The 144,179-nt window shown below is 44.6% G+C and overlaps 1 long non-coding RNA gene across 1 annotated transcript; it reads right to left on the bottom strand.

Annotated features, from left to right (window-relative positions):
• Positions 1-44,546: 44,546 nt before the first annotated feature.
• Positions 44,547-126,609, bottom strand: LOC132536123 (uncharacterized). The gene is made up of 3 exons (XR_009547794.1): positions 126,543-126,609; positions 124,870-124,912; positions 44,547-44,996 (listed from the first exon to the last, which is right to left on the bottom strand). It is a non-coding gene; the product is annotated as an uncharacterized LOC132536123 (long non-coding RNA).
• Between the last annotated feature and the right edge of the window lie 17,570 nt (positions 126,610-144,179).

The following is a 144,179-nucleotide window of genomic DNA, read 5'->3' as shown; positions in this document are numbered from 1 at the left end:
AGAAACAGAGTTGCTGGGAAATGTGTTCTTCCAGAGCTCACTCCCAAGGTTGATTGTAACCCTGAATTCTTGCTCTCCCAGGACTCTGAGAAAGATGATCAGGGACCTGTGAGTTTCAGAATGGAAGAAACCACAGAGTCACCTGCAGGTGAGTGTCAGGGCAATCTGAGAAGAGGCTGATTGGAGTGAGATATTAACTGCAAAGACTCAGAGTAAATGGTTTCCAACTTCGCTTCAATACCTTCTGACAGGGAAAAGCACAGGCAACAGGCCTCCGTGCATTCAATAGACACTGACCAACTCACTGCTCTGTAACAGGCTCTAGGGACAATCCTTGCTTCTCTACTTCTTTCTCTGTGGCAGATTGGGCTGCTCTGTAGAGCTCTTCCTCATGAGGAATTCATGGCATTCCAGGCACAGGAATGTATAAGAGCATCTTCCTCTTTATTTTGTCAATATTGTTCTTGGGCACATGTTAGGGCAGGGTCTCCTGTCAGATTCAGGGACACAGAGACACAGAGACACAGAGAAACAGCCTTCTTAGCACAGAAGGTCCAGGAGAAGGCCCGTGTGTCATATTCTACATGAGGTGAGTCTCTTCATGGTCAGCCTGGACATAGACTGAGGTTTCTCTCCATCTAGATGGCAAACATCTGCAGGAGCATGAAGTGGGCCAAATGCCGGCCACTGAGGAGCTTCCAATAGCAGCGGATGACTCCCCCAGCCTGGCATGTGGAGACCATCAGGGAAGAGGGGACCCCCTCGGTTCCTGTAAATGCCTCCTACCAGGTCAGATCTTCCTTCCTGAAACAAGCTCATGATCCTGAAAACCAATCCCATGGGGGGGGGGACGCAGGATTGGCAGGAATCCAGTAGCCCCCAGAAACCATGCATGTCTCCAAGAAAAACACAGCTCCCTTGTTAAGCTGTGGGCACACTATGTGGTCATGATGGGCTCATCACGGCACCTCAGCCTGAACCTATGCTTGGATTTCTCTCCTCAGACTGTGACTATCTCCATGAAAATGGAATGGTACCACCGCAAGTGAGTGAGGACTTGTCACAGGAACAGGAAGACTCCAGCTCAGCTTCCATCCGCCAGGAATCCTTCCTTTTGGAGCAGCTACTAGAGGACACCCCAGGTCAGCTCCTCCTCAAGCCTGACCAGGTCCCCAGGTCAGGTCAGCAGGGGAGAGGGGAACTGCACCCTTTGCTGCAAGTGCCACCTCTCTGGCCATCTATCCCCTCCTGAAAACAAGCTCAGGACACTGAAAACCAAACTCCCTGGGGAAATGGGACCAGAATATACACCAGAATTAACAATGACCCAGCATGATAACTTCCAGTGTCAACTTTACAGAAACCTCTTAAGTTCTCAATTAAAAAGCCAACTCCAGTTCCACACCTGCAAATTCAGTAAAAATTAGGGACTCCTGGTCTCCTGTCTCAAGTCCTCATTAAACATTTTCTGGCTGATATGCAGGAATCATTTCCAAGATTTTAGACTGTGTTTGCTCTCCCCATCAGTCCATCTGCAATGGTGTCAGTGAGGTAGTGGACCCTCGGCCCCTTGGTTCTCCGAGTCCTTCATCCTCTCACTGCCTCTGCTCTGCTCTCTGGGTTGCCTCCTTTGTTCATTGCTAAACCCACTGCTATATTCACAGGTATCTGTGCTGGAGGTGACTCTATCTGGACCCTGGGCAGCTCTGTTGACAGAGGCCACCAGAAGGGCATCTTGGAGGCTGTGGGCCAGAGCAGTGACACTGTCACCGTCCTCCATGATCTGGCAGAGCTCCGTGTCCACCCGTCTGCACGGGGCCCTCTCATGGCTGCCTCTGCTGGACCTCACCGCCTCTGAGCTCAGGGTTGACTATCTGATGGGCTTTGGGGACAGGGCCACCCACAAGGTGTCACTCTACAACTATGCCCTGGGCAACCCCATCATCCCCGTGAACCTGGCAGTGGAGGATATCAGGGACTGTGTCCATCTGATCCACCAGAAGGAGGAGGCCACCCGCACTCAGTTCTCCTGCCTCATGGCCGTGCTGTGCACCCACAACCATACAGAGATTAATGAAGAGGAGAGGGAGGAGTGAGGCCCTCCATCCTGGTCCCCTGTTCCTGTTAGAGGTAGGCGCCTTCTTCCTGACTGATGCCAGTGGTACAAAGGTGACCAGGCTCCTGGACACCGCTCATCTACACCATGAGTCTGGGTGAGCCTAGGCCATGTGAGATTATTCTAGCAACCAGTCTGTATGAGACGCACAGTGTTCTGCTTGATTGAAACAAGTCAAGAGAATCACATCCCAACAATGGCAAGACTTCATTCTTCTGGAAGCACAGTCTGGGTGGGGGCTACAGACATTTGCTGTATTGATTTGAGAGGAAAGGTTTCTACTATGTGCTGACTAGGTTTTAATATATTTAATGCTTTTGATAATAATTAAATTTACCTAATGGCTAGAGACAGTAATTAAAATGGGAGGGAGAGACAGAGAAGGAGGTATACCTACAGCTCTGCTTTCCAGCTCCTGAAGCTTTCCTTTTCTGCAGGTGAACACAGGGGCAAGAACCCAGGTCCTTGCTCACTGTGGCATGTGTGCTCACCAGGTGGGCATCACTCAGCCCCTTCATGCATTTATCTCCTTGGAGAAATTTTCTCCTGGGATAATACATTTCTTCAGGAATCAAGAGGAAGCTACTATCTGAGAATGTGACTTAACTAAGACAGCTCTCTGTTTTTCATTTCAGGCATGACAATAAGACAGCCTCCTAATTCCAAGATGGGAGAGTGACACCTACAGAAAGGCGCAGTGATGCACCATCTCAGACCTCTCTGAGCGGGGTCCAGGCACACTCTGTCTATCTACACCCTGCTCAGCTGCTAAGGAGCTCAGGGCTCCTCTCAGCACCTTGCTGGGGGCTCCCCTGGCAGGTCTGCAATCAGTGACGCCACCTGGGTGTCTGCTGGAATGCCTACAGCCAGCCTTCCCCTTCTGAGAACTGACCCTTTCTTTTTCCTATTAGTATGATATACAATTGAGAACAATTATATTCTAATACTTTGCAGAATTTTGAATTATTCCTCAGTCCTGCCATCTATGTGTAAAACTCCTGGTGGAAGACATGAAGCCATCTGACTAAGACATTTCTTTTAAACTTTTTGTCTAGTGGGGTCACAATGAAAATGTCAACATTCCATATCCAGCTCATTTCATTTGGGTCATTTTCCTTGATCCCTTACACCCTGGTCTTTTCACAGAAATTTCTCACTTATTATTCTTTTCATGGTATATATGCAGTTATATAGTCTTTTACTGTACTTTCTTGCTTATTGATATAATAAATATCACTTCTTGACTCTTTGCCTTAGATGACCCCTCTCTTTGCTCGGGGTCTGATCAGCCCTTGGTGGGCTCCTCAGGGCAGCTCTGCATCAGCTGAGGTCACGTGTGTCTGCAGGCAGCTAACAGCTCCACTGGAGCTACTATGTGTGTCTTGCCTGTTCCCCAGGCCTCCACAGGGTGGCACCTAGCTTCCTCAGTGCTGGAAGTAGGGCTCCCCACAGCCAGACAGGCACTGAGGACTCTGCTGATTCCCACCTGTCAATGTCCCGGGGGCCAGAGCAAGTACATGGCTGAGTCTGAAGTCAGCACAGGAGGAGACAGTAGCAGAGACTAGAGATGGTGCACTTCTGATTTCTGGATGGCTGTTACTGTCATCAGCACACTTCACAGCAAAGTTCAAGGTGAAGCCTCTCCCACACTAGTCCCTCAGCTACTAGCCTTTTACTCCTTAGCCAGCACTTCCCAGACAGAAGCCAAATGTGGGGACAATAGTTCATGGAATAGTCACTCATTCTGCTGACACTGGCACCTGCACACCACATGCAGGTCAGAAGTTCACAGGTCAAAACTGGCATCCTTGGAAAATGAAGGGCACTTTCCTAATTGTCCTTTCTCTAATCTCACCATCTCCTGCTTCCCTCTCAATTTCTGTCTCTACCCAGGTAATAGATAAGTAAATAGAATATTAAAAAGAAACATTTCTGAAAAAACGACATTTAAAATTAAATATGGGTTTCTCTCTGTGTGTGTCTCTGCATCTCAAAAATAAAATTTATAAAAAAGAAAACAGACATTTAAAATAATATATTTCTTCACACATAAACTCAGCAAAAAAATGAAGAGAAAGCATGATTTTCAGGGATTTTAAACACCTGCACATTGGGAGTACATCGGCCAATGAATGAGTGAGAGAAAGAAGGGGAAAAAAAGATTAAATATGAATGTTCTCTGGTGACCAAACAGGTTATATTATCCTCTACCCATTTGAGTTCTTCAGATACTGCTTAAGTAGGCATTAGAAGACGGATTAGAGAAAAATAAGTGGTGATTAGTAACATGCACACCACCTTCACATATGAGATTAAGAAATGGTGAGGAACTCACCATGTGTTCTTAGATGCCATCTTTAAATAGTTAACTCTGAGGACATTGTGAAGGGGTAACAGAAGGCCAGCTAGGATGTTAGCCAGAAGAGACATGGTGAAAAAAAAACATATAAAATTCTGCTTCCCTCACTGGTCAAATTTTCCCAAACAGTTGTTCTTATCTCTCAAAAGGAATCTCCATTGTTCTCCTCCCATGAAATTATTTTCCCCCAAAGACATACTTTGAGGATGGTAGATTTATTTTTTATTTAGATTATTATTTTTTTTTTACCAGAGCACTGCTCAACTCTGGCTTATGGTGGTATGGTGGATTAAACCTAGAACTTGGGAGCCTTTTTTGCCATTTCTCACAGATGTGTGCCTTTGGATTTTGATGGAGATTCAGCTTTAAATATGGTCCTGGAGGAGAACTAATTTACCTAAATCTATTTACAAAGAAAATATTCAAATCATTACTTGACTAATTGGGCTCAGGAATTTCCTAATTAACAAAATGTTGAACAGAACCCCTGGGCAATAGCTTACCCTCTGGCCCTTGAATTGTAGCTACTTCTTTATTAATCATAAGACAATCACCTATGCTAGAAGGAATAAATACCTCTGTCTTTCCACTGAATCTTTAGGCTTTTTGAAGTAGGAGAGAAGATCATTTTCTCTTGAAAATTTCATTCTAGACTTGTTACAGGATTTGCTAATGAGCTGAACTTGGATGGGAAAGGATGGGAAATTGAAAGCCATAGTAAATATTAAAAAGAAATGTTTCTGAGTGGAGCCAGACATGTTCATTCCTACTACAACCTGACTTAAAAATGACAAGCTGAGAGCTGACCGCAGAGAGCCCTGAGTAGCCCCACCGCCACCGCCACCTAGTTACCATCACACCCTGGGAAAAGCTGCAGCTGCAGCAGCTGGCCCCAGTCACCATCACCACAACCATGAGCAGGGTGGCCGAGACCCAGCAGCTGCCAGCTGCCCCTGCCCTCAGCTCCACCGACACCAAGCCTGGTACAATGGCAGTGGCACAGGGAGCGGCTGACCAGGCAGCCTCACATCGGCGGCGCCTGCTGGCAGGGACAAGAAGGTCAAGGCAACGAAGGTTATGGTAACAGTAAAATGGTTCAATGTAAGGAACGGACATGGTTTCAACAACAGGAATGAGCTGAAGACCTTAAGTGCTTGCTTTTTGCCCCTTGAGCAGATAACCAGACTATCTGCATTATCTATGCAGCATGGGGTTTTTATTATTTTTACCTAAAGATGTCTCTTTTTGGTAATGACAAACGTGTGTGTGTTTTTTAAAAGGCCTGGTTTTTCTCAGTAAACCTTTAAAGGTTTTTAAATTATTTCATATATGGTCAAGTTGAGATTTTTAAGAACCTCATTTTTAATTTGTAATAAAAGTTTACAACTTGATTTTAAAAAGAAGTCAACAAGCTGCAAGTATCTGTTAATAAAGGTCAAAAAAAATGACAAGGTGGTCGGGCTGTGGCACAGTGGGTTAAGCGCATGTGGCGCAAAGTGCAGGAACCGGCATAAGGATCCCGGTTTGAGCCCCGGCTCCCCACCTGCAGGGGAGTTGCTTCACAGTGAAGCAGGTCTGCAGGTATCTTTCTCTCCTCCTCTCTGTCTTCCCCTCCTCTCTCCATTTCTCTCTGTCCTATCTGTGTTCTACCTGCTGAGTCACCTCCGGAGCTTCTCTAAATGCTGTATGCTGTACAGCCACAGTTTCACTTCATCCTTGTGACAATCCTATCAAATCAGCATAGATTCTGTCCCCTTTTGAGTATTAGGATCAGAACTCAGTGATACCACTTGAACTGTCACCCCAGGGGGGCTCCAATTCATCCTCATGCAGGAGAGCAGAACAACTTTTCATGACAGACAAGGGGATAATGACATCTTGGCTGGCTTAACATATATACTTACAGGTTCTGGTGGATTAGTTCAGTACTTTTTTTCTTCTGTGCAGAGTATAGTACATCATTTTAAAGGTAATGCCTACCTAAACTTACAAAGTTACTATTACCATATTTTCTATGATTTTAAGGAAAGGCTGGAATGACTTTTCTTTTTAATGGGCAGAAGTAGAAAGAGTGAGAGAGACCAGAGAACTGAGGCTTTCTTTAATGCTATGGGGGCCCGGGCTCAAACTTGGGTCACACATGTGGCAAAGCTCTGCATTATCCAAGTGAGCAACTTTGTCAGTCCTTACAAGTGATTTAACTGCACAAGAACACTCTGCTTGCTGACTTCCTGCTTATTCATTTGTTTTAATGTAGTGCCAGAAATGAGCTCTGAGCCTTGTACATATGCAACATCAATTTATGGCTTCATGCGTGGCAGATAACACTACTGAGAGACCTCTTTGTCCCTTTTTCTTTCTTCACTATCTGGGGGACAGGAGACAAGAGGAGTATCACATCATCATTCTGCCTCATCAGGGGAGCTACCACAGTGCTATCCATGGGACTCCCATGTGGTGCCCAGACTCAAACTCATGGTAAGTTATATGTGCTGCCCACTGACTCACCTTGTCCTTATGACTGACTTCCTGAACACAACTCTTCATAACCAATGTACTGGCAGAGCTGACACAGGACTCCCTTCTGCCCAGGACACAAAGGCATAGTTATTTTTATTGTGTCCAGTGAAAGACCAGGGCATATCTATTCTGTGTGTCAATAAAATATATTTAATTAACACTCCTTTAAAATCTGTAGTCAAAGTGCCTATTATTCAATAACTTGGGCAACTGAGAAACTATGACTTCCATGTTTTCTTAAATCAATATTATATACCTACTTTTTTGCCACCAGTGTCTGCAACAATCAACCACTCCAAGTAGACTATTATCTCTTTTTTTTCATACAGAGGATGGAATATAGAAAGGGGGAGAGAGAGAGGAGGGGAACAGAGGAAGAGAGAGGGGGGAGAGAGGGAGGAGAAACACCACAACACTACTTTACCACTCATGGAGTTTCCCCTCTGCATGGTGCTCCTATGAATACTTATCATGGCAAAGTTTGTGCTCTACTAAGTGAGCTATCTCCTAGTCATCACCTCAATATGTTGTTTTAAATAACAAAAACATTAAGGCATCTCTGCACCCTATGTGCATTTCATGAAAGATACTCTGTTAAGAGCAATAATTTCCTTTAACAATAAAAAGAAAAGCCCCATTATAATCCTTTACTTTCAGTACGAGTCAGGTTCTAGGTACCTGGAATACAATGTATTTAAATTCTGCAAAGCACTTTTTTATAGGATAGGACAGAGTGAATTTTTTTATTATTTACTTATTTTTCCCTTTGTTGCCATTGTTGGTTTTTATTATTGTTGTTATTGATGTCATCGTTGTTAAGATAGGACAGACAGAAATGGAGAGAGAAGGGGAAGACAGAGAGGGGGAAGAGAAAAAGAGACACCTGCAGACCTGCTTCACCACTTGTGAAGCGACTCCTCTCCAGGTGGGGAGCCAGGGGCTCGAACTGGGATTCTTATGCCAGTCCTTGCACTTTGCGCCACATGTGCTTAACAAGCTGCGCTACCACCCAACTCCCTTTTTTATCTTTATTGATTTATTTATTGGATAGATACAGCCAGAAGTCAAGAGGGAAGAGGGTGATAGAGAGGGAGCGAAACAGAGAGATACCTGCAGCCCTGCTTCACCACTTGTGAAGCTTTTCCCGTGCAGGTGGGGACCGGGCTCGAACCTGGGTCCTTGCACATTGTGACATGTGCACTCAACCAGGTGTGCCACCATCTGGTCCCAGGACAGAGTGAAATTGAGAGAGGAAGGGAAGATAGGGGAAGAGAAAGAGATGACTGCAGACCTGGTTCACTACCTGTGAAGCAACTCCTCTGTAGGTAGGGAGCTGGGGCTTGAACTGGGATACTTTCACAGGTCCTTGCACTTCGTACTATGTATGCTTAACCGGAAGCACTACTGCCAGCCCCCCCAAAGGACTTTTTCTATTGAGTATTATTATTAATTGCTATTATTTATTTTGTTACTTATACCATTTAAAAAAACCTAACAACAGAGAGATACAGGATATATATGTCAAAGGGGAGAAATACCAAAGTAATCTGAATTCTATAGAAGGGTTTTACATGTTAAATTTCATTTCCACCACAAGTAACCTATAACCTTCAGAAATACTGGAAAGTAGAATACATGTTTATTTTTGTCTCAAACAGTACCACTTAGGATAATTATACTATAAGTGCAAAGTTCTTGCAAAGAAGGAGGAATAAATGATTAAGAGTTTGAATCAATGACTTAGAATGCTGAACTGAGAACCTTTATTTCATCTGCTTGGTTACTGGACATAGTACTCATTTTGCTCACTCAAGTTACCTTTTAGTCTCAAGTACAATACACAAGTTTGACATGACAAGTGACATAGATGACATCTGTGGCTTATATGAACTCTTAACCAAGAACAGAGAAACATGGAGGAAAGAGTTACTAAAGGGAACTGAGTGATTTGCATGTATAAAGTGCAGTCCCCTTGAACAACTTTTACTGAGAAGAACCCTCAGGTCTGCTGAACTACTGACAGAGGATAAATCGACTCTAAATGTTGGTGGAGAAGATAGTGTCTTTGGTGCATGTAGTTCCTGTTCCTTTCCCTGCAGGCCTGCAAGGCCCTACCTCTCAGTCCAAATGTACCCACTTACACCATACACCCTGAATCCCACTAGCCATAATGCCAGATGTGGGGTACAAAATAATTCTCATTTGTTCTCTTGCAGGCAATGAAAAAGTCACCCCATCTAAAGGAAATGGTGCACACTCTACAACGACTATTAGAGCCAAAATCTCTGAGTCACAGCTGCCTGCACAAGGCAATTTGGCTACTGGAAAATTCTGATTAATGACATTTTTTGAAAACCCAGAGTAACAACTTGACCTGCCAAATATTAGCATGCTTTTTATCATTTTACCTTTTTTTTTTTTGCCTTGGTTAACTATCACCTTCTTTCACCAGAGAAATAAAGCAGGTAAACTGAAAATTGTGCTGTAATGCAACTCAACCTCAAATCTAAATGAGTCACTCCCAGTGGTGAAAGTGGAGCTAAAAGGGGGTCTGTTGCTAACTGGGCTTTGGAATCTCTGAATGTGCCACAGGGACACTCTCCAATTGTCTCCTTGCTGAGAAGTCTTCAAGTCTTAGGAGACTAAAGTCCCTGAGCGTCAATCAGAAGCACAGGTCTACCCGCCCCCAAATTGATGACTGGGTGAGAACAGAGAAGTCCCCAGCCAGCAACCCTTTCCACCCCAGTTCAGTGGCAGGTGAGGTGCCCCCCCCGCACTCCAGCCAAAGGTGATGGAGAGGCAACAGTGCTTCCATCTCCCTAACACAGCACCTGCAGAATCAATCAACAATGAAGACTGTTCTGCTGGCAATGGCCATATTGTTAATCCATACAAGAGTGCCACCGCTGATAAATCATGGATTCTGAAACCCAAGACTTTCACCAAGAGCGACAGGCTGGTGGAGTCCCCCAGCCAGGAGGAGCCCAGAGTTTCCTGGGCCAGTGCAGGCAGGTCCCCTCTGCTAGCCACCTCGCCCAAGCTCGCCACCCCCTCCCCACCTCTTGCAACTCTTCTCTCCTTTAGGCTGCCCAAGTCTAATTTGTCCCGACACCCGGGGCGCATTGCAGGGATGGGTGGGGGGAGGTGGGGCGAGGTGGTGGGCAGCGGCCCCCCAACACACACACATCCCAGCCGGCCCACCTGGCCGCACCCGCCGCCCCCTGCCAAGGCGCACAGGGCAATGCTCATCACATCATTATTTCTCCCCCAAGAGAGGGAAGGGGCGCTAGCAGCAACAGCTGCAGCCAGGGGAGACTTGGTTACAAAATCCTCTTCTGGGTAGCGCCTTGCTTAGCAACCTCCCCTAAAAAAGCCAGCGTGCTCCCTCGAACTTGGAAAGCAGGGCGTTGGACACCCCCTGCTAGTGCACGCCTTCCCCCCACTCCATTCGCAGCAGCTGAGGCCACCCCACACCAGCGACCCCACACCTCTCCTTTCCCGGGGGTCCCAGAGAGCATCACCACACGGAATTGACCAAGGAGGTTGGGGTAGGGGGTGCAATGTGCCGCCAGCCCACCACCACCACCACGGTGGTTGCCCCTCAGGCGCAGGAACCCGATTCCCAGTCAGCATGTAGCCCTCTCGCTGGTCAGCCCCTCCATGGGTCTCCTGGCTACTGGGCTCACAGGGCCAAGGAGGGACCTTCGCACCTCCGCGGCGCCCCACTCGGCGCCCGCCGTGCACCCCAGAGCCCGGGACCCAGGGACCCGCCACGGTGCAGGACGCGAGTGCTGCCTCTGGGCACTCAGTGCTGCCTGGGCGCGGGGCCACGCTGCCAACTCGGGGTCCCACGCACAGGTGCCGGGGGGCCTCGCTCTGGCTCGGGAGCAGAGACCTACGCGCTCCCGCACCCACGCTGTCTCGCGCAGGATCCCCCGCCCACACCCGCACGCTCCCCGGGGAACCTACCCCGTCAACTGTCACCCCCACCCCGCCCCCCGACGGCACCCACGCTCCGACCCGACCCGGACCCGCAGTCGCACCTTCCTCAGAGCAGACATCCTCGAGTGCTCCAGGCTCCGCAGGTGGCCGGCCACATGGCAAGCAGGCCCCTATGCGGGCATCGTAGTCCTGTTGTCTTCGAGACTCGAGGCTCCGTTGGTCAGTCAGTCAGGGTTCCTGTTGGTCCAGCGCTGGCAGCACGGCTGCTGCCTAGCGCTGTGACCTGCTCCAGCCTGGTTTTGGTCTGTGCCAGCGGCTGGCGCCTGCGCACTCAGTGCCCAGGGAGGCACCTGCGCACTGGGGGGTGGGGGGGTGTGCGCGGTCCACCCAAGGGGCCAGCCCCCTGCACGCCTGGGGGGGCGCTCAGCCTCTGATGCCTCACACCTCGCGCCCCAGCCCAGGCCCCTAGCCTGCCCTCCTTCACCCCACCCCCGAGTCCCTCCAAACAGACAACTGTTTCCAGGGACCCGCGGGTAAAGCTGGGAAATGGGGACCACAGAGGGCCCAGGGCGCATGTCCTGCCAGGGCTGAGGCCTCCACCGCGGTGCTATCAAGCCCAGCCCTGGGAGTTGCAAAGTTCCCTGCAGGACCGAGCAGACCCGCGCAGGAAGGCCCATTGGGGATACAAAGCTCCAGCGCGTGGAGCTTCTGTGCCCACAGAAGTCTTCACAGTGGCTGCTCTGCTCTGTGCACCAGAGAGAGAGAGAAAGAAAGAAAGGACAGAGGGAGTAAGGGAGGGAGGGAAGGCATGAGAGTGAGAGTGTGTATGCACGCTGGGAGAGTACAGTGATCAAATTGGAGTTGGTGACCCATAGTTGAACTCAACATCTGGAAGTATCTCTTTGAGATACAAGATAAAGCCATTCTCATTACTTCCTAGACATGTTCTATGCCCTCAATTTAAAACATGGGCATTTCAACAGGCCAATAAAAATAAAATACCATGATGTGGAGTGTGGTTCAAAAAGAGGAGAGATATAGACAGACATACAGATAGAGAGACACAGAAAGAGGAAGGAAACCTGGAGAAATATGAAAATCTTCTATAAATTTCCAAAAAAGATGATGCTAAGAAACTGCTCTCAACCCCTGTCCCCTAAACCTGTAGCCTGGAAGGCACTGTCCAGTACAGCTTTGGGGGTGTAAGGGAGCTATGCTCACAGAGGAATGAGTGCACTTTCCATGTAAACATGTTGACCTCCTCTCATGAGCTGAACCAGAAAAAGGAGGAGACACAGCATAACAGAAGGAAAATGAGGAGGCACCACCCTGCACTTGTGAAGTCTCATTTACCTTCCAAGTTCAAATATCTAGAAAACGATTAAATCATAAAACCTAACAAGAAACACTAAAGTGCTATTCCACATCATACAACATGTAGCTTTCAAAGAAGGTCCAGAAATCACCCCTTTCCCCATTCAATTACCAACCACCTGGCTAAGTGCACACATTACAGTGCTCAAAGATCTGGGTTCAAGCCCCGGGTCCCCACCTGCAGAAAGGAAGCTTCATGAGTAGTGAAGTAGAACTGCAGTTGTCTCAACTGGTAGGGCGCCAGACCTGCATGCCTAAGATTCCTGGCTTGACTCCTGGCAGCATATGTGCCAAAGTGGTGCTCTGGTGTTTCTCCACCCCATCTCATATGAAACTCTCTCTCAAGTATAATAAATAAAAAATGAACCTTGAAAACTGGTTTAAGGATCTGGGGATATAATTCACCAGGTAAAGCGTGTGCCTTGTTATGTGGGCACAGTTCAGGTTTGAGTCCTGGCACTGCCTGGGAGATGCTACAGCACTAGAGGAAGACCTGGTGCTGTGGTGTTTCTCTATCTGAAAAAAGGGGGTTGGGTGGTGGTACAGCAGGTTAAGTGCAGGTGGCTCCAAGTGCAAGGACCTGCGTTAAGGATCCCAGTTTGAGCCGTCAGCTCTCCACTTGCAAGGGAGTCACTTCAGAGAAGGTGAAGCAGGTCTGCAGGTGTCTGTCTTTCTCTCCTCCTCTCTGTCTTCCCCTCTTCTCTCTATTTCTCTATGTCCTGTCCAACAACGATGACATCAATAACAACAATAGTAATAACTACAACAATAAAAAAGTGCAACAAAAGGGAAATAAATAAATATATATATTTTTAAAAATATTTTTATTTATTATTTATTCCCTTTTGTTGCCCTCGTTGTTTTATTGTTGTAGTTATGATTGATGTCATTGTTGTTGGATAGGACAGAGAGAAATGGAGAGAGGAGGGGAAGACAAAGAGGAGGAGAGAAAGATAGAGACCTCAAGACCTGCTTCACTGCTTGTGAAGCGATTCCCCTGCAGGTGGGGAGCCAGGGACTCAAACCGGGATCCTTCAGCCAGTCCTTGTGCGTTGCGCCACCTGTGCCCAACCCACTGTGCTACCACAGACTCCCAATAAATAAATATTTTTTAGAAGAAAGAAAAAGGAGCCCAGTTTGGTGAAATCATGCATATAGAAGGCCCTGTCTCCTCAAAAAGAAATTGTGCAAAATATCATATGCTTGGAATTTCACAAATAGCAGCAGGGCATAGTAATCAGGAATAGATGCAAGAGGAAAGCATGCTCGTGCTCACAACTTCTTTTTGCAGACTGGATTTTAAATTTTCTGAATATTGAAAATAGAACATATTTTGACTTTAGGGGAGCTGCTATTATTTTTTCCCGTTAGGGGGAATGGGAATGGGAGACAAGAGATCATTTCCCATTGGAAATACTGGATTTTGAGAGGTTGTTTTTCACTGCTAATGAACACTCATGCTGATGGTTTTCCAGTTGATATATGGTGGTGTCTGTGCAGCTGTTTGTTCCAGGATCAAGTTTCTGCTGTAAATAGGAGATTCTGGGATGAACAGACATAGGACATGTTTTGTAGGTCTGCAAATTGGGAGGGAGTTAAGACACAGCTGTATGGTCTGGGCCACACGTGCACGTAGGACCTTTCTTTGTTGGGGCTGTTTGAAATCAGATGTCTGCTCATCTCTATTTCTGATACACAAAGGCTGGGTCTGAGGGATGGACAGTAGCACAGCAGGTTAAAAATAACAACAACAAAAAAAGAGGGGGAAATGGCCTCCAGGAGAAGCGGATTTGTAGTACAGGCACCAAGCCCCAGAGATAACCCTGGAGACAAAAAGAAAAAATAAAGAAAGGTTGGGTACTACTATGCAATTCCTGCAAACTCCTGCTTAGAGATTCCTGTCAAGCCCTGTGTGTCATCATATATATATATATACCTCCAGGGTTATTGCTGGGCCTCAGTGCCTGCACCACGAATCCACCACTGCTCCTAGAGGCCATTTTCCCCATTTGTTGCCTTTATTGTTGTTGTTATTGTTGCCATTGATATTGTTGTTGTTTAATAGGACAGAGAGAAATGGAGAGAGAAGGGGAAGACAGAGAAGGTGAGAGAAAGATAGACACCTGCAGATCTCCTTTACCATCTGTGAAGCGACACCCATGCAGATGTGGAGCCAGGGACTCAAACTGGGATCCTTAGGCCTGTCCTTGTGTTTTGTGCCATGTGTGCTTAAGCCAGTGCACTATCCTCGGCCCTTGTGTCTTATATACTTATGTGCATTACATCACAATATGTGCTTTACATGTGCTGGACACTGCACAGTGCAGTAAATGTACTCACAGTGCACTGTGTGCTGTACGAGGTGTAGCAAATGTGCGTGATGCACTAGTAGTCTGCACCACACCATGCATATATGTATATGGTTCACACAGGAGTGCAGGCTGCATGTACAGTTCATACTGCATAGATAATAAAATATAAGGCCTTGCCTCTTCATGCTGCAGATGAATAATCTGAGCTCAGAAAGGAAGCATCCAAGCAGGTAAAGTGGAGGTGCCTGGTTCCATCACACGTTCAATTCCATCCTGTCTCTCAAGATGTCACAGAGCATCTTCCTTACTTCATAAAGTGTTCTACATGCATCTCCCAAGCACATCACCCCACCTTCTTGTGATGCTGCCATTACTGTGATCCCAATTTTAAAGGTGAAATGGAAACTCAGAGAATTTAAGTAAATGTCAAGAGTCATAAAATAAGTAGCAAAACTCAGACATGGAGCCAAGTCCTCAAGCTCCAAGCCCCGTGGTTTTTCCAGGCTCCTGCAGATTCATTGAGATTCCGTGTGCTCTGCAACTTTAATGCCAACCACGGCACTTTGATTTGAAGTATGATGATTCCCTTAAAGTCCTGGAATTCTTTGTTACTGGTGGTAGGGCTGCATGTGGGGGTCAGAACACTCACATGCAGCCATGTAGCCGTGATGACCTCATGTCCCATCACATAAGCCCCGAGTCCAGCTCCCCATGGAAGTAGTCCCCAGCCCATCATAGCCTCTGCCAATAATAACCTAGTCACCATGGTCACCAGGATGTCTGTATCTTGCTTTCTGACAATGGCTGTTTCATTGCTTTATCACAGGCTAACTTCAGAAGTCCTGAATATACAGATTTTATTTTCATAGGACAGGTGCCCTTTGCTTGGTCCAGGTATCACTGTCATGGCCTCTGTGGGATGAGTGCAAGGCTCAGAGCTTCCTTAGCCTCTGACACACAGAGGACACAGAGGGCTCTCTCATCTGAAAGCCCCATGGGCTATGCAAATGACACGAAACTACCCATTACACATGTCTTCAGATTTGAAGGCCCTCTTCTGTCCTTGTGTCCACACACTGCCTTCTTCCCTATATGTTCACCCTTTTACCCACACTTGAAAATGTCCCTCCCCTCTCAGGAAAACTTGCTGGACTAATGTGAGCAGAAGGAATTGTTTATCTTTCTAGTTACTACCCTCACATTCTCAGACACTGTATAAAACTCACGTCTAACGCTTCCTAGCCCCATGGGCTCATGTTTCTGACAGCAGGATTCTGTGCATTTTCTCAGCACCCAGACAGCACTGACACATACTCAGAACTAAACATAATATGTGTCAACATGACAAAGTGCCACATTTAGATGTCAGTCCCTTCTCTTTGTCTACAGAGTGGTCTCACCTCTGGGTGAAGGCACTCCTTATCTGCTCCTCCCACATCTCATGCTTTCTTAGGGAAAAGATCTAATCACAAATAGTTACTGCACTTCAACATCCTCTGAGAGAAGTGATGTAGCAGATGAATGTACTAAGGACAGACTGAACTAGTTAACATGAAAAGTCACCACCACCCTATAGCCTGAGACAGGCCTCAACTGTGAATACTGCACTGTGTGTATCTAGTGGAGAGATAGAGAGACAGACACAGAAAGAGAGAGAGAGAGAGAGATGGAGGGGGCAGGCACAGCAATAGTGCTTATCTGGTATGTAAAGGATGGGAGAATATATGAGAGTGGAAAACATGAACATGATCTCGACTCCCCTTGAATGATCACTGGAGTACAGGAGGGTTTGAACATCTGGTCCCTCATAACCCAAACACCTGTGACCTGATCTGGAAATCACAGGGACACAGAATACAGGACTTGAAAGAGCCCTGAGGGTCATCTGGTTGAACACCTATGAGCCTCAAAAATGAGAGATGCTGAGATATCTCTCAGCTGAGGACCAGATAGGAAGAGAGGTCCTTTACTGAGGGATACACAAGGGTCACCCACAAGCCCTGGCCCTTTGGAAATGAGTGAGCCACAGGAACAGGAAGAGAGCCCACCAACTCTCTCACAGGGATGGATGTGATCCTGAGCCTTCTACCTACCACGCGCCTCACTCAGGCTTTGTAGGGACGTATCCTCCACAGGGCAGGTATCCTGTTATTCCAGAAACCTTCTATCCAGTGTGGAGGGTTTGCTTTATGATGCAGGTGACATTCAAATAAATACACATTAACTGACATCTTTTGAAAGTGGCTTCCCTGGGGAACACGTCATTTCTGAAGAAAAGAATGATCATTAGACCCAGTCTCTAAAGAGTGGAATTGATGGGAAACTTGAAGCATCAGCTTTGTTGGATGTGACAGGTGCATATTTGATGTCCATTGACGGGTAATGACGGCACAAGATGTGCAGCACAACTGAAGGCTGCTGCTGGAAGCAGGGATATAAAATGTACCTCTGTACCTCGCTCATGTCTGCCCCTGGAGAGCTCCCCATAGGCAGGGGAGCCCCTGAGTTGTTATGGGCTTTGGGACAAAGCACTGCTGCTATTCAGGCAGAAGAGCTTCCTGGGAGTGTTGCTGCCCAGGCTCTGACATTCAGAAACCTTCCACAGAAGGTCAGCTCACTTGAAGGCCTGACCACCAGCTCTGTGGCATGTGTCTCTTCCTTTTTCTTGTTCAGCTCATGAGAGGAGCTCAACATGTTTACATGGAAAGTGCACTCATTCCTCTGTGAGCATAGCCCCCTTACACCCCCAAAGCTGTACTGGACAGTGCCTTCCAGGCTACAGGTTTAGGGGACAGGGGTTGAGAGCAGTTTCTTAGCATCATCTTTTTTGGAAATTTATAGAAGATTTTCATATTTCTCCAGGTTTCCTTCCTCTTTCTGTGTCTCTCTATCTGTATGTCTGTCTATATCTCTCCTCTTTTTGAACCACACTCCACATCATGGTATTTTATTTTTATTGGCCTGTTGAAATGCCCATGTTTTAAATTGAGGGCATACAGCATGTCTAGGAAGTAATGAGAATGGCTTTATCTTGTATCTTAAAGAGATACTTCCAGATGTTGAGTTCAACTATGGGTCACCAACTCCAATTTGATCACTGTACTCTCCCAGCGTGCATACACACTCTCACTCTCATGCCTTCCCTCCCTTCCTTACAACCTCTGTCCTTTCTTTCTTTCTCTCTCTCTCTGGTGCACAGAGCAGAGCAGCCACTGTGAAGACTTCTGTGGGCACAGGAGCTTCGCGCGCTGGAGCTTTGTGTCCCCAGCGGGCCTTCCTGCGTGGGTCTGCGCGGTCCTGCAGGGTACTTTGCAGCGCCCAGGGCTGGGCTTGAGCGCACCGCGGTGGAGGACTCAGCCCTGGCAGGACATGCGCCCTGGGCCCTCCGCGGTCCCCATTTCCCTGCTTGACCTGCGTGTCCCTGCAAAACAGTTGTCTGTTTGGAGGGACTCATGGGTAGGGTATAGGAGGGCAGGCCAGGGGCCTGGGCTGGGGCACGAGGTGTGAGGCACCAAGGGCTGAGCGCCCCCCCAGGCGTGCAGGGGGCTGGCCCCTTGGGTGGACCGCGAACACACCCCACCCCCCCAGTGCGCAGGTGCCTCCCTGGGCACTGAGTGCGCAGGCGCCAGCCGCTGGCACAGACCAAAACCAGGCTGGAGCGAGGTCACAGCGCTAGGCAGCAGTGGCTCGGCAGCGCTGGACCAACAGGAACCCTGACTAACTGACCAACGGAGCCTTGAGTCTCGAAGGCAACGGGACTACGATGCCCGCATAGGGTTCCGCTTGCCATGTGGCCGGGCACCTGCGGAGCCTGGAGCACTCGAGGATGTCTGCTCTGAGGAAGGTGCAACTGCGAGGCCTGGTTGGGTTGGGCACGGGAGCCGTCAGGGGGGAGGGTGGCAGGTGGCGGGGTAGGGTCCCTGCGGAGCGCGTGGGTGTGGGCGGGGGACCCTGCGGGAAACTGCGGGGGGCTAGTGCGCGTAGGTCGCTGCTCCCGAGCCAGAGCGAGGTCCCCCAGCACCTGTGCGTGGGACCTCGAGTTGGCAGCGTGGCCCGCGCCCAGGCGGCACAGAGTGCCCAGAGGCAGCACTCGCGTCCTGCACCGTGGTGGGTCCCTGGGTCCCGGGCTCTGGGGTGCACGGCGGGTGCCGAGTGGGGCGCCGCGGAGGTGCGAAGGTCCTTCCTTGGCCCTGTGAGCCCAGTAGGCAGGAGACCCATGGAGGGGCTGACCAGCGAGAGGGCTACATGCTTACTGGGACTTGGGTTCCTGTGCCCGAGGGGCAACCATCGTGGTGGTGGTGGTGGGGCAGGCGGCACATTGCACCCCCACCCCCAACCTCCTTGGTCAATTCCGTGTGGTGACGCTCTCTGGGACCCGCGGGAAAGGAGAGGTGTGGGGTCGCTGGCGCGGGATGGCCTCAACTGCTGCGACTGGGGTGGGGGGAAGGCGTGCGCTGGCAGGGGGTGGCCAACGCCCTGCTTTCCAAGTTTGAGCAAATGCGCGGGCTTTTTTAGGGGAGGTTGCTAAATGAGGTGCTATCTGGAAAAGGATTTTGTAACCAAGCCTCCCCTGGCAGCAGCTGTTGTTGCTAGCGCCCCTTCCCTCTCTTGCGGGAGAAATAATGATGGGATGAACACAGCCCTGTGCGCCTTGGCCAGGGGGTGGCAGGTGCGGCCAGGTGGGCTGGCTGGGGTGTGTGTGTAGGGGGGCCGCTGCCCACCACCTCGCCCCACCCCCACCACCCATCCCTGCGATGCGCCCAGGGTGTTGGGACGAATTAGACTTGGGGAGCCTAAAGGAGAGAAGAGTTGCAAGAGGTGGGGAGGGGGTGGCCAGCTTGGGCGAGGTGGCTAGCAGAGGGGACCTGCCTGCACTGGCCCAGGAAACTCTGGGCTCCTCCTGGCTGGGGGACCCCACCAGCCTGTCGCTCTAGGTGAAGGTCTTGGGATTCGGAATCCATGATTTATCAGCGGTGGCACTCTTGTATGGATTAAAATATGGCCATTGCCAGCAGAACCGTCTTCAGTCTTCAGTGTTGATTGATTCTGCAGGGGCTTTGTTAGGGAGATTGAAGCACTGTTGCCTCTCCATCACCTTTGGCTGGAGTGCAGGGGAGGGGCACCTTACCTGCCACTGAACTGGGGTGGAAGGGGTTCCTGGCTGGGGACTTCTCTGTTCTCACCCAGTCATCAATTTGGGGGCGGGTAAGCCTGTGCTTCTGATTGACACTCAGGGACTTTAGTCTCCTAAGACTTGAAGACTTTAGTCTCCTAAGACTTGAAGACTTCTCAGCAAGGAGACAATTGGAGAGTGTCCCTGTGGCACATTCAGAGATTCCAAAGCCCAGTTAGCAACAGACCCCCTTTTAGCTCCACTTTCACCACTGGGAGTGACTCATTTAGATTTGAGGTTGAGTTGCATTACAGCACAATTTTCAGTTTACCTGCTTTATTTCTCTGGTGAAAGAAGGTGATAGTTAACCAAGGCAAAAAAAAAACAAAAAAAAAAGGTAAAATGATAAAAAGCATGCTAATATTTGGCAGGTCAAGTTGTTACTCTGGGTTTTCAAAAAATGTCATTAATCAGAATTTTCCAGTAGCCAAATTGCCTTGTGCAGGCAGCTGTGACTCAGAGATTTTGGCTCTAATAGTCGTTGTAGAGTGTGCACCATTTCCTTTAGATGGGGTGACTTTTTCATTGCCTGCAAGAGAACAAATGAGAATTATTTTGTACCCCACATCTGGCATTATGGCTAATGGGATTCAGGGTGTATGGTGTAAGTGGGTGCATTTGGACTGAGAGGTAGGGCCTTGCAGGCCTGCAGGGACAGGAACAGGAACTACACACACCAAAAACACTATCTTCTCCACCAACATTTAGAGTCGATTTATCCTCTGTCAGTAGTTCAGCAGACCTGAGGGTTCTTCTCAGTAAAAGTTGTTCAAGGGGACTGCACTTTATACATGCAAATCACTCAGTTCCCTTTAGTAACTCTTTCCTCCATGTTTCTCTGTTCTTGGTTAAGAGTTCATATAAGCCACAGATGTCATCTATGTCACTTGTCATGTCAAACTTGTGTATTGCACTTGAGACTAAGTGGTAACTTGAGTGAGCAAAATGAGTACGATGTCCAGTAACCAAGCAGATGAAATAAAGGTTCTCAGTTCAGCATTCTAAGTCATTGATTCAAACTCTTAATCATTTATTCCTCCTTCTTTGCAAGAACTTTGCACTTATAGTATAATTATCCTAAGTGGTACTGTTTGAGACAAAAATAAACATGTATTCTACTTTCCAGTATTTCTGAATGTTATAGGTTACTTGTGGTGGAAATGAAATTTAACATGTAAAACCCTTCTATAGAATTCAGATTACTTTGGTATTTCTCCCCTTTGACATATATATCCTGTATCTCTCTGTTGTTAGGTTTTTTTAAATGGTATAAGTAACAAAATAAATAATAGCAATTAATAATAATACTCAATAGAAAAAGTCCTTTGGGGGGCCGGCAGTAGTGCTTCCGGTTAAGCATACATAGTACGAAGTGCAAGGACCTGTGAAAGTATCCCAGTTCAAGCCCCAGCTCCCTACCTACAGAGGAGTTGCTTCACAGGTAGTGAACCAGGTCTGCAGTCATCTCTTTCTCTTCCCCTATCTTCCCTTCCTCTCTCAATTTCACTCTGTCCTGGGACCAGATGGTGGCACACCTGGTTGAGTGCACATGTCACAATGTGCAAGGACCCAGGTTCGAGCCTGGTCCCCACCTGCACGGGGAAAGCTTCAAAAATGGTGAAGCAGGGCTGCAGGTATCTCTCTGTTTCGCTCCCTCTCTATCACCCTCTTCCCTCTTGATTTCTGGCTGTATCTATCCAATAAATAAATCAATAAAGATAAAAAAGGGAGTTGGGTGGTAGCGCAGCTTGTTAAGCACATGTGGCGCAAAGTGCAAGGACTGGCATAAGAATCCCAGTTCGAGCCCCTGGCTCCCCACCTGGAGAGGAGTCGCTTCACAAGTGGTGAAGCAGGTCTGCAGGTGTCTCTTTTTCTCTTCCCCCTCTCTGTCTTCCCCTTCTCTCTCCATTTCTGTCTGTCCTATCTAACAACGATGACATCAATAACAACAATAATAAAAACCAACAATGGCGACAAAGGGAAAAATAAATAAATAAATAATTTTAAAAAATCACTCTGTCCTATCCTATAAAAAAGTTCTTTGCAGAATTTAAATACATTGTATTCCAGGTACCTAGAACCTGACCAGTTTTGAAAGTAAAGGATTATAATGGGGCTTTTCTTTTTATTGTTAGAGGATCTGTTATTGCTCTTAACAGAGTATCTTTCATGAAATGCACATAGGGTGCAGAGATGCCTTGATGCTTTTGTTATTTAAAACAACATATTGAGGCAACCACAATAAAGTATGAGTTTTTCTAAAAAAAATCATAATAATTACATGAAAACTACTGAAGAGCAAGATTTTCAGTCTTCATCTGATATTCTCATCTTGTGTAGTCATAGAATAACAAAAAAGAAAAATTTTAATGAGTCATTGCTAAAAAGGAACATTTGCAACATGACTTTCCTTAAAATCAAAGAAAATATTTAATAATAACTTTGTAAGTTTAGGTAGACATTACCATTAAAATGATGTACTATACTCTGCACAAAAGAAAAAAAGTACTGAACTAATCCACCAGAACCTGTAAGTATATGTGTTAAGCCAGCCAAGATTTTATTATCCCCTTGTCTGTCATGAAAAGTTGTCCTGCTCTCCTGCATGAGGATGAATTGGAGCCCCTCTGGGGTGACAGTTCAAGTGGTATCACTGAGTTCTGATCCTAATACTCAAAAGGGGACAGAATCAATGCTGATTTTATAGGATTGTCACAAGGATGAAGTGAAACTGTGGCTGTAGAGCATACAGCATTTAGAGAAGCTCCGGAGGTGACTCAGCAGGTAGAACACAGAGCCTGTGTGTGTGAGAGTCCCAAGTTCAATCCCTGGTATGTACATGCTAGAGTTGTTACTGATTCTCTCTTTCTCCTAAATAAGTAAATACATACACAGTGAACTTTTCTCCCTTTTTATTTGATAGGACAGAGAGAAATTGAGAGGAGGGTGAGGAGACAGCCAAAGAGAAAGAGGAAACACGTGCAGTACTGTGTCACTGCACATGAAGCTTTCCTCCTGCAGATGGGGACTTGGAACTTGAACACCAGTGCCACTACAACATGTGTGCTCAACTGGGTGCACCACTGCCCAGTCTCCATATTTTAAAAAGAAAGCATTTAGCATAGTGCTCACAGTCATGCTCAATGAAGGTGGTTCATTGGGACCCAGTTGCAGCCATCTTGCATAGGTTGTGACCAGGCCATCTTCATATTACCATCCACCCAGAAAATAATGATTTACAGGACAGTTCTTACATGGGTTACTTTTTCATCCTTCAATAATAGGTATCTACACACCATTCCCACCATCAATTTTGCCCCACCACTGTGAATTGGGTTCCTGATAGCCACTCAACTCCCTTCCGTGGGCTTTCTGCAATGGATAACATCTAGTCTGGTTTTCACCCAGTGTTTTATCTTTCTTTCTATTTAAAAAAAATTTATTTATTCCCTTTTGTTGCTCTTTTTTATTGTTGTAGTTACTACTGTTGTTGTATAGGGCAGAGAGAAATGGAGAAAGGAGGGGAAGACAGAGAGGTGGGAGAGAAAGACAGACACCTGCAGACCTGCTCCACTGCCTGTGAAGCGACTCCCCTGCAGGTGGGGAGTTGGGGGCTCAAACAGGGATCCTTACACCAGTCCTTGCGCTTTGTGCCATGTGCACTTAACCCACTGTGCTACCGCCCGACTCCCTGTGTTTTATCTTTCTTAAGTTCCACTTATAAGTGAGATCATATAGTGTTCATTCTTCTCCTTTTGATTGATTTCACTTAACATGATTTCTTCAAGTTCCATTCAAGATGGGACAAAAGAGATTATTACATCATTTTAAATAGCTGAATAGTATTCCATTATGAATATAGACCACAACTACCTTTCTCTTCTATTCCCTTCTCCTTCCTCCTCCTCATCCTTCTCTTCTCTACTCTTCTCTTCTCTTCTCCCCTCACCTCCCCTCACCTCCCCTCACCTCCCCTCCCCTCCTCTCACCTCCCCTCCCCTCCTCTCGCTTCTCCCCCCCTCTCAGAACAGCGGCTTAAATCCAGGTCTTTAAACATGGTAATATGTGTGTTTAATTGGATGCACCACTGCCTACCCCTAGACGCTAACTTTCTTAACCACCTGTCTGTTGTTGGGCATTTAGCATGGTCTGTTGTTGAGCTATTTTCCCAGAGAATTATGGCTGTGGTTCTGAATGTGAAACCATGTGGGTGAAGTCTTTAGCTTTTGTCTCTAAATCCAAGCTACTTTTCTGTCCTCCCCCCAACACTTGGGAAACAGGGTGAGTGTCCCAATGAGAACTTAGATGTGATATCAGTACCACTTTCTGATCCACAGGTTGGGACAAGTAACCCTCTGCACCTTCTATGGAATAGCATCTCACCATCAAAATCTCCCCATCCATCCAGACCCCCTGCCCCTCCCACCTTTCTTCTGGAGAGACAGCTCTTAAAAAACAGTGCCTGGGGAGTTGGGCGGTAGAGCAGTGGGTTAACTGCATGTGGCACAAAGCACAAGGACAGGCGTAAGGATCCCTGTTAGAGCCCCCATTTCTCCACCTACAGGGGAGTCACTTCACAAGTGTTGAAACAATCTGCAGGTGTCTGTCTTTCTCTCCACCTCTCTGTCTTCCCCTCCTCTCTCCATTCCTCTCTATCCTATCCAACAACAATGACATCAATAACCACAACAACGTTAAACAACAAGAGCAACAAAAGGGAAAATAAATAAATTAAACAAAACAAAAAAAAAAACCAGTGCCTGGTCTTATTTAGCTAATATCTGACCGAAGAGGTCATACTATTCTATGGATGAGTGAGTGAGACTGTGGGACACATTACAGATTCTCCAGATCTGTCTGACCTTGTCTAGTGAACACTGCCACTTCCTGTGGGCCCAATACTCTGCTCTTGGGTACTGTTACTCTGTACCAGTTTCTGATTCACGTATACAAGGACAAGATTCCCTGATTTTTAATTTAATGAATTAATTTATTTAGCCTTTTCCGTGTTTTCTTCTCATTTGTTGTTTATGACCTCACTAAATAGCTACTTCTGCTGTGCCTGTGTCTCAGGTCTTAACTGCCAAAAGTCAATCTATCTGTGTGGCCCTGGGTCTCTGCCTGTCACAGGGAACATTCTGTGGAAGATTTGTTCTCCAGGCTTCCCAGCTAGAGTATGGCAATGTCTTTAGGGGTTGAGATTCAGTAAATGGTCTAGTTTGGCAGTCTCCCAGTTTCCACATAGTTTTTGAATGAATAAATAAATCCACAACCAACTAACTCCATAGTCCACTATTAGAAAGTGTCTTAATGGCATGTTTTAACATTTCTTCTATAAATTGTGTGAGAGAGACAGATGGAGCTAGAGGACCTCATGAGCATGTTAGTGGGTATGAATACTTTTTATTTGCTTGTAATAGGATACCTTTGACTCTTTAAAAATAAATTCAATCTTTTGTAATATTTAGACAAGTTTCCGAACATTTGTTTTCTGGTTCTACTAAAAACGAAGTACTGAAATCTATACTATAGGCAATTTAGATTTTTTTTTTTTTGCCTCCAGGCTTAATCTGGTGTGCGGTGCCTGCGATGCAATCCATTGATCCTGGAGGCTGTTTTTTTTTTCCTTTTGTTGCCCTTATTGTTTACTGTTATTGCTGTCATTGTTGTTGTATAGGAAAGAGAGCAATCATGAGAGAGAGTAGGAGAAGACAGAGAGAGGGAGAGAAGGATAGGCACCTGCAGACCTGCTTCACTGCTTGTGAAGTGATCTCGTGCAGGTGGGGAGCTGGAGGCTTGAACCTGGATCCTTATGCCTGTTCTTGTGCTTTGTACCATGTGTGCTTAACCTGCTATGTTACCTGCCCCCCAGCAATTTAGAATTTTTCACAAACTGTTGATGTTGTCTTTTCAGTCTTTCATCATGATAACTACGTATTCCCAAGTCTATACTATGCTGTTGATGTCATCAACCATCATTAGGCCCAGATTTTAATTTTTTGTAAGGCAAGTTACATTGCTCTTTGAAGCCTGAACATTATTTCTTACTCTTCAATTTATCTATTTGTTTATATTTCCTTGTTTCTATAATGATATTGTACTAAGGGTCATAGCACACATTTAAAAAGCACTACTATTCCAGGGCCTGTTGGTGGCTCAACTGGCAGAATTGGAAGCACATGCTACCAAGCACAAGGACCCAAGTTCAGGTCCTTGGTGTCTCCCTTCAGGGACCGTCATGGGTTGTGAAGCAGTGTTGCAGACATCTCTCCTTCTCTGTGTCTCTCTATTCTTCTTTCTCTATGTCTCTTGCTCTCTAAAGAAATGTCTGCCTGTAATGGGGAAGTAGTGTAGGTACCATATTCCAGTGGTGGCAAGAATACCACCACCATTCTTTCTGCTTCCAGCAGTTTCATTTCTGGGAACATTTCCTAAGAAAATTATCATGAATTTATAGGAAATTAGCTGAACAGATGTTCTCTTCAGCTTTGTTCATTGTAAGAAGTTGGAAAATAGCATTAACCATTGGATAAAGCCAGTGTGAAAAGTAAAAGAAGAGAAAAGGGAAAGAAAACTATATGTATGCATTAAAAGGATGAAAGTTTAATACAAAAATACTGTGCTCAGTGAAGAAAAGCAGGCCCTTGTACCCCAAATACCTGTCATCCTTTTCAATCCTGACACCAATCTAACTATGTCAGCCCTTCTGACTGAGTTTGTCCTTATCTAACCAGATTGGAAGACCATGTGGGAGAATGTGTTACTGTGGTCCGAAGTGCATATGCCACTTCATTCTGTTCTGTTGCCTCCTCACATGCCACACTCATGGGTGGGGGATAAAAGACATTTAGGGCCCAGGAAGAATAAGGGGTGTGTGTGTGTGTGTGTGTGTGTGTGTGTGTGATGGATGTAAATCTTTGACTGTTTCATGGAACTGGGAAACCTGCTGTGTTCCTTTTCACAGAATAGAGACCAGACCTCATGAGGTTCTCCAGAGAATTGTAACCTGTATTTCACAAACCTAATATTGGTTTGAAAAGCCACTCAACACTGTAAAAACTGGGAGAAAGTCTAAGCTTGTCTGATAAAGAAGGGACTCCAAAAGCTGGATAAGGGCAGGAGACTAGCTCACTCAATGATGGTCTCTTTAGCCAGTGTCAAGCCACATTTATCACCTATGGTCCTATCCAGAGGATCATAGGATTCCCCGCTATAGATGATGTGGGGCAAGACCTCTAGGAGTTCCCTCTAACACCACTGGTCACATCCATTGGGAATATTACCATAAACTCCATTCAAAGCACTGTGTTTAAAATGGGAGTTGCCTCAGATAAATCAGATCTAGAGACAGCTTCAGAAACGATGGAAAATTTCCTTTCCTTTTATGATCATTTCCACCTCCATGTTTCAGAGACAGTATTTAAAATTTTTATTTATAAAAAGGAAACCCTGACAAAAACCATAGGATACAATGGGTACAATTCCCCACAATTCCTGCCACCAGAATGCCATATCCCACCCACTCCCCTGATAGCTTTCCTATACTTTCTCCCTCTGGGAGTATGGACCCAGGGTCACTATGGGGTACTGAAGGTGGAATGTTTGGCTTCTGTAATTACTTCCCCACTGAACATGGGTGTTGCTAGGTTGATCCATACTACCAGCCTGTCTCTCTTTCCCTAGTGGGGCGGGGTTCTGGGGAAGCAGAGCTCAAAGACACATTGGTGTGGGGTTTTCTGCCCATGGAAGTCCTGTTGGCATCATGTTAGCATCTGGAACCTGTTGTCTGAAAAAAAGAGTTAAAATATAAAACAAACAAACAAAAGTTGACTAATCATTATCCTAAATGCTGTAAAAGTTCATATGAAGAGTTTGGGGGTATCCATTTTAGAGTTAGTTATAGTTCTTTTTTAGGTGTATTCCAAAGAGCCTATAACTATACTACTTTGTTTTCCTGAGCCTAACATCTAATATGCAGGTGGATCTAATTTATTGTCTGTGGAGATGATATCATGGCTGGAGAAAGGACCAGAAATCTGGATCAGTGAAGAGAGTAGCTCCCAAGTATGGGATAGGTGTATAAATATTGTTGACTGTAAACCACATCAATTTGATCTGATCTGGTGACCATATTAAGCTTTGGAGCCTATGTGACTGCTGCATCCCTATAGACCTGAGTTCACATTCTGTGGTCATGAGTGGGAATGGTCCAAGCTGTCCCAATTTCAGTATCCAGCTTCCTCAGGTGGAAAATAGAGAAACATTCTCTACTCGGAGACTATTTGAAAAGATAGAGTCAGCTATCATTAATAATTTGAAACAAGGGCAACAAAAGGATAAATAAAAAAAGAATTTGAAGACAACTTTTAAAAAATTAACAAGTAATATATATATATAAATATATATATATATATATATATATATATATATATATATATATATATATATATATATATATAAATTGGGGGCCTGGCAGTAGTGCAGTCGATTAAGTGCACATGGTACAAGGCTCAAAGCCTGGCCTAAGGATCCTGATTTGAACTCCTAGCTCCTGACCTGCGGGGGGGGTCACTTCACAAGTGGTAAAGATGGACTGGAGGTGTCTCTCTCTCTTTCCCCATCTCTGTCTTCCCGTCCTCTCTCAGTTTCTCTCTGTCCTATCCAACAACAATAACAACATTGTTAATAACAACAATGATAAGCAACAAAAGGGAAAATAGCCTCCAGGATCAGTGGATTATAGTGCAGGCACTGAGTTCCAGCAATAACCCCAGAGGTAAAAAAAAATCTACATTTTCATGTGAAATCATATGAGACTAAAAAAAGATATGGCTTTTACCTCCCCAGAACCCTGCTGCCTCACTTGGGAAAGACAGAAACAGGTTGGGGGTATGGACCCACCTGTCAATGCCCATGTCCAGTGGAGAAGCAATTACAGAATTCAGAACTCCTCCTTCTGCACCCCATAAAATCTTTGCTCCAGTGGTTGGGCAGTAGCACAGCGTGTTAAGTGCACATGGTGCAAAGCTCCAGGATTGGAGTAAGGATCCCAGTTCGAGCCTGCAGCTCCCAACTGTAGGGCGGCCACTTAACAAGTGGTGAGGCAGGTCTGCAGGTGTCTGTTTTTCTCTCCCCACCTCTGTCTTCCCATCCTCTCTGGATTTCTCTTTGTCCTATCCAACAACAATAGCAATGGCTACAATAACCACAGCAGTAACAACTAGGACAAAAGAATGGAAAATAATGACCTCCAGGAGCAGTGGACTGTAGTGCAGGCACCAAGCCACAGCTGTAACCCTGGAGGAAAAAAAAAGAGGAAATCTTTGGTCCATTTTCGCAGAGGGATAAAGATTAGGGAACCTTCCAGTGGAGGGGAGGGTATAGGGAACTCTGGTCACTGGAATTGTATGGGATTGTGCTTCTCTTATCCCACAATCTTGTTAATCATTATTAAATCGGTAATTTAAAAAAAAGATAAAAAATCTATAAAAACACAGAAGCACACTATCTGCTAGCTACCTTCTTAGTAACTTTCTGAAGCACCACATCCATTCTGTAGTATATTTAGAGAAGAGTTTATTCTAGCTAGTTTAACACAAATACTAAAGAAAACATGTTCTTTATACACTTGTTGCTGGAGGAACATTGCTTGGTTTTTTTTCCTATTTTTATTAGTGATTTAATAATGGGTTTAATTATTGTTATTGTTGAGACATATGATTGATTTATTGATTTATTTGTGATCAGTCTCTTGTCAGTTTTGTGGCATCCAGGTATCTTCTCCCAATTTCCAGGTTACCTTTGTGTGTCTGTGTGTGTATGAAATTTTCTTTTAATGTGAAGGAGCTGTTAAATTTGATGTAGTCCCAGTAATTTAACCTTGTTTTAGTTTTGCTTACCCATAGTGTGACGAGTCTCCAAATAGAGCCTGATGTTAAATTGTGGACGTGTTTCACCAATGTTTTCTTCTCTATAATTTTTAGTCTCAGTTCCAATAACCAGATCTTTGATCCATCTTGAGTTATTTGGCATATGGTGTTAAGGGCTGGTGCAGTTTCATTTTTCATTGACTACCCAGCATCAGCTATTGAAGAGGCCTTTTTCCCTCCCACCCCCCTCTGAAAAGGTTTTTGTCCTTTATTATGTATACACATATGGGTTTGTTTATGAAATTTCAATTTTGTTTTGTTGGTCTATAAATTGGTTTTGTTCCAGTACAGTATGTAACATTAATTACTATTGTTTTGTAGCATCAATGGAAGTCAGGAATGTTATGTAAACATTGTTTGGTTTTTGCTAAACTGCTATGGTGCTGACTCCCCTCTGGACATCTTTAATAAAGTATTTTCAATAAATGTGAAAATGCATACCTTGGGATTCATAGTGTGATTATTAATACATGATTGTCAGTTTCTATACTTAGCATATTTAATAAATATTAAAGTTGATTTTTAAATTAATTCATCTCTATATAATTAAATTATATGGCAAAGTTAGTAAAAATGTAAAACCAAGGTCTCTTTTGAAATCTTCTCCTTGGGAAACAGACAATGACTTGTCATTTATAAGCCAGGTTCTAGTAGGAATGAACATGTCTGGCTCCACTCTGAAACATTTCTTTTTAATATTTACTATGGCTTTCAATTTCCCATCATTTCCCATCCAAGTTCAGCTCATTAGCAAATCCAGTAGCAAGTCTAGAATGAAATTTTCAAGAGAAAATGATCATGTCTTTTACTTCCAAAAGCCTGAAGATTCAGTGAAAAAACAGGTATTTATTTCTTCTAGTATAGGTGATTATTTTTCTTATGATTAATGAAGAAATAGCTACAATTCAAGACCAGAGGGTAAGCTGTTGCCCAGGGGTCTTTTCAACCTTTTGTTAATTAGTAAATTCCTAAGCCCAATTATTCAAGTAATGACTTGACTACTTTCTTTTTTTATTATCTTTATTTTTAATATTTATTATTCCCTTTTGTTGCCCTTGTTTTTGTTATTGTAATTATTGTTGTTATTGATGCTATCATTGTTGGATAGGACAGAGGGAAGAGGAGGGGAAGACAGAGAGGCAGAGAGAAAGATAGACACCTGCAGACCTGCTTCACCTCCTGTCTAGCGACTCCCCTGCATGTAGGGAGCCAGGGGCTTGAACCGTTATCCTTACACTGGTCCTTGAGCTTTGCGCCACCTGCACTTAATCCATTGTGCTACCACCTGACTCGCTATTTGACTACTTTCTTTGTAAATAGAATTAGGTAAATTAGTTCTCCTCCAGGACCATATTTAAAGCTGACTCTCCATCAAAATCCAAAGGCACACACCTGTGAAAAATGGCAAAAAGGCACTGAAGTTCCAGGTTCAATATGCCATACCACCATAAGCCACAGTTGAGCAGTGCTATGGTAAAATAAAAATAAAACAAAATAAAGAATTTAAATAAAAATAAATCTACCACCCTCAAAATGTCTTTGGGGGAAAATAATTTCAAGGGAGGAGAATAATGGAGATTCCTTTTTAGAGATAAGGCCAACTTCTTGGGAAAAGTTGACCAGTGAGGAAAGCAGAATTTTATGTGTAGTCATGTCCTTTTATTCACCATGTCTCTTCTTGCTAAGCTTACGAGCTGGCCTTCTGTTACCCCCTCACAATGTCCTCTGTGTTAACTAAGCTATTAAAGATGGCGTCGAAGAACACATAGTGAGTTCCTCACCATATCTGACTCTCATATGTGAAGGTGTTATGCATGTTATCAATCACCCTTTATTTTTCTCTAATCCGTCTTTTGAATGCCTACTTAAGCAGTATCTGAAGAACTCTGATGGGTAGAAGATAATTTCTTTCTTGTTTGAACACTATAGAACATTCATATTTAGTCTTTTTTTCCCTTCCTTTTTTTACTCACTTGGCCAATGTACACCCAATGTGCAGGTGTCTAAAAATCCCTGAAAAGCAAGCTTTCTCTTCATTTTTTGCTGAGTTTATGTGTGAGGAAATTTTATTTATTTGTTTAAATTTCTCAATTTTCTTTTTTTATTAATATTATTTTTGAAAGAATGGAGAGACACACACAGAGAACCCCAAGTTTAGTTTTATATGTCTTCTTTGGGGGAAATGTTTCTTTTTAATATTCTGTTTACTTATCTATTTCCTGGATAGAGACAGAAATTGAGAGGGAAGCAGGAGATGATGAGATTAGAGAAAGGACAATTAGGAAAGTGCCCTTCATTTTCCCAGAATGCCAGTTTTGACCTGTGACCTTCTGACCTGCATGTGGTGCACAGGTCAGCAGAATGAGTGACTATTCCATGAACTATTGTCCCCACACTTGGCCTCTGTCTGGGAAGTGCTGGCTAAGGAGTAAAAGGCTAGTAGCTGAGGGACTAGTGTGGGAGAGGCGTCACCTTGAGCTTTGCTGTGAAGTGTGCTGATGACAGTAACAGCCATCCAGAAATCAGAAGTGCACCATCTCTAGTCTCTGCTACTGTACTCAGCCATGTACTTGCTGTGGCCCCCGGGACACTGACAGGTGGGAATCAGGCAGAGTCCTCAGTGCCTGTCTGGCTGTGGGGAGCCCTTCTTCAAGCACTGAGGAAGCTAGGTGCCACCCTGCGGAGGCCTGGGGAACAGGCAAGACACATATAGTAGCTCCAGTGGAGCTGTTAGCTGCCTGCAGACACACATGACCTCAGCTGATGCAGAGCTGCCCTGAAGAGCCCACCAAGGGCTGATCTGAGCCCCGAGCAAAGAGAGGGGTCATCTAAGGCACAGAGTCAGGGAGTGATCTTTATTATAGCAATAAGCAAGAAAATACAGTAAAAGACTATATGACTACATATGTACCATGAAAGGAATAATAAGCGAGAAATTTCTGTGAAAAGACCAGGGAGTAAGGGATTAAGGAAGAAGACTCAAATGAAATGATCTGGATATGGAATGCTGACATTTTCCATTGTGATCCCACTAGACAAAAAGTTTAAAAGTCTTAGTCAAAGGGCTTCAAGTCTTCCACCAGAAAGTTTACACATGGATTGCAGGACTGAGGAACAATGCAAAATCCTGCAAAGTATTAGCATATAATTGTTCTCAATTGTATATCATAAACTAACAGGAAAAAGAAAGGGTCAGTTCTAGGAAGGGGAAGGCTGGCTGTAGGCATTCCAGCAGACACCCAGGTGGCCTTACTGATAGCAGACCTGCCAGGGGAGCCCCCAGCAAGGTGCTGAGAGGAGCCCTGAGCTCCTCAGCAGCTGAGCAGGGTGTAGATAGACAGGGTGCTGCCTGGATCCCGCTCAGAGAGGTCTGAGATGGTCCATCACTGCGCCTTTCTGTAGGTGTTACTCTCCCAGCTTGGAATTAGGAGGCTGTCTTATTGTCATGCCTGAAATGAAACACAGAGAGCTGTCTTAGTCAAGTCACATTCTCAGACACTAGCTTCCTCTTGATTCCTGAAGAAATTAATTATCCCAGGAGAGAATTTTTCCAAGGAGATAAATGCATGAAGGGGCTGAGTGATGCCCACCTGGTGAGCACATATGCCACAGTGAGCAAGGACTTGGGTTCTTGCCCCTGTGCCCACCTACAAAAAGGGAAAGCTTCAGGAGCTGGAAAGCAGATGTGTAGGCATCTCTCCTTCTCTCCCCTCTGTCTTTCTCTCCCATTTTAATGTGTCTCTAGCAATTAGGTAAATTGAATCATTATCAGGAGTTAAATATATTAAAACCTAGACAGCACATAGTAGAAACCTTTCCTCTCAAATCAATACAGCAAAAATTTGCAGCCTCCACCAAGACTGTGCTGCCAGAAGAATGAAGTCCTGCCATTGTTGGGATGTGATTATCTTGTCCTGTTTTAAACAACCAGAACACCATGTGTCTCACACAGACTGGTTGCTAGACTAATATCACATGACCTAGGCTCACATGGTGTAGATGAGGAGTGTCCAGGAGCCTGGTCGCCTTTGTACAACTGGCATCAGTGAGTAAGAAGGCGCCTACCTCTAGCAGAACAGGGACCAGGATGGAGGGCCTCACTCCTCCCTATCCTCCTCGTTAATCCCTTTATTGTTGTGGGTGCACAGCACAGCCATGAGGCAGGAGAATTGAGTGCGGGTGGCCTCCTCCTTCTGGTGGACCAGATGGACACAGTCCCTGATATCCTCCACTGCCAGGTTCACAGGGATGATGGGGTTGCCCAGGGCATAGTTGTAGAGTGACACCTTGTGGGTGGCCCTGTCCCCATAGCCCATCAGATAGTCAACCCTGAGCTCAGAGGTGGTAAGGTCCAGCAGAGGCAGCCATGAGAGGGCCCCGTGCAGACGGGTGGACACGGAGCTCTGCCAGATGCTTTCCACATCATGGAAGGCGGTGACAGTGTCACTGCTCTGGCCCACAGCCACCAAGATGCTCTTCTGGTGGCCTCTGCCAACAGAGCTGCCCAGGGTCCAGATAGAGTCACCTCCAGCGCACTGACCTGTGAACATAGCAGTGGGTTTAGCAATGGACAAAGGAGGCACCCCAGGGAGCAGAGCAGAGGCAGTGAGAGGATGAAGGACTTGGAGAACCAAGGGGCCGAGGGTCCACTATCTCACTGACACCATTGCAGAGGGACTGATGGGGAGAGCAAACCCAGGCTTAAATCTAGGAGACGATTCCCGCATATCAGCAGGAAAATGTTTAATGAGGAGTTGAGACAGGAGACCAGGATTCACTAATTTTTACTGAATTTGAAGGTGTGGAACTAGAGTTGGCTTTTTAATTGAGAACTTAAGAGGTTTCTGTAAAGTTGACACTGGAAGTTATCATGCTGGATCATTGTTAATTCTGGTGTATATTATGGTCCCATTTCCCCAGGGCGTTTGGTTTTCAGTGTCCTGAGCTTGTTTTCAGGAGGGGATAGATGGCCAGAGAGGTGGCACTTGCAGGAAAGGGTGCAGTTCCCCTCTCCCCTGCTGACCTGACCTGGGGAACCGGGCTTGAGGAGGAGCTGACCTGGGGTGTCCTCTAGTAGCTGTTCTGAAAGGAAGAACTCCTGGCAGCTGGAAACTGAGCTGGAGTCTTCCTGTTCCTGTGACAGGTCCTCAGTCACGGACGGTGGTGCCATTCCATTTTCATGGTGATAGTCACAATCTGTGTGGAGATAAATCCAAGCATAGGTTCAGGCTGAGGTGCCGTGATGAGCCCATTGTGATCCCAGAATGTGCCCACAGCTCAGCAAGGGAGCTATGTTTTTCTTGGAGACGTGCATGGTTTCTAGGGGCTACTGGGTTCCTTCCAGTCCATCGTCCCCCCATGGAATTGGTTTTCAGGGTCATGAGTTTGTTTCAGGAAGGAAGATCTGACCTGGTAGGAGGAATTTACAGGAACCCAGGGGGTCCCCTCTTCCCTGATCGTCTCCACATGCCAGGCTGGGGGAGTCATTGGCTTCTCGTGGAAGCTCCTCAGTGGCTGGCATTTGGCCCACTTCATACTCCTGCAGATGTTTGCCATCTAGATGGAGAGAAACCTCAGTCTAGATCCAGGATGACCATGAAGAGACTCACCTCATGTAGAATATGACACACGAGCCTTCTCCTGGTCCTTCTATGCTAAGAAGGCTGTGTCTCTGTGTCTCTGTGTCCCTGAATCTGTCAGGAGACCCTCCCTGCCCTCACATGTGCCCAAGAAAAGAGTTGATAAAATAAAGAGGAAGATGCTCTTATACATTCCTGTGCCTGGAATGCCATGAATTCCTCATGAGGAAGAGCTCTACAGAGCAGCCCAATCTGCCACAGAGAAAGAAGTAGAGAAGCAAGGACTGTCCCTAGAGCCTGTTACAGAGCAGTGAGTTGGTCACTGTCTATTGAATGCACGGAGGCCTGTTGCCTGTGCTTTTCCCTGTCAGATGGTATTGAAGTGAAGCTGGAAATCATTTATTTACTCTGAGTCTTTGCAGTTAATATCTCACTCCAATCAGCTTCTTCTCAGATTGCTCTGACACTCACCGGCAGGAGGCTCTGTGGTTTCCTCCATCCTGGAACTCACAGGTCCCTGATCATCTTTCTCAGAGTCCTGGAAGAGAAAGAAGTCAGGGTCACAATAATCATTGCAGTGAGCAGTGGTAGAACACATTTCCCAGCAGCTATGTTTCCCCAGAGAGAGCCCTGTGTCAGTAGCAAAGCTACTTCACCCCCAGGGGATGGTGGGGTGAGTGGATTAGAGTCTACACTGTAGATTTGAGTGAATCCTTGGGTTTTCAGTGCATTTTCAGAAGTTTATTGACAAGGATATGTAGATTTCTTCCTGCTTGCTCCCAAGTCTCCCTTGCTGCAAGTAGGACCCAGGGACTTGAACCCAGGTCCTCTTGCATGGTGACATGTGCACTCTACCAGGTACAAATGGGCTGGGTGTATGGATCAACATGCGAACTCCTATGTTTAGAGGAGAAGCAGTTACGGAACGCAGAACTCTCAACTTCTGCGCCGCAAAAGGAATTCTGGTCCATACTCCCAGAGGGAGGAGAAATGTTATGGGAAGGTGACTTGAAGATGAATATTTACAGAAGGAATAGGTCAGCTCCAATCATTAACCTTGTGAGAACCACTGCAATTTCCAGTGAAGGGGCAGAGAAGGAATGGAATTGTACTTCTGTTGTCTCATAATTTTGAAAATCAATATTAAGCCACTAATAAAAACCTTTCAAAACTTGAATCATCTGTGTTCAGGCAGTGGCACTCCCAGTTGAGTGCACATACTGACATGTGCAAGGACCCAGTTTCAAGCCCTTGGCCTCCATCTGCAGGGAAGAAGCTTCATAAGCAGTGAAGTCAGGATGCAGGCATGTCTCTGTCTCTCTCCTTCTTTCTCCCCAACCCCTGCCAGTTTCTTTCTGTCCTGTCAAATATGAAGGAAACAAAAACCAAAAAAAAAAGGGAAGGAAAAATGAATGGTCACTAGGGTCAGTGGATTCATTGTGGAAGCACCAAACCCCAAATGATAACCCTGGTGGAAAAAGAAAATCTGAAAATGGTAGAATTTTGTATTCAATTCTCATAATAATGTAGTAGCATAATTTTGTAAGTTTGGAAATAGATTAAAGATGCCATCTTAAGCAACAAAAGCAAATTAATATGTAAAGTATGATGGATTCCTTGTGCAGGCACCAATCCCCAGCAATAACGCTGATGACGAAAGCAAACAATAACAACAACAACAACAAAACTGAAAAAAAATGATGTTGAGATAAAGAAGTTAAAAGAATCTTTAAATCTAAAGCAAACAGGTAAACAGTAACAAGCCAGCCCACATATCCTTGTAGACTCTATATAGAAGCCAGTGTGCAGACATCAGATAAAACAACAGTGCTGTTGGGGGATGGTCTAGACGTGAATTGCAGTAGATAATGAAAAATAAAATTGTTTCTAGAATGTGATTAGTAGTCTTTTTAGTTACATAGCATTTCCTTTCATTGTACACATTTGAAATGTTAATGAATCTAATTTCTTTGATACTTGATTAAAACCAAGAGTGAAGTACAGTGATGATGAGGAGCAATAAATAACTTCCAAAAAGCCCCCAGGGTTGACTCACTCACCAGCTGGGTGGCCAGTCTCAGTGAAGATTCATGTGAACACCATACCTCTGGACCTGTACGGAGACTTTGCATGAAGTCTTGGAAGAGTGTCTGTCACACTCATGCTTAATGTACCCAAGTGTGGATTAACTAGGGGACAGGTGACCCTTTCAAATCACATGTAGGAACAACTCCAAATTCAGTTAAACTCGGTCCTCTTGCTTGTCTCCAAAGATCCACTGAGCACCCCCTGGTCTCTTCCCTGGCTGGCGAGTTTTTTCACCCACCTGTTGCTGCTTCTGCTGTTCAGACCTCTTTTAATGTGGATGTCCATGTTCACTACAGGCTGTGTTGCAGAATAGACTCAGTGCACTGTTTTTTTTTTTATTTAAGTTTCAGGTGATCTTCAAGGGTTTTATTCAACAGCTTCTTCTTTGGGTCACCATCTTTGAAGTTTCTGAGTTTTCCTTGTGCTTTGATCTGATAAACTAGGCCTTGAAGACTGACTGCTCAGCCTCCTTACATGTTCCTGCTGTGCACTGTTTCCTCCTGGTGGAGGCCTTGGTGCTGTTGCCTGACCTCTTCAACAGTCCTTTTCTTCAGCTCAACTCCCAGAACTTGCTGCACCACCTGGTTTGAATGAGAACGTCCGTCATCCCCATCTATTTTCCAGGAAGTTTTGCTGCTCCAAGAGTTTTAGTTTCCTCTTCCTCTCCTTTTGTTTGGCCGGGTGTGTAGGACCTCAGGTTTCTAGCATGTCTTGTCACTCTGGCTGACTTTGCCCTTTCATATAGTGATAGACTGAAACACCACTGCTGGGGCCAGATGGTGGCACATGTTACAATGTGCAAGGACCCAGGGTCAAGCCACCAGGCCCCATCTGCAGGGGTGGGGGAGAAGCTTCACCAGTGGTGAAGCAGGGTGGCAGGTGTCTCTCTGTCTCTCTCCCTCTGTATCTCCCCCTTTCAATTTCTGGCTATTTCTATCCAACATATAAAGATGAAAGAAAGGAAGAATGAGGGACCTGGGTAGTGGTGCAGCGGGTTAAGCGCAAAAGGGATGAAGCGCAAGGACTGGCATAAGGCTCCAGGTTCCAGCACCTGGCTCCTCACCTGCAGGGAGTTCGCTTGGTATGTGGTGAATTAGGTCTACAGATGTCTTTCTTTCTCTTCCATCTCTGTCTCCCCCTCTTTTCTGGATCTTTCTCTGACTTTACCAACATCGACAATAGCAATAACAGTAGAGAGATAGGGAAGAGAGAGGTAGAGAGAGGGAGTGAGGGAGAAAGGAAGCAAGGTATAAAGAAATAGAAAGAAAGAAAGAAAGAGAAAGAAAGAAAGAAAGGAAGGAAGGAAGGAAGGAAGAAAGGAAGGAAGGAAGACCACTCTCTGAAACTTTCTCTGGTGCTGTGGTACCTCACTATGGTACTAGAACCTGAATGTGGACCACGTGCATGGCAAGGTTCTTGTCCTGCCTGATGGACTACATCTCCAGTCCTCTTTCTTCACTTTTTATTTCATTTTTATCTGATTATTTTGTTTTTAAATTTTGATTAGATTGTAAAATTCCAGTGTATAGTGCCATCTCACACCCAGCACCAGAGTCCTGAATCCCAACCACTCCACTACCCAAAGATGACCACTAGAGTTCTCACAAGACTTACACTTTGCTTGATTCTGTTTTGTTTTTTCAAGTTCATATGTTTCAGTTCTCTATATTCCACATGAGTGAAACCATCTGAGAGTTGTCTTTAATGCCTTTATTCATAACTAGAAACAAAATCATCTCCAGTTCTATCCATTTTGTCCTGAAAGACACAATAGCATCTCTCTTTGATTGCAGAGTAGCATTCCACTGAATATATATCCCATAACTTCTTTAGCCAGTCTTCTGATGATGGCATTTATGCTGCTTCCACTCTTTGACTATTGTGAATAATGCAGCTATGAACATAAGAGTGTCTATGTCCCTTCACATTTGAGTGTACTTTGGATAAATGCCTGTATGGAGTTATGGGATATATATTATATATATTATATATATATGGGGATATTACTGTGCATTCAGAAAAATATGATTACATACAAAACTTTTAGACAAGTTGTTCAATTTTCTTGAAATATGCCACTGAGTCTTGATAGGGGTTGCATTGTAATTGTAGATTAGTTTTGGTAGAAAGACCATTTAATATTGTTTATTCTTCCAATCCAGGGACGAGGAATGTTCTTCAATTCTTGTGTGAAAAGACATTCTCTATTTCTTTTAACAGTGCCCAATAGTTTTCCTTTATGTGTTTGTGTGGTTTATTTTTTTAACCTCCTTTGTGAGACCATCCCAAGGTATTTTATATTTTTGGTTTTGATTGTAAATGTACTTGAGTCTTTTATTTTACTCTCTTCTAACTTTTTTGTATACAGAAATGCCACAAACTTATGAGTATTGACTTTATATCCTGTTACTTTATGAAATTTATGAAATACTTTAGTAGTTTGTCCGTAGAGCCTTGAGGTTCTCCAGATATGTTATCAGTCATTAGCAAATAGTACTAGTTTAATTTTTCTTTCTAATTTGCATATACTTGATATCTCTTTCTTGTCTGGTTGCAGTGGTGAGGACCTCAGTGACTGTAGTGAATAACAGTGGAGGTAGTGGACATCCTTGTTTGGTTTTCCCCATTGAGAATGATGTTAGCTGTGGGTTTGTCTTAATGGTGTTTACTAGGTTGTGATTTTTTCTTTTCCTTCTCTCTCTCTCTCTCTCCCCCTTTTTCTGGCATGATAGATTTTATTGATTGGATTTCACATATTGATCCATTCCTGTTTCTCAGGGATGAATCCCGTTTTACTTGGTGAATTATTTTCTTGATATGTTAGACTCGTTTTCTGTGTTTTTAAAAAAACAAATTGCAATTTCTTTTTCATTATTATTTTAATGTATTTATTTTTAAAAATGGAAACACTTTTACAAACACTTGTATTTTTATGGAATGGAGGAAATGATTCTCTAAGGATTATAAAAAAGAACTGCACCAGAAAAGGCAAAAACACCGAGTAACACATCAAATTCATGCATTTCCTCTTAAGTTGCACATCACCTGTTCATACTTAGTTGAAGCTTTTCTCCCTTGCTCAAGATCAACTGCAGCTGCCATAAGTAAACATGTTTTCTGTGAGATCATAACTACTTGGTCAGAAGGACAAAACTGGGACATCTATGAGAAATGGCCATTTTAGTATTATTTATAATACTAAATAATACTATTATTATAATACTATTTATTAGTACTATTACTAATAAATAGTAATAATACTCCCAGATGAACTCAAAGAATAAGAATGAATTAGATAATTCAGCTGAAAAAGCATCTCACTTTTCTATAGACTATAGCATTGATTATTGGTTTCAATTTTATGTTGTTTTCTCACTGATTTTAGCACCTCCCTAGAAATAAAAACACTTTATTTACCTGAAAAAAAATACAAATTGATTGAAAAACCTAAATGATTCCTTTTCTCCATCATGTCAGTGCTTTAAAACATAATGTTAAACAGTAGATCTTTCAGGGCTTTTAACTATTTGTCTCTCATGTAGATTGTTGCTTCTTTTCTTCCTTACTTAATTCAAGTGCATGGTTTTTGTTAATTTTTGGTAATCTCTTTAACAATATGGGGTGTGTCATCTTCCTCCTGCCAGATCATCACTTCCCTACATTCTGCACAAATCAGAGATTTAACTATCACCTTGTGACAGACAGTTCATGTAAAAATCCCTGCAAATATGTGCAGAGATATGATGAGTTAATGAGTTAATGAGATATCTTTGAGCCCGACATTCCCATGATCATTCTTGGCGCCTAATTTTAATGAATATAAACAGTCGTTTCTGTTTTCTCATCTAACTCTTCAATTAAGTTTTCAAAAAAGAAATGCCACCCACTAGTAGATCTAAAATTAAATTTTGGATTGATTATAAAAGTCGGTAATTCAAGAGGTAGATTATGGGGGAAGATCCTGAAGATGATATCATGGCTGGAAAAAGGACCAGAAAGCTGAATCAGGGAAGAGAGTAGCTCCCAAATGTGAGAAAGGTGTATAAATATTGATGACTGTAAGCCCCATAAATTTTATCTGATTTGATGCCCATATTCATCTTAGGAGCCTATATGACCTCTGCATCCCTATAGATCTGAGTTCACATTCTGTGGTCATGAGTACGAATTTTCCAAGCTGCCCCAATTTCAGGATCCATCTTCCTCAGGTGGAACATAGGGTATGTTGTCCAGCCTCCCTTGGGAGCATGAAATATTCTTTACTCAGAGACTATTTGAAAAGATAGAGTCATGAAGAATTTGAAACAACAAGGGCAGCAAAAGGGAAAATAAATAAATATAATTTTAAAAGAATTTGAAAGCATCTTGTAAAAAAATTAACAATTATATTATAAAAGAAAAAAAATCTAGGGCCTGGCGGCAGTGCAGTGGTTTAAGCATACATGGTGCAAATCTCAAAGACTGCCTAAGAGTCCCAGTTGGAGACCCTTGCTCCCCACCTGCAGGGGGGTCACTTCACAAGAGGTAAAGCAGGACTGTAGGTGTCTCTCTCTCTTTCCCCATCTCTGTCTTCCTATCCTCTTTCAGATTCTCTCTGTCCTATCCAACAACAATGACAACAGTGTTAATAACAACAATGATTAGCAACAAAAGCGAAAATAGCCTCCAGGAGCAGTGGATTATAGTGCAGGCACTGAGCCCCAGCAATAACCCCAGAGGTTTAAAAAAAAATCAACATTTTTCATGTGAAATCATAGGAGACTGAAAAAAAGATATAACTCTTACCTCCCCAAAGCCCTGCTGCCTCACTAGGGAAAGACAGAAACAGGTTGGGGGTATGGACTTACCTGTCCATGACCATGTCGAGTGGAGAAGGAATTACAGAAGTCACAACTCTACTTTCTGCACCCCATAAAATCTTTGGTCCAGGGGCTGGGTGTTAGGGCAGCGGGTTAAGCGCACATGGCAAAAAGCTCCAGGATTGGAGTAAGGATCCCAGTTCGAGCCCCCAGTTCCGCAACTGCTGAGTGGGCACTTCATAAGTGGTGAAGCAGGTATCTGTCTTTATCTCCCCACCTCTGTCTTCCCATCCTGTCTGGATTTCTCTCTGTCTTATCCAACAACAATAGCAATGGCAACAATAACCATAGCAGTAACAACAAAGACAAAAGAGTGGAAAATAATGACATCCAGAAGCAGTGGACTGTAGTGCAGGCACCAAGCCACAGCTGTAACCCTGGAGGAAAAAAAAAGGAATCTTTTGTCCATTCACCCAGAGGGATAAAGATTATGGAACCTTCCAGTGGAGGGGAGGGTATAGGGAACTCCAGTGACTGGAATTGTATGGGATTGTACTTCTCTTATCCCACAATCTTCTTAATCATTATTGAATCACTAATTTAAAGAAAGCAAGAGAAAAAAATCTATAAAAACAAAGAAGTACACTATCTGCTAGGTGCCTTCTTAGTAACTTTCTGAGGCTCTACATCCATGCTGTAGTATATTTAGGAAAGAGTTTAGTCTAGCTAGCTTAACACAAATACTAAAGAAAACATGTTCTCTATACACTTGTTGAGGGAGGAACATTGATTGTTTTTTTCTATTTTTATTAGTGATTTAATAATGAGTCTGTTCTGTTGTTATTGTTGAGTCATATGATTTGTTTATTATCATTTGTTATCCGTTTCTTGTCAGTTGTGTGACATCCAGGTATCTTCTGCCAAATTCTGGGTTACCTTTGTGTGTGTGTGTGTGTGTGTGTGTGTGTCCGTTTATTTTAGAAGAAGCTGTTATTTTAGAAGAAGCATGTACAAGACAGACTGAGAACACAACCAAATTTACACTAAAGTTCATAAAATTTAAGCAGAGACACACATGACCTCGGCTGATTCCAGAACTGCCCAGGTGAGGCCTCAGCAAGGGGCTAATGTGAGCCTTGAACAAAAAATAGAGATCATATAAGTACAGAATTATAGGATAAATTTTATTTTATCAATAAACAGAAAAATACAACAAATGACTATATACCAATATATGACACTATTAATGGGATAACGGGGCCTGTAAAGGGCCAGAGCAGTGTTGGTGACTGGCGCATTGTGGGTGGCCCTGTCCCCAGAGCCCATCAGAAACTCAGTGTTAGGCTCCGGGGCAGTCTGGGTCAATACAGGTGGCTGTGTCGGAGCCCTGTGCCAATGAATGAACATGGAGCACTGCCTAGTGCTTTCCATGTCACGGAAGGCAGTGTTGTCCTCACTCCTCTGCTCCACAGCCACTGACAGACTCTTGTTCTTGTCTCTGTCAATAGAGCTTCCCAGGGTCCAGGTAGAGTCACCCCAAGTGCAGAGACCTATGAACATAGCAGTGGGTTTAGCAATGGACAAAGGAGGAGCCTCGGGGAGCAGAGCAGAGGCAGTGAGAGGATGAAGGGCTTGGAGAACCAAGGGGCTGAGAGTCCACTTCCTCACTGAAACCACTGTAGAGGGACAGAAGGGGAGAGCAAACCCAGTCTTAAGTCTAGGAGACACGATCCCGGCATATTAACAGGAAAATGTTTAATGAGGAGTTGAGGTATGTGACCTTATGTTTTACTGAACTTAATATTTGTAACTGGAATCCAGATAAATTCAATATGGAGTCTCAGCAGAGAGAACGCCTTGAGGAAGAATGCCACATCTCCTTACACTCACTCTACACCCAGAGAGTCCTCTGAGGCTGAGCACAGGCAGCAGCAGAGAAACAGAGTCCTGTGTCACCCTATCAGGCCTGGTCCTTCTGTGCTGGGCATTATTTAGAGGAAGAGTTCATGTTCCCTCAGTGACCAAACAAGAGAGATGCTCTATCTGTGGGGGCTGAGTGGGATGACTAAACAAGCTAGCTTATTAAAATGATCTGTCTTCAGTGTTTAGGCAAGATTTGTTTTATGAGTACCTCAGGGTTGATGGGGTATGAATACAACCTTGAAAGTGTAAGTCAGTTCTTCTGGATTCACATTATCATATTAAAAATATTTTAATCCATTCTATTCTGATCCAAAAAAATGCCAGCTAGGCCTTTTCTTACAAGGCACAAAGATTGGTGGGTAAGTTTTAGCATTATATTGGGGAAGGGGGAGGGACTGGCTAGAACGACCATTTTAAAGACACCTGATAACACACAGACTTTCAGTCTAGTTTCTTGCTCATCTGGGCCTGAAGACGACTTGGGAAATGAGTCTGCTCTGGGGGTGGAATTGAGAGTTTCACTGTAACAGGAACCCCAAGGCTTCTCCAATACAAGCTCAGAATAGAGTCCAGTCCATCCCTGCAACTCTGAGCTGCACTGCAGCTCTACCTCTACCAGAGTCAGTGGAGACACACATGGTTTCTGGGGGCTTCTAGGTCCCTGCCAATCCTGCCCTCCCTCCCATGGGATTGGTTTTCAGTGTCATGAGCTTGTTTCAGGAAGGAAGATCTGACCTGGCTCAAGGCATACACAGGCACCCAGGGGGTCCCCTCTCCCCTGCTGGTCTTCACATGCGAGGCTGGGGGACTCCTGTGCTTCCTGTGGAAGCTCCTCAGTGGCTGGCATTTGGCCCACTTCATGCTCCTGCAGATGTTTGCCACCTAGATGGAGAGAACCTCAGTCTAGGTCCAGGCTGACCATGAAGAGACTCACCTCACTGTAAGTGTGACACAGGGGCCTTCTCCTGGACCTTCTGTGCAAAGAAGGCCATGTCTCTGTGTCTCTGTGTCTCTGTGTCTCTGAACCTGACAGGAGACCCTGCCCTTGCATGTGCCCAAGAAAAGAGTTGACAAAATAAAGAGGAAGATGCTCTTATGCATTCCTGTGCCTGGAATGCCATGAATTCCTCATGAGGAAGAGCGCTACAGAGCAAATCTGCCACAGAGAAAGAAGTAGAGAAGCAAGGACTGTCCCTAGAGCCTGTTACAGAGCAGTGAGTTGGTTACTGTCTATTGAATGCATGGAGGCCTGTTGCCTGTGCTTTTCCCTGTCAGAAGGTATTGAAGCGAAGCCGGAAACCATTTACTTTGAGTCTTTGCAGTTAATGTCTCACTCCAATCAGCCTCTTCTCAGATTACCCTGACACTCACCTGCAGGTGGCTCTGTGGTTTCTTCCAGACTGGAATTCACATCCTGGAAGAGAAGGAAGGCAGGGTCACAACAAGCCTTTGGAGTGAACAGTGGAAGAACACATTTTCCAGCAGCTCTGTTTCCTCAGAGAGAGAGAGAGAGCCCTGTGTCCAGGATCAAAGCTACTTCATCCCTGGGCGTGACTGTGGTTTAGAGTCTACACTGTAGATTTAAGTGAATCCTTGGGTTTTCAGTGCATGTTCAGAAGTGTGTTGACAAGGATATATGGATTTCTTCTTGCTTGCTCTCTAGTTTCAGGATATAACACAGGTAATTCCTAGTTTATTAATTTGTAATAAAAATATCAACTATCTAATCAAATGGTTTGAAAGAAAAAAATGCACATTTTCCCCTACTTGAGGAGAAGCATTGCCTGGTGTATGAAGAAGCAGGAAAGTGTCATCAGTGCTGCAGAATGAAGGCCAACCCTGACATGATGCAGAAGCTCAAATTATGTGAAAGAATGAATAAAAAAAAGGAAAGCAGGCTAGGAGGTGGTGCAGCTGGTTAGGCACACACCTTACCAAGTGAAAGAACCCAGGGCTGAACCCTCACTCCCTACCTGTAGTGGGGAGGATTCCTGAGAGGTGAAGCAGGTCTGCAGGTGTCTATCCCTCTTGAGGGGGAAGAGGTGGGTTATGGCACAACAGGTTAAGCGTACATAGTACAAAGTGCAAGGATCTACATAAGGATCCTGGTTCAAGCCCCTGCTCCTGATCTGCATGGGGGTCACTTCACAAGTGGTGAAGCAGATCTGCAGTTTCTCTTTCTCTTTCAAGTATCTTCCCCTCCTCTCTCAATTTCTCTCTTTCCTATATAAAAAAAGAAAAATCGAATAAATAGCCATAGGAGCAGTTGATTTGTAGTGCAGCAAGAGCCCCAGAGAGAGAGGAGAAAAAGAAAGGAAAAGAGACTTCCGGAGCAGAGCTACGAGCAGCAGCATATCGCTTTCTCTCCTCTCCTCCCCTCTCCCGGATCAACTAGGAATACCAAAGGAGACCACCCGGGACTGAATAAGACAGGACTAGAATGACCACAGGAACCCACTAAATCACCGGTGAGTACAAACACGTGTGGCTAGTGACAGAGAGGAGAGAGGAGCGAAAGGAGAAATGAAGTGACTGCTAAAAGTCCAGCAGTTTATCAGTTGAGACACCACCTCTGGTCTGCTCCACGAACAAGGGGACAGCTGAAGGGAGGAGAGGACTCCCCAGAGACTCACCAAGTACAACTCTGAGTCTCCATTGCTACTGCCCTCTGCATCTGGAGCAGCGACAGGGAGGGACACCAGGGGACAGAGATCTAACCAGGAAACTCCGAAGAAGACCTATACCTCCATGGCATAGATGAGGGGCTGTGAAAGTCTCTTTGCATAACCACTGGATTACCTCTGCCACACCCTGCTTTATCTCTTGGTCAGGAGTCAGTGATTAAGCTAAGAAGCCTACTGATATTTTAAAAGCCCTTAGGCTCCCATAGCCTACAGGGAAGGAAAAAAAGAGGCTTTGAAACAACTGAGCTCCAACTCAGGGATTAAAAAACTATTGAAACAACTGGTAACCTCCACCACTGTGAACCCTTTAATTAACTTACTTAGACACAGGTCAATCCAGGCAATAGTGATCAGTAATTTGAAAAGTACTGTTAAAGGGAACTCATAACATAATATATAAAATGGTTAAAACAACAAGAAGAAATACTGGAGAATTGAACCAGGACAGGAGTCCAGCTAAATGTCCTCCAGAGGGTGAAGCACAAAATAATGAGTTCAACATCCAAACATTAGCTAAGGAAATAATAACAGGAGTGAGTAAAGAATTTGAAAAAATTGTAATCAGAAATACAGGAACAACAAATGGGACTATGGAAGAAAATACTAATTATCTCATGGTTATTAGAGAGCTGAAAGCTGAAATTGCTGAGCTAAGAACGCAACTAGCTGAACAAGCTAAAACAGTATCAGAACAGGGCAACAAAATAGATGAACTCCAGAAAACAGTAGAGGGCAGAGAGAATAGAACCAATAAGGCTGAAGACAGAATTAGCAAGATTGAGGATGAATTAGAGACAACTAACAAAGAAGTAAGAGATCTCAAAAAGAGATAAATAGATGCTGAAAACAACAACAGAGTCCTATGGCATGACTTCAAAAGAAACAATATATGCATTATTGGCATACCAGAGGAAGAAAGAGCAGGAGAGGAAGAAAGCATTTTCCAGGCCATAATAGTTAAAAACTTCTCTAGTCTAGACAACATCAAAGACATAAAGATTCAAGAAGCCCAGAGGGTCCCAAACAGAATTAATCCAGACCTAAAGACACCAAGACATATCATACTTAGAATGGAAAGGAATAAGGATAAAGAAAGGATCCTGGGAGTCGGGCGGTGGCGCAGTGGGTTAAGCGCACGTGGCACAAAGCGCAGGGACTGGCGTAAGGATCCCGGTTCGAGCCCCTGGCTCCCCACCTGCAGGGGAGTCGCTTCACAGGCGGTGAAGCAGGTCTGCAGGTGTCTATTTTTCTCTCCCCTCTCTCTCTGTCTTCCCCTCCTCTCTCCATTTCTCTCTGTCCTATCCAACAACAAAGCAACGTCAACAATGGCAATAATAACCGCAATGTGGCTGCAACAACTAGGGCAACAAAAAGGGGAGAAAATGGCCTCCAGGAGCAGTGGATTCATGGTGCAGGCACCGAGCCCAGCAAAATCCTGGAGGAAAGAAAAAAAAAAAGAAAGGATCCTGAAGGCTGCAAGGGAAATACAAAGAGTCTCCTACAAAGGAAACCCATAAGATTAGCAGCAGACTTCTCCACACAAACACTACAGGCCAGAAGAGAATGGTGGCAAGATATCTATCGAGTGCTCAATGAGAAAGGCTTTCAACCAAGAATACTATATCCTGCTAAAATGTCATTCAGACTAGATGGAGGCATCAAAACCTTCTCAGACAAGCAATAGTTGAAGGAATCAACTATCAACAAGCCTGCCCTGAAAGAAGTTCTGAAAGGTCTCCTATAAACAATCAGACCACCACAAATAGGACATATATCAAAACACTCCAAAACTCTACAAGAATGGCGTTAAAATATCTTCAATCTTTGATATCAATAAATGTCAATGGCCTGAATTCACCTATTAAAAGACACAGAGTAGGAAGATGGATCAGAAAACACAACCCAACAATATGCTGTCTACAGGAAACCCACCGAACTCAACAAGACAAACACCGACTTAAAGTGAAAGGATGGAAAACTATCATACAAGCCAATGGCCCAGAAAAAAGTGCAGGACACGATAGACTTTAAAATAGATAAAGATTAAAAAAGATAGGAATGGATACTACTTAATGCTCAGAGGATCAGTCAATCAAGAGGACTTAACAATTATTAACATCTATGCACCCAATGAGAAGCCATCTAAATACATCAAATTTCTACTGAAAGAGCTACAGCAATATATTAACAGCAACACAATCATAGTAGGGGACTTCAACACGCCATTCTCTCAACATGACAGATCATCCAGGCAGAAAATCAATAAAGACATAAGGGAGCTAAATGAAGAGATAGATAAACTAGAACTATTGGACATTTGAAGAGTCATTCATCCCAAGAAACTGGAATACACATTTTACTCAAATCCACATGGGTCATTGTCAAGGATAGACCATACATTAGACCACAAAGACAGCATCAGCCAATTCAAGAGCATTGAAATCATCCCAAACATCTTCTCAGACCACAGTGGAATTAAACTAACACTTAACAATCAACAAAAGATTAGTAACAGTCCCAAAATGTGGAAGCTCAACAGTATACTTCTTAACAACTTCTGGGTCAAAGAGGAAATCAAGGAAGAAATCAAAATGTTTCGAGAGTTCAATGAAAATGAAGACACAAGCTATCAAAATATTTGGGACACAGCTAAAGCAGTCCTAAGAGGGAAGTTCCTAGTTATACAAGCACACATTAGGAAACAAGAAAAAGCACATGTACCATGAGAAGGACCATGGACAGGAGCAAAGGGAACTGCACAGTGGGAGCTGTCACTGGGTGTCTCTCCTCTCTGTTCCCTTCCCCATCTCCTTCTTTGTCTCTCAGGTACTTTAAAAGAAATTTGAGGGTGGTGTATAGACACTATAATGGTTATGAAAAGATACTCTCATGCCTGAGGCTCCAAAGTCCTAGGTTCAATCCCCTGTACCCCAAATGCCAGAGCTGAGCAGTGCTCTGGTTAAAAAAAAAATTGAGGAGGACTTTGCTCAACAGTGTAGTCCACTCACTGAATTCATTGCCTCGTGTCACACAGGATAAAATCAGTTAATAAACCACTCATTCCCTCAGTCCCTGGTCCCTGTCACCATGTGCAGTCTGTGATTGCAAACACTGCAGAAATTTAGTGTGAGTGTCTGTGAGTGCTGGGTAGCAGGGACGGGCTATGGCTTTTCCTGTCTCCTTGGGGCCGAGCTGGAAGGGCAGACATGTGAAGGAAGAGCAGGCTGTGGGAGGGTCCTCCAGGCTGGGGGCCCCCTGGCCTCGGACTCTGCATCTCTCCTTCAGCCTCTCCACCCTGGCTGCCCTTCCCCAGAACTCGGGGACCTTCCCAGTCTCCTTGCTTCCCCTCTGCTGCCTGCCCAGTGCTGGACAGAAACCTTGCAGAAAAGCCACCTCTTCTATCCTCAGGGCAGCAGAGAAGAGGCAGCTGTGGAGTCAGGAGCAGGGGGAACAGGTACGCACTTTGTGTTGGAGATGAGCAGCACGTTGGAATATAAGATCAGTTGCCTTTTCTGCCACCTTCGACCCTTCTGGAATTTGCCAAGGCCTGTGAACTGGATGTGGCCACGAGGCACCTCTGAGATGTTCTCCTCTTCCGCGCCGCTCTCCTCCACAGCAGAACTGCAACACAGCAGACCCACAGTGCAGCCTGTCACTGGGGAGGCTGGACACAAGGACTCCTGCTGATGCCAGCACTCACAAGCATTGCAGAGGAGTCTCAGTTCCCCAGAAGGACTCAGCACCCCGATTCAGGAGTCCTGAACTAGACAGAGGTCTTGTGAGAGTTGAGCTCACTCAGGGCCAGTGGAGATGGAGGGCAGCTTGAAGGACAGGACACAGGGACTGTCACTTTAATGTCAGGGGACAAGGAATCAGCATAGTCTGGGGACCTGGTAGAAAGGAGACTAAGAGGGATCGAGGGTGAGCGAGGGTATTGGGGTCCTGGTGCTTGGTGCTGGGAGAGGAGCTGAGTGGGCAGGAGAATGTTCTGCAGACACCTCTCACTGAGTGATGAGAAATCTTACCCCATGTCAACAAACTGCACTGTAGTGGATTAGTCCCTCCACTAAATGATAAAAGGGGTGAGGAACAGTTAGAGGACAAAGGAGAAGACAAATGTTTCAAACAACCAACTCAGGTCCACAGTACAGTGTCTAGATGAACTGAAAATCATGTAGCCCAAGTGTCACCCCCAGTTTTGCATATGCCAGTGACTCTCTGGCTGTCTCCTTCGCCTCCCTCTTCTCCTTCCTCTTCCTCTTCCTTACCCCATCTCCTTCACCCCTTCACTTTCTCTTACTTCTGCTTCTGACTCTCACTCGCAATAATAATAATAATAAAATGTAAACAGATATATGACCTTATAGAAGTCAAATTACAGATTACATGACATCCAAGAGTGTGACGGGGCCATTCCACTGTGGTCTCAGGTTAACATACACCCTTAGAAAACAGGATTCTGGAAAACTGACTCTAATCTTAACTCAGTCATCACTTTGGGGTTGAGGGGGGCAGGAATCCCAAGATCAGCAGATGATAAATCCAACATCCAAATGTTTCTCAATTCAAGGAAGTACTAAGCTATTCGTGGCTGTGCCCTGAGTAAGCCCACAGGACTCTGATCCTAACAGGTCAAGTCTGCTCTCTGGCATCAGCAGGAGGGAATCTCATGAGCACAGGTAACCATTCATGAGACCAGGGCTGAAGCTGAGGATTCTGTCAGTGGGCATCACACAGAGCACGTCCTGGGACTGCCCTCCTCCTGCTCTGCCGGTCACACAGGGCATGTGAACAGACTCTACCTGAAGCAGGACAGACAGTCCAGACACTCTGAAAGCCGCGAAGACTTTCTGGTAGACTCAGACATCCTATATTCTTGACTCCTTGACACTAAAGAGAGAGCTGGACACAGCACTACTTGCACTCTCAGCTCAGTCTCCAAGACTGAAGATTCTGCTGTAGCTAGGGCCACTGGGCTGTGATGTCATCAGTCAAAGGTCAGATCATTACTGAACAGCTGACAGCATGATTCCCTGAAGCAATTTGTATCTTCAGCTTTGAGTTTTTCATTAGTCCTTTGGAATTTTGTTCTGATAACTATAGATCCCCATGCATTGATTAGAATCAATAGAGATGCCACAAGCCTTGCCCCCATTTCACACAGTGGTGATATAATTATATAATACTAAACAGAGTAAATATCATGGCAGGATATTCACATGGATGCTGTCAGAGACACACTATTTCCAGGAGCATCAGTGTGTGTGTGTGTGTGTGTGTGTGTGTGTGTGTGTGAAGGGAATGTCACTTGGAAAATCAAATGTCAAATGAGTTGTGGACATTCTTTGATGACCTTCAACTGTAGTGTAAAAAGTATACAATCAAGTAACCATTAGCCTAGAATAGACCTCTTAGGTTTTTTAAAAATTTATTTTCCCTTTTGTTGCCCTTGTTTTTTTGTTGTTGTTGCTGTAGTTATTGTTGATATTGATGTACTTGTTGTTAGATAGGACAGAAAGAAATGGAGAGAAGTGTTGCTGAGGAGTTATTCTGATGCAGTCTCCACCCCCAGGTTTTACTACGCCCGCCAAATCCTAGCAGTGCCCCCTTCAACCAATCCTGGCCCTACACGTCACCCCTAGTTGTCGCCCAATAAAAAGCCCCCTCACCCCCCCTCTCTCTGGGCTCTCAGCTCTCCCTCTCTGAGATCTCGCTTCCTGCTCTCCCCCCGTGGTCAGGCAATGGGGACGGCCATTGCCGGCTGGCTCCACGTGGTCTGAACCAAACACCCCCCATCCTATAATAAAGATTTCTGTACTCCTTTGTCCTGGATGTCCACTCTCTTCTCCACGGTTTTAGCCCGACACCAGACCACCACAACAACATCTGGCACCCATCCTGTTCCGTACCCACATCACGCCCGGCCTGAGGTCCCCGAAACCGCCCAGACACAGGTAAGTGGCATCCGCCCACTTCTGTGGCCACGCGTTTCTCTCCACCATGGGAAATTTTTTGTTTTATGAGGATGTGTCCCAGTCATTATCTCTTGACCTGGGACAGATTCGCACTGTCATAAACGGTTTAATTTTCGCTACTCCTTGGATTTTTTTTTAACTGTGGTCGCCACTTTCAAGATATGTAAAACGTGGTATGCCATAAGGATAAGTGACCTTGAGGCTGAGGTACGAGAGTTAAATCACATGTGCTTAAGACTGAGACGTCCTAAGCGATCAGCGGCTAAACCCAAGAATTCTGTTCCCACAGACACTCACATGTGTTCGGACCCTCCTTCTCTGACCCTGCCCCCTGCCGCCCCGGTTTCAGCTCCTCCTGAGGTTTCTGCATCCCTGAACCCGCCCCTGGCCCCTGCCGCCCCAGTTCCTTCTCCGCCTGAGGTTTCTGCATCCCTGAACCCCCCCCCCCTGCCCTGCTGCCCCGGTTTCAGCTCTGCCTGCAGCTTCCGTGTTTCTGACCCCGCCCCAGGCCCCTGCCGCCCGGTTTCAGCTCCGCCTGAGGTTTCTGTGTCCCTGAACCCCCCCTGCCCCTGCTGCCCCATGTCAGCTCCACCTGCAGCTTCTGCGTTCCTGACCCCACCCCCTGCTGATACCTCATCATTAAGGGACCTAGTGGCTGAGATACGAGAGCTAAAGGATATTTTTTCAGCATTTAAGGACTTTAAACCATGTGCAGTCCACCCTGGGAGCTCCGTCCCCGTAGATATGCATTTAGTCTTCCCTGCGGCCACTACAGCAGTTTCTACGGCACTTTCCACTTAGGTAGCTCCCTCTCCCGCGCCATCAGACCAAATCCACACGTTCCCGGTAAACTTGGCCCCTTCTAAACAAAACCCTCAGCCGTGGCAGCCATATTCCTCTCAAGATTTTGGAGCGCGCAGGCAAGCGGTCAGGGAGGACGGAATGCATTCTGCATGGACCAAGTCCATCTTAAGAAGCTTTTACCAGCATCTCAATACACCACAAGTCTGGAAAGATCTGGCTCGTGCTGCACTCCCAGACCCACTCTATCTTCAGTGGCAGGCATGCTTCCGCGATGAGTGCTCTAGACAATCGCAGGAAAATAGTAACAAACAGGTAGAATGGAATTCTGATGCTTTGTTTGGAGCAGGAGCTTATGAATCTGGAGCTCAGCAGGCAGAAGCCAGGTTTCGAACCGGTTATTTTGAACAGGTACGCATCTGTGCAACACAAGCATGGGAAAGGGTGACCGCACCCAATGTAGATTCGTCAGCTCCCATTAACTCTTTTCACCAAGGCTCTGATGAATCATTGGTGAGCTTCATCTCAAGGGTGAAGAGAAGCTTAGAGAGAAAGGTTTATAATCTTGACGTCTGCACACTACTCCTGCACTCTATTGTCTGGGAAGGCATGACACCACAATTCCGTCAGGTATGCCTTAATCTTAAACACCTACACCCAGATAATTGGATGCTAGCGACACAGGAACTTACATCAGGCAATTATGGGGCACCTGCTATGACACAGGTCTATGCAGTTGCCCCACGTAAGCAAAACGGGGCCTGCTTTCAGTGCAGTCCCCAAGGACATTGGCGTAACCAATGTCCTGATAAGTTGCAACCACGCCTCCAGTCAGGGAAACCACGCCTCCAGCCAGAGCAACCCCGTTTCAGTCAGGGAGCCAGAGACCACGTACTGTTTGTCCAAAATGTCGTAAGGGGTTTCATTGGAAGAGAGATTGTTGGTCCAAATTTCATAAAGATGGTTCGCCCCTGAATGGTACAAATCCGGGGCCTGAGATTTTGTGGACCACTCCTGTTTTAGAACGGGGCCACCCTCTATGACAGTAAAGATTGGCAATATTCCTTTTAAATTTTTTATTGACACGGGGGCAGAAAAGACGATTTTAAGGCAAGAAGAGGTTCCCCCAAGATTGGGAACTTATCCCTGGACCCAGTATACATAGAATAGGAGGGATGACCAGAGCATTTTGCACACGAGACTCACTCATGTGGGAAGACCCAGAAGGTTCTACCGGACACTTCCGCCCTTTGGTAGCTAATATTAGCACCAACTTACTGGGCAGGGATCTTCTGGAATGTCTTGATGTTAGGATATCCACAGACGCCTCTGCAGAGCGTAAAACTCGTTCCCGCGATACCAGGTCTATTCAGCACCCCCAATACTAAATGCCACTGTTTGTAGCCAAACACCCCGCTTAAGCTGGCTTTCTAATGAGCCTGTCTGGGTGGAACAGTGGCCTTTACCTAGGGATAAGCTAAATATTTTAAAATAGCTCGTCTGAGAGCAGTTGTCCTTGGGACACATTCATCATTCTCGAATCCCATGGAATACTCCTGTCTTTGTGATTAAAAAGCGCTCGGGAAAATGGTGCCTCCTTCAAGATCTCCATGTAGTAAATAAAACCATGCAGGTCTGGGGCTCCCCCCAAAGGGGTTTGCCTCTTGCTTCTGCAATTCCCACGGGAATTCCAATCATAGCTATTGATATACAAGATTGTTTTTTCTCTATCCCCTTGCATCCGCAAGATTGTAAACGTTTTGCCTTCTCTGTTCCATCTATTAATAACGCCAGCCCTGCTGATAGATTTGAATGGGTGGTGCTGCCCCAGGGTATGGCCAATAGTCCTACTATTTGTCAGGAGGCTGTTAAATCTGCCCTTGTCCCATATATTCATAAGGGCCTTCTTAATATTTTCATTATACAGATGATATTTTAATATGGGGAAAATCAGATACAGATCTCTATGCCTTACGTGATTTTCTCATTCCTGCATTAAAGAAAAGAAGCCTTAATGTAGCCCCTGAGAAGATACAGCTAATCCCTCCAATATCCTTCCTAGGTTCAGAGATTTCTCTAACGCAAATTCGTCCCTTAAAACCTAATGTTACCTTCCCTTCTAACCTTACTCTTGCTTCTTTACAAAGTTTTCTAGGAAATTTAAATTGGCTTAGGCAGTACCTCTATCTGCCCACAAGCTGCCTCCAACCACTATTTGACCTGTTGAAAGGAAACAAACAGCCCTCTTCAAAACGTAAGTTAACTCCCGAGGCCTCCTTGGCACTGGAAAGGGTTAACCAGGCCCTCCAGGACATGCACCTTGTTCGATTCTCCCCCTCCTCTCCGGTAAACCTTCTAATCTTCAACTCCACCCCCACAGTAGTAGGGGCACTGTGGCAAGACCATGGGGTTCTCGAATGGCTTCACACGCCAGTGGGAGGAGCTCCAAGACTCCTCACTGAGATAGACGTGTTAGCATTCATGGTTCGCCAAGGGAGAAATAGGTCTGTGCAGGTCTTAGGGAAAGAACCGGATTTAATCATTCTGCCCTTTTCTCTCACAGATACAGAGTGGCTTATACGCCATCATTCCCGCTTTGCCATAAGCTTCGTGGGGTTTCCAGGACAAATAGATAACCATTTTCCTTCTAATAAATTGATAGCTTCTTTACCTCTTCTGCCTCTACTAGCACCTAAACTTTTCTCTCGGGATCCCATTCCCTCCGCTCCTACAATATTTACTGATGGCGGAAAAAGGGGAGCTGCTGCCCTTATATATTACCCAGACAAACAATCTCCTAAACCTCTCTTTACTGAGCTTCCTGAGAATTCCCCTCAGTACAAAGAACTTTATGCTGTTTTCCTTGCACTAAAAGCTGTATCAGAATCCTTCAACTTTTTTCTGACAGTGTGTATACTGTTAACTTACTTCCATGGCTTGCTCGTTCTTATGTGAAAATTGATGACAACCCACTTTCCCCTCTCTTGATTCAAATCGCCTGTATGCTCTGTTCTCGAACCCAACCACTGTATATTCAACCCCTTCGTTCCCACAGCCCTCTTCCTGGTTCCCTGTCTGAAGGGAATGCCGCAGTTGAGCACCTAGCCTCCACAGGTTTCGGGGTGTCTCTCTCCTCCGGCAGGGTGTCCTCCAGGGGAAAGGTAACGGGCTGGTTCTGTCTCGCTCACGACAGGGGTGACATGAAGTAAAAGACACCAGGGGACTCTTAGAGTGAATCTAGAATCTGAGTCCTTGAGTCCCAGAATCCTAGAGTCCGTTTATTGGCAAAGTGGACATGAGTTAAATAGAAAAGCAATAGAGGTAATTATTGTTGCAATATGACAGCAATTACAGGTTTCTTAACAGTCAGCATGCCCCTAAGGTAGGGGGTTGGTATGGCAGGAATTGATGAGATACAAGACAGTTATTTTCCATAACACAAGCAATTTAATTATCCAAAGGTATTTGAGAGAAGCATAGGGGTTAAACCCGTAGGGTGAGACAGAGAGAAGATGAATATCAAAAGGCCATATAGTTTGGCATTTCTCTTGTCTGGGGTCTGAGGTGTGTGATGAAGTGTGTGATAAGGTGTGTTCTTCTGTGATCAAAAGGTGACTTTGAATGAGTGAATCTGAGGCCATGTGGCCTGCAGTTAATGGAGGGAAGTACTGGGGTATCTGTGGGCCTGAGAGTCAAGAAGGAAAGAACCAAGTCTGAGTTTCCCCCCTTATGCTCACCTCGGTTGAGAGAGACTTACCAAGAGGTTATCTTCTCAGACCTCCATCCAAAGATGGGGGTGGTTCTCCCTAAGCTCTATCAGGCTCACACATGTTCCCAACACACAGGAACTTTCCCAGTCTCTCTCTCTCTGATCCTGCTAATTTTCATTCTCTAACCCATGTTAATCTTAAAGGCCTTCGAGCTCGATTCCCTGATGTTCCTGTACCACAGTTAAAAAATATCCTCGCTACATGCTCTTCTTGTGCAAGTCTCATAAAGACACCTGCTATCCAGACCCTTGGGGGTAACCCCTGAGGTTTAAAAGCTAATGCTATTTGGCAAATTGATGTCATCCACATACCAAACTTTGGCAGACAAAAATATGTGTTTGTCTCAATTGATACCTTTTCTAAATTTATGTGGGCTACAGCTCAGACAGGAGAAAGTGCTAAAAAGCTTGTAAGCCATATGCTCTCTTGTTTTGCCGTTATGGGGGTCCCATTATTTTTGAAAACAGACAATGTACCTATGTTTACAAGCAACAATTTAAAGATTTTTGTTCCCTCTGGAATATTACTCACACCACGGGCATTCCCTACAATCCACAGGGACAAGGCATTGTCGAGAGGGCCCATCAAACTCTGAAGGCTCAACTAAATAAAGATAAAGGAGAAACATATCCCCCCAATATCCAGCTAGCAAAAGCCTTAACTACGTTAAATCTCTTTAATATTTACAAAAACTTGGTCTTACCCCCTATTATTCTTCACTGGCAAACACCATCTACCCTCCCATCTATTAAGGTCAAATGGAGAGACCCACTCGATAAAATTTGGAAAGGGCCTGACCCATTATTGACCATGGAAAGGGGTTTCGCATGCATTTTCCCTCAAAATTTCTCTAAACCTGTCTGGGTTCCTGCCCTCCATGTCCAACAATACCCGCAGGATGGCGCTGTTATTCCTGAAGAACAAGAAATACTACACGAGGACCAGATGCAGGATACATCCCAGGACCCGTAATACGACATGGCAGAACCTACAAAATCTGGCTCACAGAGACCTCTCTCCTACCCTTTCCCTGTATGTCTTATGTTATAACTGGCCAGTTGTTTTTGTGAGTGAGTGTGTTGAATGGAAAAAAAATCTTTTTTTTTTTGCATGACCCATCTGCTCAGAGTAGTCTAAAAGATAATTGGCTTTATATAAAAATGCTGGACGCAGCCAAAGTTTCTGGAGACATCCAGAAACATTCCAATTTTTTTTTCTTTCTCCCTCTTTTGATTTTTATATATAGTTTTGGTATATATGTAAGTGTTTAGTCTTAAACTGTGTGACTAATGACAGATATAAATTTGTTTTTAAATAATGTGTTTTTATAACAAAAGTTCTTTTTCCTCCAGTGTGTTATAACTAAATGTTTATGGGTATGTCTCAAGTTTGGTAACACTAACTTAACGGTCTAAAGTGTAACCCTACAGCTACACTTTTACCAGACAAGGTAAAAATTAATTTGTTAAGGTAACTTACTATTTATGTAAAAGTCTAAATGTTCAACGTGACTATTCATTCCCAAAACTAAACTATATAATTTTTATATACAGGACACCTTTGAAGGGCCCCCAAAGGTGCCCTGTAAGATATCTTGTGGAAATTAATTCACAACAGATCTGGCATCAATCTGGCACTGTAAACGTTAAAATCATTGTCACAAATATGTGTTAACTCTCTAAGCAATTTGAGTCTGTTTAAAATACATATTTTAGCTAAAATTGATCTCAAGATCCTGCAGTAGAGGCTGCTACAGGAGGTCACATTAGATGACCTTTAAATAAAATCATAAAGAGATTTTAAACCAATTATAATCATTGAGGTATCAACTATAACAAACCTATAACTTGTTACAAGTTCAAATTAACCATGAGAAGCAGATTGTTTGTGTTTCTTTCACAGGAATCCCGGAAAAACCATCTGAACCCCTGCACACCCTGACGTCACCCACTAGATGGCAGGACTACCGTGGCACACCCCCCGAAACCCTAGATGTCACTCAACGCGATCTGAAGAACCCGATACACAGACTCCAAGGACAGAACTTTCTTCATGCCTGGTTGCCGTTCCTGCTTCTGACCTGCCTGTCACGTGTTGGCGGTTCCAGCTGGCTATCTACAAAAAAGCAACATTCCAGCGGCTGACCTCCCTCAATTCCAGCGGCTGACCTCCCTCATGCACCGTCGCATCCACTGCCAATTCTTCCCCTAGCCATCTACTTCGGACTGAGACTTGTATCGGACTTTCTGACATACCCTATATACATTTTACACAATTTTGAAGTAGCTTATTTCCCTTCATGCTACTGGTTTTTCATAGACTGATCCTGAGTAATTCATAGACTTTACAGGCTGTTGCCTTGAGGACTATACAATGCCAAATAGCCCCTCTGTTTGGTGGGTCATGCCCTCCCGCCTCCCCCTCTTTATGTACCCTTGCCCTTCCCCCACCCCAAGTAGGGAATGTTCCTTTACACACCAATCCTTCCCTTCACAACACACTGGCTTTTACTACTCCCCTACTTGTCCCTTCCTGTTTTGGTATATCATTCAGGCTTATGCCCAAAAGGTTTCTGCTCCATGATAGTCTTTTACAGACTTTGTACATCTTATGCGATTACTAGATAGAAAGATAGAAAAGATGTAGAGATATTGTGAAGAGATGGTTGAGCAGGCTGCGCTTAAACCTATGAGATGAGTCTCTCCAGAGAAGTCTCTCTCTCTAAATAGGGGTTGAGCACAGGAGGACGCATAAATCTCACAAGGTTCACAGCCATTTAAGCCTTCCCTCCTCCACAGAAAGTCCTACATCTTCCCACCTGAGCACGGCATTCCTCTAAAACATTTAAGCCTGCTCCATTCCATTTTTCTTTACTGTGTCCATTTAGATATAAAGGGATAGGAGGAGATGTTGCTGAGGAGTTATTATGATGCAGTCTCCACCCCCAGGTTTTACTACACCCCGCGTAATCCTAGCAGTGCCCCCTTTCAACCAATCCTGGCCCCACACGTCACCCCTGGTTGTCGCCCAATAAAAAGCCCCCTCACCCCCCCTCTCTCTCTGGGCTCTCAGCTCTCCCTCTCTGAGATCTTGCCCCCTTCTCTCCCCCCGTGTTCAGGTAGTGGGGACGGCCATTGCTGGCTGACTCCATGTGGTCGGAACCAAACCCCCCCCTTCCTATAATAAAGATTTGTGTACCCCTTTGCTCTGGACGTCCACTCTCTTCTCTGTGGTGCAGCCTGACACCAGACTGCCACAACAACAAGACTTCCCTTTCTTTCTTACCTTTTCCTTAGGATCTCATAAACTATTTGAAAGAAAATATGATGTGATGCTTGAACAGTGCTTTCCTCGCTCAACTCATGAAATATGAGACAGATGTTTTGTGTCCTAAAGAAAAATATTAAGAACAAGAGCAATTGAAGCACACATCATGGATTTCCCCCGTGATGCTGGGAAATGGGTAAAGCATGGTCAGGTGCCCCTGGTTTTACTCAACTGCTTCCATCTCCCAGTGACTCATTGGAACACCACCTCTAAAAGGTCCAGGGAGATTTGCTTTAGCTGCTGCAGCCCCTCAGTCTTCCCTGTGACCTTGACCAGGAGGACACAGTCGAGGCCACCTGAGTGAAGTGGCCTTGCTGGGCCCTGCTCTGTCCCCTTCCTGCTCCTGCTGAGACTCACAGCCCCCCTCCTCCTCACCCCTGTGGCATATCCAGGGGGACTCTGTCCCTGCTCTCACTGAGCCTCATCCTCCTGCTCTTGCACTGCTGCCCTGAAAGGATGTGCAGGGACCTGGGGTTGGGCCACTGCACCCTAGGTCCTGCAGGAGCTGCTGCCCTCCAGGGTAGCAGAGTAGCAGGGTAGCTGAGTGCATATGTGATTGGTGGTGGGGTCCCGAAACCTCAGCCACAAGGCCATGTCACTGCCTCCCCTTGGAGCTTACAGGAGCTTCTCCTCTGCTTTCTGAGGACCAGGTGCCCGGGAATCTCCATAGCTTACAGGGAGGACAGGTGGGATTATGCCTGTGTGTCAGTGAATGAACTGTGAACCATGAAGCCCCCTGTAAGATAATGAAAAAAAAGGCTGTAGAGTTGGAGGTTGGTCCATGTCTACAACCTTAGGGGAACTGGGGTGGCTCGCAGTGGGGAGACTGAGGTGTCAGAACTCTGGTGGTGGGAATGGTGTGAATTCAAAGCCCTGTTGACAGGAAATTTTGTAAAATTAAAAAAATGAATCAATCAGGAGTTGGGCTGTAGCACAGCAGGTTAAGCACAGGTGGTGCAAAGTACAAGGACCGGTTTAAGAATCCCGGTTCGAGACCCCGGCTCCCAACCTGCAGGGGAGTCATTTCACAGGCGGTGAAGCAGATCTGCAGGTGTCTATCTTTCTCTCTCCCTCTCTGTCTTCCCCTCCTCTCCATTTCTCTCTGTCCTATACAACAACGATGACAACAATAATAATAACTACAACAATAAAACAGCAAGGGCAACAAAAGGAAATGAATAAATAAATTTTAAAAAATGAATCAATCAATTAAAAAATAGCACATGGTAGGCAATAGCAAGGTGAACACAACACACCTTTAATTCCATTAGATGTTTAGCGTGAAGTGGCCTTTTCTTCCTGCTCTTTCCACACCACCGTGATTGCTGAGACTCATTGCCTGCTGTACTCCACCTTGCCTGGAGACCTTTTTTTTCATTATTCTCTTTTTTTTATTGTTTCATTTTTCTTTTTTGGTGACACAGAGACAGGGAGACAGGGAGAGAAGACAAAAGGGAGAGACTCTTCCAGCACTGCTCATCAGCTCATAAAGCCCTCTCACTCTCTTTCTCTCTCTCTCAAGCACGCGCGCACACACACACACACACACACACACACACACACACACGTAGGGACCCGGGACTTGAACACAGCTGCACTGTGGTGGTAACACATGCACTCTTCCAGCTGAGTCACCACCTGGGGCCTGGTCTTTGCACTGAGCCCTCTGCACACACCAAGGGCAATTTGTGCACTGTGGTGGGTGACCGCCCAGGTGTGAGACACACACAGACAGATGCACAGACACACACAGCAGGCAGGCAGCAGGCATGCCTCGTCCTGTGTCCTCCCCGATGGAAGCTGTCTAACTCTCAGGCCTGCAGTGAGAGCTCTGTTTCTCCTTCCCTGTACCTTCTATCTCACCCTCTCTCAGCCTATTTCTCTCTGTCTCTGTCATAAAAAAATTATGTGTAAAAAACAATGAAAGGAAAGCTGGCCGCTGGGAGCTTAAAATGTATCACACAGACAGCAACCCCCATAGAAAACCCATGCGGCAAAAATGAAGAAATAAATGCATTTAAAATTTTATAAAATCAGACTTCATATGACAATTAAATGTGTTATATTGAAGAGGTATCAATACAACTAAATATTAGGATGAACTCTGTGTAGGAAATTGTTGCTTCTACCAACTAGGTTGTTGGCCTATGGATACAAAGGTACTCAAGGAAGTATCACTATTTCTTTCTTTCTTTCTTTCTCTCTCTCTCTCTCTTTCTTCCATAATATCTCTATGTTTATCATGCCTAGGGCTTCACTCCTCCAAGGCTGTTTTTTTTTTTCTCTCTGATAAGGACAGAGCGAGGGGGAAGCTCTCAGCACTGCCATCTTCTACAGTGTGGTGAGGCCCAGGCCTGAGCCAAGGTGGTGCACAGGGCAAAGCGGGCACCTGTCTGGCTCGGCCATCTTGCTGTTCCTGAAGGGTCTTTCCTACCTCTATTCTAGCTTTTACCTCATTTTATAACACTTCAACATACTAACTGCCAGACAGTTCTCATCTTTCTTACTTACTTTTAAAATGTATTTTTAATTTTTTATTAGAGAGTTAATATTCATTCACAAAAATGTTAGATAATAGGGGTACAGTTCCACACAGTTCTCACCACCACAATTCAGTGTCCTGACTCCTCTATTTCACCTGGGTGATGTTGGGAGTGTTTGTCACCAGGAATCTTGTTTTTATAACTTCAATGAGAGGGAAGCTAATGTGCAAAACACCAGAGGAAAATATGCACAGTTTCACTTATCTGAGAGAAAAGTTCTCCCAAGATCACCAATATAGGCTGATTCTATAACTTATCTATCTATCTGTATGTGTGTGTGTGTGTATATATATATATATATATATATATATATATATATATATATATATATATATATATATCCTGTCCCCAATTTTTATAGTGGTCCTGCCTTTACCCACTTTCTAGTTCACCCCCTGGCATCTATTACTACTTCCAGGAGTCTTTCCCCCCCTTCTCTCTCAGATAAGTGAAACTGTGCAAAGCTTCCTCTGGTGTTTTCCAAATTCGCTTCCCTTTCATTGAGGCTATAAAAACAAGCTTCCTGGTAACAAAAAGTTTGGATCCTTGTCGAGTAGTGGTACAGAGCCCTCTGGTTCACTTCTGCTCCCATAAATCCCTCTGGGAGTCTGGACCAAAGATCATTATGGGGTGCAGAAGGTGGGAGTTCTGGCATCTGTAATTGCTTCTCCACTGGACATAGATATTGGCAGGTTGATCCATACCCCTAGTCTGTATTTATCTTTCCCTGGTGGGGCAGGGTTCTGGAGAGGTGTATTCTGGGTCATGTTGGTGAGGTTGTCTGCCCAGGAAAGTCAGGAGGGTAATACAGTAGCACCTGGAACTTGGTGACTGAAAGTCAGAAAGATGGGAAGCAGGACAAAACATTTAATGAATAAGAACCCTCAAGTACATGCAATGCCTTCTTTAGGCCCTTCCACTAAATTCCAGGCTTGTGAGGTCTGAGTCTAATCAGGAAGGACTATGAAGGACTCTTGTCTGAGGCATGTAATTGCCCCTTACTTAGGGGGACATGTACACTTGTGCCCAGCATCCTAGGCCCCAGCCTATGTCTACTCTGTAACTTTGTTCGAAAACGTGCTGTGGAAATGGAACTAGGTGGTCTCATGTGTGAGGAAAGATCTCACCATAAGAGGAGATGGGAGGTTGACATCTCAGACTTGGTGTCTGTGGAGACAATTCACGGTAACAAGTCAGCAGCAGCGCGTAGTGGCCTGGTGGCTCAGGTAGTGTTGATTTAGCTGAGCTTGTTTTTCTTTGAAATTCCAGTGGTTGGGATTTGCCGTAATATACTTGACCTCACTATGCTTTCTGCTGTTTAAGGCTGTCTGCTAATAACAGTATCTTAGATACTGACAGGGCCAATCGATTTTGATCTGGATAAGGTTATAGGTAAGTTAGGTACGTACACACACACATACACACATTCATCAAATGGTCTTTAAAGATTATAAACAGATGTTGTAAATATAGTGGTCAATGGTGTAGATATGTCTCTCCATACCTTGTAATTGTCTAAATATATGATATCCCTTTAAACTGTGTACAGTCTGGAGATGGCTTTATAGGGCAAATTCACTAAGAGAAGAAAACAGCCAGAAAAACTTGAAAGTCTCCAGAGTTTGCTGGGTCAGGAGTCAATGAATTTCAACTGCTATCCTGCCTTCTAGGCTTCTATTGATGATCAGTTGCTCCCTGGGGATCCTCTTGCCAGTCCACTCTCCTTGTTGGGGATATTCTGCCTGATTCAGCAGCTGTTAGCTTTCATTAGTAGAACACATCTGCTAGTTTCCCCACCCCCCCGAGGCCCCATAGATGTCGGTAGATCTTGCTGAGATCAAGCATGTGCACCAAAGACACAGTAAGTAGACCAGGGGCTGCTTATGCATTGCTAGCTTTCAGTTTTCCAATTCTCTAACCCTTTGTGACCTAAAGTTTTGTTTTAAAAAAAATCCATCCTTATTTGTGAAATGGATGACATGTTTTAATAAAATGACTTTCACACACACACACACACACAAACACACACACACACACACACACACACACACACACAAAGTTGTATGTAAATTTTACATGGTTCCATGGTAAGAAAAACCAAAATAATTGTGGAATTTGGGGCTATTGGATTGGGTTATCTTATGCCTTATAGGTTACATACACATATGCACAAAAATCCATAGACCTATAAGATGTACCTTATGGAAAACCAAATAATTGTGGAATTTGGGACTGTTGGCTGTTTGGCTATTGGCCAAGAGTAAGGCTGTTCAGTTTAGTACTTTTTCCCCCCTGTGCTAAGAGAGGAGCTGCTGCTGGAGGGCAGTGTTAGACAATTAAAAAAAAATCTGATATGGATACGGGAAAGTGGGCCCTATCCAAGGGTTTCAGGACTGGGGGAATTTGGGGCTCTATAGTGGAGATGTGAGGTTCCTGCTGTCTTAGGGTTCAAAAAGACAATCAATAGTTAATGTAATCATCACATTATTTGGTAATTGGGTTCACTTTGAAAAGTCATTTTGTTAGGGTTTGCTGTACAGTACCCAGTATCTTGTATATAGCTGTGCTATTGGATGCTTCTAATCTACTTGGTCTATGCTTTTGAGAGAGTCCGCATATCAAATACACAGCCTATATATTTAAAAAGATTCAGTTTGTGTTTTGAGAAACTTTGAGACATACAATTGATTTTCCCCCTCTCATCTTAATTAACTAGTGATTTATGTATCTACATTTTGCTAGGAGTGTACATAAACACCATTCCCACCACCAAAAGACTGTGACCCATCCCTCCCACCCACTACCACCCCCCCACTGGCCCAGGAAGCTGCATGTCTACCCCTCACCACTGGGTTTTTACTTTGGTGTCTGTGAGTCCTGGGAAGCAGGGACGGGCTATGGCTTGTCCTGTCTCCCTGGGGCCGAGCTGGAAGGGCAGACATGTGAAGGAAGAGCAGGCTGTGGGAGGGTCCTCCAGTCTGGGGGCCCCCTGGCCTCTGACTCTGCATCTCTCCTTCAGCCTCTCCACCCTGGCTGCCCTTCCCCAGAACTCGGGGACCTTCCCAGTCTCCTTGCTTCCCCTCTGCTACCTGCCCAGTGCTGGACAGAAACCTTGCAGAAAAGCCACCTCTTCTATCCTCAGGGCAGCAGAGAAGAGGCAGCTGTGGATTCAGGAGCAGGGGGAACAGGTACGCACTTTGTGTTGGAGATGAGCAGCACGTTGGAATATAAGATCAGTTGCCTTTTCTGCCACCTTCGACCCTTCTGGAATTTGCCAAGGCCTGTCAACTGGATGTGGCCACGAGGCACCTCTGAGATGTTCTCCTCTTCCAGGCCGCTCTCCTCCACAGCAGAACTGCAACACAGCAGACCCACAGGGCAGCCTGTCACTGGGGAGGCTGGACACAAGGACTCCTGCTGATGCCAGCACTCACAAGCATTGCAGAGGAGTCTCAGTTCCCCAGAAGGACTCAGCACCCCGATTCAGGAGTCCTGAACTAGACAGAGGTCTTGTGAGAGTTGAGCTCACTCAGGGCCAGTGGAGATGGAGGGCAGCTTGAAGGACAGGACACAGGGACTGTCATTTTAATGTCAGGGGACAAGGAATCAGCATAGTCTGGGGACCTGGTAGAAAGGAGACTAAGAGGGAGCGAGGGTGAGCGAGGGTATTGGGGTCCTGGTGCTTGGTGCTGGGAGAGGAGCTGAGCGGGGAGGAGAATGTTCTGCAGACACCTCTCACTGAGTGATGAGAAATCTTACCCCATGTCAGCAAACTGCACTGTAGTGAATTAGTCCCTCCACTAAATGATAAAAGGGGTGAGGAACAGTTAGCTGACAAAGGAGAGAAGACAAATGTTTCAAACAACTAACTCCAGTCCACAGTACAGTGTCTAGATGAACTGAAAATCATGTAGCCCCAAGTGTCACTCCCAGTTTTGCATATGCCACTGACTCTCTGGCTGTCTCCTTCCCTCCCTCTTCTCCTTCCTCTTCCTCTTCCTTTCCCCATCTCCTTCACCCCTTCACTCTCTCTTACTTCTGCTTCTGACTCTCACTCGCAATAATAATAATAATAAAATGTAAACAGATATATGACCTTATAGAAGTCAAATTACAGATTACATGACATCCAAGAGTGTGACGGGGTCATTCCACTGTGGTCTCAGGTTAACATACACCCTTAGAAAACAGGATTCTGGAAAACTGACTCTAATCTTAACTCACTCATCACTTTGGGGTTGAGGGGGGCAGGAATCCCAAGATCAGCAGATAATAAATCCAACATCCAAATGTTTCTCAATTTAAGGAAGTACTAAGCTATTCTTGGCTGTGCCCTGAGTAAGCCCACAGGACTCTGATCCTAGCAGGTCAAGTCTGCTCTCTGGCTTCAGCAGGAGGGAATCTCATGAGCACAGGTAACCGTTCATGAGACCAGGGCTGAAGCTGAGGATTCTGTCAGTGGGCATCACACAGAGCACGTCCTGGGACTGCCCTCCTCCTGCTCTGCCAGTCACACAGGGCATGTGAACAGACTCTACCTGAAGCAGGACAGACAGTCCAGACACTCTGAAAGCCACGAAGACTTTCTGGTAGATGCAGACATCCTCTATTCTTCACTCTTTGACGTTAAAGAGAGAGCTGGACACAGCACTACTTGCACTCTCAGCTCAGTCTCCAAGACTGAAGATTCCGCTGTAGCCAGGGCCACTGGGTTGTGATGTCATTAGTCAAAGGTCAGATCATTACTGCACAGCTGAAAGCATGATTCCCTGAAGCAATTTGTATCTTCAGCATTGAGTTTTTCATTAGTCCTTTGGAATTTTGTTCTGATAACTATAGATCCCCATGCATTGATTAGAAACAATAGAGATGCCACAAGCCTTGCCCCCATTTCACACAGTGGTGATATAATTATATAATCCTAAACAGAGTAAATATCATGGCAGGATATTCACATGGATGCTGTCAGAGACACACTGTTTCCAGGAGCATCAGTGTGTGTGTGTGAAGGGAATGTCACTTGGAAAATCAAATGTCAAATGAGTTGTGGACATTCTTTGATGACCTTCAAAGAAGTAAAAAAGTAAAGAAGTAAAAAAAAAGTAAAGAAGTAGTGTAAAAAGTATACATCCAAGTAACCATTAGAGGACTGGATGTAGCCTAGAATAGACCTCATAGGTTTTTTAAAAATTTATTTATTTTCCCTTTTGTTGCCCATGTTTTTTTGTTGTTGTTGATGTAGTTATTGTTGATATTGATGTACTTGTTGTTAGATAGGACAGAAAGAAATGGAGAGGAGGGGAAGACAGACGCGGGGGGAGAAAGATAGACACCTGTAAACCTGCTTTGCCACCTGGCCTGTGAAGCGACCCCCCTGCAGGTGGGGAGCTGGGGCCTCGAGCCTGGATCCTTATGCTTCAGAACATGTGTGCTTAACCTGCTGCGCTACTGCCTGACTCCCAGTTTTGTTTTTTAAAGAATTTCTTTATTCATGAGAATGATAGGAGGAAAGAGAGAAAGAACCAGCCATCACAGTCACAGGTACATGGGTTGCCTGGATTAAACTCGGGGCCTCATGGTTGAGAATCCAGTGCATTAACCACTGCGCCACTTCCTGGACCACAATCCCTTTGCTTTTTCTTTATGCTTTTTTTCCTTTTTATTATGTCTTTTATTTTCTTTTTTTAGTAATTATTCTTATTTACAATTCACTGGATAGAGACAGAGACATGAGAGGGAAGGAGGAGGTGGAGAAAGATAGAGAGACACCTGCATCACTGTTTCACTGCTCATAAAGTTCTTCCCCTTCCGGCAGGGTGGGCGGGAGACCATTGGCTTGGACCAGCAGCTTATAGCTAGTGCTCTCCACCAAGTAGCCTCCTCCACTACTTCTTGTCTTAAACAGCTCTGGTAAGATGCACTCCATCTGATCACAGACAAGAAACAAACAGATTAACATCAATGAGAGAATCACTAGTCAGATCAATCAGGGTGTTGAGCCCCAGAGAGGTGTGTTTGTGTCTGTGTCTGCTTGTATAGAAGAGAGGTGGGCAGAAGCCTGTTCTCACTGTCCTGCTGCATCGTCTGAGTGCTGGACCAGGCTGAGGGGTTCCTCAGACTTCTATTTCTTTCTTAGCTTTCATTAGTATCTTATAAACTCAAAGAAAATATGACATTCTTACTAATGATGCAATGTTTGAACAGTGCTTTTGCTTACTCCATCCAGGAAAAACGAGACAGATGTTTGTCTTATGCCATAAAGAATGATTAGAATATTAAGGAGGGAATGGATCACATATCCTAGATTTCCTCATGCTGCTGTCATACAGGTCAGGCACAGTCAGGTGGCCGTGATTTCATTCAGTTCCCTGGGCTGTCAGAGACTCAATGGAACTTCACCTCCAAAAGGTTCAAGCAGATTTGCTTTAGCTGCAGTTTTGGGATTCAGCCACCTGAGGGCACTCATCCCCTACACATGGCAGCAAAGTGAACAAAAGTCACTCAGTTTTCTTCAAGTACTTAGAAACTGGATTCTTCTAATAGACCAGTCACATATTTTAATTGTGAATGATCAAACTTATTACAGTGCATAATGCTGAATAAGAATCAGAAATTGAAAGTACATGTAGATTGATATTAACAGTCAGCTAGAGGCATTCAGCAATTTTCTTTTTTTTTATTTAAGAAAGGATAAATTAACAAAACCATAGGGTAGGAGGGGTAGAACTCCACAGAATGAACAAAAATCACTTAGTTTTATTCAAGTACTTAGAAACTGGATTCTTCTAATAGACCAGTAACATATTTTAATTGTGAATGATCAAACTTATGACAGTGCATAATGTTGAATAAGAATCAGAAATTGAAAGTACATGTAGATTGATATTAACAGTCAGCTAGAGGCATTCAGCAATTTTCTTTTTTTATTTAAGAAAATATAAATTAACAAAACCATAGAGTAGGAGGGGTACAACTCCACAAAATGAACAAAAATCACTCAGTTTTCTTCAAGTACTTAGAAACTGGATTCTTCTAATAGACCAGTAACATATTTTAATTGTGAATGATCAAACTTATGACAGTGCATAATGTTGAATAAGAATCAGAAATTTAAAGTACATGTAGATTGATATTAACAGTCAGCCAGAGGCATTCAGCAATTTTCTTTTTTTTATTTAAGAAAAGATAAATTAACAAAACCATAGAGTAGGAGGGGTACAACTCCACAAAATGAACAAAAATCACTCAGTTTTCTTCAAGTACTTAGAAACTGGATTCTTCTAATAGACCAGTCACATATTTTAATTGTGAAAGATCAAACTTATGACAATGCATAATGCTGAATAAGAATCAGAAATTGAAAGTACATGTAGATTGATATTAACAGTCAGCTAGAGGCATTTAGCAATTTTCTATTTCATTTTATTTTATTTGTTATTGGATAGAGACAGAGAGGAATTGAGAGAAGAGGAGGAGATAGAGAGCGAGAGAGACAGAGAGACACCTGCAGCTCTACTTCACCACTTGTGAAGCTTTCCCCCTGTAGGTGGGGACCGGGGGCTTGTACCCCAGTCCTTGCACACTGTAGTGTGTGTGTGCTTAACCAGGTGCACCACCACCCGGCCCCCCAGCAACATTTTGTAAGATGATTCTTTCCATGGTTTATGTTTTAGAAGAATTTAGAAACTATTCCATACTTTAGCAATGTATTTGAATCTAAATTTACACATCCTTTTTATGTCTCCAAAATTAACTAGCGCAATAGTTTGACTTTCCTGCGGACATTTGGGATCAATTCTCTTCTTTGTGTCCAGGGTTATAACTGCTGGGGCTCAGTACAGGCAATAGGACTTCACTGCAGCCATCAGCTCTCCCCCCCTTTTTTTTGGATAGGACAGAAAGAAATTAAGAAGGGAGGGGATATAGAGAATGAGAGAGAAAGACAGACACCTGCCAACCTGCTTTGCCACTTGTGAAGTGTCCTGTTGCAGGTGAGTAGTGGTAGTTCAGACCTCAGTCCTTGTGTTGAGTTCTTGCACATAGTACTACATGAACTTGACTGGGTGTACCACTCCCCACCCCAAAATGAAACTATTAGATGGACAGCTTTTTATCCAATGTCCTAGGGAAACATTAATAAGTGATCTTTTACTTATTTATTTGTGATTAACAAAATCATTTGAATAATAACTGTGGCTCATACATTTTGGACAAAGAATAAAACAGACATTTCTTCATAAAATAGTTCTGTCTGCAAAGGAAATTCTTCAGATGAGAGAGAGGGAAAGGATCCAGCAGAAGGCAGCATTTTTTGTCCTTCAGTTTCAAGATTGAGCCCCAGGGGGTGGTCAGCTCCTAACAGCCAACTACAGAGAAACTCCACAGGGCCGCTGGGTGGTGGCTCACCCTGAGGAGAGCACATGTTTTCCTGCCCAAGGACTGGGGTACAAGCCCCTCAATTTCTCTCTGTTCTATCAACTGCAATAAATAAAGTTAAAATAAAAAATTTTAAAGAGAGATAAATGCAGGGCATCTACTCAACATATGCTGCGCTAGGGTCCAGACCTGGGACCTCAGGGTTGAATTTTATGTCTATGTGCTAAGTCATCTGCCCAAGCACAGCAAAAATCTGTGCATCTCTCTCCTCCTCCTCCTCCTCCTCCTTCTTCTCCTGTTCTTTGTCTTCTCCTTCGTCTTTCTTCTCTCTCTCTCTCTCTCTCTCTCTCTCTCTCATTCTCTCTCTCTCTTATTCAGGGATTTAATAGAGCTTTACAAAATCACAAGGTTTCAGGGGTGTAATTTCAGCTCATACATGGTAACTGTATATCACCACAACTGCCATCAAAGTTCTGTGACAACCCCCAAAAAAGCACTGTTGTCATAAAGCCCAAGAGAGCATTTAGTTACTATAATTTGTTTGTTCCTTTGCCTCCAGGGTTATCGCTGGGACTCATGCCAGCACTATGTATCCTCTGCTCCTGGCAGACATTTTTTCACTTTTTTGGATACGACAGAGAGGGAGAAAGACAGACATCTGCTGACCTGCTTCACCACTGTGAAGTGGTCCTCCTGCAGGTGGGGAGCCAGGGGTTACTATAGGTTTTAAAAGTTAATTCAGTCAAACATATCCCAGATATGAGTGAAATAATCTGGTAGTTGTCTTTCAGCTCTTTACTTAAGTGACTCAGCATAATTACCTCAAGAGCCGACCATCTTGTTCCCAGTGATACACTGTCATCTTTGTTGATAGCAGAGCAGTGTTCCATTGACTATATGCCTCCATAACCTCTATATGAGCTGGAGGCTCACTGTGGTCTGAATCTGCATTTGCAAATGTCCCTGTAATGGGCTGGGGAGTCAGCAGAATTGTTCTGCCAATGACTCAGAAGCCTGAGGCTCTGAGCTTCCTGGTCCTGTTTCAGCCCCAGAATCATCCAGAGCAGAGCATCCAGTGAGCAGCTGAGAAAAAAATCTAAGGCCCCTGTAACCTCTGAGGTCGTGACCTCTGGTGTCTTCTGTCCCTTGACTTGGGCCAGTGCTGGTTCTCTCAGTCCCTCTCTCTCCTCCTCTCACTCTTCTTCTGTCTGTCTCTATAATAAATAATAATAATGATAAGATAATGAAAGGGAATCTGGCCACTGGGTGGAATAAATTCATCACGCTGGCACAGATCCAGACCCATAGAGAGAACCCCTGTGGTTAAAAATAAATAAATAAATATTAAAAAATGTTTTTAAATTTTATAAAATCAAACTTCACATGACAATTAAATAAAATGTTTTATATTGATGTGCTACCAATACAATGAAATAGTAGGATGAAGTCTGTGTAGGAAATTATTTCTTCCACCAACTAGGTTGTTGGGCCTATGGATCAAAGACCTTAAGGCTGTTTAATTTTTTTTTTCTCCTGTACTTTTTGGCATCACTGGGGCTTGACTGTCTATGCCAGTTTCTTCTACACAGAGACACAGAGAGGGGAAGACTCTCAGCACTGTCGTCTTCTACAGTGTGGTGAGGCCCAGGCCTGAGCCAAGGTGGTGTACAGGGCAAAGCGGGCAACTGTCTGGCTCAGCCATCTTGCTGGTCCTGAAGGGTCTTTCCTAACTCTGTTCTAGCTTTTACCTCATTTTATAACATTTCAACATACTCACTGTTTAGTATAAGACAGTTTCCAGATTTAAAATTTTTTATTAATTAATGAGAAAGATAGGAATGAGAAAGAGAAAGAACCAGATATCACTCTGGTACATGTGCTGCCAGGGACTGAACTCAGGACCTCATGCCTCACAGTCAAGTGCTTTATCCACTGCACCATCTCCAGGACCACCAGAATTTTAGCTTCCGAGATCAGACAAGATTGGCCGTGTTCTGGGTTTGATGGCCGTAGACACCACCAGAATTTTAAAGTGTATTCATTCACTTAAATTTCACCACTGAGTAAATCCTCCTACTTTATATCCACTCATTCAAAAATATACATTGAACATGTTTTCTGATGCAGAACAGTATGTGGCAAGTCCAGGACAAATGAAACAAAGTCATGACACTTTTGAAATGAGAAATTATTACTACTATTGTTATCTTTATTTATTGGATAGAGACAGCCAGAAATCTTGAAGGTAGGGGGTAATAGAGAGTTAGAGAGATGGAGAGACACCTGCAGCCCTGCTTCACCACTTGTAAAACCTTCCTCCTGCAGGTGAGGACCGGAGGCTCAAACCCTGGTCCATCAGAGCCATCACAGCCACCCATCCTGGGGTCCAGCCTCTCCCATCGCCAAGTCCCTCATGACAGCAGGGCTGCACTGCAGGTCTGTGGACTGAACAAGGGAGAGGATGCTGAGGAACTCTGTTAATAATCAAGACGACTGAAGCCCAGGTGAGTGGAGGAGGAAAGGAGCCTTTTATTCCTGCTTGGACCAGGAGCTCAGATCTTTCTGATAAGGCTGGCAGAGGACAGAGGGGCGGCGCAGGATTATATGGGGTGCAGGCTGGAGAGCAAAAACCGTCATCCCAGAAGCAGAGGCTGCAGGTTAAAGGGTGGGACTTGGACCCCATGCTCATGGTCTGGTTGCCTTAGTTACTGTTATCTTTCCTGCAGAGCAGTGTCTGGGAAAGTTGAGCCTCCACATAAGAGACCCCACTGGGGGGTTGGGACCTCTAGGAAGCAGGAGCTAGTGGGGTTACAGAAGTGCCATCTCAGTAAAGATTCAGCCGGCCTTCACCGCCTCCACCTGTCCTCCCTTGTTCACCCCGTGAAGGCCAGCCTGCACTACACACCTGCACTGCCTCAGACCTTCTACACTTCCTGACCCTTTACTACAGTTTCACTTTTTAATTTATTTTAATTTCCTTATTGGGGGATTAATGTTTTACATTTGACAGTAAATACAATAATTTGTACATGCATAACATTTCTCAGTTTTCCACATATCAATACAACTCCACTAGGTCCTCTGTCATCCTTTGTGGACCTGTATAGAGGGTGATAATTTTTTTTAAATTTCTTCATTGGGGAATTAATGTTTTACATTGGATGGTAAATACAATAGTTCGTACATGCATAACATTTCCCAGTTTTCCATATAACAATACATCCCCCACTAGGTCCTCTGTCATCCTTCTTGGATCTGTATTCTCCCCACCAACCCAGCCCAGAGTCCTTTACTTTGGTGTAATATGCGAATTCCAGTTCAGGTTCTACTTGTGTTTTCTTTTCTGATCTTGTTTTTCAACTTCTGTCTGAGAGTGAGATCATCCCATATTCATCCTTCTGTTTCTGACTTATTTAACATACCATGAATTTTTCAAGATCAGCTGAAAAACGGTAAAGTCACCATTTTTTATAGCTGAGTTATATTCCATTGTGTATATATACCACAACTTGCTCAGCCACTCATCTGTTGTTGGACACCTGGGTTGCTTCCAGATTTTGGCTGTTACAAATTGTGCTGCCAAGAACATGTGTACACAGATCTTTTTGGATGGATGTGTTGGGTTCCTTAGGATATATCCCTAGGAGAGGAATTACAGGGTCCTAGGGTAGGTCCATTTCTAGCCTTCTGAGAGTTCTCCAGACTGCTCTCCACAGAGGTTGGGCCAATTTACATTCCCACCACAGTTTCACTTTTTTTTTTTTTGCCTCCAGGGTTATCACTGGGGCTCAGTTCCACTGTTGTTGTTATTGATGTCTTTGTTGGATAGGACAGAGGGAAATGGAGAGAGGAGAGGAAGACAGAAGGGGAGAGAAAGACACATGCAGACCTGCTTCACTACCTGTGAAGCGACTCGCCTGCAGGTGGGGAGCCTGGGGCTCAAACGCAGATCCTTGAGCTTTGTGCCATGTGCGCTTATCCCGCTGCGCTACCACCCAGCCCCTATATTTTCAGTATTTCTGTCCTGTGTCGCTGCCCACTTACAAGTGCACCACAGGCAGATTATAAACACAAACTAGAAGCAGTGCAGGGGCTAAAATCTGGACATTCTCCATCGGTGAGTGCGAGGCCGACCTCAGCCTCTGCTGCCAACTTCTGAGATCCTGATGGCTCCCAGCAGGTGCTGGACACCTGCATCTGGCTGAGGACAGACCCCAGGCATTCGCACATGCCCAGCCTGCAGCTGCTGCTCCGGCTCCTTCCCGGGAGACTCAGCCCCCAGCACGCGCCCACGGAGGACTCTGCCCCCCCACCCCCCGCATGGTTCAACCCTGTCCTTCATCTGCAGCTCTCCCAAGATTCCCTGTGACCCCGCGGGCCTGCACTTCCGCACTGACAGGAGGTGCAAGGACCGGAGTTCAGGGACCCACCAGCCCGAGTCCACCAGGAGGTGGTGGGCACAGCGAGGGCCCCATTCCCACCAGAGGACGAGGGGTGTGTGCTATGGGGTGGGGTCTGTGACATCAGCATGTGCCTCCTGGCTTCCAGCAGGTTCGAGGCTCCTGGGCTTCCTGAGGGCTGAGACCGCAGGGCACCTGTCAGGGAAGCGGGTTGTGCGCGGTGGCCGTGTGCCTGTGACCTTCAGGAAATGCCGCGGGTGGGCACCGCTTGGGAGCACCTGGCTGAGCACACAGGGAACCACAAGCAAGGACCCCTCCTGTGGGGAGGGGTTCAGCCTCAGTAAATACATAAATACACACGTGCCTTCAGAGAGCACCCTGGAGACTCTGAACTAAAATGTCAATGTCCTTACTATGCGGGAGGAAGTGTGCAGGGGCCTGGGTTCGAGCCTCTGCTCCCTACCAGCAGGGAGAAAGTTTCGTGATTAATGAAGCAATGTTGCAGGTGTCTGTCTCTCTCTACCTCACCTTCCCCTCTCTTTTTTTTTCTCCAGTTTCAGCCACTTTATCCCAAATTATACAAGGTCATCCCTTTTGACTGTTGCATTATACTCTCTTTTTATCTAGGCATCTGTAAAAGGCATTTTGGTTGTTTCCAGGTCTTTGCAATTGTGACTAAAACCACTATGAACACGGGGGCTCACATATCCCTGAGTCAGTGTTTTTATATCTTTTGAGTATATGCCTAGGAGTGGAATTGCTGGGTCATGCGGCATTTCCATTTTTATTTGTTTAAGGAGTCTCCATCCTGTTCTCCAGACTGGGTTTACCTCTTTGCATCCCACCGGCAGTGCAGTAAACTTCCCCTCTCCACATCCTCTGCAACAGTTAGTTATCTTCTGTTTGACTGATGAAGTCCGTTCTCACAGGTATGTGGTGGAATCTCAAAATGGTTTTGATTTGCATGTCTCTGATGATGAGTGAACTGGAGCATTTCCCCTTGTGTCTGTGGTCCATGTGTATCTCTTCTTTAGAGAGTCACCTACTTGTGTATCCTGACCACTTTTTTATTGTGTTCATTTTGTTGAGGTTTCATCCTACCTTTTTCAATTTCTCTCTATATAGATCCAAACTAAAATTAAAATGACCACTAGTAGGGCAACAATGGGAAAATAAATAAATATTTGATTGCTTTTTTTTTTAAGACCACTAGCAGCCATTGATTCATCATTCACGCTGACAGCAAGTCCTGGTGGTAATCCTGGTGACAATAAAGAAATAAATCCCTTTAGAGAAAATCCTGGAGACTTTGCACTAAAATGTCATTATTCCTACTATGCAGGAAGATCTCACTTAATAAAATGCAGGGCGCTGGGTGGAGCTGGGCCCTTCTCCCTGTGGGGGTGATGGTGGACTGCAGCTCCTGCCCCTGACCTGCCCCTTGGGCCCGAAGCAGAGTACCCACTGCCCTTCGTGGGGGTCACACACCCAGCTCTTGCTCATCCTCACCTGGTGACAACATTTCTCTCCATCCACAGCCCACAGTGACCACATCGGCAGGGCCCAGGACAGAAGTGTATCCATAGTCAGGCCAGCGCAGTGCTGGGAGATGCGAGCCCAGAGAAGAGGCTTCAGACAGGCAGAAAGGCTTCTCCTGCCCGGGAGAGCCCACTGCTTGAAATGCTGTCTCCTAAGTATCCTGCCTGTGACAGACCAGCAAGGTCAGTGAACCTGCCAGAAACCTCCGGGGACTGGTGTTTTCCCAGATGTGACCCCAGGAAGGTAGGGCCTTAGTCTGCTGGGGGAGGAAGCCGCTCGGCCACGTGGCAGATGGGCACTGAGGTGTTGTGGAAAGCAGAAAGCTTAGTCCTTGAGGACAAAAGCTGCTGGCAGCGGGTTCCTTTTTGGTGGCAGGAGCACTGAGCTGGATGGTTGAGGACTGAGGTGGATTTGGGCAGTTGGGCGAGAACTGTCTTTGAGAGTCGCAGGCAGCAGATGCAGAGGCAGCACAACGTGAAACTGGAGGGTGTGAGAAGAAACAACTGACATCCCCAGGGCAGTGTGAAGGGGTCCAGCTGAAAGGGGGTTTGGGTGGGGTTGTCCTTGTGCCTGGGCAGTGACTTAGCAGGAGGAGCCCCAGGCTTGCCTGTGTGACATTGAACTTGGACATGCAAGGTCTTGGCTTGTGTGCCAGCACTGCTTCTGTGAGAGATGAGTGGTGCTTTGCTGGTGTCTTTCTCCTTAAGTAAGTGCTTAAAACTGAAAACCAGTGTTTTCAAATGGACTGTAATTCAGGGAGTCTGATGCCATTGGAAGATGTGTAAGATAAGAACGATGTTGTAGCTGTGGGTATCAGTGTGATGTGTATTTTTCTTCCTTTTAAATCAATTTAATTATGAAGGACAAGTCCATAGGATAAGAAGGGTACAATTTCACACACAATTCCCACCACCAGATTTCTCCATCCTACCCCCTCTATTGAAAGCTTTCCTATTCTTTATTCCTCCGGAAGTATGGACCCAGGGCCATTAGGAGGTGCAGAAGGTGGGAGGTCTGGCTTCTGTAATTGTTTCCCTTCTAAACATGGGCATTGGCAGGTCTGTCCATACTCTGAGCCTGTCTCTCTCTTTCCCTAGTGGGGCAGGGTTCTGGGGAGGTGGGGCTCCAGGACATATTGGTGGGTTGTCTGCCCAGGGAAGTTAGGTTGGCATCATGGTAGGTGTGTTTTTTTAAATGAAATGATACATATAGTAGTGGCTGTGGATGGTGAGTTGTATCTTTACACCTCAGTGTGGATGGGTTTAGAGCTGTTATCAGGTCACTGAATGTTGAACCTAGAGCTTTTAAGCATCTAAACAGAGGCTGCGGTGTAAATGCCTGCCATATCAGGATTTATTTGAGAAATATTCAGAAGGTAAATTCAAAAGAGTAGAGAGTGTTGGGCTGGGTAGATGGTACTAGAATTAAAGCTCCAAACTTTCAGTCCTAAGACACATGAGGCCCCAGGTTTAATTTCCAATATCAAGGCAAGACAGGGCTGATCAGTGTTCTGTACTGTTGTATGCTTTACATTGGTTTGTTCTAGCTCTCCCCCGCCAATAAAATTGAATCAGTCCTGTTAGTTTCGCAGCCCGCTTGGCCCCGCCCCTAGGGACCCCAACAGGGTTCCAGAGTTCCAGAGTTCGTTCGAGAGTGCTTGGCGCCACCGCGGGGGGAAAGAGACAGCAGAGTTCTGTTTGGTGATTAGTTTGGTTTAGTTTATGAATCGTTGTTCCTGAATAAAGAAATACAGCTTCCCTGCCCAGCCGTATGTCTCTGGTTGTCTCTGTTACCCGCCCGTGAAGCTAGCCTGGCCAGCTAGAGCCGCCGAATTTTAACAGCAGTGTACAAAGCAACAACAACAACAAACAAGCAAACAAAACTAAATTAAATAATATTCTGTAGAGGTAGCCACGAGGGGGCTTTAAACAAATTGAAATCAAATCTCATAGAGCTAATGGTTCTCCGTAACTAGCAGTGCCGGCACCTGACACCTTCTTGCAACTCTTTGCCTGGGTGATGTGATGTCCTCTCTTCAGATACTGACCTGCAGGTGGAGCTGCACAGAGCATATAGAAGCAGACCAGCAGCGCCTCCTTTCAAAATACCCAGCGTGCTGTTGATGTACTTGCTTCTCCAAACTGGTCGGTAGGCCTCCATCCATGAAAGCTAAATGGTAAAATCATAGTTTTCTGAATTATTTTTTAGTCAAAGAGATAGAATGAAGAGCCTCAGCCTTGAAAGGCTTTTTGCAGAACCATTCTTCTGTCTCCCCAGCACTCTCCCTCTCTCTATCCACCTCCTCTCAGCTTCTCTCTGTCCTGTAAAATACAAGGAAAAAAAAAAGAAAAAAAATGGCCTCAGGGATTGGTGCATTCATAGTCCATGCAGCAAGCCCCAGTGATAATCCTGGCTGGAAAAAGTAAATTGCTTTAAAAAATTAAAAATAGAGGCCAGGCCAAGGAGCACTGGGTTAAGCACATGTATCACCATGCGTAAGAATCTGGTTCAAGCCCCCACTACTCACCTGGAGGGAGGAAGCTTCATGAGCGATGAAGATGTCTTTCTCTCTCCCTTTCTATATACCCTTCTCTTTCAATTTCTCTCTGTCATGTCAAATAAGAAAAATGGTTGCCAGGAGCCATGGATTCGTAGTGTTGGCAGGGAGCCCCACTGATAATCATGGCAGCAAAAAAAAAATAAAGAATACATTAAAAATAAAATAAAACCATTTAGGCTCAATTTGTGACATATATTAGACAGCTTGTAGTTTTCACCCCATTTACAGTCACATATGGAACACTTGAGTTGTGTCATATTGTGACAAGGTTGTGAACTCAGGTTTTCCATAATCAGAGAGTTGTTAGACTTCAGACTAAATGATTTGCTTGATGCTGCTTTGCCAAGTTTTACGGGGGATTTTGGACCAGTATGGCATGTGGAAGATGTTTACTTGACATTTCTGATACAATCTCCAGTTCTTCCCTAATGGAAAAACAAAAGAATGCCAGGGCTGGGTGGTGTCACCCCTGGTTGACACCACCAGGATTGGTTGAAGGGGGCACTGCTAGGATTTCGCGGGGCGTAGTAAAACCTGGGGGCGGAGACTGCATCAGAATAACTCCTCAGCAACATCCAGTAAATAAATAGATACTAACTAAAAAATAAAAAAGACAATTCCTTCCAACAGTTTGCTTTATAGTATGTAGCAGCTCCCTATTCAGTCACAGAGAAAAATAGAGGAGAATTAGAATTTCCTGTAAGCTCACTGATAACTTTTCTTGGGTCTTATTTAGAAACATTGCTCAGCTCTGCCTGATAGTTTAAACATGTAAGTAGAGTTTTCCTTCATCAGTCTTCAGTGCATTTAATTTAATTGTGATCTAAATTGCATAGAGTAGAAATAAGAAGATGTGAAGTCTAATCATTTAGTAATCACAATGGCATTTTTGGTGCAGAGGAATAGGGAGTGGTGTCAGGAAATACTAGCACCTCACAAGCACTAAGGATTGCCAACTGACTACCCTGCTGCACAGGGTGCTCTCTCTGCTGGTATTTTACGCTCATATTCTTTTTTTTTTCTTCCTCCAGGGTTATTGCTGGGCTCGGTGTCTGCACCATGAATCCACTGCTCCTGGAGACCATTTTTTCCCCTTTTTGTTGCCCTAGTTGTTGCAGCCTCATTGTGGTATTATTGCCATTGTTGACATTGCTTTGTTGTTGGATAGGACAGAGAGAAATGGAGAGAGGAGGGGAACACAGAGAGGAGGAGAGAAAGACAGACCCCTGCAGACCTGCTTCACCGCCCCTGAAGCGACTCCCCTGCAGGTGGGAAGCCGGGGGCTCGAACCGGGATCCTTACGCTGGTCCTGCGCTTTTTGCCACATGCGCTTAACCCACTGCGCCACCACCCGACTCCCTGCACTCATATTCTTTTAAAAAAAATATATATATATATTTATTTTCGTTGCCCTTTTTGTTTTATTGTTGTAGTTATTGATGTTGTTTGTTGTTGGATAGGACAGAGAGAAATGGAGAGAGGAGGGGAAGACAGAGAAGGGGAAAGAAAAGCCTGCAGACCTGTTTTACCACTTGTGAAGAGACTCCAGGGATCATTAAGGTGGTTCTTGCGCTTTGTGCCACTTGTGCATAACTGGCTGTGCTAAAGCCCGATTCCCTTAGGCTCATATTCTAAGAGAACAGATACATTGACTTGATCCACCTCAGGGATCCTGAAACACTCTAGTGTTTAAACTTAAAAAACTTAAAGTTAAACAGTGTTTAACTATAAAAAGAGTCTGATTTTGTTTTGTGGGCTGGGTGTTGTGCAGTGGTAGAGTGCAGGACTTGTAAGCATGAGGTCCTAAATTCGATTCTAACACCATCTCAATCAGATCAATGCACTGGTTCTCTTTTGTTAAATAAATTAAAAATATATTTATTAATCAGAAACTGAGTTTATGTGTTGTAGGAATAACTATAGGGATCTAAAGTGCTAAAACATCATATTCCTCTAACCATTTTAAGCTCCTTTATTTAAGAAAGTCCATGAGAAACCAGATATTTATTATTTTGCATACTAAGCTAGAACTTGACTTGTGAGAATTTCCTTATAAGCTTACTGTCATTGGGGTCAGTCTTCATGGGTTAAAAAGGCAGTATGGTGAAACTAAGTATCTGCATCAGCATCTTAATGTGTCCTTACTCCTGGAAACAACTGGACAAGAACTAGAAAGTTTGTGCTGCTATTACCACCAAACCCTACTCAAGCCTACCCTGTGTGTTCAGGTTTAATGTATTTCACATGGATTAACCTGTTTACATATTAGTGCCACATTGTAGTATAATAAGAATGCCTTTCTTTGTCTGAAAGTTATTTTATCTACAGAACCTAACTTCTTTGCTTAATAACCCTCTATCCATCTAGCTGGTGTTATAAAGTAACTCGAACATGTGGAGTGTTTTACTGTGTCACTTCTTTGTCGGTAATGATACTACTAAGATAAAGTATGTCTGGATCATTTCTTGTTAAAAATATCCCCCTGGGAGTTGGGCATTAGCAAAGTGGGTTAAGCACAGGTGGCACAAAACACAAGGACCAGTGTAAGGAACCCTGGTCAAGCCCCAGGCTCCCCACCTGTAGTGGAGTAGCTTCACAGGCAGTGAAGCAGGTCTGCAGTTGTCTATCTTTCTCTCCTTCTCTCCGTCTTCCCCTCCTCTCTCCACTTCTCTTTGTCCTATCCAACAACCATGAAAATAGTAACTACAAAAAAAGGGCAACAAAAGGAATACATAAATAAATAAATAAACTATTCCTCTAAGCTTGCCTCTAGAGTTTTCTTAGAGACAGAACAGAAGCTTTTGTCAAAGGCTACTTCTAGGGGGGATCTTCATCCTGGATGCTTTTTCTTGGTGGAAGTCTACCCCTAGACACCTGGGCATTGTAGTGAACTAAGGTGTTTGCAGTGCTGCATCCAGATGTGTCATGTTCTGAAAGGGAAGGACTGTCACCTCTCAGTGTGGATAAAGCCTCTCAGTTGTCTTCTCTTGTGATAGTAAGATTTTTCTTGAAAGATTGAAGTGATAATATAATAAAGGCAACTTATGGCAAGCTCACAGCTAGCATGGTGGAAGAGAAGTCAACTCTCACTGTTTGCAGATGATATGATAGTATGCATAGAAAAGCTTAAAGAATCCAGCAGTAAGCTCTTGGAAATTATCAAGCAATATACTAAGGTGTCAGGCTACAAAATTAACATATATAAGTCAGTGGCATACCTCTATGGAAACACTGAATTAACAGAAGGAGAAATCCAGAAATCAATCCCTTTTACTGTAGCAATGAAAACAATAAAATATGTAGGAATAAACCTAAAAAAAGAAGTGAAAGATTTCTATACTGGGAATTATGAGTCAATATTCAAGGAAATAGAAAAATAATTGGAAGAATTAACATCATCAAAATGAATATGCTATCCAGAACCATATACATTTTTTATTTTTAAAAGTTTTTATTATCTTTATTACTGGATAAAGACAGAAAAATTGAGAGGGGTGGGAGAGGTAGAGAGGGAGAGAGACAGAAAGACACCTTCAGCTCTGTTTCACCACATGTGAAGCTTGCTCCCTGCAGGTTGTGGCCAGGGGCTTGAACCTGGGTCCTTGTGCACTGTAATGTGTGCTCTCAACTGGCTGTGCCACCACCCTGCCTTTCATTTTTGATACTTTGAGGAACTTCCATTTGCTTTATCTAGAGCCTGGACCAGTTTACATGTCTCCGCACAGTGTACAAGGATCCTTTTTTATTTCATACCCTCACCAACAACTGCTGTTTCTGATACTGGAGATTTGGCAGTGTGATTTTACTTATTTATTAATTTTATTTTAGTGAGTGGGGGGTAGAGCTATGAAGAGAAAGACTCCTTGGCTCTGGCTTATGGAGGTGCTAAGGAAATGAACCTGAAACCTTGAATCCTCAGCATGTCAGTCTTTTTCTTTTCTTTTTTTTTATTTAAGAAAGGATTAATTAACAAAACCATAGGGTAGGAGGGGTAAAACTCCACACAATTCCCACCACCCAATCTCCATAACCCATTCCCTTCCCTGATAGCTTTCCCATTCTCTATCTCTCTGGGAGCATGGACCCAGGGTCATTGAGGGTTGCAGAAGGTAGAAGGTCTGGCTTCTGTAATTGCTTCCCTGCTGAACATGGGCGTTGACTGGTTGGTCCATACACCCAGTCTGTCTCTCTCTTTCCCTAGTAGGGTGTGTCTCTTGGGAAGCTGAGCTCCAGGACACATTGGTGGGGTCTTCAATCCAGGGAAGCCTGGCCAGCATCCTGGTGGCATCTGGAACCTGGTGATTGAAAAGAGAGTTAACATATGAAGCCAAACAAATTGTTGAGCAATCATGGACCCAAAGCTTGGAATAGTGGAGAGGAAGTGTTAGGGAGGTACTCACTGCAAACTCTAGTGTACTTCTGCTTTCAGGTATATATTTTGCAGTAGTTTATGGATACGTGTGAACATAAGCTCTCTCTCACAGAAACTGGTGTATATCTAGGTTATGGGACTTTGTTAGAAAGTGAACCACCTGAGATTAAATTAGAGTGCACTATAAAAGGAAAGGTCTCACCCGAGTACTGAAGCTGAAGGGTTGTCATTCCACACGTGAAGTCTCTGGACACAGTCTGAGGTGAAGCATGTTGAGGTGGCAATCGTTGCGTTGGTTAGGTTGTGATCGGCAGATGCAATATTATTTGGTATGGATTGGGAGAGGCATACAGGAAAGTGGGCCCTATCCAAGGGTTCCAGGACTGGGGGAAGTAGAGGCTCTATAGTGGAGATGTGAGGTTCCTGCTGTCTTAGGGTTCAAAAAGACAATCGATAGTTAATGTTATCATCACATTATTTGGTAATTGGGTTAACTTTGAAAAGTCCTTTTTTATGGTTTCTGTACAGTATCCAGTATCTTGTATATAGCTGTGCTATTGAATGCTTCTAATCTACTTGGTCTAGGCTTTTGAGAGAGTCCGTGTATCAAATACACAGCCTATATATTAAAAAGATTCAGTTTGTGTTTTGAAAAACTTTGAGACATACAATTGACTTTCCCCCTCTCATATTAATTAACTACTGATTTATATGTCTACATTTTGCTAGGAGTGTACATAAACACCATTCCCACCACCAAAAGACTGTGACCCATCCCTCCCACCCACTCCCACCCCCCACTGTCCCAGGAAGCTGCATGTCTACCCCTCACCACAGGGTTTTTACTTTGGTGCCCTACTTACAATTTGGTCAGGTCCTGCTTTTAGTTTCCCTTTCAGATCTTCTTAGTTAACTTCTGTTGATGAGTGGGATCATCCCATACATACTCATCTTTATCTTTCTGACTTAGCTCACTTAAGATAATTCCTTCTAGCTCTGTCCAAGATGGGTCAGAGCTATGAAGAGAAAGACTCCTTGGCTCTGGCTTATGGAGGTGCTAAGGAAGTTTACCTGAGACCTTGAATCCTCAGCATGTCAGTCTTTTTCATAACTATTATCCCATCTCCCCCATTCAAGAATTTTAAAAATAATAATGATTAAATGAAAAAGCAGTGATCTATTTCTGACTCTATAGATGTATTAAGAGTCAGATTAATGAATCCATAGAAATCTCCTTAGATGATCTTAATTATTTTAAATAAAAAATATCATTTAACCTAAAAAAAATTGAGATGTAGTTGCAATCTTATTTGATTGATTTATGGCATCCTTAATTCTCATTATTTGCCCCAGATATCTCAGAAGCAGAATTAAGTATCTTATGCCTTATAAGTTACATACACACATGCACAAACCTCACAGATAACTATAATATCTGTGTAAATTTTCCACCTTCAGAAAAATTAAAATAATTGTAGAATTTGGGGCTGTTGGGTTGGGGTTAAAGAGGAGACCAGAGTCACTCAAAGTTTAGGATTTTTTTCTCCACTGCTAAGAGATGAGCTACCGCTGGAGGGTAGTGTTTGGCAATTAAAAAAAATCAGAGCCTAGTACCCTTGGCTTTATTTCAGAGAGAAGACATTTTGCCAACAGTACAGAGACAGCTATCTTCTCATTCAACTGCCTGGGTTTCCCCAGGGAGGGTATTTAACTCTTTTCTTTGTCTCTAGTCTTTGTAGTCCATAGAACTCAGATGATCTAAGAAATCCGCCCATGAGCCCCAGTGATTTCACCTACAGGTTATTTAGGAAACCCGAGTCTCTGTATCTGCTGCTTTCTGACTTGAACTGCCTTGTCTTCAGCACTCAGATAATTAATAGAGGAATGCTGCCTCAGGTGTTACTGTGAGTCTGGTTTTGAGAGGCTTCCTTGTGTCTGTATGAATGAGATACACTCTTTTTAGAGAGAATACACACAAGATTTCTTTCACTGCCCACAAGGACTTCTTTGGATTGCTTCCAAATCTTTCCTGGATCCTAAAATTGTCTATTTATCCCAGCTGGATATATATATATCCAGGGTTATATCTGAGGCTTGGTGCCTGCACTACAAATCCACTGCTCCTGGAGGCCATTTTCCCCATTTTTGCTGCCTTTGTTGGTGTTATTTTTTAAAATTTTATATTTATAAAAAGGAACATTGACTAAACCATAGGATAAAAGAGGTAGAGCTTTGCACATTTACCACCACCAGACCTCCGTATACCATCCCCCCCCCCCGATAGCTTTCCTATTCTTTAACCCTCTGGGAGTATGGATCCAAGATCATTGTGGGATGCAGAAGTCCACTGGAAGTTCTGGCTTCTCTAATTGCTTCCCTGCTGAACATGGATGCTGATCCATACTCCCAGCCTGTCTCTCTCTTTCCCTAGTGGGGAAGGGCTCTGGGGAAGTGGAGCTCCAAGTCACATTGGTGGGGTTGTCTGTCCAGAGAAGTCTGGTCACATCCTGCTAGCATCTGGAACCCGGTGGCTGAAAAGAGTGAGTTAATATACAAAGCCAAACAAATTGTTGAACAATCATAGACCTAAAGGCTGTAATTTTGCAGATGAAGTGTTGATGGGTCCTCCATTTTGTAGATAGCTAATAGGCATATTTTAATTATATTTCAATGGCCCTGTAGCTATACTAGTGTTTTTTTGTTTTTGTTTTTGTTTTTGCATGAGCTTGAAATCTGATATGCAGGTGGATCCTAATTATTGTCTGGGGAGACGATGTCATGTCTGGAAAAGGGAAAGACAGCTGGATGAGGGAAGAGAGTAGCTTCCTAATATGGTAAAGGGGTATAAATATTACTGTAAACCCCATCAATTTGATGTGATCTGGGGCCCATAATTAACAACCCTGTAAACAATGTTTCTTCAATAACATGATATTGGGGTAAAAAAAGATTTGATTATTTTTGTGAACCAAATCATGAAGTACAAGTGTCAATTATAAAAGTATCAGGGCCAGGATAGATAACATAATGGTTATGCAGGGAGACTCCCATGCCTGAGGTCCCGAAGTCCCAGGTTCAATCCTCCATACCACAAAAACCAGAGCTAATGAGTGCTCTAGTAAAATAAATAAATAATAAATAAGTAAATAAATGTATCTATATAGAGACTGTAAAATACTGTATTTTTTCAAGGACAATTATTGTCCTCATGACAACCTTTATTAAAATCATCAAATAAGTAAATGCTGAAAAAAGGGATGCTAAAATTCTATTAAAATCCTAGCTCTATTTCCTTCTTAGCTTGAGGACAGATCTCACAAACCTAATACTGGCTAGAAAAGCCACTCAACACTTCAACAACTGGGAGAAAGTCTAAGCTTGTCTGATAAAGAAGGGACTCCAAAAGCTGGATAAGGGCAGGAGACTGGCTCACTCAATGATGGTCTCTTTAGCCAGTTTCAAGCCACTCTTATCACCTAGGGTCCTATCCATAGGATCATAAGACTCCCTCACAGATGTTGTGGGGCAAGACCTCTAGGAGTTCCCTCTCTCTAACACCATTGGTCACATCCATTGGGAATATTACCATAAGCTCCATTGACAGCACTGTGTTTGAAATGGGAGTTGCCTCAGATAAATCAGATCTAGAGACAGCTTCAGAAAATGATGGAAAATTTCCTTTCCTTTTATGTTCATTTCCACCTCCGTATTTCAGAGACAATGTGCAGGTGTTTAAAATCCCTGAAAAGCATGCTTTCTCTTCATTTTTTTGCTGAGATTATGTGTGAGGAAATTTTATTTATTTGTTTAAATTTCTCAATTTACTTTTTTAATTAATAGTATTTTTCAAAGAGATGCAGAGACACACACAGAGAAACCCATATTTAATTTTAAATGTCTTCTTTAGGGAAATGTTTATTTTTAATATTTTATTTATATATCTATTTCCTGGGTAGAGACAGAAATTGAGAGGGAAGCAGGAGATGATGAGAAGAGAGAAAGGACAATTAGGAAAGTGCCCTTCATTTTTCCAGGATGCCAGTTTTGACCTGTGACTTCTTTTTTTAAATTTTATTATTTTCCCTTTTGTGTCCTTGTTGTCTTTTTTATTGTTGTTGTGGTTATTATTGTTGTTGTTATTGATGTGGTTGTTATTGGATAGGACAGAGAGAAATTGAGAGAGGAGGGGAAGACAGAGGGGGGAGAGAAAGATAGACACCTGCAGACCTGCTTCACTGCCTGTGAAGCGACTCCCCTGCAGGTGGGGAGCCGGGGGCTGGAACCCGGATCCTTATGCTGGTCCTTGCGCTTTGCACCACCTGTGCTTAACCCACTGCGCTACCGCCCGACTCCCGAGAGTGAAAGAACGTATGAGAGCATTTTGTGTGCTGGCCAGCGTGTGAGTGTAAGGGTGAAGGTGGTCCTTGGCTTGACTGTCGTGTTCAGTGTTACCTTGTTTGTTTTCTTACTTTTCCATTTTGACAAGGAAATGGGACAGGCTGTCCAAAACCAGCTCACTTCACCCCTTTGGAATATCTGATTAAAAATTTCCCAGATTTCTCCAGAAGGGCCTCTGGATTCAGGGTTCAGGTAGATGCCTTCACATTGAGGAAGTTTTGTGCAAGAGAATGGCCCACCTTTGGAGTAGGTTGGCCAGAGGAAGGAAGCCTGGATTGAGAAACATGTGCAGCCATGCAAGATGTGATTTTCGGGGACCCTGGGCACCCGGATCAGATGCCATATATCAAAGTCTGGATGGGTATTATCCATGACCAGCCTAAGTATTTACAGGAATGTCAGAGGAACCCCAATGAGAAAAGCAAGCCAGGAGTGTACATGACCCGGGGGACAGGAGAAATGGGACTCTTAGGAGACCCACCTGTCCTGTTCTCCCTGAAACTCCCCCAAGACTGAGAAGATGGAGGAATGGAAATCCCACTCCATATTCTGGTTCCCTTAGGGCCACTGATCCTGAGCCAGATTCTACATCTGGGGTCCCGTCGCGTCTCTTAAGTCCGCCCCACACCAGAGCGGGAACGACCTATGGACAGCACCAGTGGGAACTTTTCCTTTAAGGGAGGCAGGGGAGTCGGATGCCAGGGGGAGGCTGCTGAGGTTGTGTGTCCCTTTCACCACCTCTGACTTGTGTAACTGGAAGAACCAGAATCCTCCTTTTTCAGCGGATCCAGAGGGAGTGGCTACCCTGCTGGAGTCCGTCTTTTACACTCATCAACCCACTTGGGTCGATTGTCAGCAGCTGTTAAATACTTTGTTCACCATGGAGGAAAGGGAAAGAATTAAGCAGGAGGGAAAGGAACAGGTCCGGGACCACAGAGGAGAACCACCTACAAACCAGGACATGGTGGAGGAGGTGTTCCCCCAGACCCGCCCCAAGTGGGACCCCAACACAAGCGCCGGATCTGAAGCCCTTGCTAGGTACCACCAGACTGTACTGAGAGGCATTCGGGCCGCAGGCCGAAAGCCTACTAATTTGTCTAAGGTGACCGAGTGTATACAGGGTGCGAATGAGAGCCCAACTGCTTTCCTAGAGAGGCTTTACCAGGTGTATCGAACCTGGACCCCCATAGATCCTAAAGCCACCGAGAATGTGCAGGCTGTCATCCTCCACTTCGTAGCCAAATCCGCCACAGATATTAGAAAGAAGCTGCGGAAGTTAGAGGGTTTTCAAGGGACATCTCTCTCTGAATTATTGGCAATATCCCAGAATGTTTTTGAAAATAGGGAGGACCCGGTGAAGGCCACGGTGGAACTACATAAGAAGATGACCCGGGTACTGTTGGCAAGGGAAACAGGAGGAGAAAAAGGTTGGGGACTAACAAGGAAGCCAGAAAGGGCCAAGTTCCTAGGAAAAGATCAGTGTGCATTTTGTAAGAAAGAAGGACACTGGAAGGATAAGTGCCCAGAGCAGAGAAAAAGGGAAGGGGCCTAGCAGAGAAGAAGAAGCGCCCCTCCTGGTCCTAGATTAGGAGGGTCGGGGCTCCCTCAACCCCTGGGAGCCCAGGGAAAAACTCTCGGAAGGGGGAGAGCAGCCGCTGCCCTACTAATGAAAAAGACTACTAAATTGACTTTTGGACAAACTCTGGAGATTGTAACCACCCACAATCTGGCCAGCCTACTTCACTCTCCCCCCAGCTGGTGGATGACTAACTCTCAGGTCACCCATTACCAGGTGCTGTTACTGGATCCGCCCTGTACCACTTTTAAGCAGACTGAGGCTTTGAATCCTGCCACCCTGCTCCCCAACCCGGAGGAGGAAGTCACCCATGACCATGGAGAGATCCTGGAAACCCTGACCTCGCTGAGAGCTGATCTGACGGAGGTTCCACTGCTGGATGCACACAACGGTGTACGGTATGCAGGGGCTGCCATAGTCACAAACCAGAAGGTCCTGTGGGCTGCATCGTTGCCACAAGGGACTTCAGCCCAAAAGGCAGAGCTGATAGCTCTCACGCAAGCACTCAAATGGGGAGCAGGGAAGAAGATAAATGTGTACACTGACAGCAGGTATGCCTTTGCCACTGTTCATGTTCATGGGACACTATATCAAGAAAGGGGATTGTTGACTGCAGGGGGAAAAGCTATCAAGCATGCTCAAGAAATATTAGCCCTGCTGGCGGCTATATGGGGACCGGAGAAGGTTGCTGTGATTCACTGCAAAGGGCACCAAAAAAAGATGACTCTGATGTTGCGCAGAGTAATCAGTTCGCTGATAAAACCGCTCAGGAGGCAGCCCAAAGACTAGTGGGGACCCATGCTTAGCTAGTGGTGTCCTCGCCAGAGGAGATACTAAAAGAATGGAAACCAGGATATTCAGGACAAGAGGAAGAATTGGGTAAAAGGCTCGGAGGAAAACCGAGTGAAGATGGATGGATCATCCTCCCTGAAGAGAGGATTCTGCTTCCCCAACAATTGGGAACACAGGTGGTAACGCTGGCACATGGAAGCACTCATACCGGGGGAGACAAACTGGCTGAATTAATCAATAAATTTTATTTGATAGTAGGTTTACATAGGATCTCCCGAAGTGTGGCAAGCCACTGTGCCACATGCGCCAGGGTCAATGCCAGCCCCGTCCAGGTTAAGGGATCTGGAACCCGGTGGCGAGGGGAGGAACCCGGAGAGCACTGGGAATTGGACTTCACTGAGATGCCTGTGGCTCCAGGAGGCTCTAAGTATCTCTTAGTCATGGTAGACACTTTTTCAGGATGGGCTGAAGCCTTACCCAGTAGGAAAGAGACTTCCCAGGTAGTAGTAAAGCAATTGGTCTTTGAAATTATTCCAAGGTTTGGACTTCCTTATTCTCTGGGGTCGGACAGTGGCCCGGCATTCATCGCCAAGGTCACCCAACAATTGGCTGAAACTTGGCAAATTAAATGGAAACTGCATTGCATTTATCGCCCCCAGAGCTCAGGGCAAGTAGAAACAATGAATAGGACACTTAAGGAAAGTTTAACAAAATTAAAAATAGAGGCTGGCGGGAACTGGGTTTCCCTTTTAACCTTTGCATTGTTAAAAAGTATAAATACCCCATATGTTTCTGGATTTACCCCATTTGAAATTGTGTATGACAAATTGCCTACTCTTGTGCCCAGGGTAGGGGCCGAGAAATTGGCCGAGGTGGCACGAGGTAATTTCCTAGAGTCCCTACAGGCTTTGCAGGTGGAGCAAAGAAAGGCCAGCCTCGCCATCCGGAACGTGAAGCCTGGAACCCAGAGGGAGGAAGGCCGGGACCGGATCGGCCCCCCTTGTTCGAGCCTGGTGATTCCGTGTTGGTGGAGAAGTTGCATCCTGATCATCTTGAGGCCCGGTGGGAAGGACCGTGCACCATGGTCCTAAGCACACCAACCACTGCAAAGGTCGCTGGGAAGCGACGTAGGATTCACCACACACGCTTGGACAAGTTTGCTGTGGACCCCCCAGAGGCAGACGGCCGGAGAGGATGGCACACTGTGTCTACCGCAGACCAAATGAAGATCCGACTGGTCTCAGGCTAGTCCTGGTGCTCCTGCTTTGCTTTGGCTGGAGTTCTCAAGTGTCCTCTCTGTATGTATGGAAGGTGGTGAATGAGAATGGATAGGTGGTGGCCTTTCAGCCTACTGCAGGACAACTGATACTCACTTTTGACCTATGTGACCTGTTTGGAGCAGACTGGGACGCGCAGAAATGGCCCCTTGTCCGGAAAGGGAGGAACTGGACCACTCAATGGGGAATTACGAATAATGGAGGGTGTGACACCATCGATTGAGAGACCTGCCTTCAGAAGCTACCCTTCTATGTCTGCCCCAAAGAGGAATGGGTTCAGGACACCAAATGCCAGGGAGAATCCCACTTCTTTTGTGGCCAGTGGGGAGAATGTTTGACTATATCCTCTGAGATGAACAATGACAATCACATAACATTCTCAAGGGTGAGCTATCCGACCACCCCCATCTGCAGCTCTACATGAGAGTGTAACCCTGTGGAGGTCAAAGTTAAGACTTGGTATGAGACTGACCTTTGGGTAAAGGGAAGGGTGTGGGGCGTCCGATTGATATTTACCAGGAAGGACCCAGGTGCATTTTTTACTATCCAGTTGCAAGTGCTACCATGAACCTAGAACCCTATCGGACCTCTGAAACCAATTATTACTCTGGTCTCTATGATCCGGAAAATCAAGGATTTGATTGTCAGCTAAGACTAGTGGGGAACGTGACAGGCGGTAACAAGCGGTTACAATAAAAAACCCCTCTCTGAGATGCATCTAAGTAGATTTTAAGTTCCCATTTTAGCTTTAGGTCTTAAGTTTTAAGTTCCACTTTTCTCTTAGAAGTTAAGTTGTTTGCTGATTGGAGTGAAAAGTCTCTTGCCCTTTTCCCTTTGAAAAACAGGACTAATCAGTGGAGGCCATCGGGTGTTTTTGCAGAGTTCTGCATGAGGGCTAGCCTTATGAGGACCTTTGCACAGATTAGAGGTATACTGGTCTCCAGATGGTATGGCCACATGGTAGGGGAACGTGGGGACCTAGACCCTGGTTAAGTCCCATTGGTTGTGTGGTTTTGCAAGGTTTAAAATTTTCCCGCGCTTTGCTTTGAATGGATCCCGCTTTTTGCTTGGTTTGAAATAATTGGATTCCGCGCTTTCCATATGATGTAATTGGATATAGATTGTTAAGATGGTGTGTTCCCCCTCCCTGAGTGTATTTTGAATTCCTATAAATTGTGTGGTTTGAGCCCGGTTCGGGGTCGAGCTGGTAGGCTGTTACTAGCTGCCACTTGGCCCGAACTCGAGTTCGTGAATAAAGATCTTTTGCTTCCTTGCAGTGGATGGTGGTTTGATTTTGCTGGTTACCACCCACTAGACAAAAAGTTTAAAAGAACTGTCTTAGTCAGAGGGCTTCATGTCTTCCACCAGGAAGTTTACACATAGATGGCAGGACTGAGGAACAATTCAAAATCCTGCAAAGTATTAGAATATAATTGTTCTCAATTGTATATTGTATATCATACTACTAGGAAAAAGAAAGGGTCAGTTCTAGGAAGGGGAAGGCTGGCTGTAGGCATTCCAGCAGACACCCAGGTGGCGTCACTGATTGCAGACCTGCCAGGGGAGGCCCCAGCAAGGTGCTGAGAGGAGCCCTGAGCTCCTTAGCAGCTGAGCACGGTGTAGACAGGGAGCTGCCTGGACCCCACACAGAGAGGTCTGAGATGGTCCATCACTGCGCCTTTCTGTAGGTGTCACTCTCCCAGCTTGAAATTAGGAGGCTGTCTTATTGTCATGCCTGAAATGAAACACAGAGAGCTGTCTTAGATAAGTCATATTCTCAGATAGTAGCTTCCTCTTGATTCCTGAAGAAATGTATTATCCCAGGAGAAAATTTCTCCAAGGAGATAAATGCATCAAGGGGCTGTGTGGTGCCCACCTGGTGAGCACACATGCCACAGTGAGTAAGGTCCTGGGTTAATATGCCTGTACCCACCTGCAGAAAAGGAAAGCTTCAGGAGCTGGAAAGCAGAGCTGTAGGTGTCTCTCCTTCTCACCTTCTCTGTCTCTCCCGCCCATTTTAATTACTGTCTCTAGCCATTAGGTAAATTGAATCATTAACAAAAGAGTTAAATATATTAAAACCTAGTCAGCACAGAGTAGAAACCTTTCCTTTTAACACAATACAGCAAATTTCTGCAGCCTCCACCCAGACTGTGCTGCCAGAAGAATGAAGTCCTGCCATTGTTGGGATGTGATTCTCTTGTCCTGTTTTAAACAACCAGAACACCATGCGTCTCACACAGACTGGTTGCTAGACTAATCTCACATGTCCTAGGCTCACCCAGAATCATGGTGTAGATGAGCAGTGTCCAGGAGCCTGGTCACCTTTGTACCACTGGCATCAGTCAGGAAGAAGGTGCCTACCTCTAGCAGAACAGGGTCCAGGATGGAGGGCCTCACTCCTCGCTCTCCTCCTCGTTAAGCTCTGTATGGTTGTGGGTGCACAGCACGGCCATGAGGAAGGAAAACTGAGTGCGGGTGGCCTCCTCCTTCTGGTGGACCAGATGGACACAGTCCCTGATATCCTCCACTGCCAGGTTCACGGGGATGATGGGGTTGCCCAGGGCATAGTTGTAGAGTGACACCTTGTGGGTGGCCCTGTCCCCATAGCCCATCAGATAGTCAACCCTGGGCTCAGAGGCGGTCCAACAGAGGCAGCCATGAGAGGGCCCCGTGCAGATGGGTGGACACGGAGCTCTGCCAGATGCTTTCCACATCATGGAGGGCAGTGCCAGTGTTACACCTCTGGTCCACAGCCACCAAGATGGTCATCTGGTGGCCTCTGCCAACAGAGCTGCCCAGGGTCCAGGTAGAGTCACCTCCAGCACAGAGTCCTGTGAACATAGCAGTGGGTTTAGCAATGGACAAAGGAGGCACCCCAGGCAGCAGAGCAGAGGCAGTGAGAGGATGAAGGACTCAGAGAACCAAGGGGCCAAGGGTCCACTACCTCACTGACACCATTGCAGAGGGACTGATGGGGAGAGCAAACCCAGGCTTAAATCTAGGAGACGAGTCCTGCATGTCAGCAGGAAAATGTTTAATGAGGAGTTGAGACAGGAGAACAGGACTCCCTAATTTTTACTGAGTTTGAAGTTGTGGAACTGGAGTTGGCTTTTTAATTGAGAACTTAAGAGGTTTCTGTAAACTTGACACTGGAAGTATCATGCTGGGTCATTGTTAATTCTGGTGTATATTCTGGTCCCATTTCCCCAGGGAGTTTGGTTTTCAGTGTCCTGAGCTTGTTTTCAGGAGGTGATAGATGGCCAGAGAGGTGGCACTTGGAGCAAAGGGTGCAGTTCCCCTCTCCCCTGCTGACCTGACCTGGGGACCTGGGCTTGAGGAGGAGCTGACCTGGGGTGTCCTCTAGTAGCTGCTCCAAAAGGAAGGACTCCTGGCGGCTGGAGGCCGAGCTGGAGTCTTCCTGTTCCTGTGACAGGTTCTCAGTCATGGGCGGTGGTGCCATTCCATTTTCACGGTGGTAGTCACAGTCTGTGAGGAGAGAAATCCAAGCATAGGTTCAGGCTGAGGTGCCGTGATGAGCCCATCATGACCACATAGTGTGCCCACAGCATGGCAAGGGAGCTGTGTTTTTCAGGGAGACGTGCATGGTTTCTGGGGGCTACTGGGTTCCTGCCAATCCTGTGTCCCCCCATGGGATTGGTTTTCAGGGTCATGAGCTTGTTTGAGGAAGGCATTTACAGGAACCCAGGGTGTCCCCTCTCCCCTGATGGTCTCCACATGCCAGGCTGGGGGAGTCATCGACTTCAAGTAGAAACTCCTCAGTGGCCGGCATTTGGCCCACTTCATGCTCCTGCAGATGTTTGCCATCTAGATGGAGAGAAACCTCAGTCTAGGTCCAGGCTGACCATGAAGAGACTCACCTCATGTAGAATATGACACACGGACCTTCTCCTGGACCTTCTTTGCTGTGTCTCTGTGTCTCTGTATCCCTGAATCTGACAGGAGACCCGGCACTCACATGTGCCCAAGAAAAGTGTTGACAAAATAAAGAGGAAGATGCTCTTATACATTCCTGTGCCTGGAATGCCATGAATTCCTCATGAGGAAGAGCTCTACAGAGCAGCCCAATCTGCCACAGAGAAAGAAGTAGAGAAGCAAGGACTGCCCCTAGAGCCTGTTACAGAGGCAGTGAGCTGTCTACTTAATGCACGGAGGCCTGTTGCCTGTGCTTTTCCCTGTCAGAAGGTACTGAAGCGAAGCTGGAAACCATTTACTCTGAGTCTTTGCAGTTAATGTCTCACTCCAGTTAGCCTCTTCTCAGATTGCCCTGGCACTCACCTGCAGGTGACTCTGTGGTTTCTTCCATTCTGAAACTCACAGGTCCCTGATCATCTTCCTCAGAGTCCTGGGAGAGAAAGAAGTCAGGGTTACAATAAACCTTGGGAGTGAACTCTGGAAGAACACATTTCCCAGCTGCTCTGTTTCCCCAGAGAGAGAGAGAGAGCCCTGTGTCCAGCACCAAAGCGACTTGAACCCTGGGGGTGACTGTGATTTAGAGTTGACATTAGAGTTTAGTGATTCCTTGGGTTTTCAGTGCATGTTCAGAAGTGTGTTGACAAGGATATGTGGATTTCTTCCTGCTTGCTCTCTAGTCTCAGGATATACATACAGGTAACTCCCAGTTGAGTGAGTAATTTGTAATTTGAAGTGTCAACTATCTTGGGAGTCTGGCCTTAGCGTCGCAGGTTAAATACACATGGCACAAAGCACAAGGACTGGTGTAAGGATCCCGACTCAAGTCTCGGTCTACCACCTGGAGAGGAGTCACTTCACAAGCAGTGAAGCAGGTATGCAGGTGTCTATCTTTCTTTCCCCCTCTCTGTCTTTCCCTCCTCTCCCCATTTCTCTCTGTCCTATCCAATTACGATGACAACATCAATCATAACTACAGACATATAACAAGAGCAACAAAAGGAATAAGTAAATATTTTTAAAAATTTAAAAACTGTAAAAAAATGTCAACTATCTAATCAAATTATTGGAAAGAAAAAACCCACAATTCCCCGAACGTGATGAGAAGCATTGCCTGGTATATGAAGAAGCAGGAAAGTGTCATCAATGCTGCAGAGTGAAGGCCAACCCTGACATGATGCAGATGCTCAAATTATGCAAAAGAAAAAAGAAAAAAAAACCTTCTACTCCACCTATTGACATGATATAAACAGAAATATGTTCATGATGGATAAAAATTAGCGAAGAAATTGAAGTAATTTAAAACCAATCATTTGGTAGCTTAAAAAATATCTGAAAGTCACATGTATTCAGTCCTTATTTAGTCCCACCAGCATTATTACTGGAGCTTTGGCAGGCACCACTGCCAGTGGCCATTTTTTCCTTTCTATTTTATTTGATAGGACAGAGAGAAATTGAGAGAGGAGGGGGACATAGAGGGAGAAGAGACAGAGAGAGACACCTGCATGACTGCTTCCAGGCTTGTGATGTCTCCCCTCTGGGTCACTGTAGATGAGGACTTGTGTGTTCAACCCACTGTGTTAACCGCCCAGCTGGAAAGGCTTATACTTAATTTAATTTAATTTAATTTTATTTTATTTAGTTTATTAGAGACATCCAGAAATAAGAGAGGTATGGGGTAAAAGAGGGGGAGGAGAGAGAGGGGGGAAAGAGAGGGAGAATTGCCTCTCTGCTTCACCACTCACAAAGCTTTTTCCCTGCATGTGGGGAAGAGGGCTGGTACCCAGGTCCTTACACATTATAATCTGTGAACTCAAACAGGTGCATGGAAGGCATATTCTTGACACACTAAGTTGCTAGTGGAGACAAGAGTGGAAGGAGGAATTGGTTTTATAATAGATCAGTATAAATCATTCCACCATAAAGGCGATAGAGAATTGAACAAAGAGCACACAGTGCCCAAGGAACCTGCATGCATTATCAAAGGGTCTAATATATCTGTAAGCAGATCTCATGAGAACAATACAGAAAACAGGGAAGAAGAACTACCTGAGCTCATAATGACTAAGGTTCCTAACTCAGTGAGAGAAGTCAATCAACACATTTGAGACAGATACTCAAAGTTTCTATGCTCAAGTTCACATGACTCATTTCTCTATATTTTATAAATGTGTGAAGCCACCTACTAGCTTTCACCTTTTCACTTCACTAAGCGTAGTCACGTTCAGTCCCCCTCCCCCAAATGGAAGTGTCAAATTATCTCAATGTTTGTGAGAACTATGGAGATATTTGTTATGGGAGACACAGAGCTTTGGAGTGGGGTGAGCATGGAAATCTACCCCTATATTTATGTGAGCTTATTAACCATTATTCAGTCACTAGTGAAAATGAAGGCAAGAGAATGTCTTTGGAGGGCCAGGCAGTGGCACACCTGGTTCCGCACATGTAATATTAAACACAAGGACCAGCGCAAGGACTCGGGTTCAAGGCACTGACTCCCTAGTTGAAGGTGGATTGCTTCACTAGCAACAAAGAAGGTCTGCGGTTGTCTCTCTCCTCCCCACTCTCAATTTCTGTCTGTCCTATCCAGTAAAATGGAGAAAAAAATACCGATTCCAGGAGCAGTAGAATTTTAATGCTGGTACTTAGTCCCAGCTATAACCTTGGAGACTAAAAAAAAAACTTTGTTCTTCATTATAAATATCTTGGATACAGCACTGCAATTCTAGAAATCAAATGATACACAAAGAACTATATTGCCACCAGGGCTGGTGGCTGCATCATGACTCCACTGCTCCTGGCTGCCATCGTCATCTCCTTTTTTCATTTTATTTCATAGAGAGGAAACAAGGGGGAGAAAGGGGCAGAGGACTAGACAGACACCTGCAGTACTGCTTCACCACTCAGGAAGCTCGCCTGCTGCAAGTAGGACCCAGGGACTTGAACCCAGGTCCTCTTGCATGGTGACATGTGCACTCTACCAGGTGCACCACTCTCTCACTCCACACCCTTTCTTGCTTTTTTCCAGTTGAATAAAGAATACTGGGGTCAATATTTTCTCTTCACTTAAAAGTGTCACCCTGTCCAGGGGTTAATAATCTACTGGAAACGACACAGACAATTCTGTATACGCAACAGTCAACTGGGGAAAACCTCCATGTGAATACAAAAGCTGTCTCTTGAAAACAGTTCAGTATAAGAGACATCAAGGATTGACACAAGAAGTCTTCTGGAAAAAATTGTGACATTTCATGTGCCATGTTCTCTCCAGGTTTAAGTCAAATTAATTATTGTTGCATATAGTCCCAGCTTCCTTTTCTATGTATACACAGACCTGTGTGTCTGCAGGAAAATACACTTTCCTGTCTGGTAAATTCTGGATTCTTCCCTCATCTCTAGACCTCTTTCTGTCCAAGTCAGGATCTTGGAATGTGCGTTCTAGTCTTAGACACACTTACACTGATGTCATCCTCCGCATACTCCAGCATGGCGTCCACATAGTCCATGTTCTCACTGTAAATGTTGCTAATCAAGTCCACAGTGACCCAAAACAGAAGAAGAATAGCTGTTAACTTGTTTTCTAATCAACTTATGTTTTGGCTGATTACTTCAGTATTTTCTACTACTTTTTCAAGATAGCAACTTTTAAAAGATATATGCAAGATCTAATGAGAGAAACTGTATGCAAATGTATTTTTGGAGAATGGAGAGATACCAGGAAAAGAAAAAAAAAACTATTTTGTCAGGTCACTGAGACCAGGGCTTCAGATCCTGTCCTCACAGCTTTCCTGCCTGGAGTCCAGGCCAGAAACTCCCTGGCCTGTAGGGCTGGCAGATGCATTTTCTTTGAGAACCACCCCACAGACAAACCTGCCCTTAAGACAAGGCAGTTTAATACATGGTCCGGGGTGATGTTAGCTCCCATCACAGCATGGAGAGAAGGGGGACAAGAGGGAGAAGCACTGACTGCTAGGACTCTGCATTCTGAGAACTTGAAGATTTGAAGTACCATGGCCTGGGAGATGGCACAATGGATAAAGTATTAGACTCTCAAGCATGAGGTCCTGAGTTCAATCCCCAGAAGCACATGTACCAGACTGATACCTGGTTCTTTCTCTCTGTCTCTCTCTGTCTCTCTCTCTCTCTCTTCCTTTCTCATTGATAAAATAAACAGAATATTCTTAAGAAATGATTTGAAATATGTGAACTAATGGCATACCTACAAAGCTCCTTATACCATTGCTCCATCCTCTCAGCTGATCTGAAATCCAAGAGGAGAAAGAAAGTTAGAATGCATAAAATTCACACAAACATATTGTGATTGCCGGCCAGTATAAACATCAACGTGGTGGTTATTGGTGGGACTGTGTGAGTCTGGAGGCCTGTCCTGCTACTGGGTGGTGAGGGCCCTGCTGTTTGACAGACAGCTTGCTGGGTTGGAAAGAAAAAAATTCTAGATGGAGGATAAATTGTGTTGGGGGATGGGCAGTTATACTGGTGGTTAACTGCACATGTTACCATGCACAAGGATGTGGGTTCAAGCCCCTGGTCCCCACCTTCAGAGGGCATAGCAGTTGCACGTGTTGCCTGAATCTGAGCCTATGGGGACAGTTGACAGCACACAGATGTTTTTGAGGGGGTCAGCGCACTTTTGGCTAATAGACCCACAGGTGGAGCTGTGCTCCCCCTTGAGAGTCATGAGGAGAGAGATGCCGGGCTGCAGTATTACTTAAAAGAGACAAGGAAGCTGCGGTCAGCCCAGCCCAAGACCAGCGATGGGCGGATTCTTGAGACTTTCTTGGGTTTCTTCATGTTGGGTGCCACCCAAATGTCCAGCAGGGGCACCCAGTACTTGGTTCTGAAGTGACCCTTGAACCTGGAGAGGGAACAGAGCACAGAGCAGTCAGCTGGCATCTCCAGCATTCTGAGAGCAGCTGGGTTTCTCATGGGGAGATGGTGGGTGTGTTTCTGTGGCTCCTTCCCCTCTGAGCAGAGCCTTGGGAGCACAGCAGAGGGAGGGCTGGGGCCTGAGTGCTGTTGCTGACTGGAGCCCGGCCCAGGATGTCCCTGAACACTCCTTACCAGTGTGAGAAAAGCAGCCGTTTTCCTGAACATTGTAGAACAATTAGATAACCCCCCTATATTTATGAGCTCACTAAGAGAACCTTTCACTCATTTAGCATCTTTCCATGTAGTGTCTTCTTTGTTAATCATAATGATCCATGATCATATTTCCCTTATTAATCCTATGAAAATTGTAATTAACTTATTAGGTAATTATTGTCACCCTGAAAGTGCTTGAGGATACTAATGAAATAAGTCATGCATTATAAGTTCAGTTAAATATATTTTCTATGAGACTGAAAGAATTAAGATGTATTTTCCATGTCACTTCGTTTTAATTGCCACTGGGGTTATCACAGTGGCTGCCTGATGAATCCACTGTTGTTACTGATCATTCCCCTGTTTCTGTGTGTTTGTTTTTGAGAGGACTGAGAGAAATTGAGAGGGTGGGAGACTGAGTTGAAGAGAGGAATGAATCTGCAGCCATGCTAACTGCTTATGAGCTTCCCCTGCAGATGAGGAGTGGGGATTGAACCTAGAACCTTGGGCATGGTAATAAGTATGCTCACTGAACCAGGTGTGCCACCAGCCAGCCACCCAGTCTCAGTTTATAAGGGCTTTGCATACCTTTCCATAAGTTAGAGGGAAAATATTTACCTCAAAGAAAGCGTGCACATGTTTACAATGAGTCAATAAGTGCAGCAAGCAAGTAGAAAGAAAAGTAAAGACACCATAAAATATTGAATCAAATAGTTTATAATTAGACCTAGATACCTCTTCACCCACTTCCTATTTCACTTCCTCGATCACACTAAGGCTAAACTTGTCAGACAAAGTAAGGACAACAAAAGCTGAATAAGGGCAAGAGACCAGCAGACTTCAGTGATGGCTCTCTTGGTCACCACCAGGCCACGCCATCATCTGGGACCCAAGTCAGGAAATCCTGGGATTCCCACATAGACACGATGGGCCTAGACCTCTGACAGAGACCTGTCTGCACTGTCACTGGTCATCTCCATCAGGAGCAACACCATAAACCTCTTGTGGGCCTCTACAGGACCTTGCCCTCAATGTGGGACAGCAATGGTAGGGACTGCCCCACTCTCCAAAGGGAGGTTGGCTCAACATACTCTGCCACTGGAGGAAGACTGGTCCTGAAATAAGTGCAGCCTAGAAACGTAAAGGAATCATGTGAGATAAGCTAAAAGGGGAAGGATGAGTAGAGATGATCTCACTTGTAGGCAGAACATAAGGTTCAACAACAGAAAGGAGAAACACGTAACAGAACGTGGACTGGTTTGGTGTATTGAGCCAAAGGAAAGGGCTCTAGGGAGGGAGGGCAGGGAGAGGGCTAGGTTGGATGTGGGGGACAGGGGGTGATTGTGGAGTCCTGGAGCATGATGGGAAAGGACCTAAGTCAGTGAAGAGAGTGTTTTGCAGATACCTATCAAGGTGCAATGTCAAGATTACCTTTGTGTCAAGAACTGTACTAAACCATAAACCTACAATAATATTAGTTTAAAAGATAAAAAGTCAAGTTATTTCAAACTTGCTTTATTAGTGTTTTATTCATAATGTTTCACTTAAAGTCTGGCCAAACGTAAAAAGCTGCTTAAATGCTGTGCCCATCATAAAGCCAGGCAGAGACTCATGTGCCATGAAAAGGACCTTGTGCATGAGCAAAGGGAACTGCATAGTGGGAGCTGTCACTGGGTGTCTCTCCTCTCTGTTCCCTTCCCCATATCCTTCTCTTGTCTCTCAGGTACTTTCAAAGAAATTTGAAGAGGACTTTGCTCAACAGTGTTATCCACTGACTGAATTCATTGCCTCCTGTCACACAAAATAAATTCAGTTAATGAATTACTCATTCCCTCATTCCCAGGTCCCCGTCACCAGGTGCAGGCTGTGAATGGAAACACTTTGCAGAAATTCAGTGTTAGTGTCTGTGAGTCCCGGGAAGCATGTCTGGCTGTGGCTTGTCCTGTCTCCCTCATGCCCAGTTGGAGGAGCAGGCCAGTGGTGGGTCCTCCAGGCTGGGTCCCCGCTGGCCTCTGACTCTGCATCCCTCCTTCAGCTTCTCCACCCTGGCTGCCCTTCCCCAGAACTTGGGGCCCTGCCCAGTCTCCCTGCTTCCCCTCTGCTGCCTTCCCAGTGCTGGACAGAAACCTTGCAGAAAAACCACCTCTTCTGTCCTCAGGGCAGCAGAGAAGAAGCAGCTCTGGGGTAAGGAGCAGGGGAGCAGCTACGCACTTCGTGTTGGAGATGAGCAGCATGTTGGAATATAAGATCATTTGTCTTTTCTGCCACTTCCACCCCTTCTGGAATTTGGCAGGGCCAAAGAGCAGTATGCGGCCACGAGGCATCACTGGGATGTTCTCCTCTTGCGGGCCACTCTCCTCCACAGAAGTCCTGCAACACAGCAGACCCATAGGGCAGCTTGTCAGCAGGAATTCAGGACACAGGGGCTCATGCTGATGCCAGCACTCACAGCATTACAGAGGAATCTCAGTCCCCCAGAAGGACTCAGCACCCCCACTCAGGAATCCTGAGCTACAAAGAGCTCCTATGAGAGTTGAGGTCACTCAGGGCCAGTGGAGATGGAGGGCAGCTTGAAGGACAGGACACAGGGACTGTCACGTTAGTGTCAGGGGACAAGGAAGCAGCATAGTCACTGGACCTGGGAGAAAGGAGACACTAAGAGGTAGTGAGGGGGAGTGAGGGTTGGGGTCCTGGTGCTTGGTGCTGGGGAAGGAGCTGAGTGAGGGGTGAAAGTGTTCTGCAGATCCCTCTCATGGGGAGATGAGAAATCTTACCTGTGTCAACAATCCGCACTGTAGTGAATTATCACTGACCCCCAATATAAGAATTAAAAAAAAAAGTAAGGGGATGCTAGAGGTCAAAGGAGAGAGGATGAGAAATGTTTCAAAGAACCAGCTCAGGGCCAAGGCCTAAAGGCAGCACAGTGTCTAGAGTGTTGTGGGAAAATCATCAACCCCAAGTATCATCTGCAGTTTTTGCCTGTGTGACTCTGCTGCTTTCTTCACCCATTCCTCTCCCCCTTTTCTTTCCTCTTTGCTTCTTTTCTTTTCTCTTCTCTGTCTCTCTTCCTATGTCATAAAAGTAATTTTAAACAGATATACGTGGGACCTACAGAGGTCAGATTGCATGGATTCCAAGAGTGTGAAGAGGTCATTCCATTGTGGTCTCACATTAACATACACACTTAGATAACAGAATTATTGAAAACTGACTCTAATCTTCTTTAAGTCAGTCTTCACTTTGGGGGTGAGGGAGGCAGGAATCCCACAATCATCAAATAATAAATCAAACATCCAAATGTTTCTCAACTCAAGGAAGTACAAAGCTATTTGTGGCTATGCCCTGAGTAAGCCCACAGGACTCTGATCCTAGCAGGTCAAGTCTGCTCTCTGGCATCAGCAGGAGGGAATCTCACGAGACCAGGGCTGAAGCTGAGGATTCTGTCAGTGGGCATCACACAGAGCACATCCTGGGACTGCCCTCCTCCTGCTCTGCCGGTCACACAGGGCATGTGAACAGACTCTACCTGAAGCAGGACAGACAGCCCAGACACCCTGAAAGCCGCGAAGACTTTCTGGTAGACTCAGACATCCTCTATTCTTCACTCCTTGACACTAAAGAGAGAGCTGGACACAGAACTGCTTGCACTGTCAGCTCAGTCTTCAAGACTAAAGATTCCGCTGTAGCCAAGGCCCCTGGGCTGTGATGTCATCGGTCAAAGGTCAGTGTCATAATTGACCAGCTGACAGCATGACTGACTCCCTGAAGCATGTTACACCACCACTCTTCATTATTGAAATAGTTTTCTTTTGAGATGACTGTAGACTTTCAGGCTTTTACTAGAAATAATAGAAATGTCACAAGCCTTGCCCCATTTTACACAGTAGTTATATCATTATATAATTCTAAACAGTAAATATCACAGCAAGATATTCACATGGGTGCTGTCACAGACACACTATTTCCAGGAGCATAAGTAGTTGTGGAGTTGGATAGGGGCCCCGAATATTGAAAGCAGCTTTTGACGTGAAGCCAGTTGTTTCGCATGTGAATATTTCCAGCTGTGCCCACCTTGTGATAACTCTGAAAAGGTGAGACGAGATAGTATTGGGGTCGCAGACTCTCCCCTTGCTTGGAAGGGTGTTGGCCTAGGCTTAAGCTTCCTAATAAAGGCTCTTACTATTGCATGCGATTCTGGTCTTTTTTGTGTGAGATCAGGACTCGAACTTCTGGGTACAAGATTAGATGTTTGTGTGTGTGTGTGTGTGTGTATACACAAAGGAAATGTTATCTCCATAAACTCATTTTTAAAATAAACAATCCAATAGAAAATGAGTTGTAGTTACTCTTCTTTTTTAGTTTTATTTATTTTTTTTGAAATATCTTTAATGGTGAATTAATGTTTTACATTGGATAGTAAATATAATAGTTTGTACATGCATAACATTTCCCACTATTCCATATAACAATACAACCCCCACTAGGTCCTCTTTTACCCTTTTTTAAACCTGTATTCTCCCTTCCACTCACCCCAGTCTTTTACTTTGGTGCTATATGCCAATTCCAGTTCAGGTTCAAGTTGTACATATTCTATGATGTCCTTCAACTCTAGTATAAAGATACACATCCGAGTAACCACTAGAGGACTTGATGTAGCTTAGAATAGATAGATGCCTTAGCTTTTTGCTATATTTTTCTGTTTTTTATTATTAGGTCTTTCATTTTCTTTTTAATTTGCTATTAATTTTGTTACAAGATTGTGATCACAGTGCACAGTTCCGCACCACCAGAGTACTGTATCCTCTCTCTCCCAAAGACAACCACCAGAGTTCTCACAAGTCTCACAGTTTGCTTGCTTCTGTTTTGTTTGAATTTTTCTTGACAAGTTTGTAAATCAAATCTCCAGATTCCACATATGAGTGAAACCATCTGGTGGTTGTTTTTCATATCTTCACTTATTTTGGTAAGTATGATCACTTCAGTTCCATCCATTTTGTCTTTTTTGATTGCAGAGTAGTATTTCATGGAACATCTATCCCATGAGTCCTTATTCAGTCAAGTCATCTGATGATGGGAATCTAGGTGGCGTCCACTCTTTTTCATTTTCTTTTTAATAATCATTTTATTATAGTTCACTGGACAGGGACAGAGAAAGTGAGAGTGAATGAGCAGATGGAGAGATAGAGAAGGAGAAGGAGAGACACCTGCTGCACTGCTTCAACTGCTTGTGAAGCTCTTCCTCTTCAGGGGAACCAGTGTCTTGAACCCAGCAGCTTGTAACTAGTGCTCTGAGTCATGTGCGCCCCACTCTGCTCCACCCCTCCATCACTTCTTGTCTTAAACAGCCCTGGTAAGATGCACTCCATCTGATCACAGACAAGAAACATACAGATTAACATCAGAGAGAGAGTCAATGGTCAGAACAATCAGGGTGCTGAGCCCCAGACAGGTGTGTTTGTGTCTGTGTCTGCTTGTGTGGGGAGAGGTGGGGAGAAGCCTGTTCTCACTGCCCTGCTGCATCATCTGAGTGCTTGACCAGGCTGGGGTTCCTCAGACTTCTCTTTCTTTCTTACCTTTTCCTTAGTATCCTGTAAACTATTTGAAAGAAAATACGATGTGATGCTTGAACAGTGCTTTCCTCACTCAAGTCATGAAATATGAGACAGATGTTTTGTCTCCTTAAGAAAAAGATTAAGAACAAGAGCAATTGAAGCACACATCATGGGTTTCCCCCGTGCTGCTGGGAAATGGGCAAAGCACAGTCAGGTGCCCCTGTTTTTTTTCATCTGCTTCCATCTCCCAGTGACTCTTTGGAAAACCACCTCTAAAAGGTCCAGGGAGATTTGCTTTAGCTGCTGCAGCCCCTCAGTCTTCCCTGTGACCATGACCAGGAGGACACAGTCCAGGCCACCTGAGTAAAGTGGCCTTGCTGGGCCCTGCTCTGTCCCCTTCCTGTTCCTACTGAGACTCACAGCCCCCCTCCTCCTCACCCCTGTGGCATATCCAGGGGGACTCTGTCCCTGCTCTCACTGAGCCTCGGCCTCCTGCTCTTGCACTGCTGCCCTGAAAAGATGTGCAGGGACCTGGGGTTGGACCACTGCACACCGGGTCCTGCAGGAGCTGCTGCCCTCCAGGGTAGCAGAGTAGCAGAGTAGCTGAGTGCAGATATGCTCGGTGGTGGGGTCCTGAAACCTCAGCCACAAGGCCATGTCACTGCCTCCCCTTGTAGCTTACAGGAGCTTCTCCTCTGCTTTCTGAGGACCGGGGACCCAGGAATCTCCATAGGTTACAGGGAGGGCAGGTGGGATTGTGCCTGTGTGTCAGTGAATGAACTGTGAACCATGAAGCCCCCTGTAAGATAATGGAAAAAAAAAAGCCTGTAGAGATGGAGGTTGGCCCATGTCTACAACCTTAGGGGAACTGAGGTGGCTCGCAGTGGGGAGACTGAGGAGTCAGAACTCTGGTGCTGGGAATGGTGTAAATTCAAAGCCCTGTTGACAGGCTATTTTGTAAAATTAAAAAATGAATAAATTAATTAAAAAATAGCACATGGTAGGCAATAGCAAGGTGAACACAGTACACCTTTAATTTCATTAGATGTTTAGCATGAAGTGGCCTTTTCTTCCTGCTCTTTCCATACCAAGGTTATCGCTGAGGCTCATTGCCTGCCGGACTCCACCTTTCCTGGAGACCTTTTTAATTTTTTTATTCTCTTTCTTTTTTTTTTTCCATTTTTCTTTTGATGGTGACACAGAGACAGGGAGAGAAGACAAAGGGGAGAGACCCTTGCAGCACTGCTCATCAGCTCATAAATATCTCTCTCTCTCTCTCTCTCTCTCTCTCTCTCACACACACACACACACACACATAGGGACCCGGGACTTGAACCGCAGCTGCACTGTGGTGGTAACACGTGCACTCTTCCAGCTGAGCCACCACCTAGGGCCTGGTCTTTCCACTGAGCCCTCTGTTTGCACACACCAGGGGCAGTTTGTGCACTGTGGTGGGTGACCGCCCGGGTGTGAGACACACACAGACAGATGCACAGACACACACGGCAGGCAGGCAGCTGGCAGGCCTCTTCCCGTGTCCTCCCCAGTGGAAGCTGCCTCACTCTCAGGCCTGCAGTGAGAGCTCTGTTTCTCCTTCCCTGTACCTTCTATCTCGCCCTCTCTCAGCCTATTTCTCTCTGTCTCTGTCATAAAAAGATAATGAGTAACAAACAATGAAAGGAAAGCTGGCCGCTGGGAGCATTAAATGTATCACACAGACAGCAACCACCGTAGAAAACCCCTGCAGCAAAAATGAAGAAATGCATTTACATTTTTATAAAATCAGACTTCATATGATAACTAAATGTGTTATATTGAAGAGGTATCAATACAACTAAATATTAGGATGAACTCTGTGTAGGAAATTGTTGCCTCCACCAACTAGGTTGTTGGCCTGTGGATACAAAGGTACTCAAGGAAGTACTTTGCTCCCTCCCTCCCTCCCTCCCTTCCTTCCTTCCTTCTTCCTTTCTTTGTTTCTTTCCTTTCTTCCTTCTTTCCTTTCTTTCTTTCATAATATCTCTATTTTTTCATGCCTAGGGTTTCACTCCTCCAAAGCTGTTTTGTTTTTCCCACATAAGGACAGAGAGAGGAAAGCCCTCAGCACTGCCTGCCATCTTCTACAGTGTGGTGAGGCCCAGGCCTGAGCCCAGGTGGTGCACAGGGCAAAGTGGGCAACTGTCTGGCTCAGCCATCTTGCTGGTCCTGAAGGGTCTTTCCTACCTCTATTCTAGTTTTTACCTCATTTAATAACACTTCAACCTACTAACTGCCAGACAGATCTCATCTCTTTCTTATTTACTTTTAAATTTATTTTTACTTTTTTTTTATTAGAGTTCTTCTTCTAGCATTTGCCATTAGAGAGTTAATATTCATTCACAAAACTGTAAGGTAATAGGGGTACAGTTCCACATGGTTCTCACCACCAGAAATCAGTTTCCTGACTCCTCCATTTCACCTGGGTGATGTTGGGAGTGTTTGTCACCAGGAATATTGTTTTTATAGATTCAATGAGAGGGAAGCTAATGTGCAAAACACCAGAGGAAGCTATGCACAGTTTGACTTATCTGAGAGAAAAGTTCTCCCAAGAACACCAATATAGGCTGATTCTATAACTAATCTGTCTGTGTGTGTGTGTGTGTGTGTGTGTGTGTGTGTGTGTGTACCCTTGTCCCAAATTTTTATAGTGGTCCTGCCTTTACCCCCTTTCTAGTTCACCCCCTGGCATCTATTACTACTTCCAGGAGTCTCCCCCCCCTTCTTTCTCAGATAAGTGAAACTGTGCAAAGCTTCCTCTGGTGTTTTCCAAATTCGCTTCCCTTTCATTGATGCTATAAAAACAAGCTTCCTGGTGACAAAAAGTTTGGATCCTGGTGGAATAGTGGTACAGAGCCCTCTGGTTCACTTCCATTCCCATAAATCCCTCTGGGACTCTGGACCAAAGATCTTTATGGGGTGCAGAAGGTGGGAGTTCTGGCATCTGTAATTGCTTCTCCACTGGACATAGATATTGGCAGGTTGATCCATACCCCTAGTCTGTATTTATCTTTCCCTGGTGGGGCAGGGTTCTGGAGAGCTGTATTCTGGGTCATGTTGGTGAGGTTGTCTGCCCAGGAAAGTCAGGAGGGTAATACAATAGCACCTGGAACTTGGTGACTGAAAGTCAGAAAGATGGGAAGCAGGACAAAATATTTAATGAATAAGAACCCTCAAGTACATGCGATGCCTACTTTAGGCCCTTCCACTAGAATTCCAGCCTTGTGAGGTCTGAGTCTAATCGGGAAGGACTATGAAGGACTCTTGTCTGAGGCATGTAATTGCCCCTTACTTATGGGGACATGTACACCTGTGCCCAGCATCCTAGGCCCCAGTCTATGTCTACTCTGTAACTTTGTTAGAAAACGTGCCGTGGAAATGGAACTAGGTGGTCTAATGTGTGAGGAAAGATCTCACCATAAGAGGAGATGGGAGGTTGACATCTCAGACTTGGTGTCTGGAGACAATCCACGGTAAGAAGTCAGAAGCAGCACATAGTGGCCTGGTGGCTCAGGTAGTGTTGATTGAGCTGAGCTTGTTTTTCTTTGAAATTCCAGTGGTTGGGATTTATCGTAATATACTTGACCTCACTATGCTTTCTGCTGTTTAAGGCTCTCTGCTAATAACAGTATCTTAGATACTGACAGGGCCAATCGATTTTGATCTATCTGGCTAAGGTTATAGGTAAGTTAGGTACTTATACACACACATACACACATTCATCAAATGGTCTTTAAAGATTATAAACAGATGTTGTAAATATAGTGGTCAATGGTGTAGATATGTCTCTCCATAACTTGTAATTGTCTAAATATGTGATATCCGTTTAAATTGTGTACAGTCTGGAGATGGCTTTATTGTGCAAATTCACTAAGAGCAGAAAACACCCAGAAAAAGTTGAAAGTCTCCATAGTTTGCTGGGTCAGGAGTCAATGATTTTCAAGTGCTATCCTGCCTTCTAGGCTTCTATTGATGGTCAGTTGCTCCTTGGGGATCCTCTTGCTGGTCCACTCTCCTTGTTGTGGATATCCTGCCTGATTCAGCAGCTGTTAGCTTTCATTAGTAGAACACATCTGCTAGTTTCCCCCCTGGGGCCCCATAGATGTCGGTAGATCTTGCTGAGATCAAGCATGTGCACCAAAGACACAGTAAGTAGACCAGGGTCTCCTGATGCATTGGTAGCTTTCAGTTTGCCAATGCTCTAACCCTTTGTAACCTAAAGTTTTGTTTTAAAAAAATCCATCCTTATTTGTGAAATGGATGACATGTTTTAATAAAATGACTTTTACACACACACACACACACACACACACACACACACACACACACACACACACACAAGATGTATGTAAATTTTCCATGGTAAGAAAAGCAAAATAATTCTAGAATTTGGGGCTATTTATTGGATTGGGTTATCTTATGCCTTATAGGTTACATACACATATGCACAAAAATCCATAGACCTATAAGATGTACCTTACGGAAAACCAAAATAATTATGGAAGAGTAAGGTTCTTCAGTTTAGGACTTTTTTCCCCCCAGTGCTAAGAGAGGAGCTGCCGCTGGAGGGCAGTGTTAGACAATTAAAAAAAATCAATGCCTAGTATCCTTGCCTTTCTTTCAGAGAGAAGACATTTTTTTTTAATTTTTTTTTATTTTAGGAGGGGTACAACTCCACACAATTCCCACCGCCCAATCTCCATATCCCACCCCCTCCCCCGATAGCTTTCCCATTCTCTATCCCTCTGGGAGCATGGACCCAGGGTCATTGAGGGTTGCAGAAGGTAGAAGGTCTGGCTTCTGTAATTGCTTCCTCGCTGAACATGGGCGTTGACTGGTCGGTCCATACTCCCAGTCTGCCTCTCTCTTTCCCTAGTAGGATGGGTCTCTGGGAGAAGACATTTTAAATCCAATAGCACAGATACAGTTATCTTCTCATTCAACTGCATGAGTTTGACCTCTGAGGTTATTTAACTGTTTTTTTTTGTCTCTAGTCTTTGCAGTCCATAGAACTCAGCTCTTCTAAAAAATCCCACCCCCCCCGTGACCCCCAGTGATTTCACCTACGAGTTATTTAGGAAACCGGAGTCTCTGTATCTGCTGCTTTCTGACTTGAACTGCCTTGTCTTCAGCACTCAGATAATTAATAAAGGAATGCTGCCTCAGGTGTTACTGTGAGTCTGGTTTTGAGAGGCTTCCTTGTGCCTGTATGAATGGAATACACTCTTTCTAGAGAGCTTACACAACAAGATTTCTTTCACTGCCCACAAGGACTTCTTTGGATTGCTCCAAATCTTTCATCTTTCCTGCATCCTAAAGTTGTCTATTTCATCCTAAAGTTATCTATTTCATCCTAAAGTTGTCTATTTCAATAACCCTGGATATATATATATATATATATATATATATATATATATATATATATATGTTATTGCTGGGGCTCCGTGCCTGCACTGTGAATCCACTGCTTCTGGAGACCATTCCCCACATTTTTTGCTGCCTTTGTTGATGCCATTGTCGTTTTATTTTTATTATTGCCATTGCTTTTGTTGTTGCTGCTGGACAGGGCAGAGAGAAATCGAGAGAGAAGCCAAAGACATAGAGGGGGAGAGAAAGTATGACACCTGCAGACCTACTTCACTGCCTGTGAAGCGACTCCCCTAGAGGTGGGGAGCCAGGGGCTTGAACTATTTTGGATCCTTATGCAGGTCCTTGTGTTTCATGCCATGTGCGCTTAACCAATTGCACTGCTACTGCCTAGCCTCTATTTTCTAGTTTTTTTTTGTTTTGTTTTTTTTCCTCCAGGGTTATTGCTGGGCTCGGTGCCTGCACCATGAATCCACCGCTCCTGGAGTCCATTTTTCCCCCTTTTAGTCGCCCTAGTTGTTCCAGCCTCGTTGCAGTTATTATTGCCATTGTTGACCTTGCTTTGTTGTTGGATAGGACAGAGAGAAATGGGGAGCGGAGGGGAAGACAGAGAGAGAGGGTAGAGAAAGACACCTGCAGACCTGCTTCACCGCCCGTGAAGCGACTCCCCTGCAGGTGGGGAGCCGGTGGCTCAAACCGGGATCCTTATGCCGGTCCCTGCGCTTTGTATTTTCTAGTTTTAAGGTCTTCCTTGCAAGGATATGAGTATGCTTACATGTTATTTTTATAATGAGTGCTCAATTTAAAAATATAAAATGTCTGAATTTAAAATGAATTTTCAATTTAAAACTCATGCCTGGAGATGAATAATAATTGTATTTATATACTATTTGCACTTGTGTTTCATTTGGCTCTTCCTCTTTTTTTTTCCTCCAGTGTTATTTCTGGGGCTCAGTGCCTGCACCAGGAATCTACTGCTCCTGCAGGTATTTTTTCTATTTTATTAGGCAGGGCAGAGAGAAATTGAGAGAGAAGAGGGGGAGATAGAGAGAATGAGAGAAAGATAGACACCTGCAGACCTGCTTTGCTGCTTGTGAAGCAAGCCCTCTGCAGGAGGATTGCCAGGGGCTTGAACTGGGATCCTAGCGCAGGTCCTTGCACTTTGTACTATGTGCGATTAACCTGGTGAACCACCACCTGGCCTGGCCTTTCGTCTTTAACTAAAATTAAAGTATGGTTTTTGTTATGATTGCCACTGTCCAATCAGTAAGGTGGTCCTGACTTTAATCTTGTGATACAGCTATTATCACTATCATTCCAATTTACAGTTGAATTTGCAGCTAGAGGTATGTTTTTAACTATCAGACACCGAAGAAATGTGACCACTAGCTAATTACAGATTGTGTTTTTGTAATTGGCAGAGCTGCTCTTGCTGACACTGAAGTTGATTGCACTCACCTCTTAGACTTTCTGTAGATTCTGACTTAGAAAGGTACATCAAAACTCTGGTGACTGCTATGTGCCACGTAGGGATTCATAGGCTTATTAATATTTTCTCAGTAGTGTAAAGCCACCTGTATTCTGAGGCTCATTGGATCAGTCAGTCATATGTGTAACATACTGGTAGGACCTGAAGGTTCACAGATGAGTTGGAGCACAGCACAGCATGTGCTTGAAGACTTAGCTTCCTACCCACCGCAGCATGTCCTGTCCTGGAGTGAATGGTGCTCTGGCCTGTCCCTGATACAAAATTACAATTTATTACTGTTTGACTCACAGGTTAGTTAGTTTTTGAAATCAGTGATTCTATTCAGTGTCAGTGAGGCTGGAGAAGTGACATTCTTACCAGCATTGCTGAGTTGGTTGCAAATTAATGCACACTTTCAGGAGAAAAATTTCTAAAATGATTGTTAAACTGAAAAAATCACATGGGCTTGGGAGCCGGGCAGTAGCACCCCTGGTTGAGCGCAGACATGACATCCGCAAGGACCTCTGGTCAGGACTCCAGTCTCCACCTGTGGGAAAAAGCTTTACAAGTGGTGAAGCAGGGCAGGAGATCTATCTCTATGTATCTATCTATCATCTATCTATCTATCTATCTCTATCTCTATATCTATCTCCTGTTCTCTCTCAATATCTCTTTCCATATTATTTTTCTGTCTCTATTGAACAAAGAAGTAAAATATTAATAAAGAGTTGTAAAAAAAAACATAGACTCTTTGAATAAGAATATACTTTAAAAAACTTGTCCCAAGGAAATCACTGGGCCTTTGCTCAAAAATTCAATACACAGATCCTGGTACATCAGCAAAAAATAGACAAATAAGAAATTGGTTTAAAAAATGTTAAGTTCTGTGGACTGGGAGGTGGTGTAGTGGATAAGGCATTGGACTCTCAAGCATGAGGTCCTAAGTTCAATCCCTGGCAGCACATGTACCAGAGTGATGTCTAGTTCTCGCTCTCCTATAATTTCTCATTACTCAATAAATAAAAGCTGAAAGAAAAATTGTTAAGTTCCAGGTAGATAACTCATAAGCAGAGCACAGAACATAGATGCATAAAGACCCAGGTTCAGTCTGGGTGTGTGTGTGTGTGTGTGTGTGTGTGTGTGTGTGTGTGTGTGTGAACATAGATGCATAAAGACCCAGGTTCAGTCTGGTGTGTGTGTGTGTGTGTGTGTGTGTGTGTGTGTGTGTGTGCATAGATGCATAAAGACCCAGGTTCAGTCTGGTGTGTGTGTGTGTGTGTGTGTGTGTGTGTGTGTGTGTGTGTGTGTGTGTTAGAAATAAGTGTATCTGGGGCTGGGTGGTAGCACACCTGTTGGACCACACATGTTACAATGCTGAAGGACCCGGGTTGAGGTCCCTAACCCCCAGCTTCAGGGGGAAAGCTTTGCAAAAGTTTTAGCAGGGCTGCAGGTGTCTCTCTGTCTCTCTTCCTCTCTAATTTCCCTTTCCTCTCAATGTCTGGATGTCTCTGTCCAATAAATGAAGATAATACATTTATATATATATATATATCTTTTTAAAAAAAAAACTGAGCACCACAAAGGAAAGACACAAATGGGCTGGGTGAATGGATCAACATGCCAACTCCCATGTTTAGAGGAGAAGCAGTTACGGAACACAGAACTCTCAACTTCTGCACCGCAAAAGGAATTCTGGTCCATACTCCCAGAGGGAGGAGCAATGTTATGGGAAGGTGACTTGAAGATGACTATTTACAGAAGGAATAGGTCAACTCATATCTTTAACCTTGGGAGAACCGCTGCAGTTCCCAGTGAAGGGACAGAAAAGGAATGGAATTGTACTTTTGTTGTCTCATAATTTTGTAAATCAATATTAAGCCACTAATAAAAACCTTTCAAAATGTGAATCATCTGTGTTCAGGCAGTGGCACTCCCAGTTGAGTGCACATATTGACATGTGCAAGGACCCAGTTTCAAGCCCTTGGCCTCCATCTGCAGGGAAGAAGCTTCATGAGCAGTGAAGCCAGGATGCAGGCATGTCCCTGTCTCTCTCCTTCTTTCTCCACAACCCCTGTCAGTTTCTTTCTGTCCTATCAAATATGAAGGAAACAAAAACCAAAAAAAGAAAAGGAAAGGAAAAATAAATGGTCACTAGGGTTAGTGGATTCATTGTGGAAGTACCTCACCCCAAATGATAACCCTGGTGGAAAAAGAAAATCTGAAAATGGTAGAATTTTGTATTCAGTTATCAAAATAATGTAGTAGCATAATTTTGTAAGTTTGGAAATAGATTAAAGATGCCATCTTAAGAAACAAAAGCAAATTAATATGTAAAGTATGATGGATTCCTTGTGCAGGCACCAATCCCCAGCAATAACCCTGGTTTTGAAAGCAAACAATAACAACAACAACAAAACTGAAAATAATGATGTTGAGATAAAGAAGTTAAAAGAATCTTTAAATCTATAGCAAACAGGTAAACAGTGACAAGTCAGCCCACATATCCTTGTAGACACTATATAGAAGCCAGTGTGCAGACATCAGAAAAAACAACAGTGCTGTTGGGGGATGGTCTAGACATGAATTGCAGTAGATAATGAAAAATAAAATTGTTTCTAGAATGTGATTAGTACTCTTTTTAGTTACATAGCCTTTCCTCTCATTGTACACATTCTAGTGTTAATGAATCTAGTTTCCTTGATACTTGATTAAAACCAAGGGCGAAAGACAGTGATAATGAGGAACAATAAATAACTTCCAAAAAGCCCCCAGGGTTGAGTCACTCACCATCTGGGCGGCCAGTCTCAGTGAAGATTCATGTGAACACCATACCTCTGGACCTGTACGGAGACTTTGCATGAAGTCTTGGAAGAGTGTCTGTCACACTCATGCTTAATGTACCCAAGTGTGGATTAACTAGGGGACAGGTGACCCTTTCAAATCACATGTAGGAACAACTCCAAATTCAGTTAAACTCGGTCCTCTTGCTTGTCTCCAAGACATCCACAGAGCACCCCCTGGTCTCTTCCCTGGCTGGCGAGTTTTTTCACCCGCCTGTTGCTGCTTCTGCTGTTCAGACCTCTTTTAATGTGGATTTCCATGTTCACTACAGGCTGTGTTGCAGAATAGACTCAGTGCCCTGTTTTTTGTTATTTAAGTTTCAGGTGATCTTCAAGGGTTTTATTCAACAACTTCTTCTTTGGGACACCATCTTTGAAGTTTCTGAGTTTTCCTTATGCTTTGATCTGATAAATTAGGCCTTGAAGACTGACTGCTCAGCCTCCTTAAATGTTCCTGCTGTGCACTGTTTCCTCCTGGTGGAGGCCTTGGTGCTGTTGCCTGACCTCTTCAACAGTCCTTTTCATCAGCTCAACTCCCAGAACTTGCTGCACCACCTGGTTTGAATGGGAACATTCCTCGTCCTCATCTATTTTCCATGAAGTTTTGCTGCTCCAAGAGTTTTAGTTTCCTCTTCCTCTCCTTTTGTTTGGCAGGGTGGGGAGGACCTCAGGCTTCTAGCGTGTCTCATCACTCTGGCTGGTGTTGCCCATTCATATAGAGATAGACTGAAACACCACTGCTGGGGTCGGATGGTGGCACATGTTACAGTGTGCAAGGACCCGGTGTCAAGCCACCAGGCCCCATCTGCAGGGTTGGGGGACAAGCTTCACCAGTGGTGAAGCAGGGCTGCAGGTGTCTCTCTGTCTCTATCCCTCTGTATCTCCCCCTTTCAATTTCTGGCTATTTCTATCCAACAAATAAAGATGAAAGAAAGGAAGAATGAGGGACCTGGGTGGTGGCACCGCGGGTTAAGAGCACAAGGGACGAAGTGCAAGGACTGGCATAAGGCTCCAGGTTCCAGCACCGGGCTCCTCACCTGCAGGGGGTTCGCTTGATAGGTGGTGAATTAGGTCTACAGGTGTCTTTCTTTCTCTTCCATCTCTGTCTCCCCCTCTTCTCTGGATCTCTCTCTGACTTTACCAACATCAATAACAATAGAGAGAGAGGTAGAGAGAGGGTGAAAGGGAGAAAGGAAGGAAGGAATAAAGAAAGAGAAAGAAAGAAAGAAAGAAAGAAAGAAAATAAAGAAAGAAAGAAAGAAAGAATGAAAGAAAGAAAGAAAGAAAGAAAGAAAGAAAGAAAGAACCACTCTCTGAAACTTGCTCTGGCGCTGTGGTACCTCACTACATGGTACTAGAACGTGAATCTGGACCACGTGCATTGCAAGGTTCTTGTCCTGCCTGATGGACAACATCTCCAGTCCTCTTTCTTAACTTTTTATTTCATTTTTATCTGATTCTTGTGTTTTTAAATTTTATGATTAGTTTGTAAAAGTCCAGTGTATACTGCCATCTCACACCCACCACCAGAGTCCTGAATCCCAAACACTCCACTACCCAGAAATGACCGCTAGAGTTCTCACAAGTCTTACACTTTGCTTGATTCTGTTTTGTTTTTTCAAGTTCATATGCTTCAGTTCTCTATATCCCACATGAGTGAAACCATCTGAGAGTGGTATTTAATGCCTTTATTTATATCTAGAAACAAAATCGTCAGTTCTATCCATTTTGTCCTGAAAGACACAATACCATCTTTTTGATTGCTGAGTAGTATTCCACTGAATATATATCCCATAAATTCTTTAGCCAGTCTTCTGATGATGGGCATTTAGGCTGCTTCCACTCTTTGACTATTGTGAATAATGCAGCTATGAACATAAGAGTGTCTATGTCCCTTCACATTAGTGTTTGAGTGTACTTTGGATACATGCCTGTATGGAGTTATGGGATACATGTATTGCATGGAATATTACTGTGCATTCAACAATATGATTACATACAGAACTTTTAGACAAGTTGTTCAATTTTCTTGAAATATGCCACTGAGTCTTGATAGGGGTTGCATTGTAATTGTAGATTAGTTTTGGTTAGAAAGACCATTTAATATTGTTTATTCTTCCAATCCAGGGACAAGGAATGTTTTTCAATTCTTGTGTGTCTTTCTCTATTTCTTTTAACAGTGCCCTATAGTTTTCCTTTATGTGTTTGTGTGGTTTATTTTTTTGAACCTCCTTTGTGAGACCATCTCAAGGAATTTTATGTTTTTGGTTTTGATTGTAAATGTAATTGAGTCTTTTATTTCACTCTCTTCTGACTTTTTTTTGAATACAGAAGTGCCACAAATTTATGAGTATTGACTTTATATCCTGTTACTTTATGAAATTTATTAAATACTTCAGCAGTTTGTCCGTAGAGCCTTGAGGTTCTCCAGATATGTTATCAGTCATTAGCAAATAGTGCTAGTTTAATTTTTCTTTCTAATTTGCATATATTTGATATCTATTTCCTGTCTGGTTGCAGTGGTGAGGACTTCAGTGACTTTAGTGAATAACAGTGGAGGTAGTGGACATCCTTGTTTGGTTTTCCCCATTGAGAATGATGTTAGCAGTGGGTTTGTCTTAATGGTGTTTACTAGGCTGAGTAAATGTCCTTCTTTTCTCAATTTCTGGAGTGTCTTTATTAAAATTGGCTAATGGATCATGTCAAATTATTTTTCACCATTAGTTGATATGACAGTGTGATTTTTTTCTTTTCCTTCTCTTCTCCCTCTCTCTTTCTGGTATGATAGATTTTATTGATTGGCTTTCAGATATTGATCCATTCCTGTTTCTCAGGGATGAATCCCACTTTTACTTGATGAATTATTTTCTTGACATGTTAGACTCGTGTTTCAGTGTTTTTTTTAAACAAAGTGATTGTAATTTCTTTTTTATTATTATTTTAATGTATTTATTTATAAAATGGAAACACTGCTACAAACACTTGTATATTTATGGAATGGAGGAAATGATTTTCTAAGGAGAATAAAAAAGAACTGCACCAGGAAAGGCAAAAACACCAAATAACACATCAAATTCATGCATTTCCTTTTAAGTTGCACATCACCTGTTCATACTTAGTTGAAGCTTTTCTCCCTTGCTCAAGATTAACTGCAGCTGCCATAAGTAAACATGTTTTCTGTGAGATCATAACTACTTGGTCAGAAGGACAAAACTGGGACATCTATGAGAAATGGCCAGAATACTAATAAATAGTAATAATCCTTCCAGATGAACACAAAAAGAATAAGAATGAATTAGATAATTCAGCTAAAAAAGCATCTCACTAAGAATTATATAGACTATAACATTGATTATTGGTTTCAATTTTCTAATTTCTCACTGATTTTAGCACCTCCCTAGAAATAAAAACATTTTATTTACCTGAAAAAAAATACAAATTGATTGAAAAACCTAAATGATTCCTTTTCCCCATCATGTCAGTGCTTTAAAACATAACGATAAACAGTAGCTCTTTGAGGGCTTTTAACTATTTGTCTCCCATGTCGATTGTTGCTTCTTCTCTTCCTCACTTAATTCAAGTGCCTGTAGGTGTCTCTCTCTTTCCCTGTCTCTATCTTCCTGTCCTCTCTCAAATTCTCTCTGTCCTATTCAACAACAGTGACAACAGTGTTAATAACAACGATAAGCAACAAAAGGGAAAATAGCCTCCAGGAGCAGTGGAGCCCCAGCAATAACCCCAGAGGTTTAAAAAAATCAACATTTTTCATGTGAAATCATAGGAAACTGAAAAAAAGATATGGCTCTTACCTCCACAGAGCCCTGCTGCCTCACTAGGGAAAGACAGAAACAGGTTGGGGGTATGGACACACCTGTCAATGCCCATTTCCAGTGGAGAAGCAATTACAGAAGTCACAACTCTACTTTCTGCACCCCATAAAATCTTTGGTCCAGGGGCTGGGTGTTAGGGAAGCGGTTTAAGCGCACATGGCACAAAGCTCCAGGATTGGTGTAAGGATCCTAGTTTGAGCTCCCAGTTCCCCAACTGCAGGGTGGACACTTCATAAGTGGTGAAGCAGGTCTGCAGGTATCTGTCTTTCTCTCCCCACCTCTGTCATCCCATCCTCTCTGGATTTCTCTCTGTCCTATACAACAACAATAGGAATGGCAATAATAACAGCAATAACAACAAGGACAAAAGAATGGAAAATAATGACCTGCAGGAGCAGTGGACTGTAGTGCAGGCACCAAGCCCCAGCTGTACTCCTGGAGGCAAAAAAAAGAAATATTTGGTCCATTCTCGCAGAGGGATAAAGATTAGGGAACCTTCCAGTAGAGGGGAGGGTATAGGGAACTCTGGTGACTGGAATTGTATGGGATTGCACTTCTCTTAACCCACAATCTTCTTAATCATTATTAAATCACTAATTTAAAAAAAAGATAAAAAATCTGTAAAAACAAAGAAGCACACTATCTTCTAGGTGCCTTCTTAGTAACTTTCTGAAGCACCACATCTAATCTGTAGTATATTTAGGAAAGAGTTTAGCCTAGCTAGCTTAACACAAATACTAAAGAAAACATGTTCTCTGTACACTTGTTGAGGGAGGAACATTGATTGTTTTTTTTTCTATTTTTATTAGTGATTTAATAATGAGTCTGTTGTTGTTATTGTTGAGTCATATGATTTATTATCATTTGTTATCCGTCTCTTGTCAGTTATGTGACATCCAGGTATCTTCTGCCAAATTCTGTGTTACCTTTGTGTGTGTGTGTGTGTGTGTGTGTGTGTGTGTTTATTTTAGAAGAAGCTGTTAAGTTTGTAGAAGCTGTAAAATTTGTTGTAGTCCCAGTAGTTTAACCTTGTTTTAGTTTTGCTTACTCATAGCAATGAGTCTCCAAATAGAGCCTGATGTTAAACTGTGGATGTTTTCCACCAATGTTTTCTTTATATTTTTTATTCTCAGTTCCAATAACCAGATCTTTGACCCATTTTGAGTTAATTTGGCATATGGTATTAAGGGGTGGTGAAGTTTCATTTTGCTGCAATTGACTACCCAGCCTCAGCTATTGAACTGGCCTTCTTTCCACTCACTGAAAAGGTTTTAGTCCTTTATTATGTATGCACATGTGGGTTTATTTTCCCTTTTTGCCCTTGCTTTTTATTGTTGTAGTTATTATTGTTGTTGTCATTGATGTCATCATTGTTAGATAGGACAGAGAGAAATGGAGAGAGGAGTTGAAGACAAAGGGAGAGAGAAAGATAGACACCTGCAGACCTGCTTCACCACCTGTGAAGTGACCCCCCCTGCAGCCTCTCTCCATTTCTCTCTATCCTATCCAATGACAACGATGATATCAACAACAGTAACTACAATAATAATAATAATAATAATCCCAGGCATTAGTAAGCTCTAAAAGACATGAGCCTATCATTCAGAAATGTGAAATTGGGTATGTATGGAACAGGCTTCCAAAAATTCTGACATTGTAAGGAAAGAGATGCTTGCTAACACGCATGTACAAGAAAGACTGAGAACACAATCAAATTTACCCTGAAGTTCATAAAATTTAAGCAGAGACACACATGACCTCGGCTGATTCCAGAAATGCCCAGGTGAGGCCTCAGCAAGGGGCTAATGTGAGCCTTGAACAAAAAATAGAGATCATATAAGTACAGAATTATAGGATAAATTTTATTATATAAATAAACAGAAAAATACAACAAACGACTATATACCAATATATGACACTATTGATGGGATAATGGTGCCTGTAAAGGGCCAGAGCAGTGCATTGTGGGTGGCCCTGTCCCCACAGCCCATCAGAAACTCAGTGTTAGGCTCCGGGGCAGTCTGGGTCAATACAGGTGGCCGTGTCGGAGCCCTGTGCCGATGAATGAACATGGAGCACTGCCTAGTGCTTTCCACGTCACAGTAGGCAGTGGCCTTAATCCTCTGATCCACAGCCACTGACATACTCTTGTTCTTATCTCTGTCAAGAGAACTGCCCATGGTCCAGGTAGAGTCACCCCCAGCGCAGAGACCTGTGAGCATAGCAGTGGGTTTAGCAATGGACAAAGGAGGAGCCCTAGGGAGCAGAGCAGAGGCAGTGAGAGGATGAAGGGCTTGGAGAACCAAGGGGCCGAGGGTCCACTTCCTCACTGAAACCATGGTAGAGGGAGAGATGGGAGAGCAAACCCAGTCTTAAGTCGAGGAGATGATTCCTGCATATCAGCAGGGAAATGTTTAATGAGGAGTTGAGGTATGTGACCTTGTGTTTTACTGAACTTAATATTTGTAACTGGAATCCAGATAAATTCAATATGGAGTCTCAGCAGAGAGAACGCCTTGAGGAAGAATGCCACATCTCCTTACACTCACTCTACACCCAGAGAGTCCTCTGAGGCTGAGCACAGGCAGCTGCAGAGAACCAGAGTCCTGTGTCACCCTGTCAGGCTTGGTCCTTCTGTGCTGGACATTATTTGGAGGAAGAGCTTATGATCCCTCAGTGACCAAACAAGAGAGATGCTCTATCTGTGGGGGCTGAGTGGGATGAATAAACAGGCTAGCTTATTAAATTGATCTGTCTTCGGGAGTTGGGCGGTAGCACAGTGGGTTAAACACACATGTTGCAAAACACAAGAACCAGATTAAGGATCTCAGTTTGAGCCCCCAGCTCCCCACCTGCAGGGGAGTCGCTTCACAGTTGGTGAAGCAGGTCTGCAGGTGTCTATCTCTCCCCCTCTCTGTCTTCCTGTCCTCCTTCCATTTCTCTCTGTACTATGCAACAACAACAGCATATATAATAACTACAACAATAAAACAAGGACAACAAAAGGAAATAAATATTAAAATTTTTTTCAATGTTCTATCTTCAATGTTTACGCAAGATTTGTTTTATGAATACATCAGGGTTGATGGGGTATGAATACAACCTTGAAAATGTAAGTCAGTACTTCTGTATTAGAATTATCATAATAAAAATATCTTAACCCATTATATTCTGATCCAAAAAATACCAACTAGCACTTTTCTTTAAGGCACAAAGATTGGTGGGAGAGTTTTAGCATTATATTGGGGAAAGGTGAGGGACTGGATAGAAGGACCATTTTAAAGACACCTGATAACACATAGACTTTCAGTCTAGTTTCATGATGATCTGGGCCTGAAGATGACTTGGGAAATGAGGCTGCTCTGGGGGTGGAATTGAGAGTTTCACTGTAACAGGAACCCCAAGGCTTCTCCAATACAAGCTCAGAATAGAGTACTGTCCATTCCTGCAACTCTGAGTTGCTCCACTTCTACCAGAGTCAGGGGAGACGCGCATGGTTTCTGGGGGCTTCTAGATCCCTGCCAATCCTGCCCTCCCTCCCATGGGATTGGTTTTCAGTGTCATGAGCTTGTTTCAGGAAGGAAGATCTGACCTGGATCAAGGTATACACAGGCACCCAGGAGGTCCCCTCTCCCCTGCTGGTCTTCACATGCGAGGCTGGGGGACTCCTGTGCTTCCTGTGGAAACTCCTCAGTGGCCAGCATTTGGCCCACTTCATGCTCCTGCAGATGTTTGCCACCTAGATGGAGAGAAACCTCAGTTTAGGTCCAGGCTGACCATGAAGAGACTCACCTCACTGTAAGTGTGACACAAGGGCCTTCTGGACCTTCTGTGCAAAGAAGGAGATGTCTCTGTGTCTCTGTGTTTCTATATCACTGTGTCCCTGAATCTGACAGGAGACCTTGCCCTCACTTGTGCCCAAGAAAAGAGTTGACAAAATAAAGAGGAAGATGCTCTTATTCATTCCTGTGCCTGGAATGCCATGAATTCCTCATGAGGAAGAGCTCTACAGAGCAGCCCAATCTGCCACAGAGAAAGAAGTAGAGAAGCAAGGACTGTCCCTAGAGCCTGTTACAGAGCAGTGAGTTGGTCACTGTCTACTGAATGCACGGAGGCCTGTTGCCTGCGCTTTTCCCTGTCAGAAGGTATTGAAGCAAAGCTGGAAACCATTTACTCTGTCTTTACAGTTAATGTCTCACTCTAGTCAACCTCTTCTCAGATTGCCCTGACACTCACTTGCAGGTGGCTTTCTGGTTTCTTCCAGCCTGGAATTCGCATCCTGGAAGAGAAGGAAGGCAGGGTCACAACAAGCCTTTGCAGTGAACAGTGGTAGAACACATTTCCCAGCAGCTCTGTTTCCCCAGAGAGAGAGCCCTGTGTCCAGGACCAAAGCTATTTGACCTTTGGGGTGACTGTGGTTGAGTCGACACTGTAGATTTGAGTGAATCCTTGGGTTTTCAGTGCATGTTCAGAAGTGTGTTGACAACGATATGTGGATTTCTTCCTGCTTGCTCTCTAGTCTCAGGATATACACACAGGTAAATCCCAGTTGAGTGAGTAATTCATAATTTAAAATGTCAAATATTTCAACTATCTACTCAAATGCTTTGAAAAAAAGCAGCTCCCCCCACCCCCCTTGATGAGAAGCATTGCCTGGTGTATGAAGAAGCAGGAAAATGTCATCAATGCTGCAGAGTGAAGGCCAACCCTGACATGATGCAGCTGTTCAAATTATGCAAAAAAATAATAAAAGAAATAATGAAAAGAAAGCAGGCTAGGAGGTGGTGCAGCTGGTTAGGCACACACCTTACCAAGTCAAGAACCCAGGGCTGAACCCTCACTCCCTACCTGTAGTGGGGAGGCTTCCTTAGAGGTGAAGCAGGTCTGCAGGTGTCTATCTCTCTTGAGTGGGCAGAGGTGGGTTATGGTGCACAAGGTTAAGCGTACATAGTACAGACTGCAAGGACCTACATAAGGATCCCGGTTCAGTTCGAGCCCCTGCTCCTGATCTGCATGGGGGTCACTTCACAAGTGGTGAAGCAGGTCTGCAGTGTCTCTTTCTCTCTCCTCTATCTTCCCCTCCCCTCTCAATTTCTCTTTGTCCTATCAAAAAAAAAAGGAAAAATCAAAAAAATATCCATAAAAGTAGTGGATCTGTAGTGCAGCAATGAGCCCCAGCAATAACCCTGAAGGGAGGGAGAGAGATAGAGAGAGAGGGAGGAAACAAAAGGAAAGGAAAAAAGGAAAAGAAAGGAAAGGAAAGGAAAAGAAAGGGAAAGAAAATGAGGTCAGTATTTTCTCTTCACTTGAAGAGCCATCCTTGAATTGGGTTTGTTGTACTGCACCGAAGTAAAGGACTAGGGCGAATGGTTGTTCCAGTCCTGGTGCATGATGGGGGAGGAGGAGCTGGGCTGGGAGTGAAGTGTTTTGCAGAAAACTGAGAAAATGTACATATGTGCCAACAACTGTTTACTGTTTACTGTACACCATTAATCCCCCCATGAATAAAAAGTAAAAAAAAAAATCCTGGCCAGGGAAAATTATCTACAGGAAACAATGCAAACCACGTTGTACATGCAAGAGTTAATTGGGAAAACAATCCTAGCTAATAGAAAAGCTGTCTCGTGAAAATTATTTGGTGCAAGAGACATCAAGGATTGATATTAGGGCAATCTGAAAAAAAAAGTTAACTTTTCAGATGCAATGTTCTTTCAAAGTTTAAGTCATGTGACCACTAAGGACTGTTGCATATAGTCCCAGTTTCCTTTTCTGTGTATACACAGACCTGTGTGTCTGTAGAAAGATACACTTTTCTATCTGGTACATTCTGGATTCTTCCCTCATCTCTAGACCTCTTTCTGTCCAAGGCAGAAGCTTGGAGTGTAAGTTCTAGTCTTAGAAACACTTACAATGATGTCTTCCACCTGCTTTCGGAGGGTGTTCTGGAAGTCCAAAATCTCATTCTGAATGTTCCTAATCAAGTCCACAAGTGACCCAGAACAGAAGAATATCTGTTAGATCATGTGCAAGTCAACTTACGTTTTGACTAGTCACTTCAGTATTTTGCACGCCTTTTTCAAGATATCAACATACTCAGCAAGATCTAATGACGAGATATACAAATGTATTTCTGGAAAATGAGACCAAATCCTAGAAAACATATATTGTTAGGTCTCTGAGAGCAGGGCTCCAGATCCTGTCTTCACAGCTTTCCTGTCTGGAGTCCAGGCCAGAACCTCCCTGGGTTGTAGAGCTGGCAGGTGCATTTGCTTTGAGAACCACCCCTCAGAGAAACCTGCCCTTAAGTCTGGGCAGGTGAATACATGGTCCAGGGTGATGTTAGCTCCCATCACAGAGTGTAGAGAAGGGGGACAAGAGGGAGAAGCATTGACTGCTAGGACTCTGCATTCTGAGAACTTGAAGATTTGAAATACCATGGCCTGGGAGGTAACACAAAGGAAAAAGGTCTCAAGCATGAGATCCTAGTTCAATTCTTGGAAGCACATGTACCAGAGGGATGTCTGGTTCTTACTCTCTCTCCTCCTATCTTTCTCATTAATAAAATAATGTCTTATAAAAAAGATTTGAAATACCTGAACTAAGGACATACCTATGAAACTCATTGTACCATTGCTCCATTTTGTCGACTGAACTGAAATCCAAGAGAAGGGCAGAAAAGAAGTTAAAATGCACAAAATTCACACAAACATATTGTGAGTATTTCCCCCACCAATAAAAAGTAAAAACAAATAATAAATAAAATAAAATAAAGTTATCCCGTCCAGGGGGAAATTATCTACAGGAAACAACAACAACAACAAAATCAACATGTAAACATCAACATCAGGTTGTTATTGGTGGGACTGTGTGAGTCAGGAGGCCTGTCCTGCTCATTGGGTGGTGAGAGGCCCAGCTCTCTGACAGATAGTTTGCTGCGTGTTGGCAAGGAAATCTTCTAGCTGGAGGAGAAATTGGGTTGAGGCTCAGGTGGTGGTGCCAGTGGTTAATTGCACATGTTACCATGCACAAGGACCCAGGTTCAAACCCCTGCAGGTTTGAACCCAGGTTCTAAGCCCCACCTGCAGAGGGCTTAGAAGCTGCATGTGTTTGCTTGAATCACAACCATTGGGGGACAGTCGAGAGCATACAGCTATCCTTGTAGGGGTCAGAGCACATGTGGCAAATTGACCCCCAGATGGAGCTGTGCCCCCCCGCCCAGGTGAATCATATGGAGACAGGGCCGGGCTGCAGTCTTACTGAAAAGAGACCACGAAGCTGCGGTCATCCCAGCCCAAGACCAGCGATGTGAGGGCTCTCGCTCCATTCCTTGAGTTGTGTGCCACCCACATGTCCAGCAGGGGCACCCAGTACTTGATTCTGCAGTCACTCTTGAACCTGGAGAGGGAACAGAGCACAGAGCAGTTAGCTGGCATCTCCAGCATTCTGAGAGCAGCTGGGTTTCTCCTGGGGAGATGGTGGGTGTGTTTCTGTGGCTCCTTCCCCTCTGAGCTGAGCCTTGAGAGCACAGCAGAGGGAGGGCTGGGGCCTGAGAGCTGTGTGCTGACTGGAGCCGGGCCCAGGATGTCCCTGAACACTCCTTACCAGTGGGAGGAAAGCAGCCATTTTCCTGAACATTGCAGAACAATTAGATACCCCCCCCATATTTATGAGCTCGCTTTTTATGAGAACCTTTCACTCAGTTAGCATCTTTCCTGTTGCTTGCTTGTTAGCCATAATGGTCCATGATCATATTTCCCTTATTAATTGTATGGAAATTGCAATTAATATATTAGTTCATTATTGTCATCCTGAAAGTGCTTGAGGATACTAATAAAATAAATCATGCATTACAGTGTTAGTTAAGAATATTTTCTGGATGTCTACCCCTCACCACAGAGTTTTTACTTTGGTGCCCTACTTACGATTTGGTCAGGTCCTGCTTTTAGTTTCCCTTTCAGATCTTCTTACTCAACTTCTGTTGATGAGTGGGATCATACCCCTACTACCCTATGTTTTTGTTAACTTATCCTTTCTTTAAATAAAAAAAAATTTTAAAGAATATTTTCTGGGCTGGGCGGTAGTGCGCAAGGACCCGGGTTCAAGCCCCGTCCCCACCTGCAGAGGGAAAGCTTCGCAAGTAGTGAAGCAGGGCTGTAGGTGACTCTCTGTTTTTCTCCTCCCTATCATCCTCTTCCTTCTCGATTTATGGCTGTCTCTATCCAATAAGTAAATAAAGATAATTTTTTTTAAAGTTTAAAAGAATATTTTCTATGAGTCCCAAACAATTAAGTTGAATTTTCCATATCTATTATTTTTAATTGCCACTGAGGTTATCACTGTGGCTTGGTGGCTACATGATGAATCCACTGTTTTTGTGGGTCATTTTCCTGGTTTTTGTTTGTTTGTTTTAATATATACTTATTTATGTATTTATTCCCTTTTCTTGTCCTTGTTTTTTTATTGTTGTGGTTATTATTGTTGTTGATGATGATGATATTGTTGTTGGATAGGACAGAGTGAAATGGAGAGAGGAGGGGAAGATAGAGGGAAGAGAAAGATAGATACCTGCAGACCTGCTTCACCGCTTGTGAAGCGACTCTCCTGCAGGTGGGGAGCCAGTGGCTTGAACCAGGATCCTAATGTTGGTCCTTGCACTTTGTGCCACCTGTGCTTAACCCGCTGTGCTGCCGCCTGACTCCCTGTTTTGTTTTGTTTTAAAGGACTGAGAGAATTAAGATGGTAAGATGACTGAGTGGAAGACAGGAATGAAACCTCCAGCCTTGCTAACTGCTCATGAATCTTTCCCTCTGCAGATGGGGAGTGGGGATTGCACCTGGGTCTTAGGCCATGGATGCTCAACCAGGTGTGCCACCACCATGCAGCCACCCAGTCTCAGTTTCTAAGGGTTTTTCATGCCTTTAAAGCTTAAGTTACTGAAAATTTGCTTTCATGAATTTGTATTCATAATTATCCCACTTAGAGTCTGGCAAAACATGAAAACCTGCTTTAGTACTGTGCCCACCTAAACCAGGCAGAGGCTCATGTACCATGAGAAGGACCATGGACCAGGAGCAAAGGGAACTGCACGATGGGAGCTGTGACTGGGTGTCTCTCCTCTTTGTTCCCTTCCCAATCTCCTCTTTGTCTCTCAGGTACTTAAAAAGAAATTTGAGGGTGGTGGGTAGATACTATAATGGTTATGCAAAGATACTCTCATGCCTGAGGCTCCAAAGTGCCAGGTTCACCCCTGCATCCCATCAGCCAGAGCTGAGCAGTGCTCTGGTAAAAAAAAATGAGGAGGACTTTGATCAACAGTGTTTTCCACTCACTGAATTCACTGCCTCTTGTCACAAGAGAATAAATTCAGTCAGTGAATGAATCATTCATTTCCTCAGTCCCAGGTCCCTGTCTCCATGTGCAGGCTGTGAATGCAAACACTTTGCAGAAATTCAGTGTGAGTGTCTGTGAGTCCTTGGAAGCAGGGACTGGCTGTGCCTTGTCCTGCCTCCCTCGGGCAGAGCTGGAAGGGCAGACACCTGAAGGAAGAGCAGGCCAGGGGAGGGTCCTCCAGGCTGGTCCCCCTGGGCTCTGTCTCTGCATCTCTCCTTTAGCCTCTCCACCCTGGCTGCCCTTCCCCAGGACACTGGCCCTGCCCAGTCTCCCTGCTTCCCCTCAGACGCCCACCCAGTGCTGGACAGAAACCTCGCAGAACAGCCACCTCTTCTGTCCTTAGGGCAGCAGAGAAGAGGCAGCTGCAGGGTCAGGAGCAGGGGGAGCAAGTACGTACTTTGTGTTGGAGATGAGCAGCACGTTGGAATATAAGATCAGCTGCCTTTTCTGCCACCTCTGCTTCTTCAGGAATTTGCCAGGGCCACTGAGCAGGGTGCGGCCATGAGGCAACACTGGGATGTTCCTCTCTTTTAGGCCGCTCTCCTCCACAGAAGACCTGCAACACAGCAGACCCCCAGGGCAGCTTGTCAATGGGCAAGTGGGACACAGGGACTCGTGCTAATGTCAACACTCACAAGCATTACAGAGTAGTCTCCGTCCCCCAGAAGGACTCAGCACCCTGATTCAGGAGTCCTGAGCTACACAGAGGTCCTGTGAGAGTTGAGGTCACTCAGGGCCAGTGGAGATGGGCGGCAGCTTGAAGGACAGGGCACAGGGTCTGTCACTTTAGTGTCAGGGGACAAGGAAGCAGCAGAGTCTCAGCAGGATCTGGTAGAAAGGAGACACTAAGAGGGAGTGAGGGGGAGTGAGGTTATTGGGGTCCTGGTGCTTGATGCTGGGAGAGGAGCTGAGTGGGGAGGAGAGTGTTCTGCAGACACTTCTCACTGGGCGATGAGAAATCTTACCCCGTGTCAACAAACTGCCCCTCCACTAAATGAAGGAACAGTTAGAGGACAAAGGAGAAATGACAAATGTTTCAAACAAGCAACTCAGGTCCATAGCACAGTGTCTAATTGAACTGAAAATCATGTAGCCCAAGTGTCACCCCCAGTTTTGCATATGCCAGTGACTCTCTGGCTGTCTCCTTCCCCTCCCTCTTCTCCTTCCTCTTCCTCTTCCTTTCCCCATCTCCTTCACCCCTTCACTTTCTCTTTCTTCTGCTTCTGTCTCTGTCTCTCTCTCTGTCTCTGTCTCTCTCTCTCTCTCTCTCGCAATAATAAAAAAATAACGTAAACAGATATATGACCTTATAGAGGTCAAATTGCAGATTACAGGACATCCAAGAGTGTGAAGAGGTCATTCCACTGTGGTCTCAGGTTAACATACACCCTTAGATAACAGGATTCTGGAAAACTGACTCTAATCTTAACTCAGTCATCACTTTGGGCTTGAGGGAGTTAGGAATCCCAAGATCAGCAGATAATAAATCGAACATCCAAATGTTTCTCAACTCAAGGAAGTACTAAGCTATTCCTTGGCTGTGCCCTGAGTAAGCCCACAGGACTCTGATCCTAGCAGGTCAAGTCTGCTCTCTGGCATCAGCAGGAGGGAATCTCATGAGCACAAGTAACCGTTCATGAGACCAGGGCTGAAGCTGAGGTTTCTGTCCGTGGGCATCACACAGAGCACGTCCTGGGACTGCCCTCCTCCTGCTCTGCCGGTCACACAGGGCATGTGAACAGACTCTACCTTAGGCAGGGCAGCCAGCCCAGACACTCTGAAAGCCACGAAGACTTTCTGGTAGACGCAAACATCCTCTACTCTTCACTAGACGCTAAAGAGAGAGCTGAACATAGCATTGTGTGCACTGTCAACTCAGTCTCTAAGACTGAAGATTCCACTGTAGCCAAGGCCACTGGTCTGTGATGTCAGAGGACAAAGGTCAGTGTCATAACTGACCAGCTGACAGACTGAGTCCCTGAAGCAATTTGCATCTTCAGCTTTGAGTTTTTTAATTAGTCCTTTGAAATTTTGTTCTGATAACTATAGACCCCCATGCATTTTTTTAAACCAGTACAGTGTTCAGCTCTAGCTTACGGTGGTGTGGGGAATTGAACCTGGGACTTTAGAGCCTCAGGCACAAGAGTCTGTTTGCATAAACATTGTGCTATCTACCCTCCACCCAACTGCCATGCATTTATTAGAAATAATAGAGATGTGACAAGCCTTGCCCCCATTTCAAGCAGTGGTCATATAATCCTAAAGAGTAAGTATCATAGTAGGATATTTACATGGATGCTGTCAGAGACACACTATGTCCAGGAGCAGAAGTGTGTGTGTGTGTGTGTGTGTGTGTGTGTGTGTGTGTGTGTGTATGTACAAAGGGAATGTCACTTGGCAGGTGGAATGGCAAAAGAGTTGATATTCTTTGATGACCTTCAACTGTAGTGTAAAAAGTGTACATTCAAGTAACCATTAGAGGACTTGATATAGCCTAGAATAGATCCCTTCCTTTTGTTTTTTTATTTTTTATATTTATTTACTTTCCCTGTAGTTGTCCTTGTTGTTGTTATTGATGTTGTTGTTGTTAGATAGGACAGAGAGAAACAGAGAGGAGGGGAAGACAGGGGGGAGAGAAAGATAGACACCTGCAGAACTGCTTCTCCGCCTGGCCTGTGAAGCAACCCCCCTGCAGGTGGGGAGCCAGAGGCTCGAGTCTGGCTCTTTACGCCTCACAACAACTGCGCTTAACCTGCTGTGCTACCGCCCAACTCCCAGTTTTGTTTTTTTAAAGAATTTATTTATTCATGAGAAAGATAGGAGGAGACAGAGAAACAACCAGTCATCACAGGGGCTACCAGGATTGAACTCTGGAACTTCACCTCCAAAAGGTTCAGGCAGATTTGCTTTAGCTGCAGTTTTGGGATTCAGCCACCTGAGGGCACTCATCCCCTACACATAGCAGCAAAATCAACAAAAATCACTCAGTGTTCTTCAGTACCTAGAAACCAGATTCTACTAATAGGTCCATTCACATATTTTAATTGTGAATGATCAACTTATGACAGTGCATAATGTTAAATAAGAATCAGAGATAGAAAGTACATGTAGATTGATATTACGGCTCAGCTAGAGGCATTCAGCAATTTTTAATTCTATTGATTTGTTATTGGATAGAGACAGAGAGAAATTGAGAGAAGAGGAGGAGAGGGAGAGGGAGAGAGACAGAGAGACACCTGCATACCTGCTTCACCACTTGCAAAACTTTCCTCCTGCAGGTGAGGAACGGAGGCTTGAACCCTGCTCCATCAGAGCCATCACAGCCACCCAGCCCGGAGACCAGCCCCTCCCTGGGCCATGTGCCCCATGACAGCAGGGCTGCACTGCAGGTCTGTGGACTGAACAAGGGAGAGGATGCTGAGGAACTCTGTTAATAATCAAGACGACCGAAGCCCAGGTGGGTGTAGGAGGAAAAGAGCCTTTTATTCCTGCTTGGGCCAGGGGCTCAGATCTTTCTGATAAGTCTGGCACAGGATGGAGGGGAAGCACTGGCTTATATGGGGCACAGGATGGAGAGCAAAAAGTGTCATCCCAGAAGCAGAGGCTGCAGGTTAAGGGGTGGGACTTGGACCCACTGCTCAGGGTATGGTTGCCTTATCTGGTTACTGTTATCTTTCCTGCAGAGCTGTGCCTGGGAAAGTTGAGCCTCCACATAAGAGACCCCACTGAGGTTGTGGGGGTCCTCTAGGAGACAGGAGCTAGTGGGGTTACAGAAGTGCCTTCTCAGTAAAGGTTCAGCCCGGCCTTCACCGGCTCCACCTGTCGTGCCTTGCTCACCCGGGAAGACCAGCCTGCACTACACACCTGCACTGCTGCAGACCTTCTACACTTCCTAATCCTTTATTACAGTCTCAGGTTTGTTGTTGTTGTTGTTGCTGTTTTGCCTTCGGGGTTATCACTGGGGTTTCAATCCATTGTTGTTGTTATTGCTGTTGTTGGATAGGACAGACAGAAATGGAGAGAGGAGGGGAAGACAGAGAGGGGGAGAGAAAGACAGACACATGCAGACCTGCTTCACCGCCCCTGAAGCGACTCCCCTGCAGGTGGGGAGCTGGGGGCTTGAACCAGGATCTTTGCGCTTGGTGCCAAGTGGGCTTATCCTGCTGCACCACCGCCTGGCCCCCTATATTTTCAGTCTTTCTGTTCTGTATTGCCGCCCACTTACAAATGCATCACAGGCAGATTATAAACACAAAGTACAAGCAGGCCAGGGGCAAAATCTGGGCATTCCCCATTGGTGAGTGAGTCCCACCTCAGCCCCTGCGGCCAACTTCCAAGCCCCAATGGCTCCCAGCAGGTGCTGGACACGTGTGTGCAGCTGAGGACAGACCCGTGCCTTTCACACACGCCTGGTCTGCGGCTCCTGCTTTGGCCCCTTCCAGGAGACAGCCCCCAGAATGCTCACAGTGAGAGCTCTGCCCCCGCCCTCACCGCAAAGCCCGCGCCTTTGCTGGCAGCTCTGGCAAGAAGCCCCACAACCCCTGCCTGGGCTTCCTGAGGGCAGAGACCGCAGGGCACGTGTCAGGGAAGCAGCCATGTGTGCCCTGTGCCTGTGACCTTCAGGAAATGCCGCTGGGCGGCTGCACACTGCTGCACCTGGCTAAGCGCACGTGGAACCACGAGCAAGGACCCAGGTTCAAGCCCTGGACCCACTGCGGGTTGGGGGGGCTCAGCTTCAGTAAATACAAAATACACAAGTGCCTTCAGAGAACACCCTGGAGACTCTGAACTAAAATGTCACTGCTTCCACTGTGTGGGGGGAACTCGCTTAATAAAATCAGGATGCTGAGCGCACATGTTACAGTTTGCAGAGACCCGTGTTCGAGCCCCTGCTCCCCACCTGCAGGGAGAAAGCTTTGCAAGTGATGAAGCAATGTGGCAGGTGTCTGCCTCCCTTCCTCTTTTTTTAAATATTGATTTATTTTTCCCTTTTGTTACCCTTGTTTTTTATTTTGATAGTTATTATTGTTGTTATTGATGTCATCATTGTTGGATAGGACAGAGAGAAATGGAGAGAGGAGGGGAAGACAGAGAGGGGGAGAGAAAGAGAGAGATTCCTGCACACCGGGGCCGGGTGGTGGCGCACCTGGTTGAGCGCACATGTTACAATGCACAAAGTCCTGGGTTCAAGCCCCCACTCCCCACCTGCAGGGGAAAACTTCACAAGTGGTGAAGCAGTGATCGATTTCTGACTGTCTCTATTCAGTAAATAAAGATAATTAAAAAAGTAAAAAGAAAAAGACACCCGCAGACCTGCTCCACCGCCTGTGAAGAGACCTACCTGCCAGTGGGGAGCCAGTGTCTCTAACCAGGGTCCTTATGTCAGTCCTTGCGCTCTGCTGCACGTGCGCTTAACCCGCTGTGCTACTGCCCGGCACCCAATATTTTTTTGTAATACTGCAGGGCGCTGGGTGGAGCTGGGCCCTTCTCCTTGTGAGGGTGATGGAGAGCTGCAGCCCCTCCCCCCCACCTGCCTTCGGCCTGGATCAGAGTCGCCGCTGCCCTTCGTGTGGTCACACACGTGGCTCTTGCTCACCCTCACCCGCTGACAACCTCTCTCTCCGTCCACAGCCCGCAGTGACCGCGCCAGCTGGGCCTGGGACAGAAGTGCAGCTGCAGCCAGGCCGGCGCAGCGCTGGGAGACGCAAACCCAGAGAAGAGGCTGCAGAAAGGTAGGCGGACAGGCTTCCTCCCCCGCCCTCACACCCCATCCCCAGACATCGAGTTAGTGGCATCTTTGCAAAGCGGCCAGAACTAGAAACTGTGTCAGCTCTACTGTCATCCGGATCATTGTGGATGATGGGATAATTCCACAGTGGAATAATCTACAGTGATGGAAAGACAAATGTACATGTGCATGGCAAACATTGGATGAATGTCATAACATCCTTTAAGAGAATGAGGATCCCATCAAACATTTCTATTTGCACAAAGTACAAAATAGGCAAAAAGCATCTGAACTGTTGAGCAGGGACCTGAAGGAGACAGGAGGTGCCCTGAGTGCTGCTATGCAGGTGTCTGAGGTGATGCTGGGTTTGGAGGTCAGGTTACCGTATGCAGTTTCCGGGAACTCATTATGACGTGTGTTTTTCTTACTTTTATTATTCTTTGAGGAAATTTTAAATTTTTTTAAAGGAGGCTTGGTACTCTTCTCTTTTCAGACCCATTAGAATTTTTTTTTTTTTTTGCCCATTGTATTGTCAGCATCCTGAATTTCATTGGTTGGTAGCCCAATACTAATTCTTTATAATCATTGCTGTTTGGATGTTAAATAAATTATAATTTATTACATCTGAATTGTAAACTTCTGTTGAGCAGAAACTGTGTCATTTTTTTCTCAGTGTCTTAAGTGAGATTAGATGGTAACAACTGTTAAATCACTGATACCTACTCCAACCTCATTTCTCTTTTCTGTACTTTATTGATTTAATAATGATCAACAAGACCTTATTGAAGAGGGGCACAATGCCACACAATTCCCACCACCAGAGTTCCATATCCCATCCCCTCCATTGGAAGCTTCCCTAGTCTTTATCCCTCTGGGAGTATGGACCCAGGATCACTGTGGGGTGCAGAAGGTGGACGTTCTGGCTTCTGTAATTGCTTCTCCGCGAGACATGGGGTTGGCAGGTCGATACACACTCCCAGTTGTACTTTCTTATTTGTTTAATAGAGTGTCCTCTGGCTCTGTACACATTTTCTTTTTTTTAAATTTTTTGTAAATTATCTTTATTTATTTACTGGATAGAGACAGAGAGCCATCAAGAGGGAATGAGGAGATAGAGAGGGAGGCGGACAGCTGCAGCCCTGCTTCGCCACTAGGAAACTTTTCCCCTGCAGATGAGGACCAGGGCCTTGAGCCTGAGTTCTTGTGCACAGTAGCATGTCCGCTTAAGCAGGTGCGCCACCACCAAGACCCTGTGCACATTTCCTCATTTATAAGGAATTTGGTGTGTGAGTACCGTGTGGGTTTTCTTTTTGTTTTGTTTGTTTGTTTGTTTTGTGTGGTTTTTATTTTTTGTAACTCAGAAGTCTAAATTTGTTTGCCTTTGCGATAGCATCTGAGGTTATAAAATATATAAATAAATTGGTTCTTGAGGATTTCAGCTCAGTGGAAAAGAGCCAGTAGTCATGATAAAATCTGAGAGTTTCTCTACTGTCATATTGATTTTGAGAGCTCTGCCAAGGTCATCTATCTCTTAGGGCACTATCATGTGAATGGAAAGAATGATAGGCTCTCCTCCTCTCAGGACCACATCACTGTGCAGACGATGGGGCTTAAATCCAGTTTCTTGTCCTTTATAATGCAAAGGCCCACAAAGCTGCTCCCCCAGTCCTACTGGCAGATGCTGATTGTCTTCCTAGTGCTCACTGACAGATGAGAGAAAGCTGAGATGGCTGTGCTCCATCGCTCCCCTCAGCTAGTCTTTGAGACAGTGGGTCTCATTCCCTGCAAGGCAACGTGTCAGTAACTCCTACACACACACACAGGTGCCCAGGAGCATATTTCCACTTGCCCTCAGGAAGATTTTCAGTTTTGCTGGGAAAGGAGTGCTTCAACTTGACTGTCTAGGCAGCAGGCTCTCGAAAGTGCTTGAATGCAAAACACTGTATGTGTGGGTGCCTGCCATGGATTTGCCTCAAAATACGCACAGGATTATTGTGAAATCACTTTTAAATGTTCACTGTGCAACTTAGACATGTGCTTAAAAAATTTATAGTGAGGGTGCTGGGCAGTAGTGCAGCAGGTTAAGCGCAAATGGCACAAAGCACAAGGACCAGTGTAAGGATACAGGTTTGAGTCCCCAGCTCCCCACCTAAAGGGGGGTCACTTTGCAAGTGGTGAAGCAGGTGTCTATCTTTCTCACCCCCTCTCTGCCTTCCCCATACAAAGCCAAACATACAAAGCCAAACAAATTGTTGAGCAATCATGGACCCAAAGCTTGGAATAATGGAGAGGAAGTGTTAGGGGATACTCACTGCAAACTCTAGTGTACTTCTGCTTTCAGGTATATATTTTGCAGTAGTTTATGGATACATGTAAACTTATGCTTTCTCTCACAGAAACTGGTGTATATCTAGGTTTTGGGACATTGTTGGAAAGTGAACCACCTGAGATGGAATTAGATATACTATGAAAGGAAAGGTCTCACCTGAGTAATGAAGCTGAAGGGTTGTCATTCCACATGTGAAGTCTTTGGACACAGTCTGAAGTGAAGCATCGCTGTGTTGATTAGGTAGTGATTGGCAGATGCAATATTATTTTATACGGATTGGGAGAGGCATACGGGAAAGTGGGCCCTATCCAAGGGTTCCAGGACTGGGGGAAGTAGAGGCTCTATAGTGGAGATGTGAGGTTCCTGCTGTCTTAGGGTTCAAAAAGACAATCGATAGTTACTGTTATCATCACATTATTTGGTAATTGGCTTAACTTTGAAAAGGCCTTTTGTTATGGTTTGCTGTACAGTACGCAGTATCTTGTATATAGCTGTGCTATTGGTTGCTTCTGATCTACTTGGTCTAGGCTTTTGAGAGAGTCCACCTATCAAATATACAGCCTATATATTAAAAAGATTCAGTCTGTGTTTTAAAAAACTTCGAGACATACAATTAATTTTCCCCCTCTCATATTAATTAACTAGTGATTTATATGACTACATTTTACTAGGAGTGTACATAAACACCATTCCCACCACCAAAAGACTGGGACCCATCCCTCCCACCCACTCCCACCCCCCACTGGCCCAGGAAGCTGCATGTCTACCCCTCACCACAGGGTTTTTACTTTGGTGCCCTACTTACAATTTGGGTAGGTCCTGCTTTTAGTTTCCCTTTCAGATCTTCTTCCTCAACTTCTGTTGATGAGTGGGATCATCCCATACTCGTCTTTATCTTTCTGACTTAGCTCACTTAACATAATTCCTTCTAGTTCTGTCCAAGATGGGTCAGAGAAGGTGGGTTCATTGTTCTTGATAGCTGCATAGTATTCCATTGTGTATATATACCACAGCTTTCTCAGCCACTCATATGTTGTTGGGCACCTGGTTTGCTTCCAGGTTTTAGCTATTATGAATTGTGCTGCTATGAACATAGGAGTACACACCTCTTTTTGGTTGGGTGTTATGGAGTCCTTGTGGTATAATCCCAGGAGAGGAATTGCTGGATCATATGGAAGGTCCATGTCTAGCCTTCTGAGAGTTTTCCAGACTGCTCTCCATAGAGGCTGTACCAGTTTACATTTCCACCAGCAATGCAAAAAGGTTCCTCTGTCCCAACAACCTCTCCAGCATTTGTTGCTGCTGTCCTTTATGATGTATGCCATTCTTACAGGAGTGAGGTGATATCTTAGTGTTGTCTTAATTTGCACTTCTCTGACAATAAGTGACCTAGAGCAGTTTTTTATATGTTTGATAGCCTTTTAGATCTCCTCTGAGATGAATGTTTTGTTCATATCCTCTGCTGTAGTGTATTACACAAATTCTCATGTAATTGCAGCTACATAGTGACAAGGCCATGACTTAGGATTAGTTCAAATGAACCTTCTCTTCTAGAGAGTCCACTAGTTCATTTATTAAAATATTAGTGTCTATTAAAACTGTTTTGGCTTGTCACCAGTGTGTTGTGGATGACTATAGATCAGAAGAGGAGAAGGTGTGCATTTGAAATGAATGACCATGAACATTTTCAATTTATGGTGAGTTGTTGGAGTATTTCACTTGGGATCAGTCCAGATGATTTACGGGCATCTGTCAGTGACTATTTTTGTTCAGAGGATGGTAACATATCTAGTCAGGCTGTTGATGCCAAGGTCTCCTAGATTGTAAGGTAAAGAAGATGGTGAGGTTAGTCATTACTGAAACTCCAGCAAGTCAATTCATGGTAATACCCCCATGCTTCACTTTTTTTCTTTATACTCAGAATCTCATACAGATACAATTTCAGTTTTGAATAGCTTTTAATCCAGCTAGAGAGACACACAAAGAAAGAGAGGGAGAGGGAGAGGGAGAGAGAGAGAGAGACTTACCACAGAACCAGAGCTTTCCCTGGGGCCATACTGTTACCATGGGGTATTCAAGCTTGAACCCAGGCTGCAAGTATGGCAAGGTATGTGCCCAATCTGTTGAGCTGTCTTTCTGTCTAACCCAGCTCCCGTTCTTTCAAAACATGTGGAAAGAGGTGTGTAATCCTCAAAAAAAATTAAACATATATGTTGTATATGATCCAGTTATCCTCCTTCAGGTTTCTTATCTGAAAAAAAAGCATAAACAGTAATTCAAGAGCCACCTACATCTCCATGTTCATTTCAGTACTATTTACAATATGTGAGAACTGAAAACAACCTATTGCCTATAGAGAGGGGAGTGGATAATGAAAATGTAGTCTGCATACACAATATATATTCAGATCAAAGGAAAAGAAGGCCTGCTGTTTGCAGTAGCCTGGATAGACTTTGTAGATATTATGTTTAGGTGGAGAAAGACAAATGCCTCGTGATTTCACTCATTTGTGATAGAGAAAACAAATGGATGAGTTACACCTCTTCATAGTCTTCCCTTATTAGGGATAGATAGAGACAGGCTGGGGATATGGATCAACTAGCTAACATCCCTGGCCAGTAGAGAAGCAATCATGGAAGCCAGAGCTCCTTCCTTCTGCACCTCAAAAAGAATTTGGGGTTCATACTTCCAGCAGTGGGGGGATGTGAAGGGAAGATGACCAGAGAACGTTGAACCCCAATTCCATCAGGCCAGGAAATGTTTGTCACCAGGAATCTTTGTTTTTTCCCCATCACTGAAGGGAAAAAATCTGGAAATCACCAGAGGAAGTCAGGCAGTGTTTTGCTTATCTGAGAGGGAAGAAGAAAATGAAAATTTGGAAGTCGTAATGGGTGTAGGTGTGACTTAGAATGGTAATAGTAATGTGTGTAAGTGTGACTTAGAAAGGAAGAGAAGACAAGGTCATATAAGTGAATATAAATGGGCAAAATATATAGAGATAGGTAGGTAGGTAGGTAGATAGATAGATAGATTGGATGATAGATAATAGTCAGTCCTTCCATGGGCAGATGACCTCATAAATGTATCCTGTAACCTCATCTCTCCTGAGCCCTAACCCACTAGGGAAAGATAGAAAAGGTTGGGAGCATGGATCAACATGTCAGTGTCCATGTCCAGTAGAGAACAATTACAGAAGCCAGAGTCCATGGCCAGCAGAGAACAATTACAGAAGCCAGACTGTCCACATTCTGTACCCCAAAAAAGAATTTTGGTCCATACTCCCAGATGGAGAGACAATAGGAAAGTTTCCAATAGAGGAGATGGGACACAGAACTCTATTGATGGAAGCTGTATGGAATTATTCTCCTATTACAATTATACCTTTTACAATCTAGTAAATCAATATTAATCACTAAAAATCCATAAAAATATATAGTCAATCCATATCTGTGACTTTGGGAGAACTATTATAATTTCCACTGGAGGGCTGTGGGGACCCAGAACTCTGGTGGTAGGTAGGAACAGTGTGGAATTTTACCTCTATTATCTTTTAATTTTGTAAATCACTATTAAATCATTGATAAGCATAAAAAAGCAAGTAGATGAGCTAAATAAAACAGCAATATACTTCGAGGCTCTGAAAAACAACTATATGGTAAAAGGAAAGTGTTGGTGAGTGATTGGAGAAGCACACCTTTTTTTTTTTTGTCTTTGTGGAAGAGAATACTCCTTGCTGTGGTGTAAATGAAACAGGGAAATTGCAGAAGGCAGAGAGGTAAGAACCTGCTGGCCACCTGTCCCAGAGCCTAGTGCCCTGAGGAACTCAGGCCCTGAAGCTTTTCTGCCAGTTGTGTTATTCCACAGGGCAGGGTGGGGTGGATCTGAAACCCTGGTTATATTCCTTTGCTTTATCCTTCAAGAATGTGTCTGAAAGGAGAAGATCCTTTTCTCTTGAAAAAAGAAACCCATAAGGGCAAATCAGCATTAGTTTTGCTGCATTGGTACCATGGGGCAGCTAGGAGGCTCCCACCTAGTGGTACTGAGAAGAAGACGACCATCTCACACCGAGATTCGTTCCACACATCATTTAACCCTAATTTGAATGACCTCCAATGTACACCTAAGTGAACAGCACAACTGCAGTGCATGGAACTCCATGAAATTACCTTTGTCTTTTTGGTACTTTTTTTCTTCCCTCAGAAGTGTGTTATATTTCCCTCATTTGTTATTCCAGTTTCTACATTGTGTTTCTAGAAGAATGGATTCACTGTGAGTCCTGACTTTATTGTGCATTTCAGTTCAGGACACTGATGTATTTACATGAGTTGCAGAAAGAGTCCTGACTCCCATACACAACAATCCTGGTATCTTATTTTTACACTGATAGAATCAGAGAGGGTTGAAAGCAAAGCCACACGGCCCCTCACCTTCTAAAAGAATGAAGGCAGCAGAATCCATCTGCTTCTATAGATCCAGCATTCACTGAATGTGTGCAGTGCTCATGTCTCTACTAGAGACATAAATCGAAGGCAACCACAGCACATGAGAGAGTTGTCTGCAGGAGGAAGTAGCTACTGTGAAAAGAGGAAGTGTTCTGGCTGCTGACACACAGGGCTTGACAGGAATCTCTGAGCAGGAGTTTGCAGGAATTGCATATTAGTACCCAACCTTTCTTTATTTTTCTTTTTGTCTCCAGGATTATCTCTGGGGCTTGGTGCCTGCACTACAAATCCACTGCTCCTGGAGGCCATTTCCCCCTCTTTTTTGTTGTTGTTGTTATTTTTAACCTGCTGTGCTACTGTCCATCCCTCAGACCCAGCCTTTGTATATCAGAAATAGAGATGAGCAGACATCTGATTTCAAACAGCCCCAACAAAGAAAGGTCCTACGTGCACGTGTGGCCCTGAACATACAGCTGTGTCTTAACTCCCTCCCAATTTGCAGACCCACAAAACATGTCCTATGTCTGTTCATCCCAGAATCTCCTATTTACAGCAGAAACTTGATCCTGGAACAAACAGCTGCACAGACACCACCATACATCAACTGGAAAACCATCAGCATGAGTGTTCATTAGTAGTGAAAAACAACCTCTCAACATCCAGTATTTAAAATTGGAAATGATCTCTTGTCTCCCATTCCCATTCCCCCTAATGGGAAAAAATAATAGTAAAATAATAATAAAGTCAAAATATGTTCTATTTTCAATATTCAGAAACTTTAAAATCCAGTCTGCAAAAAGCAGAAGTTGTGAGCACGAGCATGCTTTCCTCTTGCATCTTTTCCTGATTACTATGCCCTGCTGCTATTTGTGAAATTCCAAGCATATGATATTTTGCACAATTTCTTTTTGAGGAGACAGGGCCTTCTACATGCATGATTTCACCAAACTGGGCTCCTTTTTCTTTCTTTTTAAAAAATATTTATTTATTGGGAGTCCGTGGTAGCGCAGTGGGTTGGGCGCAGGTGGCGCAAAGCACAAGGAATGGCTGAAGGATCCCGGTTCGAGCCCCCGGCTCCCCACCTGCAGGGGAATCGCTTCACAAGCGGTGAAGCAGGTCTGCAGGTGTCTATCTTTCTCTCCTCCTCTTTGTCTTCCCCTCCTCTCTCCATTTCTCTCTGTCCTATCCAACAACAACGACATCAATCATAACTACAACAATAAAACAACTAGGGTAACAAAAGGGAATAAATAATAAATAAAAATATTTTTAAAAATACATTTATTAATTAATTTATTTATTTTCCCTTTTTTTGCCCTTGTTTTATTGTTGTATTTATTACTGTTGTTGTTATTGATGTCATCATTGTTGGACTGGACAGACAGAAATGGAGAGAAGAGGGGAAGACAGAGGAGGAGAGAAAGACAGACACCTGCATACCTGCTTCACCGTCTGTGAAGCGACTCCCCTGCAAGTGGAAAGCTGAGGGCTCAAACTGGGATCCTTAACGCAGGCCCTTGCACTTGGAGCCACCTGCACTTAACCTGCTGTACCACCACCCAACCCCCTTTTTCTTTCAGATAGAGAAACACCACAGCACCAGGTCTTCCTCTAGTGCTGTAGCATCTCCCAGGCAGTTCCAGGACTCAAACCTGAA

This window comes from Erinaceus europaeus (genome assembly GCF_950295315.1).
Source record: "Erinaceus europaeus chromosome 6 unlocalized genomic scaffold, mEriEur2.1 SUPER_6_unloc_12, whole genome shotgun sequence".
Lineage (NCBI taxonomy): Eukaryota > Metazoa > Chordata > Mammalia > Eulipotyphla > Erinaceidae > Erinaceus > Erinaceus europaeus.
The sequence above is the reverse complement of the archived record's forward strand: the minus strand, read 5'-3'. Positions and strand labels throughout refer to the sequence as shown.